This window comes from Salarias fasciatus, chromosome 15, assembly GCF_902148845.1.
Source record: "Salarias fasciatus chromosome 15, fSalaFa1.1, whole genome shotgun sequence".
In the NCBI taxonomy this organism is placed as follows: Eukaryota; Metazoa; Chordata; class Actinopteri; order Blenniiformes; family Blenniidae; genus Salarias; species Salarias fasciatus.
In genome coordinates, this window is record NC_043759.1 from 2,566,360 (window position 1) to 2,686,313 (window position 119,954).

General features: G+C 44.3%; 2 protein-coding genes, 1 long non-coding RNA gene and 1 pseudogene across 3 annotated transcripts; 3 read left to right on the forward strand and 1 right to left on the reverse strand.

Annotated features, from left to right (window-relative positions):
* Window positions 1–2,500: 2,500 nt before the first annotated feature.
* Window positions 2,501–5,631, reverse strand: LOC115402253 (uncharacterized; annotated as a pseudogene).
* Window positions 5,632–22,714: 17,083 nt separating this feature from the next.
* LOC115402421 (GTPase IMAP family member 8-like) lies at window positions 22,715–57,553 on the forward strand. The gene is made up of 7 exons (XM_030110955.1): window positions 22,715–22,872; window positions 43,849–43,900; window positions 44,743–44,790; window positions 44,930–45,568; window positions 48,706–49,953; window positions 50,039–51,658; window positions 56,186–57,553. The coding sequence occupies exons 2-6, from the start codon at window positions 43,864–43,866 to the stop codon at window positions 51,655–51,657; spliced, it is 3,591 nt and encodes a 1,196-aa protein (XP_029966815.1). The 5' UTR covers window positions 22,715–22,872; window positions 43,849–43,863; the 3' UTR covers window position 51,658; window positions 56,186–57,553.
* A 2,773-nt stretch (window positions 57,554–60,326) lies between these two features.
* Window positions 60,327–94,842, forward strand: LOC115402442 (uncharacterized). Its single transcript, XM_030111006.1, has 8 exons — window positions 60,327–60,432; window positions 63,227–63,556; window positions 63,647–63,916; window positions 80,553–80,636; window positions 91,998–92,081; window positions 92,468–92,551; window positions 92,770–92,856; window positions 94,731–94,842. Exons 1-8 carry the CDS (start codon window positions 60,396–60,398, stop codon window positions 94,805–94,807), a joined length of 1,053 nt encoding a protein of 350 aa, XP_029966866.1. The 5' UTR covers window positions 60,327–60,395; the 3' UTR covers window positions 94,808–94,842.
* Window positions 94,843–111,159: 16,317 nt separating this feature from the next.
* Window positions 111,160–112,181, forward strand: LOC115402472 (uncharacterized). The gene is made up of 4 exons (XR_003933120.1): window positions 111,160–111,206; window positions 111,425–111,511; window positions 111,589–111,617; window positions 112,080–112,181. It is a non-coding gene; the product is annotated as an uncharacterized LOC115402472 (long non-coding RNA).
* The last annotated feature ends 7,773 nt before the right edge of the window (window positions 112,182–119,954 follow it).

Sequence of the window (119,954 nt, forward strand, 5' to 3'; positions counted from 1 at the left end):
TATGACTGTTTTTACTGTTCAGCACTTTGCGTTGTTTTTATGAATATGAGAAGTGCTTTTACAAATAAGGATTGAGAATGAGATGGCTCCGCCCACCGCCATCGCTGCCCTGCATTTGGCATGGAGAAGTCGCATGCCAAATTCGCAGTAATCAAACCACTGCTGAAAAAACCTAATCTTGATCCCGATATTCTAGCCAACTACAGACCGATATCAAATCTGCGTTTTATTTCAAAAGTTCTGGAAAAAGTCGTGGTTAAACAGCTTTGCCGCCAACTACAGGACAATAGTTTATTTGAGAAATTTCAGTCAGGATATAGAGTTCATCACAGCACTGAGACTGCATTACTTAAAGTCACTAATGACTTGCTATTGGCGGCTGACGCAGGTCTAGTCTCAATCCTGGTTCTCTTAGACCTCAGTGCAGCTTTTGATACAATCGACCATAATATTCTCCTGCAGAGGTTAGAATGTGAGGTTGGCATCAGAGGAAAAGCCCTCTGCTGGTTCAAATCCTATTTATCTAATAGGTACCAATTTGTTCACGTTAACCAACAGTCCTCACCGTGCTCCCAGGTCAGTTATGGGGTTCCTCAAGGGTCCGTGCTCGGGCCAATTTTATTTCTGTTGTATATGCTTCCTTTAGGGAACATAATCAGAAGTCACGATATCAATTTTCATTGCTATGCAGATGACACACAATTGTATTTATCTATGAAACCTGATCAAACTAATCATATAGACAGACTCAGTGACTGTATCAGAGAAATTAAAACCTGGATGACTATGAACTATCTCCGTCTGAATCCTGGCAAAACAGAGGTCATTATACTAGGCCCCCATAAACTGAGAGAGTGTCTATCTGAACAGATTATCACCTTAGATAACGTCAGTGTATCCTCCTCTTCTACTGTCAGGAACCTCGGGGTCTTTTTTGACCAGGATATCTCCTTTAAAGCACATCAACCTGGCTTGTAAAACAGCATATTTCCACTTGCGCAACATAGCTAAAATAAGAATCATTCTACCAAGAAGTGATGCAGAAAAACTCATCCATGCATTTGTTTTCACTAGACTGGACTACTGCAACTCCCTTCTCACAGCCTGCCCAAAAAGTGCATTAAAAAACTTTCAGTTGGTTCAAAATGCAGCCACTAGATTATTAACCGGAACTAGAAGACGCGAACACATTACTCCCGTTCTAAAATCTCTTCACTGGCTTCCTGTCGAGTTTAGAGTTAGATTTAAAATCCTTCTCCTCACTTACAAAATCCTAAATGGGATGGCTCCAACCTATCTTCAAGATGTTTTAACGCCTTATCAACCAATCAGAGCACTTCGCTCTCAAAATGCAGGGTTACTGGTGACTCCCAGAGTCTCTAAATGGACATTAGGTGGAAGAGCCTTTAGCTATCAGGCACCATTTTTATGGAACCAGCTTCCAAGTGGTGTCAAAGAGGCAGACACAGTCTCCACATTTAAGGTTTGGCTCAAGACGTTTCTCTTCGATGCAGCCTATGATCAGGTCAGCCAGGGACTCTAAACTAAACTAAACTAAACTAAATTAAACTAAACTATCTAAACTATACTAACTAAATACTAGTTTAAATACTAAACTATCCACAAAGCTGCCCTAGGAGCTAGAATGCTGTGGGAAGTACGGTGCACCGAGCCCTGTCCTCTAATGTCTTAATGTTATTCCCTTTAGTCCGTTCATTGCTTTTCACCTGCTGTCCCCTCCTTCGAGGGGGAGTCTTCTCGAGTTTCAGTTGCTGACTCCATTATTACGAGGGCCTACGAACAAGCTCCGTCCGGACCGGGAGGACACTCCTGTCGGTCCTGCCCGCAGACTGACTTCGGTTCTACTTCTGGGATCCGTGGTTCTTGTGCTGGACCGTCCAACGGACTGTACTCAACATAGTCCTAAACTTTACTTCTTATTGTCTCATGCTAGCTGTTGCCAAAGCTGTCCGTCCCTGGGAGAGGGATCCCTCCATACTGTGGTTCTCCCCAAGATTTCTTCTTTTCCCACTGGGTTTTTGGAGTTTTTTCTTGCCAGATGTGAGGGTCTAAGGCGGTGATTGCTTCGTTTTGTCTCGTTACTGTGAATTTGACATATTAATATTATGCTTATTCACTGTTTTTATTTTTACCAATCAATGTAACACCTTGAAGCCCTCTGAGGCAACTGTTGTTGTGATACTGGGCTATACAAAAATAACAAGTGATGAACTGGCGGGCGGCGATCGTCTTGTGGGGAGCGGCAGCAAGTAGCAATGCGTGTCAACCAGCATGTGAATTTTCGCTGGAAACGCTTACCGGTCATCTCTCGCCGCGTCATCACTCGCCGCTCAAGACTGAGCAACAATCGCATCATTACATTGACTTTGTATGCTATTCAAAGAAACACCTCATGGATGCACTGGGACGCATCATCAGTGATGTTTCCCGGGGTCATTGGGTGTTTCGGGTCTCTCAACATCATACACCCTCACCCAGGCTACCCAGCCGGGGGTGATGAAGCCCCGACTTGCGTCCCAGTAGCAGCCCACGGATCTGCCCTCTTCATCCAAAGCCACCTGGTGGCCTTTTCGGCGGCTTCACTTGCGAACTTGATGGCCCTCTTCTTTGCCACTCCTGCGATGCCCAGGCAGCTCAGGACCTTGCACAAAGACCGTCCTGCAAATCCCCTGCAGCCTACCTCTATGGGCTCGTAGAAGGTCCTCCAGCCTCCCCTCCTGCACTCCTCCACCAGTTCCTGGTACTTGGCCCTCTTCCTCTCATTTGCTTCCTCCATGTTTTCTTCCCAGGGCACTGTCAACTCCAGTATGATCAGCTGTTTTGTAGACTGAGAGCTCATGATCATATCTGGGCGGAGGGTAGTTGTTGCAATGTGCTGGGGGAACCTCAGCTGCTTCCCCAGGTCAACCTGCAGCTGCCAGTCGGATGCTGTGTGGAGTAGGCCAGTTGTCTTCTGGTGGTTTGATTTGGGTTTTTCTCCTTCGGGCAGCCGCTGAGGAGGTGTTCTAAAGAGCCTCTACCAGAACACAGCAGGCAGGAGGGTGTCTCACTTTTCCCCCACACATGGAGGTTCGCTGGGCTTGGCAGGGCATTATAGACCGCTTGCACGGACCCGCTGGAAATCTGGCTGCAAGATGTTTGTCCAGGTGATCCTGCGCTGTAGTGCGCTCTCCCACCTTGTCCACGATCCCTGTTGCCATAGTCCTACTGCCCTGCTCACTCACTCTTCCTCCACCCCTGCTCTGACTTCCTCCTGGATCAGGTGGTGCCTTTCCTTCCCGTAGGTCTGGCTAATGGGGATCTTTGGGAAGAAACCCAAGCCCGCTCTGCCTGTTGCCACAGTGCCCACCAACGCCTTCTGTCTTAGGCGTGACTCTGCCAGCTCCACTGCTTCCCATGCCTTCCACTTCCTTCCTGTCCTCACTTCGATCCTGGCTGCTGAAACCTTGCAGTCCTTTGAGTCCCTGTATTGTAAGGCTTCTCTAGTGCGTGCCACCTTGAACTCTTCTGTGAGGCCACTGAGAGGAAGCTGCAGGATGTTACTTGTTCCATACAGGGTAGCGCTGGTAAGGCTGCGGGGAAGGCCCAGCCACTTCCGAAGAAAGCCACTGATCTTCCTCTCTAGGGTCTCCACTGCTGTCATTGGGACTGCATAAATTAGCAGGGGCCACAGGATGTGGGGCAGGATTGAATGCTGGTAGATCCAGGCTTTAAACCTACCAGGCAGGCCCGACTTGTCTACCTTGGTGAGCCAGGTTCCAAGCTCTGCACTGGTCTTCTGGATGGCAGCTGAGTCCTTCAGGGTGGAGTCAAAGAGTTTCCCCAAGCTCTTGACAGGTTGCTCCGTGATGGTTGGGATGACAGTTCCTGAGATGGAAAAACAGAACTTGTCAATCACCTTCCCTTTCTTCAGCACCATGGATCTTGATTTGGAGGGCTTAAAACTCATCCTTGCCCAGGTGATGAGTCTTTCGAGTCCTTGTAGGATCCACCTGCACCCTATGACCGACGTTGTTGCTACAGTGAGGTCATCAATATTGGCTCTGATGGGGGGCTGTCGTACACCTGACTTGGTCAGGGGCCCTCTGCACTCCACCTCAGCTGACTTGACCACCATGTTCATGGCTAGGGAGAAGAGGACAACGGAGATGGTGCAGCCTGTGATAATTCCTTTCCCTATGCGGTGCCAGTCTGATGTTTCCGACCCAGAAGTGACCCTCATCCTGAAATCATTGTAGTAATCCAGGATGAGGTCCTTGATCTTACTGGGAACGTGGTGGCGGTGGAGGGTAAGCTCAACCAGCTTGTGTGGTATGGACCCATAGGCCCATATGGACCACAAAACAGCAAGGTCGCCTTTGTTCTCATGGGCCTCTCTGATTAGTTGCGTGACGACGCCAGTGTGTTCCAAACCGCAGGTGCAGAGATCCCTCCCTTCTGAACTGATGGATCAATATAGTTGTTTTTGAGGAGAAACTCGGTCAGTCTTTTTGAGACAATGCTAAGAAACACTTTTCCTTCCACGCTCAGCAATGAGATGGAACGGAACTGACTGATGTCACTCGAGTTCTCCTCTTTGGGAATCCACACTCCCTCAGCCCACCTCCACTGGCCGGCCACTTTCCCCCTTCTCCAAATCACCTTCAGGATTCTCCACAGGTGCCATAGAAGCTCCGGGCAGCACTTGTAGATCAGGTAAGGGATTCCACTGGGGCCTGGTGCCGATGCCGAGCGGGCCGCCTTGACAACCTCCTCAACTTCCTTCAGGCTTGGCTCCTTCAAGTTGAATTCCGTTGTTGGGGGGTCTGGACTGATGAGAGCTTTGTTGGGTTCCAGTTCCAGGTCTCTCAGAGGATCGCTCACAGTGTCCCGGAGGAGGCGATTTACTTGCTCTATGGAACACTCAAGCCGCCCGCTGTGCTTGTCCCCAAGCAGTTGCTTTGTGAATCCAAAGGGATTGGCGATGAAAGCTGCTCGCTTCCTTGCCCTCTCTCTTCCCCGTCTCCGGTGCCACTCTGCTCTGCGAAGGGTCATCAGCTTCTTGTGCAGGATGTTTTTCAGTTCCGCTAAGGGTTGCTTCTCCTCCTCAGTTGCAGTCTTGTACTGCTTCTTGAGGGTGCAAAGCTCCTGGCGCAGATGATGTATCCGGGTGGCCCTGCGGCTCATTGTGTAGTAAGTGGGTTTTGATTTTCCTTTCTCCACCCGCCCAAACCTTTCTAAGGCATAGCTGAGGATGATGGTGGTCATCGATGCGAGGCGGCTGTCCATGTCTCCTTTGGCTGTGGCCTGGATGATGTTTGACACATCCTCGTCAAACTGCAGCCACTTGCTCCTCTTGCTGGCTGGGGGCCACTTAATCCGCTGCTGTGGAATTACTCTGCTGGGATTGGGAGTCTGAGGTACGTGGAGGGGCTGGGCTCTGTGGGTTGCCTCCTGGCCGGGCTCCTCCTGCATCTCACCAGGTACAGGACCTGCGCGTTGTACCTTGTTCTCTTTCTCCAAGCATTTCATTCTGGTCTGATGGATTTTCAGGCCACGATGGTTCTTGCACAGCTTTCCACAAATGCATGTTACGTTTGTCGTTTGTCCGTTCTCAAGGGTCATCACCATGTGGTCCGTCCGATTGGAGATCTCATCCTCCCCCCCTCTCGGGACCTCCTGGGGCTATCTTTCAGTAGGGCTTTCTGTAGCTTTTTTGGGTTCTCTCTCACAAAAGATACAGGTCGGGTTGCTAGCCCAAACTGTCCCAGGTGCCGTCTTTCCGTGCTGTCAACTGTCTCTCCAGTAGTCGACCAAACTGTTCTTGGTTGTCACCTAGTCTATTCCTAGGGGTCACTGGCTATCCCAGATGATAGCTATTCAAAGAAACACCTCATGGATGCACTGGGACGCATCATCAGTGATGTTTCCCGGGGTCATTGGGTGTTCATCTCATCTCATCGGGTGTTCATCTCATCTCATCATCTCATCGCGCGACAAATTTGCATTGTGTTCGGAGAAAACACAGCCTAAGAAAGGAAGGTCACTCAAGGCCATCTGAATTCAAACTCTTGAATTCTTCCGTCAGTCCGTCACTGTGGACACGCAACCACAACAATGGAGGACTCCCATGAAGTTTTTCTGGCTGTCTATTTTTCATGGCGAGCTATCAAAGCACCATCAAGCTGTTAGCCACGCCCTCGTTTCATCAGCGACGGCATTTGAGAAAGAAGGTAAAATCAGACGTTTTATTGCTCAATAGTTAACGTGTTACTGTTAGCTTAGCTGCTAACGAGTACACTAGCATCAATCATGTCAGTTAAACAGATTCAGTAAATATATGATGATTTCTGTGTTTCTCTTTCTAGATGATCTTCAGGACGGAGCTGCAGATCTCCTCTGCCTGGTTCCACCGCCACGCTACCGGTGGACACATTTCAGCAGCAGCAGTTTGTGCTGAACTACCATGTGGCGGGACTTATTTCAATACTTCTGTAATCTGATGAAGGGTTTTTTTTTTATTCTTTCTGGTGACTGATGTTTAGGGTGTTGTGTCTTTATCCAGTTTTAGCGACACAAAAGACCAGGAGTCTGCAGATAATTTTCAGTCACTTTTTTACTTGAGTTTTTCACAAGAATCGCGACTCATACAACACACGGCGCATGAGAGTGACGTCACCAACCATTCCCAATATAACAATGAAATTATATATTCTCTTCAATACACTACATCTCCTCCCGGTGTAGATACAAAGTAACACAATAGAACATGTTTCACATATCTTCACAATGTTCCAACAAGCCACTTCTTATCTTTTGCAATGTTTTTAACATCAACTATATACACACAGCTACTCTTCGTTTACAAGTCAAGGCGCTGTGGCGGTTTCCGGACCCGTGTGGGGTACCAACTCTCCACACCAGGCAGAGTGGCCTGCACAGATGAGTTTTGCAGCACAGCTGGGGATGCATCCGCTGGTCCCTCAGCTTCACTCACTGCAGCCGGTGTGACATGTGCTGCAGCGGATGGAGATGCAGATGATGCAGGAGGTGCTGAATCAACTTCTGTCAACTCCTCTTGAACAACAGCTCCAGATCGTCTCAGCTGGTCAATATGTCATCTCCAGATGACTCCAGGGGCAATCTCCAATGTATAAGAGAGAGATCCAGTTCGCTCTTTCACTTTGGCAGGTATCCATTTGTGATGCCCTCTGTAATCTCTGGCGAGTACAGTCTCTCCCTTTTCCAGCTCCCAAGTCATTCCCTGACTTTTGCATTGCTTCATCTGTTTTTCCTGAACATTCCTTTGGAGGTTGGGTCTCAACAAATCCAGTCTAGAACCTAAGGAACGTCCCAGAAAAAGCACAGCAGGGGCCTGATTTGTGGTAGAGTGGACTGCATTACGGTATGCAAACAAGAAGTTAGCAAGCTTCTGCTGAAGTGTGATGTGTTCATTCTCCATAGCCCGCAGAGCATTTTTCAAGCTTTGCACAAACCGTTCAGCCAAACCATTTGTAGAAGGGTGAAATGGAGCTGAGGTAATATGCCTGATTCCATTGTACTTGAGAAAAGTCCCAAACTCCTCTGATGTAAACTGTGGCCCATTGTCACTAACAAGCTGTTCTGGGACCCCAGTCCTGGAAAACAGTTCTCTCAGTACTTGGATGGTGTGGCTTGATCTGGTGGAGCTCATAGGAAATACCTCTGGCCATTTTGAACATGCATCAACCACCACTAGGAAAGTTGTATTCAGGAAAGGCCCTGCAAAATCAATATGAATCCTCTGCCAGGGTTTTGCTGGCCATTCCCAGGGGTGGAGGGGTGCCACTTTTGGCATCTTCTGCACATGTTGACATCCTGTGCAGTGCATTGCAAGTGTCTCTATTTGCTGGTCTAGGCCTGGCCACCATACAAAACTTCTTGCAAGTGCCTTCATCTTTGCAACCCCTAAATGACCAACATGCAGCTCCTCCAAAACTTTAGCTCGCAACTTGGAAGGAATGATCACTCTCAGGCCCCACATGATGCATCCATTATCCAAGGTGAGCTCATCACGTCGCTGATAGAACTGAGGAAACTGACTTTTCTGTTGCACAGTCCAACCATTTTGTGTTGCGGTGTACACTTGAGACAGTGTGGGATCTTTTCTTGTCTCACGCTGTATCGTCTTTGCTGTGACTGGCAGATTCTCCATCTGAGTGAGAGTAAACACATCAAACGGTGTGTTCTCCTCTGTGGACTTTGCTGTCACATTTACAGGAAGAGGTAAACGTGACAGTCCATCAGCATTAGCATGTTTGTGTGTCCGTTTGAACTCAATCTTATACTTATGCCCTCCAAGGAACAAAGCCCACCTCTGCATCCGTGCTGCTGCTGTCAGAGGAATTCCCTTTTGTGGGCTGAAGATCGATACCAATGGCTGGTGGTCTATAATGAGGGTGAACTCTTTGCCATACAAGTACTGATTGAAACGCTTCACTCCCCAAATTAGACTCAACGCCTCCCGGTAAATCTGGGCATAATTTCTCTCAGCAGGTGTAAGGGAGCGCGATGCGAAGGCTACTGGGCGTTCACTTCCATCATCCATAATGTGTGACATCACCACACCAATGCCATACGCCGAGGCATCACAGGCCACCCTCACAGGCTTCTGTGGGTCAAAGTGTGTGAGCACAGTGTCAGATGTTATCATTTTCTTTGCCTCCTGAAATGCTCTTTCACACTGTTTTGTCCACAGCCATTTTTTTTGCTGCCTGCAACAACTCGTTTAGAGGATGAAGCACGGTTGCCAGGTCTGGCAAAAACCTGTTGTAGTAATTTACAAAACCCAGAAAAGAGCACAGCTGTGACACATCATGTGGCTGGGGGGCATTCACAACAGCCTGAACCTTCTTATCGCACCTGTGCAGTCCTTCCACATTAATGACATGTCCACAGTACGCAATACTCGTTTTGAAAAACTCACACTTGTCACGTCGTGCCCGAAGTCCATATTCCTCCAGTCTCTTTAAGACCCGCCGCAGGTTCTCGAGGTGCTCTGTGTCGTTGGATCCTGTTATTATGATGTCCAAATAACACTGAGTGCCTGGGCAGCCCTGAAGCACCTGATCCATGGCCCCCTGCCATATGGCTGGTGCCGAAGCAACTCCATAGACTAGCCTGTTATATCGATAGAGCCCTTTGTGTGTGTTTATTGTCAAAAACACCTTTGAGTCCTCTTCCATCTCCATCTGCATGTAGGCTTCTGCCAGATCCACTTTACTGAACTTTTGTCCACCTGCGAGGTTAGCAAATATGTCCTCTATTCTCGGTAGGGGGTATTGTTCTGCCTGCAGCACTGGATTTATGGAGACTTTAAAATCACCACACAAACGGATGTTTCCTGTCTTCTTTTACCACAGGAACTACTGGTGTGGCCCACGGGCTCCAGTCAACCTTAGACAAGATTCCCTCAGCTTCCATTCTGTCAAGTTCAGCTTCCACTTTCTGTCGAACAGCATAAGGGACGGGCCGTGCTTTGTGGAACTTGGGTGTGGCATCACTGTCAAACACTATTTTTCCCTTAATGTGACTGAGTGTTCCTACCCCTTTTTGAAACACAGGTGCAGCCTCATGCAGAATTTCATTCAATTTCTGTTGCGTGAAGGATTGGATGTCAGATGTAGCTCATAGACTTTTAATGGCTGCCCAGTCAAGGTGGATTTTCCATAGCCAAGCACGTCCCCAGAGTGCTGGTCCACCCGTTTTCACTACATACAGGTCCAGCTTGCACTGTTGGTTGTTGTACTTGACGTTCACTCGTGCCACACCAACAGGCATTATCCTTTCACCTGTATAAGTTTTAAGGACCTTCTTCGTCTGGTACAGCTGCACGTGTGCAAAATAGCTCTCAAACTCGCTTTGTGACATTACAGAGAATGCCAAGCCCGTGTCCAGTTCCATCAGTATGGTCTTGCCATTCACTTGTGGCTTGAGCCAAATGGGTTTAGTCGATTCACTGCTTTCATCAGGTGATCCATCACTTACATTGTAAATCTCCAAACCAGCAATTCCAGTGTCACTGTCATCATCTGATTTGTCTGTCACCGCATGTATGTTTCCTCTCTTAGTATCTCTGTAAGACTTTTTCTCTGCTGTGTTAACCTTAAATTTGCCAGAGCGACATGCACGCTGAATGTGTCCCACTTTGTTGCATTTATTACACTTCTCGTTGCGGAATCTGCACTCAGCTGGTGTATGTGAACCTCTTCCACACCGGTAACAGAGCTCATTTTTGCCTTTTCCTTTCTGTTTGATTACCATTGTGATGTTGTTCACACTGGCATGTGTTTTCACTCCTGACTGTAACTCCACAGCATCCCTTGCGGCTGTTTCCATGGAAACGGCGACATCGAAAGCTCTTTTAAGCATCCTCGTCGCCACTGTTGTGTCTTTATCCAGTTTTAGCGACACAAAAGACCAGGAGTCTGCAGATAACGTTCAGTCACTTTTATACTTGAGTTTTTCACAAGAAACGCGACTCATACAACACACGGCGCATGAGAGTGACGTCACCAACCATTCCCAATATAACAATGAAATTATATATTCTCTTCAATACACTACATAGGGTGTGACTGAAGGTTCTGCGTTCTGTTTACAGAACATTGAAATGTTGTCATTGTTCTGTCGCCGCTGCTGCTGTTACCATCGTTTCATTAAATTCATTGAAGTGAGGAAATCACCACTGTGTGCTTGTTCTTAAATGCCCTGCTGTCACGATGTGATTCAATTTCCACATTTCTCATAAACTTCTCCCAAAAACTGAATTACTTTTCTGCGGGTTGGAGAAACAATTCTGCAGGTAGGAGAAAAAATTCCGCGGGTTGGAGAAAAAATTACGCAGGTTGGAGAAACAATTGGCTCGGCGGCCTCACGTGACTTTTGGCAGTAATTTTGCACCTTCCTGATTCACATCCGCAGGACTTAGGATTTATTCACAACTGCCAGTGTTGTGTAATTTGCATGCCACAACAGGAGGTGGCGCTGTTGATGCCGTTTAACGCATAGCACCATCCACCATCGCCAGGATCACAACCAAGTCAGTCAGTCGCCCCAGTACAACACGCCCTGAGCAGCCAACAGGTGAGTTTGTGGTCATTGTTGATGAAAAATTAAATTATCTTCCATGGGTACATGTCATTTTTGTCACTGCCGGAGCTAACCCATGTTGTAGTGTCCGTGGGGTTAGCTGGTTGCTAGCGTTAGCCACGCTAGCTCAGGGCAGTAGTAGCACTCTCTGGCCTGATCTCAATTCTTAGTCCGTGAGTGCGCACTCGTGGACTTGGAGAGTACACACCTGTTAGTCAGACTTCGAGTCCAGACTTTGGACGAGGCGAGAACGCATCGAAGTTAATGCGCAATTGGAACACTCACGTACTGGATGACTTCATAATGCATTTATGTGTATACATACATATACGCGTTCGCACACGCACACGCACACACACACACACAAAGATAAAAATATCTATTTATACCTACATATATACAGTATTCACAATTCAATTTTGTTTTTCTTTATATCATCCATGTAGTAAAATATTAATAATAAAAATAAATACATTAATAAAAAGTAACGTAGGATGATTGCTTATAGTGGGGCCATTGGTGGGAAATATTTGTGGGAGATAGTCGTGGATAGAACATTTTGAGTGGATACCAGAGAAGTGATAAAAAATGGAACAGGCGACGGCTGCTGTCCTCATTGGACAGAAATACTTGGAGGCCGAGGAGGAAGCAGCAAAACTGCTAAGGAAAATTCGGGCTTGACGAGCCAGTATGCTGCAGAGGAGGAGGAGGGGACGGACGAGCTGCGCCCTGTTAGCTTACCTCACTGCATCGGTAGGTGGGCCTAAAAACTTGGCTCATTCATTGATTAAAATACGGGAGACTCTTAACTTCAGAAAAATGGGGTCAAATTGTACCTTTTTCTGACACATACGAATACATACTGTGTATAATCCAGTGTTAATATTACCTCTGGGCTACAAATAATAGTAACATTATAAGTCCCAGCCTACCTGCCCTCCCATACAACCTTTAAACTATTATGTATTCACTCCAAAATAAAAAATGTTCACAAATTTCCTACTACTACAGTATATATACAATTATATACTATATGTTAACATCCTTGATGTATGATAAATGATTTTACATGCATTCCACATACCTACCTCCCTTTTGTTATCCATCTCGTCAGGTTCTCTCGCAGTCTATACTGTAATATGTTAAGTTAATCTGAGTACTATTGATATCTGTCTTGACTACATACATGAATACAACATGACCTACACTGGAGAGCAAAGAAACATATCAAGCATAAGCTGATGTGTAACAAAGAAACCCAGGAGTTAAAGAAAACTTAATTGAAAAAAAAAACTTCAACAGAATCTGCAACAGTAAAAGCACAAATAAGTTCGAAGTGTCATGAACTTAAATCACAATGACATCGACAAACTTTCTGTCTTTCACCAGGAGCACATGCTGTGGAACATTATGCACAGGTGAATTACAGTGTACCGATCTTGGACACCTTCTTCTCTGGAGGTGACATGACTCCAGCCTGCAGGGTGTCGAGAGAAAGCATCACAGCACTCACACAAATGCTGCCCCGGGAAAAAACTCATGGCTGGAGTCACGAGCTGGAGGTGCTGGTCACCATTTACTGGCTTGCCTGTGGAGCGTCGTACAGGGTGACAGCGGACATCTTCCACATCCCACTGGCAACGGTCTGCTGGATCATCCACAAAGTTGTGGATGAAATGATGGCGATCATCCACAACGTCATCTATTTCCCCAGGCAGGAGGAGATGGAGGACATTGGAGCTGGGTTTGCTCTCCTGGCTGGCCATCCAGTGTTTAGCCGGGCTGCAGGGCCCGTTGATGGATGCCATATCCGAATCGCTCCGCCTGCAGAACCACAAAAGATATGTTATATTAACAGAAAACAGTTCCCCTCCATCATCCCCCAGGGCATCTGTGATGCCAAAGGCAGATTCATTGATGTGTACGTCGGCAACCCGGGGTCTGTGCACGATGCCCTGGTCCTGCGCAGATCCCCAATGTACCAGCAGGCACTGTATCCACCAGCTGGATACTTCCTGCTGGGCGACGGTGGATGACACCATACCGACAACCTGTCGCAAGTGAGAAAACTTAATCTCAATATCGACAAATATTGACACTAAGGATGCACAACAAATGCCTACCATCCTTACATCACAATATATCACATGTTTCTCGTGTAAATTTTAATTACAGGCCAGGTGGAAGCTCGGTATAACCGACACCACGCCAAAGGGTGTAACATCATTGAGCGCGCATTTGGAATTTTGAAAACTCGCTGGCGCTCCATCTTCCTCCGAGCCCTGGAGATTCGGCCCATCTTCGCGCCCAAGGTGGTCGCTGCATGCTGCATCCTCCACAACGTCTGCGTGGCAGCAGGTGACATCATGGAGGAGGAGGGAGGTCCACAGATGGAAGATGGCGACGAACATGGCGATGTTGAGGTGGATCAGACGGACCTTGCAGGAGGCGACGTACGAGCCAGGCTCGCTGCTCAGCTGTCTGCGCCAGATGAGCTCCCAGCATGCCTCAGTGAACATGACTACATACAGTATAACTCAGGAGCTCCCCAGATGGAGTCATGTTCACTGTGCTCATTTGTAAATATACGTACATAGACAGACAAAGAGACAAGTGTAAATATGTTATTTGAGTTGTGTGGCATTGCAGTTTGTTTTTCATCATGTGACTGTGAGTATGTTCTGTTTTGTTTCTTGAGCAATACACTGTTGCTTTAAAAAAAAAGGATTGTCTTGGGTGAATTTCAAGAATTATGATTTATTAACAAGTTTTTCAAGAAGCGCTCGATATCTCTGTTCTCACTGCCGCTGCTCTCTCTCGCTCCTCTTCCCTGGCCAAGGCCTCTCTCTCCCTCTCCTCTTCCCTCTCTGCCTGGTCCTGGAGGAACTGGAGGACAGCATCACAGTCCCTCCCTCTCTTCCTCTGTGGCTGGCTGCCTGTCGCTCCATCAGGGGCAGAAGGGGTGGAGGCTGGAGAGCTGACTGTGCCACCTGTATTGGTAGTCAGGTTTGCTGCAACTACCAGAGGCGGACTGATGGAGTGCCGCCCCTGGAGAGCAGCATCCATGACGCTGTACCACGGCCAGGTGGCAGCAGTCACACAGCCAGCCTCCACCCCTTTCCCTGCTGGTGGGTCCCTAAGCTCCTGAAAATAGTAATTAAACACAACAACAAAAAACACAATACATATGTTAATTACACTGAGAAGCTAGGTATCTGAATATATTCCGTCTGCTAAAGGTAACTTTATCTCAGGGCCACTGCATCTGTTCTGTTGTCTGCTAAATGTCATTTTTGGGCTAGCAGACAAAAGCTCAAGTAGTTTCTTAAAAGCAATCACAGGAAGCATCTCCAGTGTAATTCAAAGCAAGCAAACAGGTAATGTACCTTGTATTTGGCCTTCAGGTTGTCCCATTTTTATTTTTTTTTGGCCTGTTTGGCCGTAACGGCAACACCTGAAGAGCTCACAAATTCTCTGAGGATATAAACAAAAACAACTGCTAACTACCAATTCAATAAATTACTAATACATGTATGAACAAATATGCATGCAATAATCCAAGCGTTCAAAAACAATACTCACTCCCATCCACATCCAGATGAATTCCTCCTCCCTGTAAAGAGGGATTCATTCCCAGAGCGCCACTGGATGAGGGCTTCGGTTTCCTCAGTAGTCCCTTGAGTGAAATAGTGAATAGTGTTAGTTTCAACGCACAACATTCACCAGTCTGAGTAGAGGAAATTTGCGAGATTGAGAAAAAAAAAAAAGAACAATCTGGCCATCGTAACTTTCACCTCTCATTTAAACCAGTTAAGTGAAGCAACTTTAAACATGAACCTTTCTTTTAGCCTAGTAGGTTTACTCAAAAGAAAAGAAAAAATGACCTCATCTCAGACATCGTTGGATTCACATAAAACGATTTATGCGTCGCGTTTGAATACAGCAGGGTGACAGCCAGCCGCAGCCGACATGAAGCAGCTGAGCACCGGGTCACCTCGGGCTACAACACCTTCCCCGAATGTCCGATATTGTCGCAACATATTTTTAAATAAGCTCAATTATGTAATAACGATCCCATTAAAATGCTTTAAAGCACTATATTCTCGCCAAAAATATTGTTAAAACCACATTACGGTGATAATTCAGAGTATTTACTCACAGTTGTGTGTTTTCTCCTCCGCCATCTCTTGCGAAATGCATTCTGGGTAATTCTGTCTTCGAAGTCTGCAAAAGTCTGGTCCGATGCAGACTCGGTAAAGTGGGCAGTTTGTAACCTTCTCATTGGCATTTGAATTTTTTTCAGAAATTGGCCAAAGCTCTGTTTTTCCTGAAAATATTCCAGCTGGTGTTGTGTGTATCGAGGTGTGTGTGGCTGCTTTATTGTGTTGTCTGGTGCTCCAGTGGGGTTAGGATTAGTGAGGAGTCCAGTATTTTTCCTGTTGGTTTAATTCTGCAGCAGGTTCAGGGAATAATTTTGGATCAGACACAGAATCAGCTGCTTCTCCTCGCTTGTTGTCGTCTGTATGAAACCTCCAACCATTTTGGAGATTTTTTCAATTCTTCCTCCTTTTTCTTTCAGTTTTACTGGAGTTTAACTTTTGCAGTAAGTTGAGTGCACTCCTCCTCCACTTGTGATCGTCCTGCAAAATAGTATTTTTGCTTCCTTTTTTTTTTTTTATTTCTGGGTCGACCCAGGATGCAGTTGTTCCATACATCTCCTTCTAATACTGCTTTCTTTTACAGCAACGATTTCCCTTTTTGTCTTTTGCTTTATTTTCAACTATCTGTTGCAACCTGCTTAATGAAGGTATTTTCGAGATAAACACAAGCTTGTGGACTGATACGTGCAAATGCTTCACTAAGTCAAAGTCCAGTTCCTGAGAGACGAGCTCCTCGGTCAAATCTAATATTTGATCCGGTCTCCCACTGGGTGTTCTGACACAGAACTGAATGCACTGTCAGACTCACCTGAGCCTCAATCAGAGACTCTATTCAGCAACCATACGTTGACACCGTTAGGTTTCAAGTTGTCCGCTGCTTCGATGGGGACCCACTTCACTCACAGTTCTCATGCACGCCTTTTAGTTCTTCAGGAATCACCTTTCTGAGGCCACTGACCTTTAGTTTAGAAACCTATTTTTTTGACTGTAATGGGACAAATAACTTAATCTCGGTTCCAGAGAGATGAAACCCTCCTGGGGCCAAATTTCATTCACTCTCTCTCTCATTTATCTCTTTTATCTCTCTGGATGTCGTCGATCCAGTTCTGTGGACCGAAACAGGACTGGCCGGCCACGGGGAAAATTATCCCTCATACGGTCTCGTATTCCAGACCCGGTCCGGCTGTCCAATGACGTATAGAATTACTAGACCGCTCACTGCCCCCTGAGAGACGGCAAATCGCAGCTGACTTCCGGTAGGGGCAAAAAGCGGATTCAGAGTGGGATCCAGCACGGTATGTGACTTTGTGTTTCGTGATTTACCAAGGTGCAGTAAACTTCTGTGTTGGAATCAAGTCACAATGCTTGAGACACATTGTGAACACCAAGCCAGGAGACCCAGGAGATTCTTTTTTTTTTTTAAATTTATCTCCTCTGAAACAGAAGTCACAAAGACAAGTGTATCCTGCGACTACGGAATGTGCAATTAATATGTCATTGTGTGCATTTTTTCATTTACTGTGAATAAACTTTTCATTTTTATTGCAATTATTGTTTCATGCTTTCATTTTTTCCATTTCTTGTCTTCCTTTGGCTGTTTCACTCAGTCTGTTGTAATTATTCTAGAAATGAGTGTCCGTTGTATTCAATGGACCCCCACTGCTTAAATTGACTTCATTTTTTATTACACTACTTTATCTCTTACATTTTACTCTGAGAAACCTCTGTGTCTGTTAAGGTATTCGGTTCAGTTCTTTATTGAGCATTAAAGCATTATTACATAAATATATTACATAAATACTCTGCATGTTCTGACTGCAACAATTGCTCCTCCAGAAACTTTTTATCGCCATTTTTGTGGGAGGAAAAAAGCAACCATTCCAAGGTATGTGGGTGTGAGCAGCTGTGAAAGTCCAACTGAATAATTTGAATTGGAGAAAATTTGTTTAAAACACTTTCTTATTTGGCATTATTTCTGTTTTGGCAGAAACATTGATTTCAATCAGCAGTTAAGGGACCATCTAGAATTTACAGGACGCTGGAACAGTGAAGACAAACGCCATATCCAATAAATTTGATAGGAGACAAATGAAGGTTGTGGTGATTATGGTGACACTGCAGTGAATCCCAGTGGTGGTATTACGTTTTCTTTTTTTGTGGTAGTTTTTTTTTTTTTTTTTTTGTGGTGTTTATCTTCACTGTTGCAGCGTCTTGTAAATTGTAGACGGTCCCTTAACCCCACAGCAGGACCGGCTGCTTATAGAAATTAATATTGTTTCTGATGCTTGATAGACAGATTCTTTTAATAAAAATGAGCTTGTAGCATATCGTCCACCTCACAGCGATGGGATGGAGGCGCCCTTTGTAAGTTACTGACGTTTTGTGTAAGAGTTATTGAGACTGAAAGTCAGCATCTGTCAACTAAAAACATGCTTTGTTTTTTCTTGTCTGTGAGGGCTAAACAGCGTTGTGATTGCCATGACAACGTGCCTAGGACAGAGATGTTACTGTCTGCTAACAGTCAGAGCCATAACATAACACATATTGTCCCATCAGTGATGACAAGTAAGCCTTGAAGTCAGTGTATTTACACTGGATTACATAGCGCCCCACTGCTTCTTGCCCCTACCGGAAGTCAGCGCCGATTTGCCATGGCGCCGCTGCTGTCCGCCGAGCAGCGAGCGGTCTAGTAATTCTATACGTCATTGGTCTAGTCATTCTATACGTCATTGGGTGACACCATAGATATCTTATAAAAACTAGATGCCTTAAGGCGGAGTCAACAACGTCGTTCACTGGTGGCCATCTTAGAACAGTGGACCACTCTGGGGCCCTCTGTGTAATCTAAGGGAAGGTGAGTGATTTACACTCACTAAAACACTCAACTCATTGAATTGTTGACGGATTTACAGACGGTTTGATTTATTACTAACGTTACGTTTCTATGATTCAAAATAAATGTTAAAATCACAACTTTTATTTTTGCATGCAGTTAAATATCTACATGTCTGACGTTTATAACAAACCAAGTCGTTTGAAAATCGATTGAAAATTGAGCAATTAATAGCTGTTTCAAAGTTGACGCTCAATTGACATTAATGTGATGAGTGAGTGAGCGGCCCTGTACCAAGATGGCCGCCATGTGACGACGTTAGTCCCCATAGGGTTACAGCGTGCACGAGCCATCTAGTGTTCTTATATGATATCTATGGGTGACACTGCCCATCAGACTGGCTTCTTCTACACCAGCTACAGATGCACAAAATACCGAGTGCCCCCTGCTGGCCAAACCTATACAGCACTACCTTAGGAGGGCTGGATACACAGGAGCAGTGGCCCATCAACAAAAAGTGACATTAACTATAAAATAAAATGGGGGGCAACTATTTTCATGCATTAAACTATATCATAGTGCCACATATGTCAGGTCTGAGGCCAGCTGCAGCCCTGAACCAGGTAGACCAGAGAACACAGCAGCAGGAGGAACCAGGCAGAGACAGACCTCAGTCTGACTGCTGAGGGGAGAGACGGCTGCTCCATCAGGGCAGCTTCCTTCATCTCCGGAGAGCTGCTCGTCTCCAAGCTTCTTCATCAGAACATTAGAGGACGGTTCCAGTCTGATCAGACACATTCTTCTCTGGGTCCACAGGCTGGCAGTGATTTTCCACTGCATGCATCATAGGGCATTGGCAGACTGTGGCTTTATTCATGGGCCCTAAAGGGTTAAATATTCCAGACAGGAGAAATCAGTCAGTGTCAGCATGAAGCAATGAGAATAACTGCATTTTTCAACAACATGATGGAGGAAAAAATACAAAATTAAGGTCATAACATGCAGGAAAGGACCGCACTGCATCACAAACATGATGGTAACGTCCAATGAAAAGAGTTACTTGAAGAAATCCATCTTTTCAGAAGGACAGACGGCATCATTCTAATAATACATTTGATTAAATTAAACAGCAGCAGCAGCAGGTTCATGAGTCGATCATGAGGCCAACATGAGCTCCAGACAGAAGACTGGAACGTCCAATGAAGACCTCAGACCAGAAAACCTCTGCTCAGAGGAAAATCCAGGATTTAGAGGAGTTCTGAAGGAAGACGGAGCAGCAGAAGCAGAGACAAACCTCCTTCAGACCAAAGGAAAGAAGAGAAGAAAGAGAAACAGGCTGCAGACGAAGGAACGAGGAACAGAATCCGTTCCTCTGTGGAACCCATAGACGGATTACTGCATGGGCAAAGTGGGCATGTGCCCAGGGCCCAAGAGCCAACAGGGGCCCTCAGCCAGGCTTTTAACTTTTTTTTATTTTTTTTTTTTGGTCCCAAACAAAAAAAAAGAAAGTATGTACAACGCAGAAGCGTAATTTACGTAGGGTTGGTAGGTCATGAAAACCCACGGGCCCTCTTGTGGTGAAATCCACTGCCGAGGATTCTTTTGTTTGTTTAAATCCGAGGTGGAATGAGCAGCAGCTGCTTCTCTCCAGCCAGAGGCGCCGCTACACACAGGGCCCCGGGCTGGAGGGGCCCCGAGGGACGACTGACATCACTCAATTTTAATGACAAATTAAAAGTACTACACTCGACGGAGTAACCGGAGTGATGGCCTAGTGGCAGAGCATCCGCCTCACAACCGGTCATGGGTTCGCGCCCCGGCCGGGTCATACCAAAGACCTTAAAAATGGTACCGACTGCCTTCTAGCCAGGTGCTCGGCGTATATAGAACGGGGTAGGGAGTCAAACACACAGAGCTACCAGTGGTCTAACCCCCCCACTGTAGCTTCCACTACTACTCACAGTAGCTGTGTGGCCTGGGGTTACGACACAGAGATAGGCGCCGCCCTACGCACTTAGCACGGGAGACTTTGACTTGACACTCGACGCTGCAACGACAGAGAGTCAAAAATCCCCCGCGTGGGGCCCTTTCCGAGTGCTCAGCGGCTAGTTGCTAGTAGGAGGGGGCCCCGACAGACGGCGGATATCAGCGACACAACTTAAATCCCACGGATAATTTACAATGACACGTCGGGAATCTACCTAATGGGGCCCCACGACTACCCGACTTGCATCAACGTGATGCATAACAAGCAGTCAATACGACGTCATGACTGCATTTGCACTTCATGCCACTAGGTGTGCTGTTTACATGTTCAACCTTATTTTACACAGACACCACAGAAGAAGAAGGCCCCTGAAGTGCAGGCTGTCTCTGCTTGTTGTGAGAAAAAGCAGCAGGACACCGTTTTTTCAGTAAAAGAGAAGAAGTGAACTTGTTACTCTTGTTGTAACCGGTGTCCTGCCAAAACTTGATTTCTGCCAGAAAGTGATTTCCAGACCGCGGAATCAGCTTTTAGCAAGCAAAATAAGCTGATTTTGACATTGTAATGTCCCTTTACTCATTTTTAAGTGGTATAAAGTCTTTTTACTCAAATTTTACTCAAATGTTTTACTCAAATGTTGAATAATGAGTAATCTAGCAATTTTGGTGCAAAAAAAAAAAAAAGAAAACGTGTCACCTCCGTGACACATCTTTATTAGCATAACAACAAGCCAGGTTAAAATCGCCACTAGCTTACCGGGATTTAACAGCGATATAAGGCAACTGGACGTACAGGAGGCTGTCAAACGCAAACACAAATAAACATCGTTGGATGATCAGAAACAAACTTGTTTGAGTCCGATTAAGACTGCTGCAGAGCCACAGAAGCTGCACTTTTCAGCTGTCTGCGGACCGGTAATCACTTTTTGGCACGACACCGGGTTGAACCGATAAAAAGTGGTTGTAAACAATAATGGTCCATAATAATGGGCTTTATGTTTGCACTTATGAGCGTTTCCCATACATTTGTTAACTTGTGATTATTATTATTATTATTATTATTATCATTATTATTATTGTTGTCGTTTACTGGACTTTTTGGGCTTTTTTTCTGTCCTCTATTCTTGTATGCCAAACATGCGGCCCCTTTGACACATATGAAAGCCCATGTGGAATACATCCCAGCTACGTCACAACAGTTTGTTTTCAAAATGGAGAAGCGGGCGCTCAGCGGTTCGGAAAAACGAAAGCTAAGGAAAGAAAAAGAGGATAAAAATTCTGCTTTGGTGCAGCAAATACCAACAATTTCAACATTTTTCTCAAGAAAACGGAGGCAAGATGATAGTAGTTCTACTCATAACAGCAGTGGCAGCAGGACTTTTCCTGGAGGAAGGCCAGGAAAAAGCCAGCAGTTTAGATAAGTTTTGTTTTATTTTATTTGAAGTGTGTTTCATTGTTAGGTGGCCTGGTACGTGCATCAGTGCTGATATATGCAGACGGATCATTGGGCGGAGTGTCGTGGACAGAGCCAGAGCTTTTTTTTTGTGGTTGTGTATTGCCCAGTGTTACGTGTGTGACACACACTCTGTTTGTATGGTGGCCGTGGGCCGTGACAAGTTTGTGTCCAGGGCCCTTGGTGATGATAATCCGTCTATGGTGGAACCTGATCCAGAACGCAGTGTGGCTGTCCACAGTGGGGACGGGGGATGTCTCCAGACCTGCTGTCCACAGCTGTCCCTGCTGTGTCCAGTCTGTCCTCGTGGTGTCTCGGCTCTTGTCCCTGCTCATGTGGATTTGGTTTGGTCTCTGCAGTTTGTGGGTTGGTCCGTCCTCCTGGACGTGTCTCACCTGACCTCTTCAGCTGGTCTGTCTTCCTGTCCATGTGTTGTGGCAGCCTGGAGCTCCAGCTGCTCCGGTGTGTCCTGCTCATCTGGATTTGGACTCTGCTTGGATTCCCGCTGCCTGACTTGTCTGGTAATCGGCCTTCTTTCCAGCGACTTGGTGTCCAGTCTGTCTCCGGGTTCCCCCCGGCTCCTGACTCCAGAACAGCTGGAAACAAGCAGGTCTTTGGCCTCAGTGGCCGTCGGGACACTTGTCCTCCCATCGTCCAGGTAGAAACCTTCCAGCAGCAACCTTCCAGACATGCTGTTTGAGCTGTCAAACTGTGTCCATTTTTCAACTCTGAATATCTTTGTACTCATCGACATCTCTGATAACATTCATCAGTTTTACAAATTCTGATTTTTTTTTTTTTTTTTTTTTTTTTTTACACATTTGAAAACCTGATTCCAAACAGCTTTTGAAGATTGTGGTCTTTCTTTTACTCATTGACAGCTCTCATTTTGGACACACACACACACACACACACACACACACACACACACACACACACACACACACACACACACACACACACACACACACACCTTCACTGAATGATCATGGTGTTTTTCAGCATTAGACTCCACTGCGTTGCAGCAGCAGCACTGCTGGACTTGGAGCGTCTCTTCTGAACTGTGGGCTGATTTCCTGTCAGAATTGGCAACCCGCCATGTTTGCATTTCCGCACCTGAGCAGAGCTGCGTCTCCTGTCAAACCACTTCCTGTTTCACTGCTGGAGAGAAGTGCGCTTCTTCACTTCACAGCTTTCGTCTCTTTTTCGTTGCGACTCTGACATAAAGCCGCCGTTCTGACTGCAGAGATCAGAGTGAAGCCTGATCTGGGTCTCGGACTTCTGCTCCATCTGACGGGTCCAGAAGACAAACGGTGAGTTTTCATGGCCTCTCTGTCTCCTTGTGTCTCGAGCTTCAGCTGCTTTTAGAGTCATTCTGAGCTGGAAACTGGACGATGGACTGATTCATGCTTCATGCTTCACATCTGCTCTGAATTTCCCTTCTTGGTTTATTTTTCTCTGTTTTCTCGCTGAGAACTGAGACTCCTGTTGAAAGTGAAAGTAAAAAACTGATCTGAAGTCCTTCAGTTCTTTCTCTCTCTCTCTCTCTCCTCAGAATGATTTCAGTGTCTGGTTTGTTCTTGTCAGCTCATCAACTCCTCAGTAGCAGAGCAGGAAACTGAGATCAGTCACTTTCTGATCCAAATCAATGACCGTTTACAGGAGGCGCCCTAGGCGAGCCCGAGACGAGCGCCCCTTGGGAGCATGCTTTTCGAGCAGTTCCGACAGTTGTTGAGCGGGGGGGGGGGGGTTGTTTCGGAGCGATGCTGAACGATACCAATCAGTGCCGAGGAGCGCCGAGGGGCGTCAGACTGCTGCAGAGCGGGGCAGCACAGACCGGGGCACATGGAGCACGGAGCATCGTGGCGCCCCCCCCGGGACGTGGCGCCCTTGGCGGCCGTCTAGTTCGCCTATGCCTAGAGCCGGCCCTGACCGTTTATAAAAACGGACGAAACTTCTGTGACGTCACCCTCAGAGGCGGGGGGCGGGGCCACAGATATCATGACATCATGACGCTGCTGGAGGTCACATGCCTGCGCGGCGGCCATCTTGCTGAGATCCCTCTGGGCCACAGCCATGAAGTCTGCAGGAGAACCACATGTTGTCACCATGAAAGTGATCAGAAACCAATCAGCTGTGAACAGACCAAAAGCTGCTCAGGAGCTGTTCAGGCTGGTTGAGTTTATTGATAGATTGGCTTTAGGATTCTATTTCTGATTCAGCGATCACTGTATAACTTTGATCATCATTATTATATTGATACGGTCATATCTATTATCGTAGCCATCATTATGATTAGTATTGGGGGGCGCATATCTGTCTGCATCTGTATGGGGTGGGGGCGGGGTGGGAGCTGTGGGTGGTGGTGGCGGGGGCGTGGATGTGGGGTTTGGTGTCCCCTTGCCTTCTGGAGGGGTTACGGTCCTTGTTACATTTAAAAGACGTCAAAAAAGTCTGGCTCGTCTTTGTGGAGGAGATTTGCGACTCACTAAAATAAAAAAGCACTCGCAGAGGTCTATATGTCAAAAGGGTGATATTTATTTCCAAACAAAATCATGTAGGCTCTCTGTGGTTGACTTTCTAAAACAAATGCATAACAAACATATTTTTAGTGGTTGAAAAACTGTCACTCCTTCAACACAAAAGGCATAACAAAGGCAAACAGCTGATCCCTGTCACTTAGTTACGGGAGTGGGACGGCTCTGCAAGGAGGAGGTGGGTGAGTCGTCATTAATAACCAGTGGGAACTGTTGTATATTTCTATGGCTAAACTGTGATTTTATTACTTTGCATTGTGACTGCTTGTGTGCCCTGTGACTGCGTCGGTGGAGGGTCACCATAGCTAAACCTTTGATCTCTTTGTGATAATGTAAGAACCACAGCCCTGAGGGACAACAGGTCTGCAACAGCCACGATAAGGAGCTGATGCCAGGTCAGAAGCCACAGGAGGCAGTTCATCGTTTATTCAGGCTGCATTCCGGTCACATATGGCCTGCTGAGATGAGCTGGATTGTGGTTAAAGGCCCCAAGCTACGGTGTTGTAACCGCAGGACCGCAGATCTTAAGCATGATTGCTGACTCCTGAAGAAGAGGAGTCCCATGTGCCACCCTTAATTATGCAAAAACCAAGGATAAAGGTGTCGCTCTACCAACAATCGGGGCCATTGAGCCTGGGGTTCAGACTGAGATCTGTTCTCGCAGGGCTGATGGACCGAGAGCCTCGTATTTTGATTTTATTGCTAGCATGAGACCTTCTTCGCTGTCTGATCATCCTCAGTCAAATAAAAGAATCTGTGCTGAGACTTAGAGGTTTCAAGCATCCTTTTTTCATTTCAAACTCAGTCTCAACAGAACATGGCATATCATTATGTATGTAACATCTTGAAGCCCTCTGAGGCAACTGTTGTTGTGATACTGGGCTATACAAAAATAAATTGATTGATTGATTGATTATGCTTTAAAATTAAAAATCATCATCATCAACATTTAAATAATAACATAGTAATTTGATCAACAGGCTCCAACAGGGGCTGGGGGATGGGTGGTGGGTGAGGTGGGCGGACAGTGAAGGGAGCGGAGGAATTCGGATGGGAGGGTTTTGGGGGGTTGTGGTCATAGACATAAAGAGTAGACCCCGCTTGGGGCGCTGCGCAGCGAGAAATACGACCGCCATCTTGGTCCGGTGGAGAGGCGCAGACGCTCCAGTCATTCCTACGGGGATTCAGCCGGAGAACTGTGTGTGACACCTGTGTGTCGGACGGTAAACATTTTTTTTAACATGACACCTGACTGTAGAGTCATTTGCAAACAGCTCGCTTATTCATAAATATAGAAACTTTTCGGGACAGATTTGCATTAACTTGAAAAATGAGAACAGAGAGGTTCAAAGAAACTTTAAGGAATAAAATAGAATGAAAAAGGAAGAAACTGAGCTAATTTTTAAGATTATTTTGTGGTGATCTCCTGTTTTATTTTGCATATTTCCTAAAGACAGAAATGTGAGGAAGAAGTGGGAGATCGCTCCAAGGAGGGAGAAATTCCGAGCTAGTGACTCATCTGTATAGTGAGGCTTCAGAGAGCAGGATTTCCACAGGACAGGACAGGACAGGACAGGACAGGACAGGACAGGACAGGACAGGACAGGACAGGACAGGACCGGACCAGACCGGACAGGTTGTCTGCCTTACAGATGGCGTTATTCCATCCACCTTTTTTTGTGCACATACAGTATAGTCAAAACAATATGAGTATGTGCATGGGAACAAAAAAAGCCAAAAGGCTTGTACAAATGCTGCTCCTGCACAAACTCAAAGTGAAAAAAAAAGAAATGATCATGTAAAAGTCTTACATAAGAAGATGATATAAAATCCAGCACAAAAATAGAAAAAGAAAAATAAAGAGAAAAGAAAAGCAAAAAACAGAAATCCTATAAAATATAAACAAAGCATAAACAAAACAGACAATCCAAAGCAATTCCCATGTATCTCATATCTGTCAGTGTGTTTGGTTTCGGTCGGATATTACAATATTAAATTGTTCCTTAAAGGTGCATTGAGGAGTTTGCACGTTTTATATGAAACAACGGCTCCTGCGGGCATTGGGCGTAACTGCAGCTTAGTGAAACGCTTGTGTCTGTGGCTTGGGTGCCGTACATGCACGGAAGAGAGGAACTCCTTCCTCGCTCGTTTAGTGGCGCTCGAGTAAAATTTAAGTTTCTTTTGCCTGGTGGGGTCTGTGCTGGAGTTGTGGCAGTGCTAGAAGCCGGTCTTTTCTTACTTTCTGGAAGCTCCATCCTCAATACTGCTAAGTTACTGCTCGCTAAGCATCTGGAGTAATGGCGGACAAAAACGAAACTTAAAGTCCGAGTTAAGCAAAAATAAATTAGTGTCATCAGTTTGTCACACTGCATAAACGTGTCATTAACCACTGAGCCAAATTTGAATGATTAAAAAAATTGCTAAGTATAAAATAAGGTCTCAAAATCATGGAAAAACAAGCACTTCTCTCTGCTGTGAAACGCTGGGGGCGTGTCAGCTGGAAGCGCTGGAATGACGCCCACAGCGGGAGGCGAGCCGCCTCCCTCCGTGTAACTGTGACAATGGAAGCTAGCGCTAACAGCCTCATCAGACGGGCCCAGCTCTACCAATTTGAGCCATCAGAGCCAGAAACTGACTCTGAGTCAGATGCTGAGGAGCTCAGCCTCGCTCCTCACAGTCTCCATCAGAATGGTCATTTATTTGTTTTAATTAAACAGTGGGATTCCCCCGGTCCGCACTAGTTCTAAGCCAGCTGCTAGGCGCCAGCCGAGTCGACCCATGGCTCCCCCGCCCGCCGCAGGTCCGCAGCTGGGGAGATCCGCGGGAAGGGCCCGGCGCGTGTCCAGAGTCACCGCCGCTAACCGCCGACCCGACCCCCTCCGAAACCGACCCGCCTTCCGCGGCAGCGTCAGACACCACGCCACAGAGGAACCCCTGTGACCCCCGGGGAGAAGGCCTCCCGGACCCGGTGGCGGGCCCGGGGTGAGCCCACCCCTCCCCCGAGGATGACGGCAACCCGCGAGGCAGGCCGCGTGGGTTTATTTAGCTAACGGCATCGTTACCCTGCACACTGTGGCACCCAGGAAAGATGCAGGAGCGACGTGGAGGTGACAGGCCTGGTTAGCAGACTGGCTGACTGGTTAGCTAGCTGCAAACTGTCGTACGAGATGCTATCCGAGACTCAAAAGCTAGCGGGAAAACCACCGATGCTAATGCGCTAGATGTATTTATATCGCTCAGCATCCGGGGGGCGGGTTTATGCTAATGAGGGCCGCGTTATGTAACACGGCCCTGATCTCTGACCCGCCCATTAAATCCTGAACACAGAAGTGCTAAAAAAAAGTCTGTGAAGTCTACCTCCAAAATTAAATCATAAATGGAGGAATGGCTTTTATATGTTGTAAAGAAACACATTTATGACCTATTTAAGGTATTTAGAAGAAAATGGCTGATTTTGCTTAACTCGGACTTTAAGGCAATCAGGTCAGTGGGAGTGCACATTACATCACATCATATCCCAAAAAATTCTGGTGACGGACCGGCACTGCAACTTTCAAGTGACAATTTAACGGTGTTAGCAGTACTTCCAATGAATATATCAGGGCATACTGTACACATCATTGAATATTTGTAACATATGTATGGAGGAAAATAAGTATTTTTAAAGTTGAAAAACTCCTTAATGCACCTTTAAGTTGCTTTTGTAGTTGAACATAGGCGAAGCAGGGACAGGCACATTAATATCTGGATTTTCCCCCAGTGGTCAAGAGAAATAACCGATTCCAGCGTTCACAATGATCATGATCGAGAAAATCCGTCTAAACAGATGATCTCCCCCCCCCCCCCCCCCCCCGACTCCCCAAAAAAAACAACAAGACACACAAAATGAGTAGAAAATAAGCAAAAACAACAAAACAAAAGAAAAGGGAAAAACAAGCAAAAAGACAACACGAAAAACATGCTTTAAGTGTGTTCAAAGTCTTTAACTTTCCAGATCTCCTCCAAAGAGTAGGAGCATCACAATAAGGCTGTTAGCATTGTTGAGGGGAAATATTCTGTTGATTATAGGGCATAAATTATTTATCATTGTGATTCTCTCTCCCTCTCTCTATCTGTCTGTCTGTCTGTCTTTGTCTTGTCTTCATTTTAAAATAGACAGTCTGCTTCTATATGACATATTATATTATGACGTGTATATATAAATAGGTAAATAGATACTGTATATAAAATTAAACTAAACAAAATATGAATAAAACATTTTAAATTATCCTATTAAAACTGCCAGTTATTAATAATTATTGAGACATAGCAGGAACCTAGCTCTAAACCTAGATATATTCATATATTGTGTAATTATTACACTGTGGCATACAGCTCTGCCGGCATCTTCTAAAATATTATTTCATTCATTATAAGTATTTGAAAACGCCAAAAATTGTGGCCTCTATCATGCCTCTTTGAATGACTCTTGCAGATTAAAAACAATGTGAAGTATTGAGCGAATTATGATTCATTTAATGCGCTGAGACTTCACTGCTCCGGTCAAATAGCATTGCAGAGTGAGGCGGACGACCGGACCAAGATGGCAGCCCCATTTCTAGACAGCACTCATTTGTGGTAGCGGCCGATGCGGGGTCTACTCTATATTATAACAATAATAATAATACATTTTATTTATAGACGCCTTTCAAGACACTCAAGGTCACCCTACAAAGAGAAGAGAATAAAAAACAGATGCAAATACACAGGTTAAAACATAAGAAAGGTAAAATTTACAAATACATATTTAGCAAATTAAAACAGAAGGAGGACTGAAAGTCAGAGTGAGTAAGCTTGTCTGAACAGGTGGGTTTTGAGAGTGGATTTGAAAATGTGTAATTAGTTGATGTTTCTGATGTCAGGTGGGAGGGAGTTCCAGAGGCGGGGCTAAAGGCTCTGGAGCCCGTGGTGGTCATGCGAGCAGGGGGGATGGTGAGACTGAGAGATGAAGAGGATCTTAAAGACCGGCTGGGTGTGTTTATGTGGAGTAGATCAGTGAGGTACGGAGGGGCGGGGTTATGGAGGGCCTTGAATGTTAACAGAATGGTTTTATAAATGATACGGTGAGTGACTGGAAGCCAGTGAAGCTGCTGGAGAACTGGGGGGATATGATGGAAAGAGGGAGTCGTGGTGATAATTTGGGCTGATGCATTCTGGACCAGTTGGAGTTTATGGAGGGATTTGAGTGGAAGACCAGAGAGAAGTGAATTACAATAGTCGAGACGAGAGTGGACCAGGATGGCAGTGCTGGCAGGGGTGAGGGAGGGACGGAGACGATTAAAGTTAGGGTAGACGATGTTGTCCAACAGCATTTTTTGTCATACTGAGTGAAACGCTCCTTGCCTCCTGGGAGAAGTCAATACATTATGTGGACGGAAAAAAGTGCGGAAAAAATCTGACAACTGTAGCGGCCAAAGGAGTGTAAAAACTCCGACCAATCGTAAGGCGCGGACCGCTCTTAAGGAACCAATCAAATCCCTTCGCCGTTCTACCAGCCCACTGCGCGTTCATTTCAATGGCGTGCACTGGCCCTGGTTCAGTGCGCGCGCGCGTTGCCAAGGCGCTCGCGGCTCGCGTGAAAAATCAAACGAAGCGGAGCGGGCGCGCTGCGCTCCTGTGCGCGTTGTGTGCGGGCAGTCAGAAAAGTTAATAACATTGGAGGCGATCACAAACTCGCGTGCGCGCACGGCACTTCCGCATCCAGTGCGTTCGCTCCCAACTGGAGCTCCTCCAATGGGGTGGGAGCTGGGCGGAGCCTTGGGGAGACGCTACATTCGTGCTACATGCTAGTTTTCCAAGATCGGCGACCCGAGATTTAATGTTACGGAGATGAAAGTAAGCAGATCGGGTGATGTTATTGATGTGAGTTTTAAATGGCAGAGTGCCGTCGAGGACGACACCCAGACTCTTGACCTGCGGGGAAGGAGAAAAGGTGGAGTTATCGATGGTGATGGTGAAAGTATTGGTTTTAGTGAGACTGATTTGGAGCCAATGAGGAGAACCTCAGTTTTGTCGCTATTCGGTTTGAGAAAATTAGAGGAGAACCAGGATTTGATTCCCTGCAGACAGACAGAGGGGTGGGGGCTGGGGGTTGGAAGAGAAGTAAAGCTGGGTGTCGTCCGCATAGCAATTAGGGCTGCAGCTATCGATTATTTTAGTAATCGATTAATCTATCGATTCATTTGATCGATTAATCGATTAATTGGATAATATATATATTTATATATAAATACACACACACACATATATATACATATATGTGTGTGTGTGTGTGTGTGTGTGTGTGTGTGTGTGTGTGTATTATTCATTTTTTGTTTTTTAACATTTCTTTTTATTTTATTTTGGCAAACATAAAACTCACCCCTGACAGAAAAATGAACTACTATTAATGCTCACTCATTACTAGGATGAAGACTGCACTTTAAATTCACAAAATATTTAAATAAAAAATAAATAAAATACCTGAGAGAGGGCTAAAGCCTTACCTTCATTATAAAAAAAATGCACATGAAAGCTGATTATTAAAAAATACTTCAGCAGGCAATATTCAGTATTATCAAACAATTCCTATTGATATTAATTTGCCATCTGTCTTGTGCAAAAAACAAACAAAAATAAGAATACTCAGGCTGAGTCCAAAACAGCACATTCACCTTTTTAAACTGACAGCTGCCCTAAAATTTTAAAGTGCATTCAAAGGAGTGCAAAACAACGATTTCAGAATACAGTCACTTTTTTTTTTTTTTTTTTTAAGCGTCAACGTGGTGCTGTTATAATACGCCAGCTCCGCTTAGCAGTGCAGACTTTGCACCGAGCTCTTCCGTTTTTTTCGTTTAAAGTTTAAACTTTTGACATTTTCTGGCGTTTTCTTTGTTGTCCTTCCTCCTTTTCACCAGCATTTTCTTCGTTCTGCTCTTCAACGCCCCAACGCGCCACGGAAACGCGTCGGACGCGTCGCGACGACGCGTTGCGTTGTCGCGACGCGTCTAGTCGCGGCTGGACCGCGCGTTCCCATTTGTTTTCAATTGTATTTTGACGCAACTCCATTTCTCGCGTCGTTTCACGGCGCTATGCTCCATCCCCTTGCTCCAACATGTCCGTGCGTCTTACACTCTCGTGCGGAAACATGCTGCGCTTTAGTTCCGGGCGCTACACGCTAGCGGTTTCACGGTAGTTTCACTGTACACAATTAATAAACGAATCCTCGAAGCAACAGAATTTAATTCGAAGCTTTTTTATAATGGAATTATTCGATTTATTCGATGAATCGTTTCAGCCCTAATAGCAATGAAACTGTCTGTTATATTTCCGGAATATCTGGCCAAGGGGGAGAAGATAAATGATGAAGAGGACGGGACCAACAACAGAGCCTTGGGGAACACCAGAGGAGAGGGGCAAGGAATGGGATGTGAATGTTTTTAACTGAATGAACTGAGTGCGGCCAGAGAGATACGATGTAAACCAGTCCAGGGTTGTGCCAGATAAACCAATAGATGCCAGTCTGTGGAGAAGGATGGAATGAGAGATGGTGTCAAAAGCTGCACTCAGGTCTAAAAGGATGAGGATGGATAAAAGTCCGGAGTCTGCTGCCATCAGGTCGTTGGTTATTTTAAGTAGAGCATTTTCTGTGCTGTGGTGGGGACGAAAACCAGACTGGAATTTCTCAAAGAGGCTGTTATTGGAGAGGTGAGAGTGGATTTGGGAAACAACTGTTTTCTCCAGAATTTTTGAGAGAAGTGGCAGATTAGAAATGGGACGAAGATTATGAAAGTTATTGGGGTCAGAACCAGGTTTTTTGAGAATTGGAGTTATTGCAGCGGATTTCAGAGGCGATGGAACAGAACCAGAGGTGAGGGAGGAGTGGATGATGGCAGTGATCAGAGGTGACAGGGAGGGGAGGCAGGCTGTGATCAGAGGGTTGGAAGAGGGTCAAGTTGACAGGTGGATGATTTTGATTTTCTGATTAGTTTGCATATTTCAGCAGAAGAGGGAAGGTGGAAATGAGAGAGTGGCTGAGAGATGGAAACTAAGGGATCAGGGGGATGAACTGGAGGAGGTGTAAGAGGTCAGTTGCGGGTGGATATTATCAGTTTTTGCAGTGAAAAAGTTCATGAATGAATTACAGTAGCTGCTGGAGTAAAAGTGAGGGGGGAGGTGTCTGGAGGGCGCAAGGAGTTATTAATGAGAGAAAACAGAGTCCGGGTGTTCCTATCACCTGCACTGATGAGACCTGCATAATATTGTGATTTGGCTGCGTTAATGGAGTCCTTATACTGACAAACATGGTGATGGTATTACCTTTGGAGTGGGTGGGGAAATGAATATGTTGTTGAAAGCCAAAACTGTCCAGGCATGATGAGAAGTCCATAGTGAGAGAATGATTCGTATTGTCCATGTGAATATTAAAATCACCGAGCAGAGCGACATTGGGGGAAAGGGTGCAGAGGTAAGTGAGAAGGGAAGAAAGTTCATCAATGAAGTCCTTGTTGTGTTTGGGTGGGCGGTAAACTGTAGCTATTAGAGTCGGTGTAGGTCCAATCACCTGAAGTATCACTGATTCGAACGATGAATATGCCGGGGCTGAGAGAGACTGAACTCTCCACTTCTCACGGTGAATTATCGCGAGACCTCCTCCCCGGCTGGTGAGACGAAGCTGACAGAGGTAAACAAACCCAGGTGGAATAGATTCATTCAGCTGGGAAAAGTCATTGGGTTGCTGCCAAGTCTCTGTTAAGCATAGAAAATCCAGTTTACGGTTGAGGATGAGGTCCCGAAGAAGAAGACCTTTACCGGAGAGCGAGCGGATGTTAAATAGTCCGACAATGACATTGCTGTGGTCGGCGGTTGTGCTAACGTTAGCCGACCTGGCGAGACTGGCCAGCACACCGCGGTCCACTTTCCTGCCAGACCTTCTCCGAGCACGACGTGTGGACCAGATGGAGTTGATGGCTGAAGAGTTGTTGACGTGGAAGCTCCTGCGAGACCCACGGTGGATGTACCTCCAATGCGGGAGGTGGGCGATGCCCGGGAAAAGGTGCAGCACCGGCGGTGGAGGAGCCAGATGGAACCGCAGGCGGAGGAGCTCAGCAGCCATATACTGGAGAAGAGCTGCAAATGGACTGAGTAAGGGGAATAATAAAATCCCAGCGAGGATAAACCATGAAACCAGCCTCTTTATCCGCATGATGGAAGGGTGGTGGTGGCAGCTTTTTTTAAAAAATTTAAAAAGTTTTAAAAGTACCGGTGAGCAGCGGCAGCAAGTCGCCCCAGCGTTCACTCGACCGGAAGAAACCTGAGTAAGCCAAACTTCTGCTTGGTGAATCAATAGCCCGCAGCTGGTCTTCAGGTTGAACTGAGTTTGATTAGGAAGCAGATGCCTCATAAACTACCTGCTCCGAGCGGTTGATTATGTATTCCTGGTGTATTTCTGGTATTCCTGGTGTATTACGTCTATGGTTGTGATACCCTGGCTCTTGGGATACACATGTAGCCCAGTCTAAAATTAATATTGTAGACTATCTTTATAAAACGAATGGCTCAGTTAATTAAAATATTTCATAAATGTGTGAATGGAGAGAAAGTGTTATAAAAGTCTGAATAAATAATTTGGTTAGTTCATTTAAATTTAATCGTTAAGATGTTTTGAGTCACCAAAAGGTTTCGTCTTGTAAGAATGTATTTTAAAACAAGTTTGTTTGAAAAGTTTCTGTTCTGTTAACTACCTGATGTGTTGTTATGTCAATCTTTTGATTTCTGTTGTCTCATTGGATGAAGCATCTGTAGCAGCCAATTGGAAGTGATGGGTGTGGTCTGACGTGTTTGTGTGTGTGTGTGTGTGTGTGTGTGTGTGTGTGTGTGTGTGTGTGTGTGTGTGTGTGTGTGTGTGTGTGTGTGTGTGTTAGCATTCAGAACCTCAGCTCCCTGCAGGAGGGAAGCAGAGTTAACCAGGAAGTCTGGTGAAAAAAAAAGTCTTTAAAGCGGGTGGATGTCAGTCTACTGTTTGTTTTGGGCTGTTTTACCTGGATGTCATGTGAGTACTCCATGCGTTAATGTATGTAGACAGAATGTTTTGCACAGAAATGTAAAATGCTAATTGCGATTAGCCACGTAGCATGCTAATGCTAAGCTGAGTCTCGTGGTTTGGTTCATTTCATATGCAAAGTGTGGAGATGTAAATGAGATTTTAGCACTAAAGAGTTAAGCCAGGTTTACACTTGAACGATTCTGTGGCATGCATTGGCACGAACCGAGTGGCAAACTACTCGTAAAGTGGCGTGAAGCGTGCGTAAGTGTTCGGAAACCCGTCGTGACTGTTTGCCATATCGGGACGAGAATTTTGAAATGTTTAAAATTTTGGTCAAGACAAAATATCACGAATGGGCCATGAACTCCTCGTGAACGCGTCGGGACAGTGTGGGAGAATGCGTGCCAGTCGTGGCCACCGGCGAGTACCCCACTGTCGCTGCAGCATAAAGTGTAGTGCCTTTAATTTGTCATTGAAATTGACTGATGTCAGCCGTCCGTCGGGGCCCCCTTCAGCTCATGGCCCCAGGCAGCGCCTTTTCTGCTGCTCGTCAACACAGAACAACTGCAGGTATTTTTTCTTCTCCGCAATGATGGTGTCTCTGGCATTCAGCATGTTGTCTGTTCCACAGCAAATCCAAAAATGATCCGGGGTTGAGGAAGCCCGCTTTTTATATGACGTGCGTCACTGCGCGCGCAACCACGTCGTGCCAATGCGGGAAGCTCGTAAACTATGCGCAAACTACTGTATTTTCGGCACTATAAGGCTCACTGGATTAATATGCGCACAGTCAATGAATGGTTTTTATTAAAAAAAAAATCATACATGGGGCGCACCACATTTTAAGGCGCATAGGATGTATAGAATAGTATGAGTGAAATACATATTGGCAGTCTCGGTGGTTACATTCTCGGTTGAAATGTGTGAGTAAAGCGACATATCAGAGCCAGTTTGACTGAGGATCGCTCCTCTTCACGGATGTGCAGCTCAGGAGGCCACGACTGTTCGAACTCGCTTGGTCACCGGGGTTCAGCCAGCTGCCGTCTCCTGAGTGAAGTGTCCCACCGACAGCTCAGCCGCTGCCAGCCAGCCGCTCCCGGCGTCCCGGCGGGTGGGCTGCCGGGCGGGGGCCGGCCATTCTCGGAGTCGCAGTGTGCAGGCTGCCGCCCAGCGTCCAACCGCTCCCCACGTCGGCCGGCTGTGCAGCCGCGTGCGGTGCTCCGTTCTGATTAAACTAGCTAGCTTAGCAGCTTAGCAAACAGGGGTTGTTTGCGCATATGATCAGGGTGATTACCGTAATTCCCGCAAAAAGGCGCATCGAATTATAAGGCGCTCTGTTGGATTTTCAGAAAATTACAGGCTTTTACGTGCGCCTTATAGTGCGTAAAATACGGTATGCGTGAATGCGTCGTGAATGCGTGGTGCCAGTTTGCGACACTGACGTGAACTATTCGTGAACTAGTCGTGAACAGTGTGGGAGCCTGCCGGTTTGTGACTCCAGATTGGCACGCCTTGCCACAACAACATCGTGGCAAAAAGTCGTGCAAGTGTAAACCTAGCTATACTCTCAAATAGAGGTCAACCGATTCATCGGTTTGGCCGATCAATCGGCCCGATAGGATGTTTTACAAACTATCGGAATTAACGGCAAATGGTCCCGATAGTGGCCGATGGCTGGGTTTTTTTTTTTTCGGCAGCGCCAACTTCTCCTTCCCTCACCTGCTGCTCTCTGTCTCTCTGATCACCGAGGGGAGGGGCTGCTCTGCACACACAGCGGAATGGAGGTGGGGAGGGAGAGAGAGAGAGAGAGAGAGAGTGAGAGGGAGGGAGAGAAGAAGGACGTGGAGACGATGATTAGCATCACTGTAAGCTAAGTGTATTAAAACCTTCACAAGTTGAAAGTCAACATACATAACCTCCTTTGTGGAGGAAATAAGTTCCACCTGTTCAACAAGCAGAAACATGCATCATATGTTAGCATAAACAGCGACGTTTCCACAGCCAAGTTTTACACAACCACACATGCTTGTTAAGCTAACAGCTCGTTGGAAACACCTAAAAGAAAGCTGTCTCTATGAAGTCAGTTCATCTTACTTTGCCATGAATCTTTAAATTTGGCAATTTTAGCCGCTGTTTGAGACAAACCAGTGCCCCCCAACTCGATTTTTTCCCACAGATATTATGGAGGTTATACTGACTTTGCGATTGGAAACTTTACTGTTCCTGCAGTGGGTTAGATAGGCTATGTTTGGAAATGAATTCTGAATTTATTCTTTCAAAAAAGATAGCCTAATTAAAAAAAAACTAACCATTCTTTGGTAGTGATAAAGAACACAACTGTTTAGAGTGTATAAGATATAAGTGAAGGATAAAGGTTACAGCTTATGGGAGGATGAGAAAATCACAGTTCAAATCCCTTCAGTCTATATGCCTTGTTTAACTAGTGTTATTATTATTTTTTATGGCATACAGTATCATCATTCACAAAATGTGAAGTCACCCCCCCCCCCCCCCCCCCCATTAAATAACAAAATTATCCATGTCAACTTTAATAGATATTGAATACACATAAGTTTCAATTAAATACATTGATTTTTATGTTTTCTTTGCAATTGTATACATTTGGATAATGTCCAGTAGTGCTAATAAAGTCAGAGAGTGTTAATTTCCAACAGTGTTTAAATTTTTTCGGGGGGGGGGGGGGGGGCTGGGCTATCGGCCAATTAACCGGCTATCGGCTTTTTCCTGCTCCAAACTATCGTTATTATTTCGGCCTTTAAAAATCCACTATCGGTCGACCTCTACTGTCAAATGTACAGTGGACCAAGGATGCTGTCTTTGGACCCTGCTGTGGATGAGATTGGCCGCTGGTCATCTGGATTGTTCTCCGGTGCTGCTGAGCTGGTGAAGCCTGCTGAAGCTGCTGTCTAGCTGGTCGCCACTACTTGCCAGTTGAGTTGCGGAGTTGTGAGTGCTATTCCTGCAACAGGTGCACATGCAATTTTATTTTCTAGCTTGCACAGCAAGTGAAGAGGCCATTTTTGTTTGGAAGACCACAACGCACCCAAGCAACATCAGGCCGGCAACGATCCAAGAAGGAACTGAGTAATTGGGGATTACAAGGAAATTGAACTGAGGTCAACAAAAATGAGAAAAAAAAAAAAAGATACTTACAATTGAATGTAACTGGAAAATTGTGGCAGCGGCAGGCGCCACTTGGGGCCGCTGTACTGTTATACTGTGTGTTTGGTGCTGCAAGGCATCATGGGAGGGGATTGTTCGGGCCGTCTCATGCCGTATTTTGTGTTTAATTGCGTTAAAATGAACTTCCTTTTGTTCTAGATGTGTCAAGTAATTGTTTTTCTATGTGTTGATGCCATTTTCCCGCTCTTTTTGTTACGGTCTGTACTGAGGCTCAGATGCAGACAGCAAGACGGAGGCAGGTCTGAAGAGTGCAAAGAACAGTTTATTCTGGGGGGTCAGGAAGCGGCAAGTCCAGGCGGCAGGTCTGAATGGGCACTGTCCGAATCGTCGGTGGCGAGCTTCGATTTTGGCGTCCTGGCTCTGCGTCCTGAGACTGTCCGGGGCAGGTGGGCGGCTGGAGAGGCAGAGAGCTGCTGGGCGCTGCGGCAGGCTGATCGGGACTCCAACTGCAAACAAGGAATAACTTGGTCAGCTTGGGAAGTTACGAAGCTGAATGTGCTTGCACATGTCACACTCGGGCGTAGATGTTACGATCCAGCGCTGACTCTCAGCCTGGGCGTCACTTAAATAGTGCCAGTGCCCCAAGCAGCTGAAAGTCATCCCGCTGACGAGCTGAACCCATGCTGCAGCAAGCCTCCTCTCCAGCTCCACCCACCTGAAAAACAAAAACAAGAACCCACACAGCGACACTAGGAGGCCGCTGCCATGCGGGTCATGACACTTTTTATGTGAAGTTTTCATTTACGTTATGTCGGCCCAGGAGTGAGAAGGGTCGGCATGAGAGTGACCTGGCCTGTCTGCGGGCGGCAAAAAGTCAGAGCCAAAGTGCCTAGTTGTTGTAACAATAAAGCTTTGGTGTGTTTAAACCAAAAGAGCCTTCAGTACTCTGGTGTTGCTGATGCTGCTGCTAGTGCCACTGCCACGCCTAGCACTGCTAGCACTGCTGCTAATGCCGTCGCCGTGGCTAGCACTGCCGCAAGCACTACCGCTAGCGCCGCTGCTGCAGCTAGGACTACTGCCAATGCCGCCGCCGTGACTAGCACTGCCCTGAGCACTACCGCTAATGCCGCGGCGGCGGATAGCACTGCTGCTAGCACCGCTGCGAGAGCCGCTGCCACACCTACTCATAGCTTTGTTGTTTTAACAATAAAGTAGCAGTGTGTTGGGACCTGAAGAGCAATCACAATCCTGCTGCTGCCGCCACCGCCACTCACAGCTCAGTTATAACAATAGAGCTGCGGTGTGCTGGAACCTGAAGAGCATACTCAATCCTCCTCAAGTCGCTGCACCGTGCTACAATATGTTTTCTAAATAGTTTATTTTGCTAAAATCTGTTTTGCCTTTAGTTACACTGTATTGTCCATCCATCCATCCATCCATCCATTTTCTACCGCTTATCCGGGGCCGGGTCGCGGGGGCAGCAGTCTCAGCAGGGATGCCCAGACTTCCCTGTCCCCAGACACTTCCTCCAGCTCCTCTGGGAGGATCCCAAGGCGTTCCCAGGCCAGCCGAGAGACATAGTCTCTCCAGCGTGTCCTGGGTCTTCCCCGGGGTCTCCTCCCAGTGGGACATGCCCAGAACACCTCCCGAGGGAGGCGTCCAGGAGGCATCCTGAACAGATGCCCGAGCCACCTCAGCTGGCCCCTCTCGATGTGGAGGAGTAGCGGCTCTACTCCGAGCTCCTCCCTGGTGACTGAGCTCCTCACCTTATCTCCAAGGGAGCGCCCAGCCACCCTACGGAGGAAGCTCATTTCAGCCGCTTGTATCCGGGATCTTGTCCTTTCTGTCATGACCCAAAGCTCATGACCATAGGTGAGGGTGGGAACGTAGACTGACCGGTAAATCGAGAGCTTTGCCTTTCGGCTCAGCTCCCTCTTCACCACAACGGACCGATACAACGACCGCATCACTGCGGCCGCTGCACCGATCCACCTGTCAATCTCACGCTCCATCTGTCCCCCACTCGAGAACAAGACCCCAATATACTTAAACTCCTCCACTTGAGCCAGAGTCTCTCCACTGGTCTGGAGAGGGCAAGCCACCTTATTCCGGTCGAGGACCATGGCCTCGGATTTGGAGGTGCTGATCCTCATCCCTGTCGCTTCACACTCGGCTGCGAACCGCCCCAGTGCATGCTGTAGGTCCGGGTTCGATGAAGCCAACAGGACAACATCATCTGCAAAAAGCAGAGATGAAATCCTGTGGTCCCCGAACCGGACCCCCTCCGGCCCCTGGCTGCACCTAGAAATTCTGTCCATAAAGATTATAAACAGAACCGGTGACAAAGGGCAGCCCTGCTGGGGTCCAACATGCACCTGAACAGGTCCAACTTACTGCCGGCAATGCGGACCAGACTCCTACTCCGGTCATACAAAGACCGGACGGCCCTTAACAAGGGGCCCCAGACTCCGTATTCCCGGAGCACCCCCCACAAGACACCACGAGGGACACGGTCGAATGCCTTCTCCAAGTCCACAAAACACATGTGAACTGGTTGGGCAAACTCCCACGAACCCTCGAGCACCCTATGGAGGGTATAGAGCTGGTCCACTGTTCCACGACCAGGACGAAAACCGCATTGTTCCTCCTGAATCCGAGGTTCAGCTATCGGTCGAATCCTCTTCTCCAGTACCCTGGAATAGACTTTCCCAGGGAGGCTGAGGAGTGTAATCCCCCTATAGTTGGAGCACACCCTCCGGTCCCCCTTTTTAAACAGGGGGACCACCACCCCAGTCTGCCAATCCAGAGGCACCGTCCCCGACTGCCACGTGATGTTGCAGAGACGTGTCAACCAAGACAGTCCCTGCACATCCAGAGACTTGAGGTACTCAGGGCGAATCTCGTCCACCTCCGGTGCCTTGTCACCGAGGAGCTTACCAACCACCTCGGTGACTTCAGCTTGGGTGATGGATGAGTCCACCTCTGAGACCTCAGCCTCTGCTTCCTCCACGGAAGACGTGGCGACGGGATTGAGGAGGTCCTCGAAGTATTCCTTCCACCGTCCAACAATATCCCCAGTTCAGGTCGGCAGCTCCCCACCTCCACTGTAAACTGTGTTGGCGGAGACCTGCTTTCTCCTCCTGAGGCACCGGACGGTTTGCCAGAATTTCTTCGAGGCCGACCGATAGTCCTCCTCCATGGCCTCCCTGAACTCCTCCCAGACTCGAGTTTTTGCCTCCACAACCACTCGGGCTGCAGTTCGCTTGGCCTGCCGGTACCTGTCAGCTGCTTCAGGAGTCCCATGAGCCAACAAGGCTCGATAGAGCTCCTTCTTCAGCTTGACGGCAGCCCTTACTTCCGGTGTCCACCACCGGGTTCGGGGGTTGCCGCCACGACAGGCACCGGAGACCTTACGACCACAACTCCGGGCAGCTGCTTCGACAATGGAGGTGGAGAACATGGTCCACTCGGACTCAATGTCCCCAGCCTCCCTCGGGACATGAGAGAAGCTCTCCCGGAGGTGGGAGTTGAAAACCCTGCTGACAGAGGCACTGTATTGTGTCTTATTTTATTTTTATTTCCATGTTTGGAAAGAGACAGGTTTAGTTGAAAAGGTTTACAACTGAATTTATATTTTTCTTAGTGGGATTTATAAGTGCATTGATCATTTTCCTGCTAAGTGGAGGCACCGTCGTCAGAACAATTTCATTTAAGGGTCTAAGATCATTTTCTTTTGTATCTCCTGTTTACCAAGTTTTATTGAAGCAAGTAGCAGTACCCAGGGCGCCGCTCATAGTACTACCACCATGTTAACCAGGGAGTTAACTCAATAGCTACATGGGATGGGTGTTACACACACTTGGGGGCCGCTGGTCTGGGGGGGTAGCTGCTGTTCAGGTTGGTTCACTGTGGGAGTCATGGCTCTCCTCCCAAGTGGTGGTGGGCGGAGTGTGCGGGGGGGGGGGGGGGGGGGGGGGGGGGGGTTCTTGGGGTCTTTGGCCCTGAACTCTAGACTCTGCCCAACAACCACTCTTTATGAGAAAATTACTTGTGTTCATGAACACCATAACCATTTGACCAGGCGCCATATGGCAGATTACATATCTCTTCCTAAGGCTCAAACAGGTGCAGAGAACAGTGATGTACAGGGCTGCTAATCTGTGGAACAATTTACCTTTAGCTGTAAGAAAAGAGAACAACATAAAAACTTTTAAAACCACCATGGCAAAAAATTTTAAAGCTTGATTTAATCGGTGGTGCATTTTTAGTGTTTGTTTTATGTTTTAATTGTATTATTGTCTTGTTTCATTCTAATCAGAGACCACATCTCCTCCACTCTCATCCTGAATACCGGCACTCCTCAGGGGTGTGTCCTCAGTCCCCTCCTCTACTCCTTGTTCACACACCACTGCTCTCCTGTTCACTCCAGCAACACCATCGTTAAGTTTGCAGATGACACCACCATCATAGGACTGATCAGAGGCAACGAGGAATCAGCCTACAGGGAGGAAGTCCAGCATCTGGTGGTGTCATCACAACAACCTGAGCCTCAACACTGGAAAGACCAAGGAGACGATAGTGGACTTTAGAAGAGCAAAGCGAACTGAGCAGTCTGTCCTCGACATTGATGGGAGGAGGTAGAGAGAGTGGAGAGCTTTAAGTTCCTTGGGGTCCACATCTCTGAAGACTTCACGTGGTCCACCCACATCTCTCACCAGGTGGGGAGGCCCAACAGAGACTGGACTTCCTCAGGAAGCTGCGTCAGGCACATCTCCCCGTGAAGCTGCTCAGCAACTTCTACCGCTCCACCATCGAGAGCCTCCTGACCTCCTGACCTCCTGACCTCCTGCTGCACGGTGTGGTTCAGCTGCTGCACTGCGGAGGACAGAAAGGACCTGCACTGGGTGGTAAAAGCAGCAGAACGGGTGACTGGGACAAAACTACCTTCCCTCAGAGATGTGTACACTGCCAGACTTCAGAGGAAATCAGGGGAATCACCAGAGACCCCTCACACCCAGGCCACTTTCTTTCTCCCCCCTCCCCTCGGGCAGACGCTACAGGACACCGAGAGACAAATGTTGGTGCCGTCTGCAACAAACACCAAAGAAGAAGAGCACCCGGATCCAGCCAATAGAACGTCTCTGATCCAGCATGCAGAGCTCACTGATCACAACACCACCACCTCTGTGTGTGCGCTACTGAAGGAGCAGGATGTCACTGTGTGTCAGTATTTTACCGTAAACTCGGACAGAGACGCCGCAGCTGACTGCAACACTTGTCATGCAGAAGTTTCCCGTTGTGGCAGAGAACCCGGAAAGTTTAATACGACCAACCTCATCGCACGTTTGAAGTATGTTTTTTTTTTTTGAGTGAAGACTAAGAGCCAGTCAGTGAACCTGGAGCTGTGAACTATGAGGTTTGAGCAGCTGGACAGTGGACAGTATTGTGTTGTTGTTTTTGTTGTTTTCATCCTCACCTTCAGTTATTCCACCATTTACTGAAACTAAGAAATATCTGAAGAGGACTGGAATTATTTGCACTTTTAAAGTATAATTTGGAGTTATTTAGGGTTTTTTTCCAGCATATTCTAATGTATTTATTTTCTTACTTTATTCAACTGTAGAGCTCTGCAGGTATTATGTTGAAGGTTAAAATATTTGTAACCAATTGGTTAATAATAAATGGGTCAGTTTTTCTCATACCCACTGTTGCTGACTGTTGTTCTCTGTGTAACATCACTTGATCAGGCCGTTTCCAACATGGCACATTAAAAAATAAGTAATAAAGTATGTATGATTCGCGCTGATATCGTATCGGCCAAAACTCAAGGTTGCAACATCGGTATCGTATCAGAAGTAAAAAAGTTGTATCGGGACATCCCGATTGGCTGTGTCATATGGTCTTTTCTTTTAATGTTGCTAGAGAGAGTACCAAAGGGATTCTCATTGTTCTTTGTAACAGTGACAATAAAGATCCATTCTATTCCATTCTAATCTATTCTATTTAATTGTGTGTATATGCTCCTTTCACTATTTAATTCCTTATATTTTACTGATTAATGGATTTATGTATTGCATTTCATGATTGTTTTATTCTGTGTATTCTGTTTACTATCTTTGTATTTCATTCATGTGCACTACTAATTGTATGATTGTTTTAAGTAGTGGTGGACCCCAGGAAGACTACTGGTCACCTTGATGGCAAATAATGGGGATCCAATCTTTAATAAATAAATAATAAATATTGCATGTATTCTTCTTTGTTTCTTTGTGGGATGTAAACAGATACTGCCACCAGCACTTTCAGGGGTGCATCGCAGTGAGAGATGAGCATGAAGCAGATAATCACAATAACCTGACGCATCGGCACTCAAAAGTTTCGTGACAACATAATAAATTACTACCAACAGTGACACCTTGTGGTCGGGCATTTTAACTGCCATGCCTTCAGCATGATGCAGCCTCCTCACACTCGATCTCACATTTGCTTTTTTATTCAAACAATAGTTAATGTCAAGAGTTCTGATGTGTTTTTCTTCTCTTAAGGTCCATTGGTCTCAGATGTTTTGTGGAGACATGATGGCGGATGAAGGACATGGTGAGTTTTATTTCAACTTCAACTATTTTGAAAACTTCAGTCCTCCTCCACCAAAAACACATGACACACATCTCGTACTTTTCACATATCAGTTTTTAGTTGTTTTCAATTGATCTGCAGAGTGATCTGATCATCTCAGCCGATCTTTTTCCTTCAGCAGCTTCCATAAATGGAGCAGTTCACTGTGAAGGTCCATGTAGCAGCTCCACTGCAGCAGCTTCAGCTACACAGCAGCTAACAAGTCATTTCAAAGTAGAAAGTGACGACAGTGAAACTTTGAATATCTGGAAAAGCAGAGTTTGAAGAGTCGAAAGCATCAGAGCTTTTTTCAATCCAACCAATTTCAGACCATTCCTAAAAAGTTTGTAGTCACATGACCTGGTGATTTTAATCGTATGGTTGGTTGACAAAATATAAAGTGATCATTGTGAACAGCTCACCTTTGCTCAGGTATCACAATCCACCAACTGATTTTAGAGAGGATCTGAGTGATTTCAGGTTCTGCTGGTCATCCAGAAAACTTGAAGCTGTGATCATTTCTTCCGATGCTGACATCTGAAAGTGGAAATATTACTACTGTTATTACTCTTGTTTAAAAATGTCTTTGGGTACTTTTGACTTTGAGGATCTTTTACATCTTCAAATGAAAAATGTTTAAAGAACCTGCAGGAGGTGAAGCCAAGAAACCGAATGAAAAATTCCTTAAAATTTTTCACTAAAATTAACTTGTGCTTCATTTTTATCAAGGTCTTTTTATATTTTTTTTTTCCAGAAATACATAATCAATGAGGATGAAGTGAGAGATGCTCGATTGTTTGATCTCTGCCTTGTTCCAATTTCAGATCCTCCGCTGAAGCGCAGCAGCAGCTTTTGGTTTATTCCACCGAGCAGTGAGTCAAAGTGAAATAACACTGAAATATACAGAATAAAAACAAAGCATTTCCCCCCCCCCAAAAAAAAAATACATCAGTATCTGAACACAATCTACCTAACTCCCTGTGAACCTGTTCAACTAATTTTTCTTCCCAGTGTCGGCGCTGAGGCTGGTTCTGTTGGGGAACAGCTGGTCTGAGAGGAGCTCAGTGGGAAACTTCATTCTGGGAATGAACGCATTCAACATGGAGGAAGAACCGCGTCAATGTTTCTGTGTCTGCAGGGAATCCAAGGACAAAAGAATCGTTCTCATCAACACCTCAGATCTCCTGCAACCAAACATCTCTCCGACAGAACTGAGAGAACATACAGAACGTTGTGTGAGTCTCTCTGATCCTGGACCTCATCTGTTCCTGCTGGTTATTCAGCCTGAAGTCTTCACTGAGGAGAACAGTCAGAGGCTTCAGTCCTTCCTGGAGAGCTTCAGTGAGCAGTCATGGACTCATTCAGTCTTACTGATATCAGCAGCTGGAGAGGAGACGCTACAACCTGATCAGGAAACTTTCCCCTCATTGAGAGACTTGATTGAGAAATGTAGAGTCAAACTATTGTGGAACAAAAACCTCCAACAACACCTGTTGACACACATGTGTGACATGATGAATCAGAACAACGGGGAACACGTGACACTGGATCTTTTCAGTGATGCACGTTCAGATTCGCCCTCTGGTGTCGAAAGTTGTCAGCAAGAAGGAGATCCTCCCAGCTTCAACCAGGATCCTGTGGATGGAGACCGTAAGTGGAAAAAACATTTTATACCTTTAGAAGAAAAAACACCTTTGAGTTTTGAGTATGTGCATCATTGTAGTTTTGATTGTACTTACTATTTTTTTTTATTATTATTAAAGTAGTCTAAAGAGCTGTAGTGATTTTCAGAGCTATGCCTTTGGAACACATGCTCCTGGCACGGCCACTCAAGGCCATGCTCCCTGATTAGGGATGGTCTCTTTACTACTCGGGCATTGCATAGAGTGAAATCTGCAGTGTGGATGTGGGGATACTCACAAGCCGACACAGTTGGAGTTTGTAGCAGTGGATGTTCTTCATTCTTTGAACAAGTGTGCAAGGTAATGGAAAGGGCACTGCCAGAAGACTTGTTAGTTTCTCTGGATAACTTCAACACTCGTGTTGGCCATGACTGGCTAACCTGGAAGCGGATGATCGCTCGAGAAGGCATGCCTAATCCAAAACCAAGTGATGAGGTGTTGGACTTAAATGCTCATCATGGATTGTCTGTAACAAACACCATGTTTGAACATGACAACTCTCGTAAGTGTGCTTGGGACCACAGTTCCTTTGGTGTCAGGTTGATGATGGACTTTGCTGTTGTTTCGCCTTACCTGAGACTATGTGTTCTGGACACGTGGGTGAAGAAAGGTGCAGAACTGCCATTAGTTATTGAGTTGGATCAGGTGCCATTGAAGACGCAGGAGGAACAATGTAGTTTATATCCCGGAACAATAGACCAGCTCTTCACCTTCTCAGGGCAGTGATTCTCAACCATGGGGCCTTGGCCCAAGTAGGGGCAGCAAGTTTCAACTACTGGGCCATGAAAGACTCTCAGAAACTTTCATTTTCACACCTGTGGGGACAGCTTTCCACCACTAGATGGCAGCGAGGCACTATTTAGTTGCTGAATATGCTCTAAAACGCAACAGCAAAAGAAGCCATATTGTAAACATTTGACTGAAGTTATAGAAACATTTTTTAAAATTTAAAATGATGAAAATGATCCCACCCCCTCCTCAAAGGTGAAATTTGTGCACAAGTACAATCCTGATTTGATTAAGTTTGGCTTGTAAATGGAGGTAGTGAGGCAGAGCTGAGAGCCCAGTGTGCTGAGTGTGGCCTAAACGCCTAGCCTCCACAAGAAGCCGAACAAAGTTCAGCAGCTCAGGAGGTGCAAGAACAAAATGAAGTCATTTTTTTCTCACACCTCCTCCTGGCTGAACAAAGTTCAGCTGCTTGTCCTGCAAGAACGTTCTTCAGCTGGGTGATCGAGACGTCTTCTGTGATTGGTCAAGTGTTCCTGCTTCACCTCGACACTCCCATTACAGTTTTTCACGATTGTTAACACACGTTTCTCAATACAATAACGGCTTTCTCAATACTGCCCACACACAATGCTCAACCTGACTCTCCCTTTGCAAGAACACTCTTGCCATCAAATCTCTACATTGTGTTGACAAAATGGAACTCGTGTTTTCATTTGCTACACACAGTCGTATTTTACATACCATTCATTGAGCACACACAAGTAAGCTTTGGCTGCACACTACCAAGCATTTACTGCACATTGTAGTGTAAAATTGAAAACACTGTTGTAAAATGGAACACACCATGTGAATATGAATATGATAATCAGCTGAATTCATCATGAGAATTGTTTAACTGTCCATGTGTATATTTACTTGTACTTTTAGCTCCTTTTGGTTTAACAAAATGTTACTAATGCTCAACAAGAAGTGTCTATTTTGGTTATTCATACATTTAAAATTATTCTGGACTCAGATCATGTTTTAAACTGATTTTGTTTAATGACTGAAGTGAACACATTTCCAGAGGATTTAAAAAAAGATATATTTCTGAATCAAAGTTCTTTAAAAGGCATGGCAGAAAATTATTCACATCGATTGCTTCTTGTTGTCTCGTGGATAACAGTATCCACGAGAGAACAGGTCCCCAGTAAAAGTTATTAGTCTGGTTCTAAAGTTACGAAATACATTGTCAGAACCAGTGTGAACAGAATAATTTAACATGCTGTTTCTTTTCCAAGGTAACTCTATTGTGCGCACACACAAGTGACAAGTACACATCTTTAAAAAAAAAAAACCTTCTTTCTAACGTTTTCATTTTGGGGTCACAGTCTCAGTATAAAGAGCAAAGAAGCCCAGACACCTCTGTCTTCTTCCATGTTCCTCTTCTGGAGGCACCCCAAGTCTCTCCCAGACCAAGCCAGGTATAAGCAGGGTTATATTTGGTCCAGTATTGTTTCTACCTTCATTTGTCTGTCAAATTCACCATGACACGATCATGTGACTTGAAGCCCTGTGATCCCAAGGACCCCCAAGACATTCAATGAGCTGCCTCGGCTTCATTCTACTCAGATGTGTGGGAGAGAAGCCAAGGCACAGCAGCTGCAGGTCAGCTTCTACATTGGTGTTATGGTATGGTTCTAAGGCTCAGGAGCAGACAGCAAAGGTGACAGTGATTTACAAAATGATTTCCTTCCAGGAGTGAGGAGAAGCGAGTTAAGAGGTCTTCTGATCCTGTGAGCTCATTGAGAGCATTGAGGGGCAACAGAGGCACAGATCTGTTTCCTCGAGGAGTTGTCCAGAGTTGGCATCGAGAGTTGGTTGGAGGCAGGCGGGCAGTCAGGGAAGTCCGGGAAAGGCCCGACAAGGAGGGTTCGGTTGGCTGGTGTTGGAGAACTAGGAGTGGAGAACTCAGAGTTAGTGAATGCACAAGAGCTGTGAGCCGAATCGTGCATCCATCTGACTGTGTAGTGTCATGCTATCTATCTTGGCGCAAAGACAGGACACCACTTAAATAGTGAGGGCAAATGATACACAGGTGAAAACGTTCCCGTTGATGTGGCAATCTCACACTTGCATCAACAGCCTCCCCAGCACCGACCACCTGAGAAGCAGAAACAGAACAGAGTAGGTTACAGCGCCCCAAAGAGGAGGCCGATGTGGGGGACATGACACATTTGATCTGATGTAAAATGCCTCATGTTCAATAGATCTTCATGAAAGCAGTCACCTCCAGTAAAGCCTGACCTCATGTCAACTGTGTAAATATTCTTTATTCTCAATATTTGAAGGTGTTTTCTCATCTAATTTTCATTCTGATTTATGTTTTCATTCCAGAACACGGACTCAAGATCGTGTTGTTTGGAAAAAGCGATGACAAGAAAATATCACTAGGAAACCTCATCACTGGAAAACTAGAGTTAAAAGCACCACAACTTTGGGAACGTAAAGCGCCATTCTCTCGGCTTTATGGAGGGAAACAGTGTGTGTCTGTCAGTGGAGAGTGGGACAGAAAACCTTTGACAGTGGTGAAAACTCCAAACGTCTTTAATATGTCAGTGGAAGCAGTGAGAAAGGTGATAAAGAAATGTGTGGAGCTCTGTTCTCCAGGACCAAATGTTCTGCTGCTGCTAGTGAAACCCTCTGATATCACTGAAGAGGACAGAAAAACTCTGATGTCCATCCTGGGTCTGTTTGGTCAGGATGTTTTGAAACACTCCATGGTCGTCCTGACTCATGAAGATGAAGGTCGTCACCCCACAGTAGACACACTCATCCAGGACTGCCAGCAAAAGGTTCACAGCTTCACTGCTGACTGGAAGAATCTTTCCAGACATGACCTTCAAGAGTTGATGCAGAAAATGGAAAGGATAGTGAACACCAACAGAGGAGAGTTTCTGGCAGCAGATAAAGAAACAGACATTGAAACAGTGAGAAGAGAAGTCAAACCTCCTGTGAACCTGGTGTTGTTTGGCAGAAGAGGAGCTGGAAAGACGTCAGCAGTCAATGCTATACTGGGACCAGGAAGGTTTGGACCAGCTGCCAACTCCTCAGAGTGTGTCAGAAACCAGGGAGAGGTGTATGGACGGTGGGTCTCTGTGGTGGAGCTGCCTGCTTTGTGTGGAAGACCTCAGGAGGAGGTGATGGACCAGGCTCTCAGGTGTGTCTCCCTCTGTGATCCTGAAGGTGTCCATGCCTTCATCCTGGTCCTGCCTGTGGATCCACTCACTGATGAAGACAAGGGAGAGTTAGAGACCGTCCAGAAGACCTTCAGCTCTCGAGTCAATGACTTCACCATGATTCTGTTCACTGTGGACTCAGATCCTTCACATCCAGCCAAGGTCAACTTTGTCGAAAAAGACAACGAAATGAAGAAACTACGTGAGAGCTGTGGAGGAGGACATGTCATTGTCAACAAGAACAAGATCCAAGTGTCTGAGCTGCTGAAAGTTGTGGGGAGGATATCTGACACTTTCACAATACAAACACTTGCATTTGGCCAAATCAATCAGGTCATTCAAAAAGACAGAAGAGTCAATGAGCTGCAGGCTGAACTCCAGAAACTTCAGAAGAGCAGAAAGACTGGTGAGTCTGGTGTTTGAATTATCGTCTTTTCCATTCACTAAATAACAGTGGGCAGTATTTACATATTACTCCAAATCTTTTCCAGGTGTTGAAGAAAAGCTGAGGTCAGACTGTCTCCGGATTGTTCTTCTCGGGAAGACTGGCAGTGGAAAGAGCTCCTCAGGAAACACCATCCTGGGAAAAGATGTGTTTACAGTGGATTTAAGTCAAACGTCCGTCACCAAATATTGTCAGAAAGCATTAGGTGAAGTGGACGGTCGTGCTGTGACTGTGGTCGACACTCCTGGACTGTTTGACACCAATTTGTCCCATAAACAGATTCAAGAGGAGCTGGTGAAATGTGTCAGTCTTCTGGCTCCAGGACCACACGTCTTCTTACTGGTCTTACAAATTGGGCGACTCACCAATGAAGAGAAGGAGACCCTGAAACTCATCAAGGAGGGTTTTGGTAACAATTCTGAAAAATATACCATCGTCCTTTTCACACAAGGAGATTCACTGGAACGTCATAAAAAGTCCATTGACCAGTACATTCAAGAGAAATGTGATGATTCCTTCAAGAAGCTGATCAGAGACTGTGGAAACAGATACCACGTGTTCAATAACTACAGCGAAAATAAAAACACACAAGTCAGGGATCTGATGACAAAGATCAACGCCATGGTGGAGGAAAACAATGGCTTGTGCTACACTGACGATATGCTGCAAGAAGCCGAAGCAGCCATCCAGAAAGAAATGAAGAGACTCCTGAAAGAGAAAGAAGAAGAGATGCAGAAAAGGATTGAAGACCTTGAAAGAGAACACAACGAAGAGAAAGAATCCATGACAAGAGAAATGGAGGAGCAAAGATCAGAAATTGAAAAGGGGATGCTGCAAAAGGACAGAAAACTGAAAGAAATGAAAGAGCAGATCAACAAAGAACATGAAGAGAGGAAGAAAGAACAAGACATGAGAGAAAAAGAAGAACGCAAGTGGAGAGATGAGAAGAAGACATGGGAAGAAAAACTGGCAACACAGGAGGAGGAATTCAAAGCAAAATCAGAATCTGAGGCAAACAAGCTAAGAATGGAGATGAAACTGCAACACGATGCCTGGGAGAGGGAGCGAGATCAGTGGAACGAGAAACGAAGCATAGAAGATGAAGAGAGAAAGCAGAGGGAGAAGAAACTTCTGGAAGAATACACTCAGTTAAAGCATGAATATGAAAACAAGAAAGAAGAGGATGACCGCATCAGAGAACGCCATGAAAACGAACAAAAAGAATTACAAGATAAGTTCAGTGAAGAACTGGAAAACCTCAGAATGACTTATGAGGAGGAAGCCAGGCAGAAAGCTGAAGAGTTTAATGAGTTCCAAGAAAAATACAAAAAGGATCTTGAGGATCAGAAGCAACAACATCAACAAAGCATGAAAGATAAAGATGAAAAATATGATCTTTTGAAGGCTCTTAAAGAGTGCAACGAAAGGGAAAAGATCAGAAAGCACAGAGAACAAATCAGTGACCTGGTGAAATGTGTGATGAAGAAGAAAAGCAATGTGACAGAAATCAGTGGCTTGTTGATGAAACACGAGGAACAAATGAAACAAGCAAAATCTGAGACGGAACAAGAACGACTACAGAAAATCCAGGAAGAAGAAACTGTTGAGTTGATCGAGAAACTTCTTCATCCAGAGGAGTCCAAAAAGTACTGTATTATTTTGTGAGGTGAGTTAAAACACGGGAGCAACATTTTATCAGACTTTGATTATCATTCAGTCATTCACGTCATGGGACCAGCTTACTGCTGGTGAAAAGCAGCAAATATCTCAGAGAGCCAGAAGAGGAGACTTTTTGTATCATTAAAAGAAAGTAGCTCAGTGCAGTAATGGCCTCCCAGCAGTCCAAACCTGCTGCAGCTTCACTAATCCTGCCAATCCTTACGGCTGCTGCTGCCGCGTTTGGTGTAAAATGGGGGCAACTGTAAGTTTTATTAAAGCTGCGAGCAGTCGGGACCGAGCCCACCCGCCGGCCCGCGACTGAGACCATCCTCGTATCTTGCGGAAATTGGATCTTTGGATTTAAAAGCTGAGGGTCACTGAATGAAGGAACTGACTGAGAGTTTGATTGACAGCTGCTGTCAGCTGTGTAGCTGCACTGGACGCCCATATATGGTCATGTTGGGGACGCTCAGCCAGATTGGGAGAGAGCAAAAAAAACCCATCTTCTCTGTGGGAAACAACTGCTCCCTGGTCCATTCCAGTTGGGCTACAGTGAGTAAAAATGATCACGTTTGATAGGAAAGTTAGTTGTCTTTCAGTTGGTGAGGCTTTCAGAGCAGTCAGACTTTTAGTTTGGACCGTAGAGGCCTCAGTTTGTGAGAAGCGCGAGATTTTTCCCCATCTGGCTCCATTATAACTGAGAGCAAAAAAGGCAGAGCGCACACCTTTTCTTTCTCGTGAAAACAGACATATATCTTGAAATTTTCCCCACATATGTTACATCATCTTGTTCGGAAGGATCATGTGACGCTTCACGTGTGCTCGGTTTGTTGAAAGGAGTCACGGTTTAGCCACACTTGACACTTGTTCAAGATGCTAGAAATGGATGATTTTTTTTTTCATCTTTTCCCATTATAACGGATGAGGGCCGGAGCAAGGCAGGATTTCAAACTTCCAACTTTCAGGGCTAATAAAATCCACACCGTGTGACTTTTGACAAAGTTGTTCTCAACTTTTCTAGAGAAAGTTGTCCTGTATCATTTCGCATTTCTCTGATGTCACTACGAAAAAAGGTCTCGGAAGAGATAATTTTTTTGTGTGGAGTGATTTTGATCAAAATTTTACTTTGAAAGGGAAGTCGCAGACTTCCCGTTAGATTTAGGTCACGGGTTTCAGCGCATGAATTTTAGATCTCAATGAGACGAAACCGTGAACATTGGTTTGATCTCTCTACGACATTCCGTAGCAGCCATTTTAGTGTATCTAAGGCTACGTTCACACTGCAGGGCTTAACGCTCAATTCAGATTTTTTTTGTGAAATCCGATTTTTTTGCGAGTTTGTTCACATTTACAATAAAATGCGACTTGTATGTGATCTCCCGTCTGAACGGAATATAACCCAAAAGAGTCCCGCATGCGCGGAAGAGGACATAACGGCGTCACGCAGCAGCGCGCTTCAGTGTTTGCGGAACTCACAAACAACATGCAGAATCTGCAGCTTTTCAAGCGTCGATGATTTATTTAAGAACTGATCAAACACGCATTCTTACAATTGAACATTGAGCAATCGTTTGAGCGCAGCGCTTCTAATCAGCCGCGTCGAGCTCCTTCTGTGTGTGTGTGTGTGTGTGTGTGTGTGTGTGTGTGTGTGTGTGTGTGTGTGTGTGTGTGTGTGTGAGAGAGAGAGAGAGAGAGAGAGAGAGAGAGAGTGGGAGAGAGAGAGAGAGAGCCCATGTGGATATTATTATTAATTTTCCTCCCCGTTGTCCTGGCGCTGCAGAATTTAGCGAATGAGAAGGAAGAGAGCCAAGTTTTTGGCCATGGCGTTTTGTGGGGCAGCAACATCCGTCCAGAGAGACGCAGCCAGGAGTGGTGGGACAGTGAGGCTTTAATGAGTTCAATAATAATTTCCGGATGAAAGAACTCCCTTAATGTACGTCTGCGAGCGCCTTTTTTTAACACTCACGGTAAGACACACGTCTTCGGCGCCCCATATCGTGACGTGCAGGTCGGATAAATACGACCTGGCCGTTCAGACTGAAGTCGCATGGCAAAAGATCAGATACGTATCGGATTTAGGACCACATGTCCAAGTGGCCTGGGTCGCATTTGAAAAAAATCGGATCTGTGTCGTTCAGACTGTCATGAAAAGATCCGATACAGGTCGCATAGGGGCAAAACAAATCGGATTTAGGTCACTTCAGCCTGCAGTCTGAACATAGCCTAGGCAGCACTAGAGAGGACCATTTGGCACCAATGGGGTTAATTTTTCCATTTTATAAACGTTTCCACCAGTCGGGATGTGCGTGTCAAATTGCCAGAGTTTTCGTGCATGTTTAGGGGATCAAATTTGGGGTCAAACTCCGGTCAGGAGAATAAGAAACAAACAGAAGAGGAACAATAGAGGCCTTTGCCCTCCGGGGCTCGGTCCCTAACTCCAAAGAAAAATGTTGAGGCTCACCTTCAATGCAGAGACTGTGTCAGCTAGAGGTGTCCCCGACTAAGAATTTCCATAGTCGAATCTGATTCGTCCGATTCTGCCAATAGTCGACTGATAGTCGAATCTATCATCTTGTTTGGCGGAGCGGGGGGAGTCGCGGGGGCCGCGGAGCATGCCTACACAGGGCGTCGGAGCAGCGCAGCACAGTGCAGAGCGGTGCTGGTACATGGAGCGTCGGCGCGCCTATGCCTACAGCCAGCCAAGATTGCACTAAGAATAATAAAAAAATAAATAAAAATAAATAAATTAAAAAAAGCAGTGCAGCCAGGTAAAACAACACTTTTTTTTTTCCCTACACACTGAAACAGACTGGAACAAAGTGTCGTAACTCTAAACATCAAACAAATGAAGTATAGTTCAAATGACCAGAACCAAACCCTCTTCTAACAAACGGGCTAAAGCATGTCATTTATTTGTATCTATAATCTCTGCAGATAAGCTCACATTTTTTGGCTAAACAGTTTCTCACATTATCTGCTGAAATTAAATGAAAGGCTTAATTGCACTGTGTCGGTCCGTTTCGCAGCGCAACATCCATGCAAAAACAAACACTAAATTAAATAGAATTAGCCTTTTAGATGAATAAAAATAATAATATAATAATAACCTAAAATATTACAATTAAACGAAATAAAAGTCAGCATTAAAAATGAGAATTGAGTAACAGAACCGTCTTTTATTCGCCCAATTATCTGGCTACTGACCCGTTTAAGGTGGAAAGCCATGTTGTTGTGAAGTGATATGAAAGGACACAATCTGCATTTGACTTTTTTTGGATCATCTTTGACTTGGTCTGAAGTTCTGTTTTTTTTCCTGACATTTTGAGCCTTTTAAAGTTCAGCCAAATCACCACCAAGATGCTGCTCTGTGACGGAGCTCTGCGCAAAATCGGATTGTGCCACCCACCTTGGTGGTTCATTCACAAACACTAAATAGATAGAATATTGAATAAAACTACAAGTTAAGTAAAATTTTCCACAGTATATTTGATAGGCTAACATGTATATCAAATAGGCTTTATATCATGTTTATTTGGAAAAAACAAGCAATTCTATGTAAAATCAGTCATTCAGCACCCCCATACAGCTGTGGTGGAATGGTCCTCGTTTAATAACCACATTTTTTCGATGCTTCGACTGCGTGATTGGTAGTCGAATCAGGCCCCTTCGAACGAATCGTCGAATCGTCGACTATCTGAGGACACCCCTAGTGTCAGCCTCCCTGACTGAAACTGGATGCTAGTTCCACATGATAACTGAAAGCTCTGCCTCCTGTTCTACTTTTAGAGAGCCTAATAACCTCCAGGAGGCCAGCAATCTGAGAACTAAGTGTTCTGCTGATCAATGAGGGACTAACAGCTCTTTAAGATATGATAGAGTCTGGTTTTTAAGAGCTTCACGCTAAAAGAAGGATTTTACATTCTATTCTCGATTTAACAGGGAACCAATGAAGAGAAGCTAATATTAGAGCGATGTGATCTTCTTCTGGTTCCGGTCAGAACTTTCACTGTGGACTTTTTCAGCAGTTGTTGGGACGCTTATAATAGGGAATCACAATAGTCTACCCTGGAAGTAACAAATCCATGGATTAGTTCATCACTTTCACTCTGAGTCAACATGTTTCTGATTTTACAGACTTTTGAGGTGAAAACAAGCTTGGAAACCTGTTTGATGAGGAAGCTGAAGCTAAATCCTGCCAAAGATAACTCCCAGGTTCCTCACAGTGTTACTGGAGGTCAAAGAAACAACATCCTTTAAGTCATGTCTAGATATTTTCTCTCTCACATGTTTTGGGTCAAATATAAAGCCGAGTTCAGGAGAAGAAAACTGCAGCTCATCTGGGCTTCTGTGTCTTGAAGACAAGCTTCTCGTTTCACAAACTGATCAGTATCATGGATTAATAGCTCCTGAAAGTGTAAACAAAGATGATCCATAGATTGTGGAGGGAGTAGTGTTGTTTGCAGTAAAGAGTGTTGAACCGAGCCTCGGTGCTGCTGTTGTGATCACAGACTTTTCTCCTGTGGCTTTGTTTCAGAGACATGATGCGACTTTCAGGTGGAGCAGCGGTTTGCCCATATGCCTCACATCCTGCAGACTCCAGTGAGAGTCCAGTCCTTTTCTGCATGGAGTTTGCACGTTCTCCCTGTTCCTGCATTGACCTGCTTCCTCCGGCAATCCAAATACTTGTTTTTTTTATTTGCTGACCTCCTGAAGGTCAACATGTATCAAAAGACCCTCAACGATATTGAGACTTGTGTACTAACTGAAATAACAAAACATTCTCTCATTTATATTGAAATTAGGGTATTTTTTGGCCTCCTTCTCATCTCTGGACTCTGTGTGTTTGGTTTGTTGTGTACTTTGTATCTGTGTGGCAGAGTGGAAGAGAACCAGCCTCTGACATGTGATATAAGGGTTCATGTCGTGACGCCACATGGGGCTTAGTCTGGGATGTCCTGATCAGAATAAATGGCCCCCAATGTTTTTATCATATTTCTTTTTGGAATTCAGCTTCATCAGATGGTTTTTTCACCTTCCTTTTCTTTGAGATAGCTTGTTCGCTGCTGTGAAGCTGAAGCTGCTGCAGTGGAACTCTTAGATGGGCCTTTACAGCAAACTGCTTCAGGAAATAGATCGTATGTTTTTAATCAAAGATGCAGACTTCATCCCGATCTGGTCAGGACATCCCTGACATTGGCTCATGGCAATTCATTTGTTTTGTGATGGAGTACCATTGTAGTATTGTAGTGGTATTGTATTGTATTATTGTAGCTTCCTGATTCATGTTGTCATTTTACTGTACTTTCATTTACAGTAACTGCAAACTCAACTTTTCTGAAATGTTGCTACTGCGTATGCAAGAGTCATTGGATGAAAACACCGTTTGCCTCCAGCATCATGACTCCCAGTTCATAGTCTCCTGGACTTGGTAGTTTTGTAGTTGAGTCACCCAAACAGGCAATTTCACTTGGTGGTCTGTCCATATGAATGTCTTTATACTCACCATTGTCAATGTTTATAAGGTATTGTTCTCTGTGTGTGGTTTCATGATAAAAACAACAAACAGCAGCCACTGGTGGTCTGGCATGCCAACTGCACCATTTTCAGCCCTTCTGCCATTTCATGGGAACAGAAATCATTTTCAAAATGTGACCATGGAATCACAAAACTTTCCTGAAATAAAAATGCAAAACAAATAATTTTCATTGTAAACGTGGTGTAAAAGGGGCCTTATCTGATCTGCCAGTATAGTCAATGTATTCCTCTGAATTTTAACTGTTGTATTTACATATTGTTCTGAATCTATTCAGCCTTTGAAACCATATTTTCTTCGTGCTATTCGAGATTTTCTGTCTGCAGCAGGGATCCTCTGTTGGATTTCCTAATAAAAGAATGATTGGTTCATTGATTTTTGAGCGGTGTGTTTGGGTCCACGTCAGACATGACACAGATTTCTTTTAAATAGTTCAGTATTTGCTTCGAAAAAAATAAGAAATATAGTGGCTTTCCTCCTGACAAGTTAGAGGACGGTGCTTTGCTTAGATTAGCAACTAAAGCAAAATGATTGCTTTCACATTTTCTTGTAGTGCCAGATGCTCCCGCTGGTTTTCTTTATGGCGAAACGTGTCCCATTGACTTCCTGTAAATCCACATTTAATAATCATTCTGTCACTATAGTGTACGGACTGTATTCTGAATGCCTCTCTTTCATTTTAAAGACGCATGGTCAGATGTGATTTCTGTCTTCCACCAGTCGTTTCAGGATCAGCTGATTCATGAAGCAGATTAATCTTTATATTAAACCGTAATTTAAAGGCGCTATCCGTGATTTTAATTTAACCACGACGAGAAAAATGCTTTTTACATCATGTACTACGGAGTCCATGCTATATTTATGTGAAAAAAAAAAAAATCACACACTGATCAGCGTGTTTTGGATATCTGGCCCCGCAAAGCGCTGCCTGAGGATTTAGCGATACGACCTCTCTGCTCCACTGGCAGCAGCAGGGGAGGGGGGAGGGGGGGGGGGGGTTGAGGCCGTCTTCAGCTGTGCACGACACCTGTAAACAGACCAGCATGGAAGCCGAAGGAGCAACAAGCTACTTTCTGCATTGAACATGTAGTGACAAGGTAACATATGGTTTACCTGTGGAGGGTTTATTTCTTTCTGGGAGAGGATGAAATCAGTCGGAGCCAAAGTCCAGCAGAAATGATGTCTTTTATTACAAGATGCGCAGTCTTGGCAGCAAAATCACACCACAGTGCCTGCAGGTGAAAAGCCCACGCTTCTCCAGTTCATCTCCATTTTATACTTTTCTCTGAGACTTTCGTTATTACACCAGTTACTAGGAAAGAAGAACATCTACAGAAAACGATCCCTTAAAAGGTGACCTGTCTACTACTAAGAGGAACCTCAGTTACTAAAAAGGAAGTTGCTAAGAAAAAGGAACACCAACCGAAAGCATCAACAATGTAGAAAAACATTGCATTTTACCCTTCACCTGAGACGAAGGGAATTTATTTTGAACAAAAAACAGTCGAAGTGGCTTCTGCTGTGTTTCCTCCGGAGGATTGTGCACGTGTATGGGATGTGCATGTAGCGTCGTGCACGCTGAGTGGGAGCAGAGCGGAGGGGGGAGTCGGAGGGTTTTCTCAATGTGAGGAACCAGTCAGAGAGCTCGGGGGCGGAGCCAACATTTCAAACTTTGGTTGTCCTGGATGAAGTTAGCCTCAAGTTGGTTGAAACCGGTTGAAAGTTCGTCAAGTTTATCCAGTGGCGGACCGTGCATTTCACACTAAGACCTTCAGAACAGATACGCCTGAACCAATCCACCTCTCAATAACTATTTTATGTCTATAAAAAACATCTTATTATATAGATATGCATATAAATTGTTGCACAGCAGATAGATACTTGTGCAGCCAGAACAAATGCCTTTGCTGTGTTTGCTGAAGTGCACAATTCTCCTACTACATCTGTGCACATACAATGAGCATCAACAGCAATATTATTTAGGAAAAGAGGAACATTTTACTCACCAAAATCCCGATTATTTGTAAACAAAATCCATCCTCCTTTCCTTCCTCAAAAAGAGTTAAATTGCTCTGTCATATAGGTTATCTGTGCGTTTCAGCTCCATCAGCAGATCCTTCTCCATTGCCATGAAAGCCAGGGCTGAAAGTCCAGCTTGCCCTTTCTGGCATAAGTTTTAATTCTCTTCAGGTCTTCTTCTTCTTCTTCTTCTTCTTCTTCTTCTTCTTCTTCTTCTTCTTCTTCTTCTTCCTCTTTGGAATAATTGCATGGCGACCAACAACTTAGGTGCATACCGCCACCTACTGTGTCCCTTGGTGAATGTGAATCAGAAGGCCTGGGCACGCTGTTGTTAGTGGATAGATAGATAGATAGATAGATAGATAGATAGATAGATACTTTATTGATCCCAAAGGGAAATTTAAAAGGAGGCCTGCTAGAAGGCGCTGAGTCACCAACTCGAAATCTGATTGGTTGAAGCAACTGTCTGTTTGACACTTTGCTTTGTTTACCGACGTTTAACAGAGCCGACTGTAATCTTGACCAATCCAATGAACGTCTCTCCTCGCCTCTGAACTCACTGCAGGCAGAAGCACAATGCAATTTCACCTCACCATCACCACGGACCAGGACAGCAGCAGCAGCTGCAGGCGGTCAAAACTTCTCCCAGGAGGAAACTCTAGTAACCGATCTTGAAACCCCGCATAATAAATATCCCTGATGAAGATATCAGCTGTCAGTTGGCAGCTGACATCAACGCCCAGAGGAACATGGAATGAAAGGTCTGTTCCATGAAGGTTCAGGGTGTTGCCGCCTGAAAGCCAAACTTTTCTCAAACAAAAAGGATGCTTTCGGGTCTCAATCATGAGAAATTCTCCTGATTAAGGCTCATCCAGTTGAATTATTTAAGGTAAATGTTGTTGAGCAACAGAGTCGACCTACCAACCCAGAAAGCTTCAGAGCAAAGCATCAAACTTTTCTCACAGAGTTGTGGTCTTTCACATTTTCTCTCATGCAGAAGGTCACACTTCTTATCAGCTGCTTTAACATTTTTCACACTGCTAAAGGTGTGAACGTTGACCAGAAGCTAAATTAAGTCAAGCGAAGATGAGGAAGTGACATCAGTCAACGGCAAGAAGTGGACAGATCATCTTTAAACTCAGAGTTAGAAAACAACTCCAGTGAGACGACGCCTGAACTCAGACCAGTGGAAATGTTTCTATTTCACCTCTTTGTGCTTCAGTCTGCAGGTAAGTACTCAGATTACTGGAAAATATCTTTATTTATTGCTTTATTTTCTCTCCACCATGTCCATGTTATGGAGCACAAACATCTTACTGACAAACAGAAAGACTCACACTTCAACCAAAAGAGGAAGAACTCCTTTCAAAAAGGCACCCAATTTACAAATAGTTCTCTTGTTTGTGAACTGAAATTAACAAATCATCTTGTACATGGAGGGTTTTTTCTATAATGTGTAACAAAATATTTTTCTCTTAAAGCAGTTATTCCTCCATTTTTACTGACGTGCAGTTCGTCACCCACAGAATTAGCTTTACATAGATTACAGATTTGTAGTTTTCTTTCCAGTCTTTCATACCAACTAATGAACTTTGGAATCCTTGTATTATTTGTCCTAAAGTTTCAGATGTCCTGCCTGTACCTAGCATTTACACAAAGTAGATATTTCTCTCAATTATAATTTTCCTTTATCTCTGCGTAAAAGTCACAAGAAGTAATTTCTCTCATTTCTCTTTGCCACCTCTGGATGTGTTGATCTTTCAGTATTCATTTAACAGTCCCCGGTACCCGATCATCCTTTTTTTTTAACAGTAATACCAACGTGGAACCTGCCCAGTTCCCCGTACATCATATTGTTGCAGGTGTTTGTTTTTAGTCTTACTTTAAAAAGCTCAGGTGCAGTCTTTCAAGTAAATCGATATTTTCAAATCCCCACAGTTCACAGGCATACAGCAGAACTGGGGAAACCAGTTTGTCTAAGAGATCTAAAATGACCTCTAGTGACACATCATGTTTTCTGCCCTTTGCCAGGACAGCGAACATTGCTCTGTTAGCTGCATCATGCAACTCTTTAATAGCTGGCTTGAATGACCCATGATGTTTAAATGTAACTCCTAAATCTGGGGTTCTCAATTAGAAATGTGAAAAATCCAGAAAATAAGTTTTGAGGAAGTCATAGGTCCACAGTGAGCCAGGCCCAATAAAATAAGTGTTCCTTTGATTTTTGTGAGCAGTATATTTGAAACAAGACACAACCTCTAGCTGAGTTCCATTACACATAAAATTACATTCATTAGCATTACCCTTCCTGTGGCCGAATACTGAAATTTTAGTTTTTTCATGATTCATCTTTAACTTCCATTTATTACAATATTCACTCATGTAGTTTATGGCGGTTTGTAGACCGGTCTTTGTCATGGACAGAACAGTTGTGTCGTCTGCATATATCAGGACCAACAACTTCATATAAAAAGACTTATGGCACGATCTTCAGTTTCAATTGGTTGACATCCTCTCTGCAGCAGGTAGGATTCCAGATAAACAAGGCAAAGAGCAGTGGAGATAAAGTTTCACCTTGTCTTACTCCCTTCAGACTCACAAAAAATTCAGATTTAGTTCCATTAATATAAACACAGGACTTGATATTTTATACATGTTTTTAACCACCTCCAAGAATTTACCCCTGATAGTGGCTAGGGAGAGTTTCTGCCACAAAGCCTCACGCCAAACACTGTCAAAGGCCTGACTATAGTCAATGAAAGCAACAAATAGTCTTTTCTTTTTAAAACAGTGCAGGTCAATCAGCTGTTTGAGAAGAAATATGTGATCCACAGTTGAGTTTTTTTTCTAAAGCCTGCTTGGTTTTCAAACAGATAGACTTTTCGTCACAGAACTTACAGAGCCTCTCTTTTACGACATTTGTAAATAATTTACCAAGACAGCTGAGCAGCTGATCCCCCTGTAACTGCTAGTGTCCCTCTCATCTCCTTTGTTCTTCTTCATGGGAACAATGAGGCCCAGCAGCCAGTCCTCAGAGACGATCCCAGAGTCTAGGATCTTGTTAAACAAGACAATGTAAATGGGCATAAATATCTCAGCTGTATTCTTAATATACTTATTCATCACTTTATTCCTGCTGCCTCTCCAGTTTTTAACTTTGTTATTGCTTTACATATTTCGGCCTCATTAAGCGACTGTTCAGGATTCTATCCTAAGATGTATCTTCTATAAGGTTTTTGTTGAAGTCATGCTGTGACTGTAAATCCTCGTCTGAATCTTTGAAGTGCTCTGTGAACGCTTCAATAGAAAGAGGACAGTGTTCAGTTTTTTAGATTCATTCTGTTTCCTCCAAAAGAAGTTTAGGGTTTTTTTTATTTGAGACTTGATAGGTCTGATAAATTTTCTTAAGTAGTCTCTTTTAGCTTTTCACATTGTTCTCTGATATTCTTTGCATTCATGCTTTACCTGCTCACATCTCAAACACCACTTCAGTTTTCACTGCTGATGTTTTTCAGGAGACCAACATGTTTTGATTCAATCTGCTCAGTTTCAGTCAGAAAACTCAAAAAACCCTCAGTTTTGTAGAAGTAACTGAGAATCAGTCCTCCACTAGTTATTAGTTACTTCTTCCAAAAGTAGTGGAGTTACTTTACAAACTGGAATGAATGAAAAGTTACTGATCGGTTGATAAAGCATTTCTTCAATTAGAAGAGTAAGAGGCATGGAACAGTTTTAAATAAAGTTTGGACCTGTTCTCAGACTACATTTGGACCTGTTACAACACAAGTTTAGACTGAGTTTACTTTAAGAAATAAACGAAAACTGTTTCACAACAGGACCTGATGTAATCTGTTACAGTTACTCTCTGTTTCTTTGGGAAATAATGACGTTACTGAACTATAAAATGCAGATAAAAAGTTGTGAGAGTCTCAGTAGTGATTGTTACATGAGTATAAGTTACCTACAGTTTCTTTTTACAGAACAAATTGAGTTTTTCTGCTGAGTTTTCTTCTTTTTCCTCAGCAGTGGCTGCAGTTGTCCAGAGAGCAGGAGAGGACGTCACTCTGACCTGTGAACATGTGCTGGAGGGTCAGCGGGACTGTAATGGAACAACGTGGAGATATTCTAAATCTGGAAACACTCTCGTAGTAGCGCTGGTTGAACTTGGGAAGATGAAAGAGAACCATGAAATAGAATCAGACAGACTGAAATTTACAGCTGATTGTTCTCTGAAGATAAAGAAAGTCACAGTTCAGGATGTTGGTCTTTATAACTGTCAGCAATACAAATCAGACGGTTCAGAGAATTACATTCTAGTTAACTGGTCTGACAAGCATCTGTCTGTAGCAACCAGTGAGTATTTATCAGCTGTTAGAACCTTCACTATCGCTGTGATCACAGAAATTGAGCTAATTTGCCTCATTTGTGTTGTTTTTCTTTCAGTCGTGACTGAACAGGAAGTCGATGACGAGGAGACACTGAAATGCTTCGTGACGTCTTTCATGAGAAGCTGTGAACTGGAAGTGAAGTGGAAGATCAAAGATCAAGATATTGATGAAGAAAACAGAGACATAAAGACAGGATATAATAGATGTTCTGCCACTGTGACTCTTAAAAAGTCACATTATCTTCACCTACAATCACACTTCCTGAGCTGTGAAGTGACTGACAGCAGAACAGGAGAAAAGCTTCGTTTCAGTCCTCGACCCTCAGGTGAGCCCAGTCAGAAACAGAGAATAGAATAGAATAGAATAGACTTTATTGTCATTGCACGGGGGGGGGGGGGGGGGGGGTACAATGAAATTACATGGGAGCTCATATAAAGCTACAATTCACCTCGATTAAAAAGTCAAGGACATGAAAACTTAGGAAAAACATCAGGGACAGAAACCAACACAGAACAGAAAACAACACAGACATTAGGTAACAACAGAAAAAAATACAAGGGCAAGTATAATTTGCATAAGCGCATCCACAAGATGCAAGAGTAATAAATAACAGTGTAACAGAGTGGTGATCATGCTACATGAGGCACAAGCTCTTAAAGTGCGAGGAGATAGTTGGGTGATTCAGTCCATGGGGGGGTTATGGGAGACTGTTCATAAGTGAGTGTGCGTTTCTGTATCCGTGGGTGTTTGCAATGACTCAAATCAACAGACGAAAAAGCAAACATTTATTAGATGGATGTTGGTTGAAAACAAGGCTTGATTTAAAAATGAGGACTGAATCTCAGTAATTGTTTATATGATTTAATTGTTATGCACGGTGGGCAGTGGTTAGCGCTCTTGCCTCACAGCAAGAAGGTCCTGGGTTGAAATACCGGCCGGGGCTCGGGGCCTTTCTGTGTGGAGTTTGCATGTTCTCCCCGTGTGTGCGTGGGTTCCCTCTGGGTACTCCGGCTTCCTCCCACGTTCCAAAAACATGCATGTCAGGTTAATTGGTCACCCTAAATTGCCCCTAGGTGTGAATGTGTGAGTGAATGGTTGTTTGTCTCTATATGTCAGCCCTGCAACAGGCTGGCGACCTGTCCAGGGTGGACCCCACAGCAGCTGGGATTGGCTCCAGTCCCCCGCCACCCCGAAAGGGAGAAGCGGTAGAAAATGAATGAATTTAACTGTTTTGTGTATTTGTTATCCAGTAGACACAGAATCAACAGTAAAACCAGAAACCTTCTCAAAGTCGACCACAACTGGAACCAGTGGAGCTTCAGCAGATCCACAAGGTAACGACTCCTGACTCTGATCAGAATGTTTAAAGAGCAAAACCAGGCTGAGACCTGCAGAGGTTCAGATCCAGTCCAGATCCCTGTTGGAGCTCCAGGAGGAGTTTCAGACGAGGAGGAGCAGCTCAGCAGCTCCACTTCTTCTCTGTTTTCACCAGTTGTAAAGAAAGACGTTTTCCAGTCAGACTGTTGAAGCCATGTCTTGATTCTCTCTGCAGGTCTGAGCAGAAATCTGGCCGTCTCTCTGGGATTAGCAGCACTTGTCATTTGTGTTGTGACGGTTAACATGTGGGCCAGAATTAAAGGTGAGTCTCAGGTCAACAAGTTGCTCCAGTTTTTTACTGTTGATTCAATCTTCAATTGACTTTTTCTTTGTTTTCAGAACAACAGATTCAACGAGATGGAACCACAGTGAGTATAAAGCTGAGCTCTACATGTTTCTGTCTACAGAGAAAGAATCTTTCCTTCACATCTCTGTCATGTTGGATTTGTTGTTCAGTGACGTTCAGAGAGATCAGAAACATTTGGATGGTTAAAGTGTAGCTGGAGCCCAGTCTCACTCCAGACTGTGTAACAGCTCCGTTGGTCCACAGGACATATTGTAGACATGTCAGGAAAGATGTGTTTGATCGTCCCAGTCTGTCCTCTGGACACATCTTCAGGTCAGACTGCCGTCTCTCTGCCTGCTCCCATGACAAACATGGTGGACATCTGTTCTGTTTTCGGTGGAAAATGCTCACAGTATCTTGAAATACAGCATTTTAAGACAACAAAGAAGAGGTTTAATAAAAAAAACAGCTGATCCATTGACCTGACGAGACAACCTGGACCCGGTGTGTGCAGGAGGTTTACCTAACCCAGCGCTGTTTGCAGACTCGGCGTGAAGAAGACGAGGCTGCAGTGACGTACGAGAACCTGGGAGAGCCGTCTGTTTCTGTCCGACTCCACTGAGCGACAACACCAGTCCACTGCTGCTGAGTCAGCACTTTCACTGTTTTCTCTAAATTCAGGATGTTGTTTTAAATGGAGCTGTTCTCTTAATTATCTTCAGTTTTTCTTCTGTTTCTGCTTGTATCTGTTTATGAGTGACGTTGGACACGAACAAATAAATCTCATCACACTGCCTCTAATAAACAGGAGCTTAGTGAAATCGCAACTTTTTTTCTTTATTCATTTCAGACACGTTGAGAACACTTACAAAACACATCTACATAATAGATGGAGAAGAAAAATATTGATGTAATTTCATGTACCACTCTACCACAGTGTACGATCACTTTGCTCTACAGGAATCTGCTCAGTTTGATTCAAACTCTGCGCCAAGCCAAGTTCCAGCTCGAGCCTGACTGTTTTTTTCTTTTTCTCCCTGTAATAAACATTTCGTCCTGCAGGGGGAGACATCACACCAGTGAGTCCAGCATCGTTTCATGCAAAAGAAAACTGCCTGTGACTTATTTCTTCTTCTAAGATGCTGTTATCACTGTTATAACCTCGACTTCCTGGGAAAAAAAGGACTTTTTCAGAAATGATTGAATAATTTTATTCATCCCAGAAGGAAAACTCTCTTAGCAGTAGAGGCTGCTGTCACATGTCAGGTGGTAAATCCGTCCACTGGGAGCAGTTTGGGGTTCAGAGTCTTGCTCAAGGACTCTTCAACAGAAAGTAGGATTTTTTTTCCAAATATGCAGGGTTATGTGGAAATGTTTCCAGTGAAAAGGCTGGACTGGGAGTCATGACACTCTATGATGGAGACGGCATGATTTCGAAATGTTTCACCTTGGATGCATTTGCAAATTGCAATTTGCAAAATGTTGCATCTTCATTGGCTCCAAGCACCCTTGACATTTTAGTGCAAAAAGCAATTAATTTTTCAACTATTTTTTATTTTGAAAAAATTACCAAAAATACTATTTTTAAAAAATCAGCCATTTTAAATGATCATTTAATGTGTTTTGGTCAGATCAACAGTTGCACTGAGCGGCTGACAGGATCCCATTTGTTGCCGATATATCACTTGTTGACGCCTCCCCGCATCCCGCTCTGACCAATCAGAGCGCACCACCCGCTCCTTGTACAGTGAAAGCCGCTGTTGGTCCCGCCCCTCTTTGTTAGCTCCGCCAATGAGGAGGCGGCGTGCGCGAGCCGCTGCCGCGGATCCGAGCAGCGGGTGACAGAGGAGAGCAGCGGCTCTCCGCCTTCGTGGCCGTTTCAGCGTCCGTTTCTCACGATGTGAGCGAGCGAAGCAGGATTTATTTCACCCTCAGCGGCTCCGGATGGAGAGAGGAGGCGGCTGACCGCGGGACCCGGGAGGCGGCTGAAGGAGAGAGTGTGCAGCGGGAGGTGGAACCGCCGCAGTGCCGTGAGAGGAGCGCTGCGCTACACCGGATGTTTCCGATTACCTTCAAAATAAAACACCGCAGCTGGATTTCCATTCAGTTCTTCTTCTTCCCGTCGATTAAACTCTTAAATATGCAGCAGATACTGTTAAGGCCTCAGTATACTTCCCCGTCGCCGCTACGTCGTTCCTACGACGTAGACGTCGTAGCCCTACGACGGGCTACGTCGGGCTACGTCGGGGCTTGACGTGCGCCTCCCGAAAATTGTGACTTCGCGTCGTTTCGACGCGTGGTGACGTGAACGTCGAGGGCTGTGATTGGTCCGCTTTCGCGTTGTTTATAGAATAAAGTAGAACTCACCCGAAATGCTTTTCTGATCCGAACAGTGCTTCGGGAGAAATTGAGATCCAAAATTGAGCGGCGCACATCCCTATACTGTTAGCAGTGTTAGCACTGTTAGCAGACGGGGCTACGTGTATAGCCGCTCCAAAAACGGCTTTAATCATCCAAAAGCTCATTAGTTTCACCAATATTTCATCACGGTCTGCTCAGCCTCTCCTCCACCACAGCCCGGTGTCACCAGATATGTCATATATGCAGATATATGTTCGGTAAATGCACGCGTGTCTAGATACGTACGTCTAGAAATCTATGTCTATAGATCTATGTCTAGGTAAAGCCGGAGCTACGGAAGCCGCATTGTTGTTGTGACTGCTAGCGGCTTGGCAGAGGAGGGCGTTCCCTTGACGCAGAAGCAAGATATGTTCAGTAGCGGCGTAGGGTTGCCGGCGTAGGAACGCCGTGGCGGCGACGGGGGAGTATACTGAGGCCTTTATCGGAGTATCCTGCTTCGCCCTGACAGTGATTTCTGCCCTCTCTTATTTCCGCGGCTTCACGCCGTTTGACGGACGCGTTGTTTTATTTTGAAGCGGAACGGGCCGCAGCGCGTGCCGTCGAGGCGGCGGCTTTACACCCGTGAAAAAGGGGGGTGAAGTTACAAAGCCTCGAGCCACAACAAGACTTCCCAGCAGGACCCGGACTCCTCCTCGGGGGCATGAACGGGACCGGAGCCTGCTCGACTCCGGCGCCGGTGAAGCGGAGAGCTCGGCCGGTGAGGTGAGGAATCGAACCGGACGCTGAATACTGGGAAGTTGTGTCAACTCTGCCCGGCTGCCTGCGTGTGGGTCCTTCCATCTTTGCACCATGACAATATATATGCTTCTGTACACATCAACATTGTTTGATAGAATATTATCTATACAGAAGACAAATGTAACCATGCAGTGTGTTTTCAGTCTGTACGTCTTCTGACCATTTGAATTTCGTTCTGATTCTGGAAATCCAAAAGCCAATTTTCATTTCCCATTTTGACGTTGATAGATTAAAGAGAAGACAACTCGTCTCCTGTTTCTCGTCTCATCTCGCAAGACTAAGCTAACCTGTGACACTGCCGCCAGGCAGCAGCCATCTTTGATCACCCCTGTTTTCAATAAACTTGTTGTTTAATAAACTGGTCTGGTTTTGATCTTCACTCCTTAAAGTCTTGGGGCTCTATTTTTGCAGACCACATGAAAGTGCAGTGCAGACCAGGTGTGCCATGCTTGCGCCCCGGCATGTCCATAACATTTTGCAAGTTTGTGAAGAGCACAGTCTGGCAGAGCGCAGTGCACCCATGTACCCGTCCCTCCCACCAGCGCAACTGGCAAACAGGGAGGAGAGAAGCTGTGAAACACAGCCGACTGTAGTCTTCACCAATCAAATGAACGTCTCTCCTCGCGTTTGAACTCATTGCAGGCAGAAGCACAAAGCAATTTCACCTCACCATCACCATGGACCAAGGCAGCAGCAGCAGCTGCAGGCGGTCAAAACTTCTTCCAGGAGGAAACTCGAGTAACTGATCTTTAAACCCCGCATAATAAAATTGAGTGGTGTGGACAGATCACAACATGAATAAATTGTAATGGCAGTGAAGTCATAAGCACCTCTGCTGTGTTGGAGGATACACTTGTATGACTGCTACTGGCAGGATGAAGTAAAGGAACAGTAATGTGTTAGACCGCAATGTGTTATACCGGGTGCATCAAGTAAAGTGTGACCGTTTGTTTTTACAGAACAAATAGTTTTTGGTGTTGAGTTTTCTTCTTCTTCCTCACCAGTGGCTGCAGTTGTTCAGAGAGCAGGAGAGGACGTCACTCTGACCTGTCAACATGAGCTGGAGGGTCAACAGGACTGTAATGAGAGAACGTGGAGATATTCTAAACCTGGAAGTTCTGCCATATTAGAGCTGGTTAAACTTGGGAAAATTCAAGAGAGCAATGAAATAGGACCAGACAGACTGAGAGTTACAGCTGATTGTTCTCTGATGATGAAGAAAGTCACAGTTCAGGATGTTGGTCTTTATTACTGTCAACAACACAAATCAGACAGTTCAAAGAACCACATTCTAGTTCACCTGTCTGTCATGGATCTGTCTGTAGCAACCAGTGAGTATTTATAAGATGTTTGAACATTCAGTATTATTGTGATCACAGAAAAAAGGCTCATTTGTCTCATTTGTATTTTTCTTTGAGTAGTGACTGAACAGGAAGTCGATGACGAGGAGACACTCAAATGCTCCGTGACGTCTTCAGAGGAAAAGTGTGAACAGGAAGTGAAGTGGAAGATCAAAGATCAAGATATTGATGAAGTCAACAATCAGATAAAGACAGAAAAGAATGAATGTTCTGCCACTGTGACTCTTAAAAAGTCACATTATCTTCACCCACAAACACACTTCCTGAGCTGTGAAGTGACTGAAAGGAGAACCGGAGAAAAGTTTTGTTTCAGTCCTCGACCCTCAGGTGAGCCCAGTCAGAAACAGAGACTCAAATCAACAGAAGAAAAAACAAATATTTATTTGATGGATGTTGGTTGAAAACAAGGCTTGATTTAAAAATGAGGACTGAATCTCAGTAATTGTTTATATGATTTAACTGTTTTGTATATTTTTTGTCCAGGAGGCACAAATTCAACAGTAAAACCAGAAACCTTGTCAAAGTCGACCACAACTGGAACCAGTGGAGCTTCAGCAGATCCACAAGGTAACGACTCCTGACTCTGATCAGAATGTTTAAAGAGCAAAACCAGGCTGAGACCTGCAGAGGTTCAGATCCAGTCCAGATCCCTGTTGGAGCTCCAGGAGGAGTTTCAGACGAGGAGGAGCAGCTCAGCAGCTCCACTTCTTCTCTGTTTTCACCAGTTGTAAAGAAAGACGTTTTCCAGTCAGACTGTTGAAGCCTTGTCTTGATTCTCTCTGCAGGTCTGAGCAGAAATCTGGCCGTCTCTCTGGGATTAGCAGCACTTGTCATTTGTGTTGTGACGGTTAACATGTGGGCCAGAATTAAAGGTGAGTCTCAGGTCAACAAGTTGCTCCAGTTATTTATTTTTGATTCAATCTTCAGTTGACTTTTTCTTCATTTTTAGAAAAACAAATTCGAAGAGATGGAACCACAGTGAGTATAAAGCTGAGTTCTACATGTTTCTGTCTGCAGAGAAAGAATCTTTCCTTCACATCTCTGTCATGTTGGATTTGTTGTTCAATGACGTTCAGAGAGATCAGAAACATTTGGATGGTTAAAGTGTAGCTGGAGCCCAGTCTCACTCCAGACTGTGTAACAGCTCCGTTGGTCCACAGGACATATTGTAGACATGTCAGGAAAGATGTGTGTTTGATCGTCCCAGTCTGTCCTCTGGACACATCTTCAGTTCAGACTGCCGTCTCTCTGCCTGCTCCCATGACAAACATGGTGGACATCTCTTCTATGTTCGGTGGAAAATGCTCACAGTATCTTGAAATACAGCATTTTAAGACAACAAAGAAGAGGTTTAATAAAAAACAGCTGATCCATTGACCTGACAAGACAACCTGGACCCGGTGTGTGCAGGAGGTTTACCTAACCCAGCGCTGTTTGCAGACTCGGCGTGAAGAAGACGAGGCTGCAGTGACGTACGAGAACCTGGGAGAGCCGTCTGTTTCTGTCCGACTCCACTGAGCGACAACGCCAGTCCACTGCTGCTGAATCAGCACTTTCACTGTTTTCTCTAAATTCAGGATGTTGTTTTAAATGAAGCTGTTCTCTTAATTATCTTCCGTTTTTCTTCTGTTTCTACTTGTATCAGTTTATGAGTGACGTTGGACACGAACAAATAAATCATCACACTGCCTCTAATAAACAGGAGCTTAGTGAAATCACTTTTTTTTTCTTTATTCATTTCAGACACGTTGAGAACACTTACAAAACACATCTACATAATAGATGGAGAAGAAAAATATTGATGTAATTTCATGTACCACTCTACCACAGTGTACGATCACTTTGCTCTACAGGAATCTGCTCAGTTTGATTCAAACTCTGCACCAAGCCAAGTTCCAGCTCGAGCCTGTCTTTTTCTTTTTCTCCCTGTAATAAACATTTCGTCCTGCAGGGGGAGACATCACACAAGTGAGTCCAGCATCGTTTCATGCAAAAGAAAACTGCCTGTGACTTATTTCTTCTTCTAAGATGCTGTTATCACTGTTACAACCTCCACTTCCTGGGAGAAAAAGGACTTTTTCAGAAATGATTGAATAATTTTATTCATCCCAGAAAGAAAAATGTCTTAGCAGTAGAGGCTGCTGTCACATGTCAGGTGGTAAATCTGTCCACTGGGAGCAGTTTGGGGTTCAGAGTCTTGCTCAAGGACACTTCAACAGAAAGCAGGATGTTTTTGTTTTTTTTTCCAAATATCTAGGGGTATGTGGAAGTTATTCTTTTTTTTTTTTAAATTGAACTGAATCTTGAATCCATGCTTGTTAAAGGAAATGTTTCCAGGGAAAAGGCTGGACATTTCAGTGCAAAATGAATACATTTCTAAAGATTTACAGCTATTTGTTATTATTTTGAAAATTTGACCAAATACTATTAAAAAAAACAGCCGTTTTAAATGATCATTTAATGTGTTTTGGTCAGATCAACAGTTGCACTGAGCGGCTGACAGGATCCCATTTGTTGCCGATATATCACTTGTTGACGCCTCCCCGCATCCCGCTCTGACCAATCAGAGCGCACCACCCGCTCCTTGTACGGTGAAAGCCGCTGTTGGTCCCGCCCCTCTTTGTTAGCTCCGCCAATGAGGAGGCGGCGTGCGCGAGCCGCTGCCGCGGATCCGAGCAGCGGGTGACAGAGGAGAGCAGCGGCTCTCCGCCTTCGCGGCCGTTTCAGCGTCCGTTTCTCACGATGTGAGCGAGCGAAGCAGGATTTATTTCACCCTCAGCGGCTCCGGATGGAGAGAGGAGGCGGCTGACCGCGGGACCCGGGAGGCGGCTGAAGGAGAGAGTGTGCAGCGGGAGGTGGAACCGCCGCAGTGCCGTGAGAGGAGCGCTGCGCTACACCGGATGTTTCCGATTACCTTCAAAATAAAACACCGCAGCTGGATTTCCATTCAGTTCTTCTTCTTCCCGTCGATTAAACTCTTAAATATGCAGCAGATACTGTTAAGGCCTCAGTATACTTCCCCGTCGCCGCTACGTCGTTCCTACGACGTAGACGTCGTAGCCCTACGACGGGCTACGTCGGGCTACGTCGGGGCTTGACGTGCGCCTCCCGAAAATTGTGACTTCGCGTCGTTTCGACGCGTGGTGACGTGAACGTCGAGGGCTGTGATTGGTCCGCTTTCGCGTTGTTTATAGAATAAAGTAGAACTCACCCGAAATGCTTTTCTGATCCGAACAGTGCTTCGGGAGAAATTGAGATCCAAAATTGAGCGGCGCACATCCCTATACTGTTAGCAGTGTTAGCACTGTTAGCAGACGGGGCTACGTGTATAGCCGCTCCAAAAACGGCTTTAATCATCCAAAAGCTCATTAGTTTCACCAATATTTCATCACGGTCTGCTCAGCCTCTCCTCCACCACAGCCCGGTGTCACCAGATATGTCATATATGCAGATATATGTTCGGTAAATGCACGCGTGTCTAGATACGTACGTCTAGAAATCTATGTCTATAGATCTATGTCTAGGTAAAGCCGGAGCTACGGAAGCCGCATTGTTGTTGTGACTGCTAGCGGCTTGGCAGAGGAGGGCGTTCCCTTGACGCAGAAGCAAGATATGTTCAGTAGCGGCGTAGGGTTGCCGGCGTAGGAACGCCGTGGCGGCGACGGGGGAGTATACTGAGGCCTTTATCGGAGTATCCTGCTTCGCCCTGACAGTGATTTCTGCCCTCTCTTATTTCCGCGGCTTCACGCCGTTTGACGGACGCGTTGTTTTATTTTGAAGCGGAACGGGCCGCAGCGCGTGCCGTCGAGGCGGCGGCTTTACACCCGTGAAAAAGGGGGGTGAAGTTACAAAGCCTCGAGCCACAACAAGACTTCCCAGCAGGACCCGGACTCCTCCTCGGGGGCATGAACGGGACCGGAGCCTGCTCGACTCCGGCGCCGGTGAAGCGGAGAGCTCGGCCGGTGAGGTGAGGAATCGAACCGGACGCTGAATACTGGGAAGTTGTGTCAACTCTGCCCGGCTGCCTGCGTGTGGGTCCTTCCATCTTTGCACCATGACAATATATATGCTTCTGTACACATCAACATTGTTTGATAGAATATTATCTATACAGAAGACAAATGTAACCATGCAGTGTGTTTTCAGTCTGTACGTCTTCTGACCATTTGAATTTCGTTCTGATTCTGGAAATCCAAAAGCCAATTTTCATTTCCCATTTTGACGTTGATAGATTAAAGAGAAGACAACTCGTCTCCTGTTTCTCATCTCATCTCGCAAGACTAAGCTAACCTGTGACACTGCCGCCAGGCAGCAGCCATCTTTGATCACCCCTGTTTTCAATAAACTTGTTCAAACGTCTACCCTGGTCTGGTTTTGATCTTCACTCCTTAAAGTCTTGGGGCTCTACTTTTGCAGACCGCATGAAAGTGCAGTGCAGACCAGGTGTGCCATGCTTGCGCCCCGGCATGTCCATAACATTTTGCAAGTTTGTGAAGAGCACAGTCTGGCGGAGCGCAGTGCACCCATGTACCCGTCCCTCCCACCAGCGCAACTGGCAAACAGGGAGGAGAGAAGCTGTGAAACACAGCCGACTGTAGTCTTCACCAATCAAATGAACGTCTCTCCTCGCGTTTGAACTCACTGCAGGCAGAAGCACAAAGCAATTTCACCTCACCATCACCATGGACCAAGGCAGCAGCAGCAGCTGCAGGCGGTCAAAACCTCTTCCAGGAGGAAACTCGAGTAACTGATCTTTAAACCCCGTATAATAAAATTGAGTGGTGTGGACAGATCACAACATGAATAAATTGTAATGGCAGTGAAGTCATAAGCACCTCTGCTGTGTTGGAGGATACACTTGTATGACTGCTACTGGCAGGATGAAGTAAAGGAACAGTTCTATCAACTACACATTAGGTCCTTGTGACTCGAATACCAAGCTTCAGAAGCTGATAAGATGTTCTGCTGAAATGTAAACAAACCAACATGTTCTGGAGACAACAACACTCAGGTTCTGTTTTTATGTTTTCTTCTTTACGAAACGAGGATGTGGACTTGGGTAGCCATTTTTACCTTTTATTAATGAGTACACCAACTTACACAGACTGCTGGATGAGGACACTGAACATTTACTACACTACCCATAATGCCTTGGGTGCATCTTCACGATGGCAGCGTTAGTTACACAATTGCACAGCAACTCACACATCCGTCTCTCAAATCTCCCTGATAAATATGTAGCACCCCATCAATATACACTAACTAACGTGGGTATTTTACTCAATTCGGCTGATGGGGTGTTTTGGGTTCGAGAGTTAATCTACCACAAGGGTTTACCAATATTGAAGTTTATAGTTACCCAGCAGGGGAAACTCAAAGTACCTCCTCACAAAATTTAATAAAACTGACACCAGACAACCGTTTAGAGAAAAAAATAACAGTTTGCCACAATTTATTAGAAAAAATATCTGATCTTCAACCAGTGCGAATCAAGAATTTAAACTCCTTCCTCAGGATAAAGGAAATAACAGTGTGCCACTCTTCTATCTATGCACCAAATGTGCAGATAGAACAACAACTCAATAGTTAAAGGTGCATTAAGGAGTTTGCAAGTTTAAGCGAAACAGCGCCCCCTGCAGGCCTTGGGCGTAATGCAGCTTAGTGAAAAACTCGTCCCTGTGGCTCGCGTGCACAGAAGAGGGGGACTCCTTCGCTCGTTTTGTAGCGCTCAAGTAAGATTTAAGTTTCTTTTACCTGGTGGAGTCTGTGTGGAGCTGTGGCAGTGCTAGAAGCCAGTCTGTTCTTACCTTCTGGAGGATCCTGCTCAGTTGTTGCTCATGTCGTGGATTTTTATTTAAAAAGTATCCTAGGCCAGTCACGGTGCAAAAAAACCCACAAACATATTTCCGGGAAAATCTCAAAATCTTCTTGGTTCTTGAAGTCTTCAATCGTAGTTCTCCTCGGAACAATCAGGCAGAGTCGGAGTCAGGATGCAAAAAGAGGATTTTATTTGCAAAAACCCCCTGGCAGTCAGGCAGACCAAAAAGAACTGACGCGCCGATCGCTCTCCGCTCCATCTATTTATGCTATTTTTTGGGAGTTTGTTGCTTCTCAATTGACTCTTCGTCAAGACACAATTGCTCTAAACCATTCGTTGCTTCTCAATTGACTCTCTTCCCCCCTCCCTACAAAGGTCAATGTCCGTGACCCCTTGGGAGGCCCTATCAGCCTCCATCAAGTCTCCATCAAGTCTCCATCCATCCTTCCCAAATGCCAGGTGTTGTGCAACAACTCGCATAGTGTCACATTTCTTGTCCAATGAGCCTCATTTGCGCAAGAGGGAGACAGAGAGGCAATTGACCTGTCGTCTTAACTTTAGAAAAAGCAAACTGTCCAGCTGCCAAGAGGCTGCCGTAAAAATGAAAAATGACAGGCAGGCAAACCTGAAAGAATACATTGTTTTTTCCACACATGAGTACACACACTACCAAAAACATGCATAATATGAATAATACTAAATAACATGAAATAATGAATACTAGATAAACATAATACGAAGAATACAATATAAATATTCAACACTCACTAAGCATCTGGCGGAGTAATGGCGGACAAAATGAAACCTAACAAGCGGGAGCGCGCATTACGTCATTCCTTTCAAATTCTCCCCCAAAAAATTCTGGTGCCGGACCGGCACTGCAACTTTCAAGTGACAATTTAGCGCTGTTAGAGGTACTGGTAATGAATATGTCAGGGCACATTGTACACATCATTAAAAATGTGTAACATATTTATAGTGGAAAATAAGTTTTTTAAAAGTTGGAAAACTCCTTAATGCACCTTTAATGGCAATCTAAATATGCAATAGAAACTCTGAACCACACCAATAGATATTTAAACAAATTAATATTCAAATCACAACAATAAGAAAAAACACATGGGCCTCATACACACACTCACTCACTGTTACTTTACCCCCGGGGGATGAAGAAAACGTTGCAGGCCTGTTAGCAGCAGAGAAGGGAGGAAAAAACCCTTCTCCTCCGTAGGCACTCCCGGAACGTGCTGCTGCATTCACGGGACGTTTTCAATCTTTTTTCCAACTTTTTCCAAGTTAAGAGTTGTCTTTCTCTCTCCACAGCTCCTGCTACGCTGCCTCCTTTCTCCCGCTCCGATCTCAGTCCCATCCTTTTCCGGCTGCTTCTCCTCCCCAGGCTCCACCCAAGTTCGTGTAACTGGACACTTCCTTCCAGCTCCATAATCAAATAAACAACAGAAAATTACACTTCCAGAGTTTTCTGTGTCTTGCTTCTTAAAACAGTCCCACATTTTTCCAAATCACACATTGTAACATAACAAACGTATAGACTCAAAACACATTTACATGACATAATATATTGGTGTTGATGTCCAACTTAATAGAGCCTAAATTAATTAGATCCTAAATTTTCCCAGTGCAACAAAGATATCCGCTCTCAGTTGGCAGCTGACATCAACGCCCAGAAGAACACGGAATGAAAGGTCTGTTCCATGAAGGTTCAGGGTGTTGCCGCCTGAACGCCAAACTTCTCTCAAACAAAAAAGATGCTTTCAGAAACGGGGCCTCAGTCATGAGAAATACTCCTGATTGAGGCTCGCCCAGTCATAATGATTTAAAGGAATACTCCACCCAAAAAACGATTTGGCCTCATTTTCTACTCACCCTCATGCTGAGAAACACTCTGGAGCACTTTTTTGACGTTTCAAATGCAGTTGGAGATGTTTGGGGATTTTCGTTGTCAACAAACAGGGACCGACAGAGCCCGACAGAAAAAATGGTCCATAAAATCCACAAAACGTTCCCATTTTCCTTCATACTGCTCGTCCGCTGTAATCCAAGTGTCCTGAGCGCGTAACGTCCATAATTAATTCTTAACGAGGTCATTTAGTACATTTTAAGAGCCCAAACAGGGCACTCTCATACAGCTCCATTGCATGTCTGCGCGCAGCCTGAACTACGGAAGCCGCGGCAGACCAAGCCAGACGCTTGCCGCTTTCAGCAACTACTTTTCTAAATTGCAAGCGTAGAAGAAGAAGTTCCGCTGTTTATATTCTGCTGTGAGTGACCGAGCTGTGGACAATCACAAAAGTGACTGGCTACTGTTTTAAAGCTTTGAATTCGGTGTCCTGCTGAAAGGGCACAAGCGTGTTGCTTGGTCTGCCGCGGCTTCCGTAGTTCAGGGTGCGCGCAGACATGCAATGGAGCTGTATGACAGCGCCCTGTTTGGGCTCTTAAAATGTACTAAATGACCTCGTTAAGAATTAATTATGGACGTTACGCGCTCAGGACACTTGGATTACAGCGGACGAGCAGTATGAAGGAAGATGGGAACGTTTTGTGGATTTTAGGGACCATTTTTTCTGTCGGGCTCTGTCGGTCCCTGTTTGTTGACAACGAAAATCCCCAAACATCTCCAACTGCATTTGAAACATCAAAAAAGTGCTCCAGAGTGTTTCTCAGCATGAGGGTGAGTAGAAAATGAGGCCAAATCGTTTTTTGGGTGGAGTATTCCTTTAAGGTAAATGTTGCTGAGCAACACAGTCGACCCACCAACCCAGAAAGCTTCAAGGAAAAGTATCAAACTTTGCTCACAGAGTTGTGATCGTTCAGATTTTCTCACATGCTGAAGGTCACACTTCTCATCAGCTGCTTTATTGTATTTCACACTGCTAAAGGTGTAAACGCTGATCAGAAGCTGAGAATAACAGGAGTGAAGATGAGGAAGTGACATCAGTGAACTGCAAGAAGTGGACAGATCATCTTTAAAAGCAGAGTTAAAAAAAACAACTCCAGTGAGACGACGACTGAAGTCAGACCTGTGGAAATGTTTCTATATCGCCTCTTTGTGCTTCAGTCTGCAGGTAAGTACTCGGATTACTGGAAAATATCTCTCATACACCACTTTAGTTTTCACTTCTCGTGTATTTCAGGAGACCAACATGTTTTTGTTCAATCTGCTCAGTTTCAGTCAGAAAACTTCAACACTCAGTTTTGTAGAAGAAACTGAGAATCAGTCCTCCACTAGTTATGAGGGTTACACTTTACTTGAAGCATACCTTTATAACACATTATAAGTACATTTATAAAGCATTATAATGCCATTATAGCACTGTTTAGCTATAGTTATAAACACTCATAAATGATCACAATGCTTTATAACATCAATTAGGGCCAGGACCTGGTGTCTAACACCTAAACCTTTGCTGTATATTGGCTTATAAAGCATTCTGATTATTTATGAGTATTTATAACTACTTATAATGCATTTTACATGTATGTTTCAAGTAAAGTATTACCGTTATTAGTTACTTCTTCCAAAAGTAGAGGAGTTACTTTAAAACGGGAATGAATGAAAAGCTAATGAATGTTCCACAAAGTATGCCATCAATCAGGACAGTAAGAAGGATTGACCAGTTTCAGATTCAGTTTGGACCTGTTCTCAGACTACATTTGGACCTGTTACCACACCAAGTGTTTCAGAACTGGACCTGATGTAATCTATTGCGGTTGTTCTCTCTTTCCTTGGAAACTAATGAAGTTACTGAATGGGAAAATGCAGACAAAAAGTTGAGAGAGATCTCAGTTGTGACTGTTACCAACAGTTTGTTTGGTACTACTTTACTTGAAGCACCTGGTATAACACATTATAAGTAGTTAAAAATACTCAGAAATGATCACAATGCTTTATAACCCACTACACAGCATCGGGTTAGGGTTAGGTCCTGGCATTGTGATCATTTATGAGTGTTTATAACTATAGCTACATGTGCTATAATGGCATTATAATGCTTTATAAATGTACTTATAATGTGTTATACCAGGTGCTTCAAAGTGTTGCCGTTTGTTTTTACAGAACAAATAGTTTTTGGTGTTGAGTTTTCTTCTTCTTCCTCACCAGTGGCTGCAGTTGTTCAGAGAGCAGGAGAGGACGTCACTCTGACTTGTCAACATGAGCTGGAGGGTCAACAGGACTGTAATGAGAGAACGTGGAGATATTCTAAACCTGGAAGTTCTGCCATATTAGAGCTGGTTAAACTTGGGAAAATTCAAGAGAGCAATGAAATAGGACCAGACAGACTGAAAGTTACAGCTGATTGTTCTCTGATGATGAAGAAAGTCACAGTTCAGGATGTTGGACTTTATTACTGTCAACAACACAAATCAGACAGTTCAAAGAACCACATTCTAGTTCACCTGTCTGTCATGGATCTGTCTGTAGCAACCAGTGAGTATTTATAAGATGTTTGAACATTCAGTATTATTGTGATCACAGAAAATAGGCTCATTTGTCTCATTTGTATTTTTCTTTGAGTAGTGACTGAACAGGAAGTCGATGACGAGGAGACACTCAAATGCTCCGTGACGTCTTCAGAGGAAAAGTGTGAACAGGAAGTGAAGTGGAAGATCAATGATCAAGATATTGATGAAGTCAACAGTCAGATAAAGACAGAAAAGAATGACTGTTCTGCCACTGTGACTCTTAAAAAGTCACATTATCTTCACCCACAAACACACTTCCTGAGCTGTGAAGTGACTGAAAGGAGAACCGGAGAAAAGTTTCGTTTCAGTCCTCGACCCTCAGGTGAGCCCAGTCAGAAACAGAGACTCAAATCAACAGAAGAAAAAACAAATATTTATTTGATGGATGTTGGTTGAAAACAAGGCTTGATTTAAAAATGAGGACTGAATCTCAGTAATTGTTTATATGATTTAACTGTTTTGTATATTTTTTGTCCAGGAGGCACAAATTCAACAGTAAAACCAGAAACCTGCACAAAGTCGACCACAACTGGAACCAGTGGAGCTTCAGCAGATCCACAAGGTAACGACTCCTGACTCTGATCAGAATGTTTAAAGAGCAAAACCAGGCTGAGACCTGCAGAGGTTCAGATCCAGTCCAGATCCCTGTTGGAGCTCCAGGAGGAGTTTCAGACGAGGAGGAGCAGCTCAGCAGCTCCACTTCTCTGTTTTCACCAGTTGTAAAGAAAGACGTTTTCCAGTCAGACTGTTGAAGCCATGTCTTGATTCTCTCTGCAGGTCTGAGCAGAAATCTGGCCGTCTCTCTGGGATTAGCAGCACTTGTCCTCTGTGTTGTGACGGTTAACATGTGGGCCAGAATTAAAGGTGAGTATCAGGTCAACAAGTTGCTCCAGTTTTTTACTGTTGATTCAATCTTCAAATTACTTTTTCTTCGTTTTTAGAACAACAGATTCAACTACATGGAAACACAGTGAGTATAAAGCTGAGTTCTACATGTTTCTGTCTGCAGAGAAAGAATCTTTCCTTCACATCTCTGTCATGTTGGATTTGTTGTTCAATGATGTTCAGAGAGATCAGAACCATTTGGATGGTTAAAGTGTAGCTGGAGCCCAGTCTCACTCCAGACTGTGTAACAGCTCCGTTGGTCCACAGGACATATTGTAGACATGTCAGGAAAGATGTGTGTTTGATCGTCCCAGGCTGTCCTCTGGACACATCTTCAGGTCAGTCTGCCGTCTCTCTTCCTGCTCCCATGACAAACATGGTGGACATCTCTTCTATGTTTGGTGGAAAATGCTCACAGTATCTTGAAATACAGCATTTTAAGAGAAAAAAGAGTAAACACTGGAAGTTCAATAAAAAACAGCTGATCCATTGACCTGACGAGACAACCTGGACCCGGTGTGTGCAGGAGGTTTACCTAACCCAGCGCTGTTTGCAGACTCGGTGTGAAGAAGACGAGGCTGCAGTGACGTACGAGAACCTGGGAGAGCCGTCTGTTTCTGTCCGACTCCACTGAGCGACAACGCCAGTCCACTGCTGCTGAGTCAGCACTTTCACTGTTTTCTCTAAATTCAGGATGTTGCTTTAAATGGAGCTGTTCTCATTTTTATCTTTTCTCTCTCTATATTTTCTTCAGTTTCTCTTTCTACATGTGTCAGTTTGAGAGACGTTAGACACGTATAAATAAATCTCATCACATTGCCTCCACTAAACAGGAGCTTGGTGAAACAGCAACAGTGTTTTTTTCTTTATTCATCTCAGACACGTTGAGAACACCTACAAAACACATCTACAAAATAGATAAGGAGGAAAAACATTGATGCAATTTCATGTAAATCCACTTCTAATCTATTAGTAATCTCAACATGTGACCGTATAGACACGGGACAAAACTGAGCCACAGACAAACAGAGTCGACACTGGACCGAAGACCAACGCCTGATGGCCAAATGTCTTCACCTTGATTGGGTGAACCCGCCGGCCTGACGACTCTCCCGGCGATCCAGTTCCGTGCTCACTCCATGAAAACTGACAGGCTGGATGCAAGCAGACACAGAACTGAACTGTAAACTCCCCACCCCAATACTCTCAGGGGTCTGGTTCCTCGCGGAACAGCTGGCCAGAAAATGCCCGAGCTGGCCTCAGATTTTGAGAAAGAGAAGATAGTTTTTTGTTTAATACTGCAGTAATGTTTCTTTATCTTAAAGGTGCATTAAGGAGTTTGCACGTTTTATGCGAAACAGCGCCCCCTGCAGGCCTTGGGCGTAATGCAGCTTAGTGAAAAACTCGTGCCTGTGGCTCGCGTGCACGGAAGAGGGGGACTTCTTCCTCGCTCGTTTAGTAGCGCTCAAGGAAGTTTTAAGTTTCTTTTACCTGGTGGAGTCTGTGTGGAGCTGTGGCAGTGCTAGAAGCCAGTCTGTTCTGACTTTCTGGAAGATCCTGCTCAGTTGTTGCTCACTAAGCATCTGGCGGAGTAATGGCGGACAAAATGAAACCTAACCAGCTGGAGCGCGCATTACGTCATTCCTTTCAAATTCTCCCCCAAAAAATTCTGGTGCCGGAACGGCACTGCAACTTTCAAGTGACAATTTAGCGCTGTTAGAGGTACTTGTAATGAATATGTCAGGGCACATTGTACACATCATTAAAAATGTGTAACATATTTATGGTGGAAAATAAGTATTTTTAAGGTTGTAAAACTCCTTAATGCACCTTTAAATCACATGAAATGTTATCTCTGTTGTGAGTTTTCCCAAAATAATTGTACAATGAAAAGTTGTTTAATGAGTAATCTTATTGTCTTCAATATATTTTTTATTTTCACAAAATGATATTTGAAAAATAGGGGTCGTCTTATAATCAGAGTCGTCTTGTATTCGGGCCAATACGGTCATTAGGTTTACACGTTAAACAGGTGACATTTTCATTGTTTCACTGAACGATGTCTCAGAGTCAGACAGCAGCAGCATGGCGACCAGGTCTCCTTCCCAGAGCACTGACGGTCCCACTGAGAAGGACGCGAGACCGAGCCTGACCCGGGACTAAGCTGGACTGAGCAGGGCCACTGAGGGCGAGCACACGGCACCCGCTCCCCGTGGTGCTGGACCAAGACCAGCTGTCATCACGGCAGAGGTCCTGGAAAGGCAACCAGAAAGCTGTGACGGATGGAAACAAGACACCAGGGTCTTGGTTGTTGGACTGTGTGAAGTCTGTCAGCTGATCAGGAGATTGGTGGCAGCTGGACACCACTTCTGACCTCCTCTGTAGAACACAGGCTTCTATCACCTTCACCGTGTTCCGCTGTGGTGTTGGCTTGTTCTGGTGGATTTTATTTCAGCTGCATTAAGTTGGTAAATAAGTATGTTAGTTTGGGTTGACTGGTCATGCTTGATACCACATTTTCAAGATCTTGGTCTTGAGTGAGTCTTGGCCCCTCATCGTCTTGGTCTTGAATTGGTCTTCGCTCCTTAAAGTCTTGGGGCTCTATTTTTACAGACCAGATGAAAGTGCGGCGCAGACCAGGTGTGCCGCGCTTGCGCCCCGGTGTGTCCAGAACATTTTGCAAGTTTTGAGAACAGTGAACATTTACTACACTACCCATAATGCCTAGGGTGCATCTTCACTTCGGCTGCCTTAGTTGCACAAAATGTACAACGACTCACACATTCATCTCTTAAATATCCCTGATGAAGATATCAGCTCTCAGTTGGCAGCTGACATCAACGCCCAGAAGAACACGGAATGAAAGGTCTGTTCCATGAAGGTTCAGGGTGTTGCCGCCTGAACGCCAAACTTTTCTGAAACATAAAGGATGCTTTCTGAAACGGGGCGTCTGGGTGAGCCCCTGGGGCTTCAAGGAACAGTTTCAAACTTTGCTCACAGAGTTGTGATCTTTCAGATTTTCTCTCATGCAGAAGGTCACACTTTTTATCAGCCGCTTTATTGTATTTCACACTGCTAAAGGTGTGAACGCTGATCACAAGCTTGAGGTGAAGATGAGGAAGTCACACCAGTGAACTGCAAGAAGTGGACAGATCATCTTTAAACTCAGAGTTAGAAAACAACTCCATTGAGACGACGGCTGAACTCAGATCTGTGGAAATGTTTCTATTTCACCTCTTTGTGCTTCACTCTGCAGGTAAGTGGTCAGATTACTGGAACATATCTTTATTTATTTCTTTATTTTCTCTCCAACATGTCCATGTTATGGAGCACAAACCTCTTACTGACAAACAGAAAGACTCACACTTCAACCAAAAGAGGAAGAAGCCCTTTCAAAAAGGCACCCAATTTACAAATAGTTCTCTTGTTTGTGAACTGAAATGAACAAATCATCTTGTACATGGAGGGTTTTTTCTATAATGTTTAACAAAATATTTTTCTCTTAAAGCAGTTATCCCTCCATTTTTACTCTTAAGCACGACGTGCAGTTCGTCACCCACAGAATTAGCTTTACATAGATTACAGATTTGTAGTTTTCTTTCCAGTCCTTCATACCAACTAATGAACTTTGGAATCCTTGTATTATTTGCTCTAAAGTTTCAGATGTCCTGCCTGTCCCTAGCATTTACACAAAGTAGATATTTCTCTAAATTACAATTTTCCTTTATTTCTGCGTAAAACTCACAAGAAGTAATTTCTCTCATTTCACTTTGCCACCTCTGGATGTGTTGATCTTTCAGTATTCATTTAACAGTCCCCGGTACCCGATCATCCTTTTTTTAACAGTAATACCAACGTGGAACCTGCCCAGTTCCCCGTACATCATATTGTTACATGTGTTTGTTTTCAGTCTTAGCATATACTTTAAAAAGCTCAGGTGCAGTCTTTCAAGTAAATCGATATTTTCAAATCCCCACAGTTCACAGGCATACAGCAGAACTGGGGAAACCAGCTTGTCTAAGAGATCTAAAATGACCTCTAGTGACACATCATGTTTTCTGCCCTTTGCCAGGACAGCGAACATTGCTCTGTTAGCTGCATCATGAAACTCTTTAATAGCTGGCTTGAATGACCCATGATGTTTAAATGTAACTCCTAAATCGGGGGTTCTCAGTTAGAAAGGTAAAAGGTCCAGAAATTAAGTTTTGAGGAAGTCATAGGTCCACAGTGCGTGTGTGGCAGTGAAAATTTTTTTACTTTTTTTTTTTTTTTTTAATGTTTTCATGTAGTTTGAAGCTGGGTGTACTGCACTGCTATAATCAGGAGCTAATGGAAGGCACAAAAACTTTTATTTTCAGAATCATACTGATATTCTTTCTTACTTAGCATTACTCAGTAAAATAAAACTAAATAAAAAACAACTTTCATGAAAGGTAAATCAAGTGTCTTGAGAATTCAAATGTTCTCAAAAGTAAAACAAAGTGTCCTTTTCCTTTTGCAAAATGAACCAAACCAAACCCTCATACTCTTCTTTGGCAAACAAATGGCAAGACCTCATTAAGGTGCAAAAAAAAAAAAGAAAAAAAGACTCTATGGCACGTTCATTAAAGAGCTCCTCTTTTTAAATACACACACTGGGAAAGAAGAGGGAAACTGCTTTTACACCGACACCACAGAAGAAGAAGAGGGGTCCCTGAAGCGCAGCGTCTCTCTGCAAGCTAGAGAAAAGTGTCAGACAGCGAGACGGTGCCAGGAGAAGTTGTGAGATGTTCTATGATGTGATGCACCGTTTTTCATGAAAGGAGAAGGACTGAACGATCGTTTCCGTACATTTTTTGTTCCGTAGCAGCAGTTAAACAGCAGGAGGCCGTGTGACTGCTGGTTTGTGTAGCTATCGGCCAATCAGCACATCGTTGTCATGGGAGTGACAGCCCATAATACAAGCGTGAGCACGCACACAGTCACACTTTCTCTCTTCCTCTCTCTCTCTCTCTCTCTCTCTCTCTCTCTCTCTCTCTCGGCCAGTCTCACCTCACAAAGAGGTGGTCCGCGGTCTGGATGTGGACCGCGGTCCGCCTATTGTGAACCCTGGTCCTAAATAATTGAAACAAGGCACAATCTCCAGCTGAGTTCCATTACATACAAAATTAAATTCATTAGCCTTCCTGTGGCCGAAAACTGAAATTTCTTTTTTTTTTCTTTTCATGATTCATCTTTAACTTCCATTTATTACAATATTCACTCATGTAATTTATGGCGGTTTCTAGACTGGTCTTTGTCGTGGACATAATTGTGTCGTCTGCATATATCAGGACCAACAACTTCATATAAAAAGACTTATGGCAGGATCTTCAGTTTCACTTGGGTGACATCCTCTCTGCAGCAGGTAGGATTCCAGATAAACAAGGCAAAGAGCAGTGAAGATAAAGTTTCACCTTGTCTTACTCCCTTCAGACTCACAAAGAATTCAGATTTAGTTCCATTAATATAAACACAGGACTTGATATTTTTTACCTCCGCCAGGAGGTTATGTAATCACGTCTGTCTATTGGTTGGTTTGTTGGTTGGTTGGTTTGTTGGTTTTTTAGCAAGTTTATGGAAAAAATAATGGACGGATTGCAATGAAACTTTGTGGAAAGGTGGGTCTTGGGCTAACTTAGAATCCATTAAATTTTGGTGAAGATCTGGATCGCTGTCTGGATCTAGGAATTTTTTCAAGGATTCTTTTTCATTGACAGATACGGAGTCTTTCACATGGTTGGGCAGACTCGCCGACAGGGGGGACAAACGCCTGGTTCACACAGGACGCGACGCTTCCGACGCGGAAGTGGAAGCGCCGCACACCGGGCACCGAGTTTCAGATCGGCGCCCCTGTTAACCGATCTGACGGCTCATACAGGAGGTGTGGGACAGCGCAGCGTCCGTAGCGGCTCACGCCGTGGACCGCGGCCGCTCTGCTCCTCTCTATTTTCTCCGCATGCCGCGCGCCGTGCACCGCCAGTTGTAAAGCTGGACAGAGCAGATCGCACCACACAGGAAGTCGGGAACGGAAAATACGAGAGAATCCGGTAAATTTTCAAATTAAAATGAAGTAAAATAACATAAATTATGTGGCTTTTTGGTTTTCCTTTTCAGATTAACACACAGACAGGGAGAGAGGGCGAGAGAGAGAGGCACCCAGGGGTGAAAGTAAGATAAGATTCTTGGGTTGTGTAACTCAAAAAAAATGTTTTAGTTTGTGTGCAAAGCGTGCGAGCATCGTACAAGACAGATATTGATAAATCCTTCAATTTTTTGACATCCTTGAAAGCATAATGCTTTTTTAATTGTTTGACTGTTATTTTGAATGTTTGAATATAATACATAATGTGATGGAGGCAGTGGCCTGTTCACAATGGAGGGAACAATTAACAAGGACTGCTGATCTTAAGCTCATCCAAAGCTTTTATTGTTGTAACTCCTAATGTATACTGGGAGTATGTCACTCTCACCAAACAATATTGACACAGAGGCCATGTCACTCTCACACCGACCCTTCTCACTGTTGGTCCAACATAACGTAAATGAAACATAACATAAAAAGACCGGAAAAAGGCATCAACACATAGAAAAACAATAACTTAACACACCTGTAACAAAACAAAGTACATTTTAACACATTTTAACACAAAATACATCTTGAAACGGCCCGAACAATCCCCTCCCATGATGCCTTGCGGCACCAAAAGGTATGGCGGCCCCCAGCGGCGCCTGCCGCCGCAACAACATATATATATATATATATATATATATATATATATATATATATATATATATATATATATATATATATATATTGTTTTTAGTTTAATGTTTTTTTAATTTTTCTTTGCATTTTTGACCTGTCCCAGTTGTCTCTTCAGACGGGGACAGGGCAGTGTCCTTAAATCACCTAGGCAACCAGCCATCCAATGAAAAGAACGCATTGAGTTTACCTCAGTTGCTGACTCCACTATTACGAAGGCCTATGAACAAGCTCCGTCCGGACCGGGAGGACACCCCTGTCGGTCCTGCCCGTGGACTGGCTTCGGTTCTACTGCTGGGATCCGTGGTTCTTGTGCTGGACCGTCCAACGGACTGTCCTCAACATAGTCCTAGGCTTTACTTCTTATTGTCTCGTGCTAGCTGTTGCCAAAGCTGTCCGTCCCTGGGAGAGGGATCCCTCCATACTGTGGTTCTCCCCAAGATTTCTTCTTTTCCCACTGGGTTTTTGGAGTTTTTTCTTGCCGGATGTGAGGGTCTAAGGCGGTGGTTGCTTCGTTCTGTCTCGTTACTGTAAATATTGACATATTTCCATTATGCTTATTCACTGTTTTTACTTTTACCGACCAATGTAACATCTTGAAGCCCTCTGAGGCAACTGTTGTTGTGATACTGGGCTATACAAAAATAAATTGATTGATTGATTGATTGACCTCACTTCCACGTGTGCTTGTTTGCGGAAGGAGTGATGCTGCTCGCATGACAGAGAGATGGAGGATATTTTACGATGCTTGAACCCTCACAATTTATTACTTGTGGATTTATGTTTTGTTTATTTTGCAAAAATGACGACCCTGTTGTCTGCAAAAAACACACAGCAGTGGACATTGGATTAACGTTACGCTACAGTGAGTGACTGCCGCTACAAGCTGCAACCTGTCACGGTAAGCGAGTGCTCCAGTGCTCGTCAGGCGCATTAACCTTGTTCAACATGTCACAGAAGATGTAGTCTGGAGATGAGTTTTATGTATTCATCAATTTTACACTTATTTCGGTCAAATTTGCTTGAAAAAAGAAAGGGCTCGCTTTGTATGCATGAGTGAAAGTTGCTTTTCAGAGGCGTTCCGGGGCGTTCCGGTAGAAGAGGCCAGTATATTTCTTACCGGCACGGCGTTCCGGTGCGTTCCGGCTTACTTTCACCTATGGAGGCACCACAGCACTCCGCTCCGATCACAATGTTGTTTTATTATATATGGTGTTCTTACGGTTGTTGGTGACTGATTTGAGCTGTGGCGGAGGTCTACGCTCTCTGAGTGCCAATTTCTCGTTTAATACATGTTTTTAACCACCTCCAAGAATTTACCCCTGATAGTAGCTGTCGAGAGTTTCTACCACAGAGCCTCACGCCAAACACTGTCAAAGGCCTGACTATAGTCAATGAAAGCAACAAATCATTTTTCTTTTTAAAACAGTGCAGGTCAGTCAGCGGTTTAAGAAGAAATATGTGATCCACAGTTGAGTAATGTCTTCTAATGTTTTCTGTGTTTTCAGACAGACAGACTTTTCTTCACAGAACTTACAGAGCCTCTCTTTTAAGACATTTGTAAACTAGAAATTGGCACTCAGAGAGCGCAGACCTCCGCCACAGCTCAAATCAGTCACCAACAACAATAAGAACACCATATATAATCAAACGTGATCGGGGGTGTGATCGTAGCGGAGTGCTGCGGTGCCTCTCTCTCTCGCCCTCTCTCCCTGTGTGTGTGTGTGTGTGTGTGTGTGTGTGTGTGTGTTTATCTGAAAAGGAGAACCGAAAAGCCACATAATTATGTTATTTTATTTCATTTTAATTTGAAAATTGACCGGATTCTCTCGTATTTTCCGTTCCCGACTTCCTGTGTGGTGCGATCTGCTGTGTCCAGCTTTACAACTGGCGGTGCACGGCGCGCGGCGTGCAGAGAAAATAGAGAGGAGCAGAGCGCCGCGGTCCACGGCGCGAGCCGCTACGGACGCTGCGCTGTCCCACACCTCCTGTATGAGCCGTCAGATCGGTTAACAGGGACGCCGATCTGACAGTCTGTGCGCGGCGCTTCCCACTTCCGTGTCGGCGGGTCTGCCCAACCATGTGAAAGACTCCGTATCTGTCAATGAGAAAGAATCCTTGAAAAAATTCCTGGATCCAGACAGTGATCCAGATCTTCACCAAAATTTAATGGATTCTAAATTAGCCCAAGACCCACCTCTCCACAAAGTTTCATTGCAATCCGTCCATTACTTTTTCCGGGATCTTGCTAACAAACCAACCAACAAACTGACATGATTCCATAACCTCCTGGCGGAGGTAATAATTTACCAAGACAGCTGAGGAGCTGATCCCCCTATAACTGCTAGTGTCCCTCACATCTCCTTTGTTCTTATAAAAGGGAACAATTAGGCCCAGCAGCCAGTCCTCAGAGACGATCCCAGAGTCTAGGATCTTGTTAAACAAGACAACGTATATGGGGAAAATGTCTCAGCTGTATTCTTAATATACTCAGTGATCACTTTATCTATTCCTGCAGCTTTTCCAGCTTTTAACTTTGTTCTTGCTTTATATATTTTGGCCGCAGTAAAGCGACTGTTCAGGATTCTATCCTAAGATGTATCTTCTATAAGGTCTTTGTTAAGGTCATGCTCTGACTGTAAATCCTCGTCTGAATCTTTGAAGTGCTCTGTGAACGCTTCAATAGAAAGAGGACAGTGTTCTTTTTTTTTAGATTCATTCAGTTTCCTCCAAAAAACTTTTGGGTTTTTCAATTTTAGTTTTGATCGGTCTCTGTTAAATTTTCTTAAGTAGTCTCTTTTAGCTTTTCACATTGTTCTCTGATATTCTTTACATTCATGCTTTACCTGCTCACATCTCAAACACCACTTCAGTTTTCACTGCTGATGTTTTTCAGGAGACCAACATGTTTTGATTCAATCTGCTCAGTTTCAGTCAGAAAACTCAGAAAACACTCAGTTTTGTAGAAGTAACTGAGAATCAGTCCTCCACTAGTTATTAGTTACTTCTTCCAAAAGTAGTGGAGTTACTTTACAAACTGGAATGAATGAAAAGTTGCTGAATGTTTCATAAAGTATGTCTTCAATTAGAAAAGCAAAAAGTATTGAACAGTTTTAAATTAAGTGTGGACCTGTTCTCGGACTACATTTAGACCTGTTACAACACTATGTTGAGACTGAGTTTACTTTAATTGTCATAAACCAAAGAAAACTGTGTCTCAGAAGAGGACCTGATGTAATCTATTACAGTAATTCTCCGTTTCCTTGGAAACTAATGACATTGCTGAAATTTAAAATGCAAATAAAAAATTGTGAGAGATCTCAGCAGTGATTGTTACATGAGTGTAAGTTACCTACAGTTTCTTTTTACAGAACAAATTTAGTTTTTCTGCTGAGTTTTCTTCTTCTTCCTCAGCAGTGGCTGCAGTTGTTCAGAGAGCAGGAGAGGACGCCACTCTGCCCTGTCAACATATGCTGGAGGGTCAGCGGGACTGTAATGGAACATCGTGGAACTATTATGTTGGAATATATACCACAGTGGATCTGGTTGAACTTGGGAAGCTAAAAGAGAACAATGAAACAGAATCAGACAGACTGAGAGTTACAGCTGATTGTTCTCTGATGATAAAGAAAGTCACAGTTCAGGATGTTGGTCTTTATTACTGTGATCAATACAAATCAGACGGATCATTGGGACACATTCCAGTTAAATGGTCTGTCACGGATCTGTCTGTCGCAACCAGTGAGTATTTATAAGCTGTTAGAACCTTCACTATCGCTGTGTTCACAGAAAAAAAAGCTAATTTTTCTCATTTGTGTGTTTTTCTTTCAGTAGTGACTGAACATGAAGTCGATGATGAGGAGACACTGAAATGCTTCGTGACGTCTTCAGAGGCAAACTGTGAACTGGAAGTGAAGTGGATGTTCAAAAATCGAGATTTTGATGAAGATAGACAGATCAAGACAGAAAAGAATGAATGTTCTGCCACTGTGACTCTTAAAAAGTCACATTATCTTCACCCTCAAACACACTTCCTGAGCTGTGAAGTGACTGACAGCAGAACAGGAGAAAAGCTTCGTTTCAGTCCTCGACCCTCAGGTGAGCCCAGTCTGAAACAAAGACTCCAATCAACAGAAGAAAAAACAAACATTTACTTGATGGATGTTGGTTGAAAACAAGGCTTGATTCAAAAATGAGGACTGAATCTCAGTAATTGTTTATATGATTTAATTGTTTTGTGTATTTTTTGTCCAGGAGACACAAAATCAACAGTAAAACCAGAAACCTTGTCAAAGTCGACCACAACTGGAACCAGTGGAGCTTCAGCAGATCCACAAGGTAACGACTCCTGACTCTGGTCAGAATGTTTAAAGAGCAAAACCAGGCTGAGACCTGCAGAGGTTCAGATCCAGTCCAGCGCTTTGTTTCATGAAGCAGGTTCAACAAATGCTGAGTCTCACCCTGAACTGCGAGTCCATCGACTCTGAGACAGGAATCTCTGAGTTTACAGTTGCAGAAAAGCTGATTTGAAGTCATTAGAGCCTCAGCCAAATTAATGATTTATTGCTGTGGTTTAAAAGAAGGATACACAAACACTGGAGAGTCTTTCCACATCGCTCTCCAGCCAGCAGTGAATGAGGACTAATGTCATTAATTATGGATTTGATTGTTTTGTGTTTTTTTTTGTTTTGTTTTGTCTTGTTTTCTTTTTTTTTTTTGTCCAGGAGACACAAAATCAACAGTAAAACCAGAAACCTTGTCAAAGTCGACCACAACTGGAACCAGTGGAGCTTCAGCAGATCCACAAGGTAACGACTCCTGACTCTGATCAGAATGTTTAAAGAGCAAAACCAGGCTGAGACCTGCAGAGGTTCAGATCCAGTCCAGATCCCTGTTGGAGCTCCAGGAGGAGTTTCAGACGAGGAGGAGCAGCTCAGCAGCTCCACTTCTTCTCTGTTTTCACCAGTTGTAAAGAAAGACGTTTTCCAGTCAGACTGTTGAAGCCATGTCTTGATTCTCTCTGCAGGTCTGAGCAGAAATCTGGCCGTCTCTCTGGGATTAGCAGCACTTGTCATTTGTGTTGTGACGGTTAACATGTGGGCCAGAATTAAAGGTGAGTCTCAGGTCAACAAGTTGCTCCAGTTTTTTACTGTTGATTCAGTCTTCATTTGACTTTTTCTTTGTTTTTAGAACAACGGATTCAAAGAGGAGAAAATTCAATTCAATTCAACTCAGATTTATTTATAAAGTGCCAATTACAACATCATCATTTCTAGACACTTTTACAGAGAAAATCCAACAGATCCACATGCACAAGCAAAGGCAATAGTGGAAAGGAAAACCTCCCTTTTAAAAGGAAGAAACCTGCAGAACCAGACTCAGGGGTGGCTTCTTTCTGCTTTTCCAGTTGGGGTGAGGGGGGAGAGAGAGAGAGAGAGAGAGAGAGAGAGAGAGAGAGAGAGGGAGAGGGAGAGGGAGAGGGCAGTCAGAAACACAGTGAGTATAAAGCTGAGTTCTACATGTTTCTGTCTACAGAGAAAGAATCTTTCCTTCACATCTCTGTCATGTTGGATTTGTTGTTCAATGATGTTCAGAGAGATCAGAAACATTTGGATGGTTAAAGTGTCGCAGGTTGCCTCGTAAACCAGACCCACCCACTCCTCATCCGCCTTTGGGTTTTCGAGATGAGCTCAGTCTGGGTAGGAGCCCATAGAAGGGGATTTCACTCGATCATTCACGGCCAAGCCAATCAGCGTTGCCGCTTTTTGTTTTCAATTTTTCTTTGGTGAATTCCGGTGGCTAAACTGGAAGTGACACCATCACTGCGCGTAGCGGAGATTGCGGACTTTAACCATCGTCTGAAAGCTGCAATCAGTAAAGTTATAGCCCAAATACCAAGTATTACAACAATCAAGCAAGAGCAAGAGCCTGCGCCTGGTGAGTTTCTTACAGGAAAAGACGTTTTTGCGTGTCTTTGCGAGTAGAGAAGCTAGAGCTAATGAGGTAATGCTAACCCTTAGAGAAGCTAACGCATTTTGATGACGTATTTGTTTTGAAGCGCTGATTGGCTGAAGTGCGCTGTCAGTCAAAGGAGGAACCGACAGCCCCTACAAGGGGTTTCTATGGGCTCCTATCCAGACTAAGCCCAAATCCAAATCCAATGTGGATGAGGAGTGGGCGGGTCTGGTTCACGAGGCTATGTAGCTGAAGCCTGCAGTGTCATCTGCACTGTGCTGACAGTAAAGCCCTGTTTACACCACACTGTGGCGCCGACACTCAGGGAAAGCAGGCGTAAACACGGATATATACACAAAGGCTTTGATTCTCCATGGTGGAGTTTCAAACAGCATCACTGGCGGCCATCTTGCCAAAGGCGAGCTTTCACCCAGATCTGTGAGACTGAAGGTCTGTATTGACGGATTTGTTTTATGTTTATTTGAAGTTCACTCTCACTCTGTGCTCTGTTCATCTTTCATAGTTAGATCTCTAGTTGGGTAATTACATTTTTAGAGTTTTCAGACAATTAAAAAAAAGGAAACTTATTAATCGCAAATCTGACCATAATTCATCATTATTAATCAAATCATTTGTGAACTTATAATCAACACAATAAAATCACCATTTTAATGCTCAAAATTTTTTTAATGTGAATGTTTTAATGGGAGTGGAGCAGCTTCACATCAGAAACAAACTAATGTTGGATTTCAACCATCTAAAAATGTAAAAACATTCAAGGCCAGTCCCAGTTTCTCTTTGGGTGTTTAACCGTCCAGAACATCGACGCCACAGGAGGATGTTTGTGACATTTTCAAGCTTCAGACTCCATTTACCAGTAGCGTGGGTGAAACATCCAGCCTTCATTATAGATATCTCTGGGTGTCAATGCGGAGGGGAGGGAGGAAGACTTGACAAAAGAAACAGAGGATCCCTGACAGTGGTGTGAACGGAGCCTGAATCTCAGAAGTGAATCCAGTTTCCTGTTTGCAGCTCGGCGTGAAGAAGACGAGGCTGCAGTGACGTACGAGAACCTGGGAGAGCCGTCTGTTTCTGTCCGACTCTACTGAGCGACAACACCAGTCCACTGCTGCTGAATCAGCACTTTCACTGTTTTCTCTAAATTCAGGATGTTGTTTTAAATGGAGCTTTTGTCATTTTTATCTTCAGTTTTCTGTTTGTACTTAATTCAATTTATGAGTGACGTTGGATTTATACAAATAATCTCAGCACATTGCCTCCAGTGAACAGGAGCTTAGTAAAACAGCAACAGAGTTTTTTCTTTATTCATTCAGACACAATTAAAATACCTTCAAAACAAATACTTGCAAAATAGATAATCAAGAGGAAAAACATTGATGCAAACTCAAATATATCCACTTAAAATTTCTACAGTCATGCATAATCTCTCACATCGATTTGAACATTGTGTGAAGGGCAGAAGAAAGAAGTAAAATTTATTTAACTCCACACCTTCTCCAATATTAAAAAAAAATCATGTATGTAATTATTTCTGTTTCCAAAAAATATTAATTCCGAGATTCATATACACATTTAAACAAATGTATATACATATATATGCTTCTGTACACATAAACATTGTTTGATAGAATATCACCTGTACAGAAGACAAATGTAACCATGCAGTGTGTTTTCAGTCTGTACGTCTTCTGACCATTTGAATTTCGTTCTGATTTGGGAAATCCAATAGCCAATTTGGTAACACTTTACTTTAAGTAGACCCTCCAGAAAAACGCGAGCAAAAATCCTTGATTATGTGTGCTTAAATCCCAGATTATGCGAGCTAAAATGCTTGATTATACAAATGAATATGTGGGGTTTTTATGCCATTTTATGCTGTAAAATTGCCAACAGTTGTGAAGTATGCTGTGAAATATGCGAAAAGATGCCAGATATGTAGGTTACCCCCGCGGAGGAGGAGTGTCCAGAACCCGGAGAGGAGCCGGTGTTTTGGAAGAACTGGTTTCCCTATTAACTGGCGACTGGGTTTCTTTCACGTCCCTTGTTGCTGATAGATGTTAAAAACCAGACAAAAAGCCGTTCAGACCTTTAATGAGTCTGATTTCAACATCCGCTGCTACTAGCAGCAGCAGCAGGAAGTGCTAAAGGAAGTCAGTCACCAGGTAACAAGGAAACCAGTTCATTTGAAACACCGTGTTGACGGCTTTCTCACAGGTTTTAGCAATTGCGCGCGCACACACACACACACACACACACACACACACTTGCTAAAACCTGTGATAAAGTGTGTGTGTGTGTTCCATTGATGAGCTTTGGTGAGTAATCAGTGGACCTCTTTTTTAAACCTGTAAACACTATTAAATAGTCTGATGCCAATGTGAAACGACACCAAAGTGTCCAGTAATGCGGTTCATGTCTTTGCCCGCAAGCCCTGAAAACAGTTCTGCCTGGCTGTGAAGGCTCTGGTTCACTGAGGGTTTTTCAAGCCGGACCGGTGTGACGTAGATGTGATCCGGGCTTCCTTATATGGTCATGCTGAGACCCGGCCGTGCCTTCTCTGTGCCTGGTGTGAGTGTGTTGGTGTTAGATCCAGAGAACATGGCTCCCAGAAAATGTTTATTTGGCTTTCCTGAAGACGAAATCGCCAGGTAGCAGTGGAAATTATTTCTTTTTCCGGTTCAGAAGAAGACAAATACTCCAGTCTCTGTCTGCCAACGGCATTTTGCACGGCACTGTTTTGCAGAAGCGGTAAGTTAGAACTTTTCAGTGTCCTGTGTTTATTTTGTGTTAGCTATAAAAGATATTTTAGATGGTAAGGTTGGGTGCTCGAAGAAATCATCAGCTGATAGGGGAATAGCGCAAAAAAGTTACAATTACCACCCGCAAACGGCAGATGAATTTTCTGTTTGGCGAGTAAATAGCGGGGTTATCTGCCACAAGCGGGTGAATGTTTTCTACCATAATAATAATAATAGTAAGCGTTTTGGGACGCAAAGTGTGGGATCACTACAAGTTGAAACGAAAACACAATGCAGCATGTCTGTGGTGCATCGGAGCTATCCTAGCATGATAGCACATCGTGTGCTACACCATGACGTAGCATGTTTATTATCAGAGCAGCGTCACTGCAGCAGGTTAGTGAAAATACAATCGTCCCATGAGGGTTTCTGCCAGACCTTTTCAGTCCGGGCGCCCCGCTCCCGCTAAATTCTGCAGCACCCGGACAACGGACAGGAGAAAAAAACTGCGCTGTGTTTGCGGCTAATTAGCAGTTGTGCACCGCGGAGCAGCAGCGGCGGCTGCTTGGACACTCCGTGTGAGCAGCGCGCTGCTCAGCGTCACTTCTTGGCAATGCTCGTCCCCCCCACACACACGTTCCCCCTTGGCTAAACTTTTATCCCGCAGGAAACACTGTAGAGGCAAATAAATATTTTTACAATCAGCTGTTTACACGTCTGAGTCACAGAGGAGAGCCAGCAGTCGTCACCAACTGTCTTTGAATGCACCACACCGCTGAGGAGGTCCTTGAACGCAACGCGAAGTTAAATGGAAGTGATTACACAGAAGAGGCACAGTATGGCTGGATTTCTGAGAAATGTGCCATTTCACAAACAGCTGATATGGCAACGCTTGTCAGTTATCTCGACTTCTGTACCGGCAAAGTGGGTGTGACCAATCACAGCGAGTGGGATGCGCACATGGATGAGACTGGGATGGAGTCAATTGAACAGAGCGTTTTCGGAGGAAGGAAGAAAAGTAAGGAAGTGGCGCAGTAAAAGACACAGATCTAAGAAGCTTTCAGTGCCGGTTATCCTGTATAGGCCCTCTAGGGGGGCCAGAAATTAAATACGGATGAGCAAAACCGGCTGATCAACGTCCCCTTTAAGATAAATAACGAACTAATATAAAATGAATGTGATTTAGTGGTGTGTGTGTGTGTGTGTGTGTGTGTGTGTGTGTGTGTGTGTGTGTGTGTGTGCGTGCGTGCGTGCGTGCGTGCGTGCGTGAGAGCGAGAGAGAGAGAGAGAGAGAGAGAGAGAGAGAGAGAGAGAGGGTAACCTACATATCTGGCATCCTTTCGCATTCTTCACAGCATACTTCACAACTGTCCGCAATTTTACCGCATAAAATTACGGTGGCCGACAGGTGCAAACGCGCTGCAAACACAGAAAACACATGCAAGAAAGAAACGCTGCAAGAAAAAAATGCTGCAAGAGAAAAAAACGCCGCAAACACAGAAAACACTTGCAAGAGAAAAATGCTGCAATCACAGAAAACACATGCAAGAAAAAAAACACATGCAAGAAAAAAAAACGCTGCAAGAGAAAAATGCTGCAAACACAGAAAACACTTGCAAGAGAAAAATGCTGCAAATTCAATCCACAACGGAAGTGCGCCAGGTCGCTCCAAGAAGAAGAAGAAGAAGAAAGTACGGAAGCCCTACAAGGACATGGTTAAATACTTTTTTTTTTAATTTCCTCCGCTTTGCCGTGATAACGAGTTAATTTCAGCGGTTTATCGAGAAGTCGACTTATTTTTCCACGTTGTCTCGACAAAACGACAATACAGTGAACCGGAAATCCCAGTCTTTCACCAGACAGCAACGCTCCGCCGCCACGGACCACAGACAGGAGAGTTCAGCCTGTTTATGAGCTTTTTGTACTGTTACTCATTTCTGAATAACTTATATGATGCACGCAAATTAAACAACTGTCTGTCCAGCATTTGCACAGTGGAACTGAGATATTTAGCCTCCTAATGCAGGACCTGTGTGTTTTCTAGTGTCTGACCCAGACTGTGTCTGTTCTGGAGCAGCTCAGAGAACTGTAACAACCAAATTCACCAGGTCAGCTTTTCCATGCTGCTTCATGCAGACAGACATGTGACTTGTAAGAAAAATAGTGGAGCAGTGAGTTAAAAGTGGATGGCGACAAAATCAAAGACAGCAAGCAGACTGCTGGAGAAACCTGTTGCAGGAGTTCTAATCAGTGTAAAACTTAAGTGGGGATGTGGTTGATAAGGGTCTCATTCAGTTCTGCTTTGTTTCATTTTTTCCCACAATACTTTTATTGATTTTCAAGTTTTATAGTTTCACTATAAACAAAAGATAGCATAAGAACACAGCTCAAAACACAAACACACCCATTCACACCTGGTAGACCTGCACCAAATGACTCATATATGCACATACATGTACACACACACACACACACACACACACACACACACACACACACACACACACACACAAAACCAAGTGGCATGCACAGAACACTGATAATGGCGAGAAAGAAAACAGTAGTAGTTTGAATGTCATGTCCAGTTCTGCTGTAACGTCTCCTTTCATTCACTCACTCACATGCTCACTAACTCACTTTCATTTACTCACTTATTCACTTTTACTGACCGATGTCTTGTGTCTTTTTTATTTTACAGAAGGAGCTGGACATCGTGATGACAATGTGGAACACCGGGATCCAGCCAGGCACTAAAAGATACGATCCATTCCATGGAAAACCTTTCCTCTGTATCATGTACCAGAACTTTACCAAGCGCAGGACGACCACCAGCCAGTGGACAGAGGGAACATTGTCTTGGAGGACATCTGTCTTTGGAAAACTGACTTAGTCTGTGATCCAGATCTTCACCAGCTCTGCCTTGTGGTCATAAATAAACTGAATCTTGAGGCAGGTCATGATGCTGCTGAGGCAACCAGACTGTACAGACAGCCGAGGTCTTAATGAGAACACAGCTGTCAGTCAGATTAACCCCCACCTACCAAAACTGTTGCCACAACAGCCAATATTAAAAACTTTAGCCTACCGCTTTGAGCACACTTCCATTTCCAGTGTTTTATACACACCTGTTTTCTGATTTTTTTTTCTTTTTTCACAGTGTTAGTTTGTATGGAACGTATCATGGATGCACTGAAACAAATAAATGTGTTCAGTTTTAATGTGGGATGTTTGCATGTCCTCTAAGTCCAACTATGCTTCACAAATATCCATTTTCTTAAAGAAAAAAATCCATTGTATACGCTTAACTTACACTGCTGTGCTCAGCTGTGGCATTCTTTAATACTGAAGTAACACTCGAGATCCATGTGTGCTTGTTTATTTTGAAAGGTCAAACCATCATTAGGTCATGTTAAATCATTTAATTTTATAGGACAGTCTCAAAAAAATGCTTGAATGTTTATCATTTTTGTAGATATTTTTATTTACACATCAAAGCAACCAAGATGTCAGACATGTAGCCTGATAAAGCTTGATGTCAGCTGGTTTATCTGAATCTTACACCTGTGTGACAACAGTGTGACGGAACAAATGGTTAACTTCAAACCTAAAACCAGGCAGTTCAGTTTATGGTACAGCCAAATTTACACCACAGCCACATTTCAGTTAAGATCTATAAATTTGTGTGAATTGAATCTCTTGCTTTGACTGATTTGTTGAGTCAGTCAGTTTTTATGAAGAGTATCTCTTTATAAAGATGAAACTGTCCAGAAAAGACTGTTTAATTGTTCTATATATATGCATTTATACCCTCAAATGGAGGCTGATGTACTCAAACATTTTTGACAATGTCCTCATGCATGACACCCATGTGGGCTCAGGAGCAGCTGTGATTCATAAAATCATAGATAGGAACCAAAACAATTTGACTGGAAGACATTACAAAAAACTGGATTGAATTTCAAACAGTTTAATACAAAAATAGAATCTTTGTTGACAATGATATTCTACAATAAAATTATTCAGGATCTGACAAGATTTTGTCATGAAAATAAAACGGCATGAAACTGAGCAAGAGCAGGAAGTAAAGCCGGCCTCCACACGGCTCCAGGAGGAGGAAGAGACTTTGGCAGGGCTTCCTCATCCTTCATCCCACCAGCATCTTTGTCCACCTGCCACAGTAAAAACAAAAACTGAAGTTACAAAAGAAAAAAACATATATAATCAGGAAGCATTACTTGTCATCAATAGGATAACGCCTGTAAAGCTGGAACACAGCAGAACCTTCCTGCACTCAGCATCCAGTGCAATACGTTTTTTTCCCAATTCAGGAAAAACTTAAATTTCACTCTGGTTCATTTCAAGTCCCAATTTCTAATTTACTGTTCCATAATTGATTCATTTTAATTTCATTTTGTGAAAAAACAAACAAAAAAAGTTTGCTGTTTTTGCTTCGCTATGAATTCAGACAAAACATTAGTAATGTATTCTATTTTATTTGGATGTTTGAGACTTCCAAATACATCTAAAGTTTATCAAGCAAGTTACAGCCACCTTGCTCTTGTAACTCAACATTATCTGTGACTGATGATTCTGTCAACATCGACTCATTTGAAACAACTTTTTTTCTGTAATGAACATATGGCTATAGCCAAAGTGGCTGTTCTGCTATATGTATATAACTGAAAAAACACCAAAACAGTACAGTTGTCAGGATGGGAAGCAGGGAAACAGCATTTTTTGATTATTACATAAGTACAGAAAGCTGACCTGGTGAATTTGGTGAGGTTGTTGCAGTTCTTTGAGCTGCTCCAGAACAGACAGTCTGGGTCAGACACTAGAAAACACACAGGTCCTGCATTAGGAGGCTAAATATCGCAGTTCCACTGTGCAAATGCTGGACAGACAGTTGTTTAATTTGCGTGCATCATGTAAGTTATTCAGAAATGAGTAACAGTACAAAAAACTCATAAACAGGCTGAACTCACCTCTGTCTGTGGTCCGTGGCAGCGGAGCGTCGCTGTCTGGTGAAAGACTGGGATTTCCGGTTCACTGTATTGTCGTTTTGTCGAGACAACGTGGAAAAATAAGTCGACTTCTCGATAAACCACTGAAATTAACTCGTTATCACGGCAAAGCGGAGGAAATTAAAAAAAAAGTATTTAACCATGTCCTTGTAGGGCTTCCGTACTTTTTTCTTCTTCTTCTTCTTCTTGGAGCGACCTGGCGCACTTCCGTTGTGGATTGAATTTGCAGCATTTTTCTCTTGCAGGTGTTTTCTGTTTGCAGCGGTTTTTTCTCTTGCAGCGTTTTTTTTTCTTGCAAGTGTTTTTTTTTCTTGCAAGTGTTTTTTTTCTTGCATGTGTTTTTTTTTCTTGCATGTGTTTTCTGTGATTGCAGCATTTTTCTCTTGCAGGTGTTTTCCGTGTTTGCGGTGTTTTTTTCTTTTGCAGCATTTTTTTCTTGCAGCGTTTCTTTCTTGCATGTGTTTTCTGTGTTTGCAGCGCGTTTGCACCTGTCGGCCACCGTATAAAATGGCATAAAAACTCTGCATATTCATTTGCGTAATCAAGCATTTTAGCTCACATAATCTGGGATTCAAGTACGCATAATCAAGAATTTTGGCTCGCGTTTTTCTGGAGGGTCTAATTAATATTTCACAGCGTAGTGAATGTGCGGACTATAACGTGTCCACCAAAGTGTTTTGGGGTTGTTGGATTGTGTATTTGATGAGTAAGTAAGTAAGTAAGTAAGTAAAGTTTATTTATATAGCACCTTTCACAGACACAAAGTCACAAGGTGCTTCACAGCATACATAAATAAAACAACAATTAAATACACATACATAAATAAGCAGCACTAAAAATGTGATCAAAACAGGCCCGAAAAACTAAGCAAATGCTTGAGAGAATAAAAAAGTTTTAAGTTGTGACTTAAAAGTGTCAACAGTCACAACTGATCGAAGAGAGAGCGGGAGATCGTTCCAGAGCCTGGGAGCAACGGCCTGGAATGATCGGGCTCCTCTGGTCTTAAAGCGGGTACGCGGCACCTTTAAGAGATTCTGGTCCGCAGACCTTAAAGCCCTCACAGGGGAGTAGGGCTGGAGCAGATCGCGAATATAAGAGGGAGCTTGGTCGTGCAAGGCCCGAAAGGTTAAAACCAAAATCTTAAAGTTAACTCTATAGGAGACTGGCAGCCAATGAAGCTCCTTCAAAATGGGAGAAATGCGGGTCCATCTGTTTGTGCGGGTCAGGATTCTTGCTGCAGAGTTTTGCACAAGTTGCAGCCTCGAAAGCTCCTTCTTATTCAGGCATGAGAACAAGCTGTTGCAGTAGTCTAAGCGCGAAGAGACAAAAGCATGAATGATGAGCTCTAAATCATTGAATGAGACCATTTTCCTAAGTTTAGAGATTTTTCTCAATTGAAAGAAACAGTTTCTCGTCAGCTGCTTGCAGTGCTCCGCCAGAGACATGTCTTTATCAAAGAAAACACCCAGGTTTCTAAGACTGGATTTGGCAGACTGCCCGAGGTCACCAAGGTACTGTTTGATCCCTGGAATTGAGACATCAGGGGCGAAGATGAGTGTTTCAGTTTTGTCTGCGTTAAGTTGGAGAGAATTTTTGCTGAGCCATTGTTTGATTTCTGCCAAGCAGTGGAAAAAGGAATCCAGCTTCTGTATCCCATCTGGCTTGAAAGAGCAGTAGAGCTGGATGTCATCAGCGTACAAGTGGTAAGAGACATCCTTAAACCTTTGGATTATGTTACCCAGGGGGAGCAGATACAATAGAAATAAAATAGGGCCCAGGACGGAGCCCTGAGGCACCCCACTTGCCAGATTCATGGACTCTGATTTAACCTGGTTTATAGACACACAAAAGCTGCGTCCAGACAGATATGAAGTGAACCACTGGAGAACCGACCCCGACAGTCCCACATGGTCCCTCAGTCTACATAGCAGGACCTGGTGGTCAACAGTGTCGAACGCTGAGGACAGATCCAGGAGAACTAGGACGGTGCAACTGCCCGAATCGGCAGACATCATTATGTCACTGGACACTTTTAGTAGGGCTGTTTCTGTGGAGTGGTGCTTACGGAAGCCAGATTGGAATTTGTCGAAGAGGTTGTATTGGTCGAGGTAGGAAGACAGCTGATTGCAGACCACCTTCTCAAGAATCTTTGACAGAAATGGCAGCTTAGAGATGGGCCTATAACTATTTCGGTCTGCCGGGTCTAAACCTCCTTTTTTTAGAAGAGGCTCCACAATGGCGTGCTTGAAGGCATTCGGGAACACACCTGATGACAGAGAGAGGTTTATCATTTCAGTGACCGAGGGACCAACTGCCTCCAGAACCTCTGGGAACAGTCTACAGGGAATGACATCAGAGGAACAGGAACAGGATGAGAGTTTCGTCTTGTTTACCAGAGCCAGAGCATCAGCAAGAGTTACAGGCTCGAAGGTGGACCACAAGCTGGAGATAGGCTCAGCAGCAGCCGAGGCACCACACTGAGGGGGTGGCATGTTGTCCTTGAGCTTCTTGATTTTATCAGCGAAAAAATTCAGGAAAGCATGGCTGTCAGCTTCGATGAAAACGGGGGTGACAGGAGCAGCAGGGCAAATGAAAGAGTTAATTGTATCAAACAGTACTTTAGGGTTTTTCTTATTTGCTGCCACCAGTTGGCGGATATAGTTGGACCTGGCATTTTCAACCATTTTGTTGTATGAGGAAATAAGATCCCTGAGATGGAGCCTGTGAACCTCAAGGTTAGTGGATTTCCACAGGCGTTCAGTCTTTCGACACAGTCTCTTAAAGCTTAAAATATGCTCGTTTATCCAAGGACATGCTTTTTTCTGCGTAGACAGATTGACTTTAACAGGAGCCACTTGATCCAAAACCATTACACAGTGGTCATCAAAGCACTGGATTAGGTCGTCTACACTGGAGCCATTTGTAAAAGGAGGGGGATCAAACAAAACAGAGAACCTTTCTGCAGTATTAGCAGTGATGATCCGCCTCTGAGACCTTACTTTTAAAAGTTTGGGCTCGAGACTGAAATGCAAATCACATGACACAAGACAGTGATCACTCATGTGGACATCAATCACAGACACATTCGAGATGTCCAGGCCGAGTGCAAAAACTAAGTCTAAAATGTGGCCCTTTCGGTGGGTTGGCAATGAAACGTGTTGAACAAGGTTAAAAGCTTCAGTCAGTGATAAAAATTCCATTGCATAGGGTGAGGAGGTGCTGTCAACATGAAGGTTAAAGTCTCCAAGGATTAAAACAGGTTCCAGCTTTATAATAGAGGATAAAAAGTCACTAAAATCCTTTAAGAAGGCAGCAGCAGAGCCAGGAGGACGGTAGACCACAACACAGTAGAGAGGGTGCAGGGTTCCCACCTTGACCATCTGGGATTCAAAAGAAGAGTAATCCTGTGAAGGAATCACTTTGCAAATATAATCCTCCTTGTGGACGAATGCCAACCCCCCTCCACCTCGATGGGGGCGTGGCTTCCCATGCACGGCAAATCCAGTGGGGCAGAGCTCGTTTAAATGTATAAACTCCTCTTCTTTCTGCCAAGTCTCCGTGATACACATTATATCCATGTTTTCCCTTGAGATGAGGTCGTTCAGGGAAAAGGATTTGTTCCCGATGGAACAGGCGTTCAGAAGACCGAGATGGATCGAGTGTGACGTCACGGAGGTTGGGTCCGAAGTGTCCAGCGTGATTGGGCGAAGGCAGCTGCTACGCGGGCACCAGCTGGACCGTGCAGATGGAAACACGGAAGTGCGCTGCTCCGATGAGGATCCGCGACCAGGATTCAAACGCTGCCCAGAATTCAGGACAGTCGTGGCCCGGGCAAACAGCGGCGTGGATGCGCTGTCGCTATCATCGAGGAGTTTGACGAGGGGGAACAAAAATACCATTCACCTCCATTGTGTCCGTCCTGAAAACCTTCCCCGACTCACCTCTGAATAAACAACAGCTCGCCCTTAAAACAAAAAGTAAGTACGCTGTTCGAAATGACTAAGGAATTGCGCCAAATGTTTCAATTTGCCAAAATGTTGAAGCATCGCTATAAAAGAGCCGTTCAAACGAACGACTCATTCATTGAATGTCACAGCGCTACAAGCAAGGTCGGATTAACCATTAGGGCAACTGGGCAATTGCCCAGGGGCCCGAGACCTACAGGGGCACACGGCAGTAGCCGCATAACCAGAGCAGAGGCGTAACTTACATAGATTGGTGGGTTATGAAAACCCACGGGCCCTCTTTATTGAAATCCACTGCCAAGGATTTTTGTTTGTTTGTTTAAATCGGAGGCGGAATGAGCAGCAGCTGCTTCTCTCTGGCCAGAGGCGCCGCTACTGGCTAGGGCCCCAAGCTGAAGGGGGCCCCGAGTGACGGCTGACATCAGTCAGTTTCAATGACAAATTAAAGGCGCTACACTATACGCTGCAATGACAGCGTGTCGAAAATTCCCCCCATGGGGCCCTTTCCAAGTGCTCAGTGGTTAGTTGTTGGTAGGAGGGCCCCGACAGACGGCGGATATCAGCGACACAACTTGAAATCCTCGGATAATTTACAATGACACATCTGGAACCTACCTAATGGGGCCCCGCTACTACCCGGCTTGCATCAACGTGATGGTTACATGCAGTCAATATTCGGCATTCAATAGTACTACGCCATAACTGCATTTGCACTTCATGCCACTAGGTGTGCTGTTTGCATTTTCAACCTTATTCTACACAGACACCACAGAAGAAGAAGGGCTGCAGCCTCTCTCTGCATGTTGTGAGAAAAAGCCGGCAGGACGTGGTGATGTGTTCAATGATGCGATGCAGCGTTTTTTGAGTAAAAGAACGAACTGAACTTGTTACTCTTGTAACCAGGTTGAACCGATAAAAAGTGGTTGTAAACAATAATGGTCCACATGTAACGGGGTTTATGTTTGCACTTATGAGCGTTTCCCATACATTTGTTAACTCGTGATTAGATTTTTTTTTTTTTTTTTTTAATGTACTGCAAACTTGCACTTAAGAAACATGGACATGTAAAATAATTGTCACTCTTAGAATTCTGAACTCGTCCTTTTTCTTGTTGTGAGAGTGACTGTTTGTGTTGTGTAATGAAAATGCTTTGAGCATTTTCAGGCAAACTGCTGATTATTTCAGATTTTATCTTTTTCTTTTTTTGTCCATGAACTGTGACTGCAATGAAATAATTAAAGCAAAAAGTTTTGAACTTCCCTGTTATTTAGCCTCCTTTATATGTTCACCCAAATTCAAGATTTTTACAAGTACGGTATTTGAAGTTTTCAGAGTGGTTGCTTTCTTTGAGTCAAAAAGTGGGTTACTTTCTATGCAACCGGAGGGCTCATAGATCAGCTTAGACCAGGGTACTTGCTCCTGTTCTAACACTAAATGAGTGTTTTGGGGGACAATAAGTGCTTTAGGATTTTGTAGGCGTCAGAATTTTAGCTTAGAGGGGCACTTTGAAAGAACTTGCCCAGGGGCACGTCAGTGTCTTAATCTGGCTCTGGCTACAAGCGAGACCATTTCTCTTTTTTTCCTGGTAAATGTGAGATTATTGCGGGGATTATGTGCCCTTTTGGAAAATATGTGGCCTCCGCATAATCAGCAGCAAAAGGGTGATTTATGCGTGAATTCATGCGATTACATAATCGCGTTTTTCTGGAGGGTCTATTTAAGCACCTGGTATAACACATTATAAGTAGTTATGAACACTCATACATGATCACAATGCTTTATAACTCACTATACAGCATAGATTAGGGTTAGGGTTAGGTCCTGGCATTGTGGTCATCTATGAATGTTTATAACTATAGCTACACGTGTTATAATGGCATTATAATACTTTACGAAGGTACTTATAATGTGTTATACAGGGGGGCTTCAAATAAAGTGTTACCGCCAATTTTCATTTCCCATTTTGACATTGGTAGATAAAAGTCAAGACAACTCGTCTCCTGTTTCTCGTCCCGTCTCATCTCGTCTCGTCTCATCTCGCAAGACTAAGCTAACCTGTAACGCTGCCGCCAGGCAGCAGCCATTTTTGATCACCCCTGTTTTCAATAAACTTGTTCAAACGTCTACCCTGGTCTGGTCTTGGGTCTTCACTCCTTAAAGTCTTGGGGCTCTACTTTTACAGACCAGATGAAAGCATGGTGCAGACCATGTGTGCCGCCCTTGCGCCCCGGCGTGTCCAGAGCATTTTGCAAGTTTGTGAAGAGCGCAGTCTGGAGCAGAGCGTCTCTGTCCCTCCCACCAGCGCAACTGGCGAACAGGGAGGACAGAAGCCATGACTGGGTTTAACACAGCCGACTGCAGTCTTGACCAATCAAATGAACGTCTCTCCTCGCATTTGAACTCACTGCAGGCAGAAGCACAAAGCAATTTCACCTCACCATCACCATGGACCAAGGCAGCAGCAGCTGCTGCAGGCGGTCAAAACTTTTCCCAGGAGGAAACTCGAGTAACTGATCTTTAAACCCCGTATAATAAAATTGAGTGGTGTGGACAGATCACAACATGAATAAATTGTAATGGCAGTGAAGTCATAAGCACCTCTGCTGTGTTGGAGGATACACTTGTATGACTGCTACTGGCAGGATGAAGTAAAGGAACAGTTCTATCAACTACACATTAGGTCCTTGTGACTCGAATACCAAGCTTCAGAAGCTGATAAGATGTTCTGCTGAAATGTAAACAAACCAACATGTTCTGGAGATAACAACACTCAGGTTCTGTTTTTGTTTTTTCTTCTTTACGAAACGAGGATGCAGACTTGGGTAGCCATTTTTACCTTTTATTAATGAGTACACCAACTTACACAGACTGCTGGATGAGGACACTGAACATTTACTACACTACCCATAATGCACTGGGTGCATCTTCACTATGGCAGTGTGAGTTACACAAAATGCACAGCAACTCACACATCCGTCTCTTAAATATCCCTGATGAAGATATCAGCTCTCAGTTGGCAGCTGACATCAACGCCCAGAAGAACACGGAATGAAAGGTCTGCTCCATGAAGGTTCAGGGTGTTGCCGCCTGAACGCCAAACTTTTCTGAAATAAAAAGGATGCTTTCGGAAACGGGGCCTCAGGCATGAGAAATACTCCTGATTGAGGCTCATCAAGTCATAATGATTTAAGGTAAATGTTGTTGAGCAGCAGAGTCGACCTACCAACCCAGAAAGCTTCAAGGAAAAGTATCAAACTTTGCTCACAGAGTTGTGGTCTTTCACGTTTTGTCTCATGCTGAAGGTCACACTTCTTATCAGCTGCTTTATCGTATTTCACACTGCTAAAGGTGCGACAGTCGCTCAGATGGTAGAGCGGGTCGTCTCATAACCGGTTCGATCCCCGCTCCCACAGGCATAAAACTGCCGTTGTGTCCCTGGGCAAGACACTTCATCCACTGTGCCTAAGTATGAAAGTAGTGTGAGAGTGAATGGTTGGTGGTGGTCGGAGGGGCCGATGGCGCAGACTGGCAGCCTCGCCTCCGTCAGTCTGCCCCAGGGCAGCTGTGGCTACAGCAGTAGCTTACCACCACCCAGTATGGAGAGAATGAATAATGCAAGCGCTATATAAAACCAATGCATTATTATTATCATTATTATTATTAAAGGTGTGAACGCTGATCACAAGATAAAAATAACTTGAGGTGAAGATGAGGAAGTGACATCAGTGAACTGCAAGAAGTGGACAGATCATCTTTAAAAGCAGAGTTAGGAAACTACTCCAGTGAGACGACGACTGAAGTCAGACCTGTGGAAATGTTTCTATTTCACCTCCTTGTGCTTCAGTCTTCAGGTAAGTACTCAGATTACTGGAAAATATCTCTCAAACACCACTTTAGTTTTCCCTTCTGATGTTTTTCAGGAGACCAACATGTTTTTGTTCAATCTGCTCATTTTCAGTCAGAAAACTTCAACACTCAGTTTTGTAGAAGTAACTGAGAATCACTCCTCCATCAGTTATTAGGGTAACACTTTACTTGAAGCAAGTAAGTTTAGCTATAGTTAAAAACACTCATAAATGATCACAATACTTTGTAACATGAATTAGGGCCAGGACCTGGTGTCTAACCCTAACCCTACGCTGTATAGTGGCTTATGAAGCATTGTGATCATTTATGAGTGTTTATAACTACTTATAATGCGTTACACAGGTATGCTTCAAGTAAAGTATTACCGTTATTAGTTACTTCTTCCAAAAGTAGTGGAGTTACTTTAAAACGGGAAAGATAGAAAAGCTAATGAATGTTCCACAAAGTATGCCATCAATCAGGACAGTAAGAAGGATTGACCAGTTTCAGATTCAGTTTGGACCTGTTCTCAGACTACATTTAGACCTGTTACCACACTAAGTGTTTCAGAACTGGACCTGATGTAATCTATTGCGGTTGTTCTCTCTTTCCTTGGAAACTAATGAAGTTACTGAATGGGAAAATGCAGACAAAAAGTTGAGAGAGATCTCAGTTGTGACTGTTACCAACAGTTTGTTTGGTACGACTTTACTTGAAGCACCCGGTATAACACATTATAAGTAGTTAAAAATACTCAGAAATGATCACAATGCTTTATAACCCACTACACAGCATCGGGTTAGGGTTAGGTCCTGGCATTGTGATCATTTATGAGTGTTTATAACTATAGCTACATGTGCTATAATGGCATTATAATGCTTTATAAATGTACTTATAATGTGTTATACCGGGTGCATCAAGTAAAGTGTGACCGTTTGTTTTTACAGAACAAATAGTTTTTGGTGCTGAGTTTTCTTCTTCTTCCTCACCAGTGGCTGCAGTTGTTCAGAGAGCAGGAGAGGACGTCACTCTGACCTGTCAACATGAGCTGGAGGGTCAACAGGACTGTAATGGGACAACGTGGTACTATACTCCTGGAAAAACTGCCTTAGTGGAGCTGGTTCAACTTGGGAAGATAAAACAGAACAATGAAACAGAACCAGACAGACTGAGAGTTACAGCTGATTGTTCTCTGATGATAAAGAAAGTCACAGTTCAGGATGTTGGTCGTTATGACTGTTTTCAATACATATCAGACGGATCATTGGGACACATTGAAGTTAACCGGTCTGACATGGATCTGTCTGTAGCAACCAGTGAGTATTTATAAGATGTTTGAACATTCAGTATTATTGTGATCACAGAAAAAAAGGCTCATTTGTCTCATTTGTATTTTTCTTTCAGTAGTGACTGAACAGGAAGTCGATGACGAGGAGACACTCAAATGCTCCGTGACGTCTTCAGAGGAAAAGTGTGAACAGGAAGTGAAGTGGAAGATCAATGATCAAGATATTGATGAAGTCAACAATCAGACAAAGACAGAAAAGAATGAATGTTCTGCCACTGTGACTCTGAAAAAGTCACATTATCTTCACCCACAAACACACTTCCTGAGCTGTGAAGTGACTGAAAGGAGAACCGGAGAAAAGTTTTGTTTCAGTCCTCGACCCTCAGGTGAGCCCAGTCAGAAACAGAGACTCAAATCAACAGAAGAAAAAACAAATATTTATTTGATGGATGTTGGTTGAAAACAAGGCTTGATTTAAAAATGAGGACTGAATCTCAGTAATTGTTCATATGATTTAACTGTTTTGTATATTTTTCGTCCAGGAGGCACAAATTCAACAGTAAAACCAGAAACCTGCACAAAGTCGACCACAACTGGAACCAGTGGAGCTTCAGCAGATCCACAAGGTAACGACTCCTGACTCTGATCAGAATGTTTAAAGAGCAAAACCAGGCTGAGACCTGCAGAGGTTCAGATCCAGTCCAGATCCCTGTTGGAGCTCCAGGAGGAGTTTCAGACGAGGAGGAGCAGCTCAGCAGCTCCACTTCTTCTCTGTTTTCACCAGTTGTAAAGAAAGACGTTTTCCAGTCAGACTGTTGAAGCCATGTCTTGATTCTCTCTGCAGGTCTGAGCAGAAATCTGGCCGTCTCTCTGGGATTAGCAGCACTTGTCATTTGTGTTGTGACGGTTAACATGTGGGCCAGAATTAAAGGTGAGTCTCAGGTCAACAAGTTGCTCCAGTTTTTTACTGTTGATTCAATCTTCAATTGACTTTTTCTTTGTTTTTAGAACAACAGATTCAACGAGATGGAACCACAGTGAGTATAAAGCTGAGTTCTACATGTTTCTGTCTACAGAGAAAGAATCTTTCCTTCACATCTCTGTCATGTTGGATTTGTTGTTCAATGACGTTCAGAGAGATCAGAAACATTTGGATGGTTAAAGTGTAGCTGGAGCCCAGTCTCACTCCAGACTGTGTAACAGCTCCGTTGGTCCACAGGACATATTGTAGACATGTCAGGAAAGATGTGTGTTTGATCGTCCCAGTCTGTCCTCTGGACACATCTTCAGGTCAGACTGCCGTCTCTCTGCCTGCTCCCATGACAAACATGGTGGACATCTCTTCTATTTTCGGTGGAAAATGCTCACAGTATCTTGAAATACAGCATTTTAAGACAACAAAGAGGAGGTTTAATAAAAAACAGCTGATCCATTGACCTGACGAGACAACCTGGACCCGGTGTGTGCAGGAGGTTTACCTAACCCAGCGCTGTTTGCAGACTCGGCGTGAAGAAGACGAGGCTGCAGTGACGTACGAGAACCTGGGAGAGCCGTCTGTTTCTGTCCGACTCCACTGAGCGACATCGCCAGTCCACTGCTGCTGAGTCAGCACTTTCACTGTTTTCTCTAAATTCAGGATGTTGTTTTAAATGAAGCTGTTCTCATTTAGTTATCTACAGTTTTTCTTCTGTTTCTACTTGTATCAGTTTATGAGTGACGTTGGACACGAACAAATAAATCTCATCACATTGCCTCTAATAAACAGGAGCTTAGTGAAATCGCAACTTTTTTTCTTTATTCATTTCAGACACGTTGAGAACACTTACAAAACACATCTACATAATAGATGGAGAAGAAAAATATTGATGTAATTTCATGTACCACTCTACCACAGTGTACGATCACTTTGCTCTACAGGAATCTGCTCAGTTTGATTCAAACTCTGCGCCAGGCCAAGTTCCAGCTCGAGCCTGACTGTTTTTTGTTTTGCTCCCTGTAATAAACATTTCGTCCTGCAGGGGGAGACATCACACCAGTGAGTCCAGCATCGTTTCATGCAAAAGAAAACTGCCTGTGACTTATTTCTTCTTCTAAGATGCTGTTATCACTGTTATAACCTCGACTTCCTGGGAAAAAAGGACTTTTTTCAGAAATTATTGAATAATTATATTCATCCCAGAAAGAAAACTCTCTTCGCAGTAGAGGCTGCTGTCACATGTCAGGTGGTAAATCTGTCCACTGGGGGCAGTTTGGGGTTCAGAGTCTTGCTCAAGGACACTTCAACAGAAAGCATATCTCGGGGTATGTGGAAGTTATTTATTTATTTATTTATTTATTTTTTAATTGAACTGAATCTTGAATCCATGCTTGTTAGCGGAAATGTTTCCAGTGAAAAGGCTGGACATTTCAGTGCAAAATAAATAATTTTTGTAAATTTTACAGCTATTTGTTATTATTTTGAAAATTTTACCAAATACTATTAAAAAAAAAACAGCCGTTTTAAATGATCATTTAATGTGTTTTGGTCAGATCAACAGTTGCACTGAGCGGCTGACAGGATCCCATTTGTTGCCGATATATCACTTGTTGACGCCTCCCCGCATCCCGCTCTGACCAATCAGAGCGCACCACCCGCTCCTTGTACGGTGAAAGCCGCTGTTGGTCCCGCCCCTCTTTGTTAGCTCCGCCAATGAGGAGGCGGCGTGCGCGAGCCGCTGCCGCGGATCCGAGCAGCGGGTGACAGAGGAGAGCAGCGGCTCTCCGCCTTCGCGGCCGTTTCAGCGTCCGTTTCTCACGATGTGAGCGAGCGAAGCAGGATTTATTTCACCCTCAGCGGCTCCGGATGGAGAGAGGAGGCGGCTGACCGCGGGACCCGGGAGGCGGCTGAAGGAGAGAGTGTGCAGCGGGAGGTGGAACCGCCGCAGTGCCGTGAGAGGAGCGCTGCGCTACACCGGATGTTTCCGATTACCTTCAAAATAAAACACCGCAGCTGGATTTCCATTCAGTTCTTCTTCTTCCCGTCGATTAAACTCTTAAATGTGCAGCAGATACTGTTATCGGAGTATCCTGCTTCGCCCCGACAGTGATTTCTGCCCTCTCTTATTTCCGCGGCTTCACGCCGTTTGACGGACGCGTTGTTTTATTTTGAAGCGGAACGGGCCGCAGCGCGTGCCGTCGAGGCGGCGGCTTTACACCCGTGAAAAAGGGGGGTGAAGTTACAAAGCCTCGAGCCACAACAAGACTTCCCAGCAGGACCCGGACTCCTCCGCGGGGGCATGAACGGGACCGGAGCCTGCTCGACTCCGGCGCCGGTGAAGCGGAGAGCTCGGCCGGTGAGGTGAGGAATCGAACCGGACGCTGAATACTGGGAAGTTGTGTCAACTCTGCCCGGCTGCCTGCGTGTGGGTCCTTCCATCTTTGCACCATGACAATATATATGCTTCTGTACACATCAACATTGTTTGATAGAATATTATCTATACAGAAGACAAATGTAACCATGCAGTGTGTTTTCAGTCTGTACGTCTTCTGACCATTTGAATTTCGTTCTGATTCTGGAAATCCAAAAGCCAATTTTCATTTCCCATTTTGACGTTGATAGATTAAAGAGAAGACAACTCGTCTCCTGTTTCTCGTCTCATCTCGCAAGACTAAGCTAACCTGTGACACTGCCGCCAGGCAGCAGCCATCTTTGATCACCCCTGTTTTCAATAAACTTGTTCAAACGTCTACCCTGGTCTGGTTTTGATCTTCACTCCTTAAAGTCTTGGGGCTCTACTTTTGCAGACCGCTTGAAAGTGCAGTGCAGACCAGGTGTGCCATGCTTGCGCCCCGGCATGTCCATAACATTTTGCAAGTTTGTGAAGAGCACAGTCTGGCAGAGCGCAGTGCACCCATGTACCCGTCCCTCCCACCAGCGCAACTGGCAAACAGGGAGGAGAGAAGCTGTGAAACACAGCCGACTGTAGTCTTCACCAATCAAATGAACGTCTCTCCTCGCGTTTGAACTCACTGCAGGCAGAAGCACAAAGCAATTTCACCTCACCATCACCATGGACCAAGGCAGCAGCAGCTGCCGCAGGCGGTCAAAACTTCTTCCAGGAGGAAACTCGAGTAACTGATCTTTAAACCCCGCATAATAAAATTGAGTGGTGTGGACAGATCACAACATGAATAAATTGTAATGGCAGTGAAGTCATAAGCACCTGTGCTGTGTTGGAGGATACACTTGTATGACCGCTACTGGCAGGATGAAGTAAAGGAACAGTTCTATCAACTACACATTAGGTCCTTGTGACTCGAATACCAAGCTTCAGAAGCTGATAAGATGTTCTGCTGAAATGTAAACAAACCAACATGTTCTGGAGACAACAACACTCAGGTTCTGTTTTTGTTTTTTCTTCTTTACGAAACGAGGATGCGGACTTGGGTAGCCATTTTTACCTTTTACTAATGAGTACACCAACTTACACAGACTGCTGGATGAGGACACTGAACATTTACTACACTACCCATAATGCCTTGGGTGCATCTTCACGATGGCAGCGTTAGTTACACAATTGCACAGCAACTCACACATCCGTCTCTCAAATCTCCCTGATAAATATGTAGCACCCCATCAATATACACTAACTGACGTGGGTATTTTACTCAATTCGGCTGATGGGGTGTTTTGGGTTCGAGAGTTAATCTACCACAAGGGTTTACCAATATTGAGGTTTATAGTTACCCAGCAGGGGAAACTCAAAGTACCTCCTCACAAAATTTAATAAAACTGACACCAGACAACCGTTTAGAGAAAAAAATAACAGTTTGCCACAATTTATTAGAACAAATATCTGATCTTCAACCAGTGCGAATCAAGAATTTAAACTCCTTCCTCAGGATAAAGGAAATAACAGTGTGCCACTCTTCTATCTATGCACCAAATGTGCAGATAGAACAACAACTCAATAGTTAAAGGTGCATTAAGGAGTTTGCAAGTTTAAGCGAAACAGCGCCCCCTGCAGGCCTTGGGCGGAATGCAGCTTAGTGAAAAACTCGTCCCTGTGGCTTGCGTGCACAGAAGAGGGGGACTCCTTCGCTCGTTTTGTAGCGCTCAAGTAAGATTTAAGTTTCTTTTACCTGGTGGAGTCTGTGTGGAGCTGTGGCAGTGCTAGAAGCCAGTCTGTTCTTACCTTCTGGAGGATCCTGCTCAGTTGTTGCTCATGTCGTGGATTTTTATTTAAAAAGTATCCTAGGCCAGTCACGGTGCAAAAAAACCCACAAACATATTTCCGGGAAAATCTCAAAATCTTCTTGGTTCTTGAAGTCTTCAATCGTAGTTCTCCTCGGAACAATCAGGCAGAGTCGGAGTCAGGATGCAAAAAGAGGATTTTATTTCCAAAAACCCCCTGGCAGTCAGGCAGACCAAAAAGAACTGACGCGCCGATCGCTCTCCGCTCCATCTATTTATACTATTTTTTGGGAGTTTGTTGCTTCTCAATTGACTCTCTTCCCCCCTCCCTACAAAGGTCAATGTCCGTGACCCCTTGGGAGGCCCTATCAGCCTCCATCAAGTCTCCATCAAGTCTCCATCCATCCTTCCCAAATGCCAGGTGTTGTGCAACAACTCGCATAGTGTCACATTCCTTGTCCAATGAGCCTCATTTGCGCAAGAGGGAGACAGAGAGGCAATTGACCTGTAGTCTTAACTTTAGAAAAAGCAAACTGTCCAGCTGCCAAGAGGCTGCCGTAAAAATGAAAAATGACAGGCAGGCAAACCTGAAAGAATACATTGTTTTTTCCACACATGAGTACACACACTACCAAAAACATGCATGATATGAATAATACTAAATAACATGAAATAATGAATACTAGATAAACATAATACGAAGAATACAATATAAATATTCAACACTCACTAAGCATCTGGCGGAGTAATGGCGGACAAAATGAAACCTAACAAGCGGGAGCGCGCATTACGTCAGTCCTTTCAAATTCTCCCCCAAAAAATGCTGGTGCCGGACCGGCACTGCAGCTTTCAAGTGACAATTTAGCGCTGTTAGAGGTACTGGTAATGAATATGTCAGGGCACATTGTACACATCATTAAAAATGTGTAACATATTTATGGTGGAAAATAAGTTTTTTTTAAGTTGTAAAACTCCTTAATGCACCTTTAATGGCAATCTAAATATGCAATAGAAACTCTGAACCACACCAATAGATATTTAAACAAATTAATATTCAAATCACAACAATAAGAAAAAACACATGGGCCCCATACACACACTCACTCACTGTTACTTTACCCCCGGGGATGAAGAAAACGTTGCAGGCCTGTTAGCAGCAGAGAAGGGAGGAAAAAACCCTTCTCCTCCGTAGGCACTCCTGGAACGTGCTGCTGCATTCACGGGACGTTTTCAGTCTTTTTTCCAACTTTTTCCAAGTTAAGAGTTGTCTTTCTCTCTCCACAGCTCCTGCTACGCTGCCTCCTTTCTCCCGCTCCGATCTCAGGCCCATCCTTTCCCGGCTGCTTCTCCTCCCCAGGCTCCACCCAAGTTCGTGTAACTGGACACTTCCTTCCAGCTCCATAATCAAATAAACAACAGAAAATTACACTTCCAGAGTTTTCTGTGTCTTGCTTCTTAAAACAGTCCCACATTTTTCCAAATCACACATTGTAACATAACAAACGTATAGACTCGAAACACATTTACATGACATAATATATTGGTGTTGATGTCCAACTTAATAGAGCCTAAATTAATTAGATCCTAAATTTTCCCAGTGCAACAAAGATATCCGCTCTCAGTTGGCAGCTGACATCAACGCCCAGAAGAACACGGAATGAAAGGTCTGTTCCATGAAGGTTCAGGGTGTTGCCGCCTGAACACCAAACTTCTCTCAAACAAAAAAGATGCTTTCAGAAACGGGGCCTCCGTCATGAGAAATGCTCCTGATTGAGGCTCGCCCAGTCATAATGATTTAAAGGAATACTCCACCCAAAAAACGATTTGGCCTCATTTTCTACTCACCCTCATGCTGAGAAACACTCTGGAGCACTTTTTTGACGTTTCAAATGCAGTTGGAGATGTTTGGGGATTTTCGTGGTCAACAAACAGGGACCGACAGAGCCCGACAGAAAAAATGGTCCATAAAATCCACAAAACGTTCCCATTTTCCTTCATACTGCTCGTCCGCTGTAATCCAAGTGTCCTGAGCGCGTAACGTCCATAATTAATTCTTAACGAGGTCATTTAGTACATTTTAAGAGCCCAAACAGGGCGCTCTCATACAGCTCCATTGCATGTCTGCGCGCAGCCTGAACTACGGAAGCCGCGGCAGACCAAGCCAGACGCTTGCCACTTTCAGCGACTACTTTTCTAAATTGCAAGCTTAGAAGAAGAAGTTCCGCTGTTTATATTCTGCTGTGAGTGACCGAGCTGTGGACAATCACAAAAGTGACTGGCTACTGTTTTAAAGCTTTGAATTCGGTGTCCTGCTGAAAGGGCACAAGCGTGTTGCTTGGTCTGCCGCGACTTCCGTAGTTCAGGGTGCGCGCGCAGACATGCAATGGAGCTGTATGACAGCGCCCTGTTTGGGCTCTTAAAATGTACTAAATGACCTCGTTAAGAATTAATTATGGACGTTACGCGCTCAGGACACTTGGATTACAGCGGACGAGCAGTATGAAGGAAGATGGGAACGTTTTGTGGATTTTATGGACCATTTTTTCTGTCGGGCTCTGTCGGTCCCTGTTTGTTGACAACGAAAATCCCCAAACATCTCCAACTGCATTTGAAACGTCAAAAAAGTGCTCCAGAGTGTTTCTCAGCATGAGGGTGAGTAGAAAATGAGGCCAAATCGTTTTTTGGGTGGAGTATTCCTTTAAGGTAAATGTTGCTGAGCAACACAGTCGACCTACCAACCCAGAAAGCTTCAAGGAAAAGTATCAAACTTTGCTCACAGAGTTGTGATTGTTCAGATTTTCTCACATGCTGAAGGTCACACTTCTCATCAGCTGCTTTATTGTATTTCACACTGCTAAAGGTGTAAACGCTGATCAGAAGCTGAGAATAACAGGAGTGAAGGTGAGGAAGTGACATCAGTGAACTGCAAGAAGTGGACAGATCATCTTTAAAAGCAGAGTTGAAAAAACAACTCCAGTGAGACGACGACTGAAGTCAGACCTGTGGAAATGTTTCTATATCGCCTCTTTGTGCTTCAGTCTGCAGGTAAGTACTCGGATTACTGGAAAATATCTCTCAAACACCACTTTAGTTTTCACTTCTCGTGTATTTCAGGAGACCAACATGTTTTTGTTCAATCTGCTCAGTTTCAGTCAGAAAACTTCAACACTCAGTTTTGTAGAAGAAACTGAGAATCAGTCCTCCACTAGTTATGAGGGTTACACTTTACTTGAAGCGTACCTTTATAACACATTATAAGTACATTTATAAAGCATTATAATGCCATTATAGCACTGTTTAGCTATAGTTATAAACACTCATAAATGATCACAATGCTTTATAACATCAATTAGGGCCAGGACCTGGTGTCTGACACCTAAACCTTTGCTGTATATTGACTTATAAAGCATTCTGATTATTTATGAGTATTTATAACTACTTATAATGCGTTATACAGGTATGTTTCAAGTAAAGTATTACCGTTATTAGTTACTTCTTCCAAAAGTAGAGAAGTTACTTTAAAACGGGAATGAATGAAAAGCTAATGAATGTTCCACAAAGTATGCCATCAATCAGGACAGTAAGAAGGATTGACCAGTTTCAGATTCAGTTTGGACCTGTTCTCAGACTACTTTTGGACCTGTTACCACACTAAGTGTTTCAGAACTGGACCTGATGTAATCTATTGCGGTTGTTCTCTCTTTCATTGGAAACTAATGAAGTTACTGAATGGGAAAATGCAGACAAAAAGTTGAGAGAGATCTCAGTTGTGACTGTTACCAACAGTTTGTTTGGTACTACTTTACTTGAAGCACCTGGTATAACACATTATAAGTAGTTAAAAATACTCAGAAATGATCACAATGCTTTATAACCCACTACACAGCATCGGGTTAGGGTTAGGTCCTGGCATTGTGATCATTTATGAGTGTTTATAACTATAGCTACATGTGCTATAATGGCATTATAATGCTTTATAAATGTACTTATAATGTGTTATACCAGGTGCTTCAAAGTGTTACTGTTTGTTTTTACAGAACAAATAGTTTTTGGTGTTGAGTTTTCTTCTTTTTCCTCACCAGTGGCTGCAGTTGTTCAGAGAGCAGGAGAGGACGTCACTCTGACCTGTCAACATGAGCTGGAGGGTCAGCGGGACTGTAATGAGAGAACGTGGAGATATTCTAAACCTGGAAGTTCT

Bases quoted from the DNA above. Each gene is read 5' to 3' on its own strand.
- LOC115402421 (XM_030110955.1), top strand. From the start codon at position 43,864: ATGTTTTGTGGAGACATGATGGCGGATGAAGGACATG. The intron at 45,569-48,705 runs GTAAGTGGAAAA...TTTTCATTCCAG, and splicing joins GGATCCTGTGGATGGAGACC to AACACGGACTCAAGATCGTG. The intron at 49,954-50,038 runs GTGAGTCTGGTG...AATCTTTTCCAG, and splicing joins TCAGAAGAGCAGAAAGACTG to GTGTTGAAGAAAAGCTGAGG.
- LOC115402442 (XM_030111006.1), top strand. From the start codon at position 60,396: ATGTTTCTATTTCACCTCTTTGTGCTTCAGTCTGCAG. The intron at 63,917-80,552 runs GTGAGCCCAGTC...TTTTTTGTCCAG, and splicing joins TTTCAGTCCTCGACCCTCAG to GAGGCACAAATTCAACAGTA. The intron at 92,552-92,769 runs GTAACGACTCCT...TTCTCTCTGCAG, and splicing joins AGCTTCAGCAGATCCACAAG to GTCTGAGCAGAAATCTGGCC.